Here is a 136,081-nt window from a genome sequence, read left to right as displayed (position 1 = left end):
CGCAGATTAATCAATAAGAAATAGCGTTGGTTGGATAAGCAATTGTCGTAACTTTTTTGCCACCTATATCAACAATTCTTGTAGCAATATGGAAATACAGAGACCATGCAAGTATTGCTGATTTAAGTGACCAATAAGTTATGACATTTTCTGATTCACGCGACGACCGAGTCTCAAGCTTTTCTCCCTTTTCTCCCTTATTGAAACTACTATCTTTTGTCTGTATATAGTAATCATTTATATTCACCATTTTTTTCAGCAGTAAAATCATTAACTATTAAATTAATTAAATTTTGTAAAATTAGAGAATAAAATTATGGATTAGTTTTGAAGTTTTCTTTTTTTTTCATTGTAACATCCTTCTCTCTTACACACTAAACAGTAATATTGTTTTTTTTCAATAAATCTTTTTCGTTATGTCTACATGAAAAAAAAAATATTTAAAAAAAAGAAAATATTCATCAATAATATAAAAAAAGAAATAATTATTAAATATTTGAAGAACAAAAAAAATAAAAGGTAATAGAAAATCAATCTCGATTTTTTTTATCAGTGAATCTTCGATAAAAGTTACTTTTTTAAAGTTTTTTTTCTTGAAAAATTTGAATTTGACTGTGTGAATAATTTTACAAAGTATCTCATTTTTTTTGTCCATCATCTCTCTCGCTTTCGTTCTTTTCTCCCAAAAAACAAAAAAAAATTATCAAAGTCAATAATTTTTTTTTCTTACGCTCATTCAAATGTATAAAAATCTACTATTTTAGTTATTTTTTGTCTCTTTCTCTCAACTCACACTGTTTTTTTTTATCTCTCTTTAAAATCATTTCTACAATCATTCTTTATTTTAGTTTTTTTTTCAGGCAATAATTGTTTTTTTTTCTTCATTTATATATATAATTTTTAGGATGTAAATAGCAAAACATTCTTTTTATTCTTAATAGTTGTTTTTTTTCATTTTTCTTCTCAAACATTTATCGAAAAAAGAAATAAATGTTTGTCATTTAAATAATTTAAAAAAAAAACCTTTTTCATAGCATCGATTTAGCTGGGATCAAATATTTAGAAATCGCACAATGTTCAGCGTGTGAATTGCAAAGTTTATCAGCTTTGAATTAAAAAATATGTTGTTTGTTTTTATACTTTCAATGATGGGTTTTAAACGCGTGTAAAATTCTAAAATTGCTGCAAAAACCACTTAATAATTTTCTGTGTGAGTTCCTTTTTTGTAGGATTTACAATATTTATCTCATTCATTGTTTTTTAAAACTCTGTTTTCTTTTATAAAGGATCTTTTTTTTTCACTTACGACAAGAAGGGATTTGAAGATGTTGTCGTCTCATTGCTCCTCCATGGCATATTGTTGTTCTAAAAGAAAAGAAAGAAACAAGAAAAAAGACACATTGATATTTAAAAAACAAAAATTAATATTAAAAAAATAATAAATCTACTTCTAAAACTAATTTTTCAAAAGTTTTGTGTGATTTTAAGACTAAAAAAAAGTATTTATTGTGTGAGTTTCATGCAATATCTTCAAAAATATTAATTTACCAAAGTTTTTCTTTCACTTTATTTTAGTGTCCAAGCTCCCATTGTTTGCTAGATTTGTTTTGTTTTTTTTATTAGACGGGAATAGAAAAAGCACAAACAGAGAAAACATTATCAGAATTGTTACATCATTTAACAAAAGTCTTATTTTCTTTTACTTTTCGCTAATTTCAGGTGAGATTTTCTTATTAGGAATATTCAAAATTAAACTCAGAAATCTTTAATTTCAATTAGGAATATTCATATTTGCAAAAAAAGATGATTTTTTAATTTTATATTACTCCAATAGAGAGCCTTGATTTTAATGATGGATTCCGGATTTTGTTTATTGTCTTTTAAATAGGGTAAAGGCTCATCATTTTGGACAGTCTGCTTATAAGCATCGATGTTCCAAGTTTGAAGTGCGATAATTTCAATGCTAATTGACTTTTTATGTTACTCTCTTTTCAGAAGGGTTGTTTAGAAACTTAGCAAGCTATTTATCGTCTTATTTTTACTAAAATTAGTTTTAATACGTTTAAAAATGAGTTGATATGTAGAGGTGAATTTGACTCTTATTTTGGACAACATGGTTATTAATTTGGACAACTTGGCTGTAAATATGGACAGCTAATCCGCCTCAACAGGATGCCCATTGTTCTTCATTTCATGGACCAATCTTAGCAAGTCCAGTTTATGTTCATGTAAGGGAAACGTAGAATGTCACAAGAAGCCCGAAAACTTTCCATATCATTCATTAAAGTGAGTTGACTTCGGCACTCCAAGTACGCTACGATTTGTGTATTCCCTGGCCTTTCCGGGAGCCTTTCAAGGCTTTTCTCGCTACATCTCTTTCATAGAGATGATGCTCCTTTGTTTCTCTAGGCATGTATACAACCTAATCATCACAAAAAATAAAATTTCACGAAATTTCGTGAGAAAAACACCTGTCCAAAATAAGGAGTATCACCTCATTGATGAATCTCTTAGAAAATTTCACATTTTTCACACGAAAAATCTAATTCACAAGGCAAATCTCACTTTAAGTCAAATGTACTAATCACCAGTAACGTGAATCAACACAAAATTCAATGAATATTCAATATCACTCAAAAAAAGCGAAGAAACATTGTTAGTACTTCATCACAGCTAAATAAGACTGAAGTAAACACGAAGTTCTTTCATATTTCTCGTAAGCAATTGCTCACACTGAATTTCCAACAATGCAATTTTAACTCAAATCATATTCTAAATTTAACCTTTTTAGTGTCAAAATATTCCAAAAAGAACAAATATTTAGATAGAATTCATTATTCATCAAATATTGGAATAAAAATCCATAATTTTAATCAATTTATTTTTAGTGTCCAGTGTTATCCTCAAAGTGTCCAAAATAAGAAACTGGACAAAATTATGAGCCTTTCCCCTAATTATTTGTACTTTAACTTTCAAATATTTAATTTTTTTTGTTAGGAGCGCTAGAAAGTGTGAATCAGTTCTTATCGCTAACAGTCAAATGGTAATATTTTAAACTATTTGAATCGGGCAATATTAATTTTATCGCTAAAAAATTTCTTTATTGAAACACCCTTTATAAAGCGTGTGCACGTTAAGATTGTTCCCAAGAATAATGCTTTAAAAATGAAGTCTACATAATATTAAAAAAAAAGGGAAAATATTTTTTGAAACTTTGATTCATTGTAGATTTATTATATAAAACGAGAACAATTCAGGACGAACGAGTCTTCCGAAAAAATTGATAATATTAATAAAAATTTATTAATATTAAAACGAAATATAGGGGAAGTGTGCCAAATTTCGGCCAGCTTCTAATTTCGGCCACTTTAAGTGTAATTTCGGCCATGCAAATAAATTAATTAAAATTATGTATGTAATCTTCGAATAGTCAATGAAATCATTTTGGTTTCAAATATTTATTCATTTTAGGATAAATTAACATAAAGAGCGTTAAATTTTAGGTATAATTTGAATTTAAATTGCGTAAAAACTCAATGTGGAAAGAGTCTTACAAAAAATGTGACAGATCGATTGTGTTTCTAGCAGTCTTACGATTTGTGGTGAAGTGCAAGAGGTTTTCCTTCGGTGTTTTTCATGAAAATTTATTGGTTTTCATTAAAGATTGTTTCTGTTTATGTTAATAGTGAAACAATCTTTAAATTTCGGGTAAAATTTCCCAGCTGAATCCTGTATTTCGCGTAAAAAAAGTATATACTTTGTGAGCGTCTCTCCGGTGAGGCAGTGTTGCCTATTCCGGCAACATCTTTTGCTTTACTAAATTTCTTATTCATTTTGTGTTTTTTTTTCAATTTCTGAATTTTACAATGTCCAGAGAATAAAACCATAGCTTCTATGAAAAAGATGATGTGGAAAATGCCTTGGAAGAGTTCAGGAAGGGCAAATTGCTACGGGAATCTGCGCATAAATTTGAGATGCTCCTCTTCAGGACAAATTTCACGGAAGATCTCAGTTCCGTTTGGCGTTTTGAAATTTTCTATCCGTTGCGTTATAAAAGGTGGCCAGAAAAAAGGTGGCCGGAATTTCACTCAAAGTGGCCGGAATACTACCCAAAGCAATGTCCATATTATTATTAATTTTTCAATATTTTAGGAAGTGATTTAAGGAAAACAAAGATGATAAACTAGTTTTCAAGGTTCTACACAATCCTCCCGAATAGGAAGTAACAAAAAATATCAATATGAATTAAAATTATTGTATTTCAAACTTAGGACTTCGGTGCTTATTTGCAACTATGCCGAAATTTGGCACACTTACCCTAAAAGAATTAGAATTTTCAAGCAAAAATCGAAACATTCTTGTGAAAAATCATCTAATTTCTTGGTTTTAATCCCTTATAATCTTCATTTTATTATTTTAAAAACACATTCCTGATTTCTTTTTAAGATTTTCATGTTTAATTTGACATTCCTAATAATCAAAAAATCTCCCTCTAGCAAGACTTAATCATTAGCTATATTTCTCTCTCATCTCTAAAATTGGCCTTAAAAAAAAACGATCTACAGACAACAACAAACAACTATTGAAAATAAAACTCAACATTGAAAATAAAATAAACGGAAAAAAAATTAAAAAAAACCAAAAAAAAACGCACAAGAAATTCTCTCCTACAAACAAAAAGTCGTACTCACAGAAAAATAATTCTCAATGTTATTATTGAATTTCTTGCATCTAGTGCTACTAAAGTAGAAATTATCCTGATCGCTGTCCTCATTCTCAATTGGACCATCATTTGTGAACTTTTCATAGAAATTATAGCAATTGTTGTTGCTAATCGCTGATTTTTCTGGCTGATTTCTCAGTTGAAGAAATTCATCATCATTGAATGGATTGCCAAACTTGCATTTTTTACCGTGATTTCATTTTCATTCCCGAGCATGCATTTATTTATTTTATTTTATTTTTTTGTTTTGGTATTTTCAAGTTGAGTACGAAAGAATTTGAGAACATAGAACGAAGAGAAAACAAAAATGAAAAGAATAGAGAAGAAAGTAGAGAGTCAAAAATAATACAATTATACAAAAGATTTATGATCTCAAAAAGGAACACTCTTGTCGACAATCAAACAAATTGCAAGGGATTTTCATGAAGAAATTACGCTCAAGGTTTTTTTTTTTGGGCAATATTTCAAAGTCAACAGAAATAATTTATCTTACATGTCATTTTATTTACCAAAATTCAAGGATTAACGAATGAAGAATATAGTGAAAGTGAATTTCATTAAATAATAATAAGCACGATGCAAATTCTAATAAATTTAACGTCTATTGCGTTTGCGCCTGTAAGCTAGGCAAAACTGTTTTTCTACTTTTTGATATTTCGTCGCCTACAGTTCCAATTCTACTTGACCGATTAAATTCTTCATGAGGAAAACTAAAAAGGTCCTCGAATGGCCTACAATTCTCTAGAACATGTGAAGTTTGTAAAACCAACACCAGAGGCGCTCTAGTCTCAAATGGTATAATATTAGAAATTATAGAAAAATGAAATTTTTAGAAACTGTAAATAACTTAAGAATCAAAGTAGGCCTTTTCATCATGTTTTCTAACTTTAGTAAGGAATTTGTTGGCTTTTCGATCATTTTATTATTTTTACTGCTCGAACTCAAAGAAAGAGCAGTTATATAATCCACTTTTCAACTTGTAACACGGCTAGAGGCCAAACGGTAAGAGATATGGGGCGGAGGGGGTCTTCGACGACCCCCCCATAAGTCAACACCCGTCAAATAATTTCGTCAGATATCTTGCAGATTTTATTTGAGCTTGGGACAAAATTCGTCAGAAATTTTTGCAGATTTTCTAACGAATCCTGGTGCACACTCTGACGACTTTCTGTAGATATTTTGCCGATTTTCTGTAGATTTTTTCCTAAATTCCAGACTTTCCAGACAGCTGTGTCAGAAAAAATGGAATATTTTTCATTTTTGTTTGCAAAATTCAATAGAGTTATTCTTGGTGATATTACAGTGTTTCTATAAAATAAAGAATTCTGCGACGCCGTGTTCTAAGTAGAGAATAGTGAAGTGAAAACTTTAATCAGAATGTCAACCTAAATTTCGTGTTTTTGTATCATTCGATTGGCGGTTTTTAAGAAATTAGTATTTTTGCTCGCATTTTTTTTACTTATCTAAAATGTGTACTCGATAATGCTTGTTAAGCAGAGCATACCATTTTCTTTATAACTTCTACAGTTTCTTACTAAATCAACAATATTTTTGTGAAGTAATGGAAGTTATGCAGATTTTCTAAGGAGAAATTCTGCCGAGAATCTGCAGATTTTCGTCAGAATTTCTGCCGAAAATCTACAGATATTCTACGCAGAAATTCTGCCGAAAATCTACAGATTTTCTACGCAGAAATTCTGCCGAAAATCTACAGATTTTCTCTGAATGTATTAGAATATACCGTTAAAATTCAAAAAAACCTCCGAGTAAAATCGGCAGGTAGAGCAATGATTTGACGGGCTATGTTTGAAAAACATTTCGATATTGAATTTTCGAAGGTCAAACTTTAACTATTTTGAAGAGCCTATTTTCAAATGATTTGCTTAAATTTGATTCGGGATTTTGGCGTTCGGGATTTTGGCTGCTACCGTCTAGGAGAGTCTTTTTGTCTTTTCCCTCCACCCCTCCCCTTCTTCGTCTTCAAAACCATGTTGTTTTTTTTTATTTATTTCGAAAACGGCTCCTGCGATTACTTTGATTTTCGAATATGTTTCTGGAAAAATATCAGTTGAAAATTCTGTTTAAATGATAAGTTTAATTTTCTGTTAAAATCAAAGCCATATTTTGAGGTTAGAATTTAATTCTATCGGAATAGTATTAAAAAAAAAGTTTAGATTCCGAAAAATTGTTAACTAATCGTTAATATTGATAACCAAAATTCCATTTTTTCTTTAAGAGAATTTTCTTCCGTTTTGAGGTTAAGTTCTACCTAACCTCACATTTCAAAATAACCTCAAATAAATGTAACCTTTCTAAATATTTTTTTATGATACCATTGCAATTTGTTTGATTTCCAATCACCTAAATACTTTACTTTCCAAAAGACACACCGAATAATTAATGAGAAAATATAAATAAAGAAAAATGTCTGGGGAGTGCTCTTATAAGAACTCACTTGCTGTGAATTGTTAGTGGAGTTGCTAACAGGTGTCCAAGGGTCTTGACTTATTGAAATTGGAAACGGAGACTGTTTTAACTGATTTATGGACGGAACCTGTTCAGTAATTAAATACAATTCCAAGCATTAGACAATTTCAAGGTATAAAAAAATAGAAAAAGAGAAAAATATTAAAAAAAAAAAATATTACAGAGTATTGAAAAGTAATAAAGAGGAAATTCATGCATTTTACATTAATTCTGGTAAAATCCAATTCCCAACTTTTTTTTTGTCCTTTTATTCCGCATTTTCCCCTCATTTGTTTTACATGGAAATAGTGTGAAATCCTTGTAAAATCAAATAAACCTAAATTTCTATTTATAAACTTCTCCCCACATCAACGATAAACCACAATTTCCACCCACTTTTTCCTCTCTCTCTTCACAAAATTATGGCTCATTTGGGGGGGCAAAGAAAAATCAATAAAATGCAGCACAGAGAAAGAACTTACCGGTTGATTTTGCTGAAAAGCATTCTTCTGAGGCGCCCCTCCGACGACATCGCTGAAGGGATTGTAGGGATTATTGTGACTCATTGCTGTGTTGGGCACTGGTAGTTTGATTAAATTATCCAAATTCACTAACGACGAATTTTCACCTAAGAACGATTGCGGCGTCTTCAGTGGGGGTTTGCTGTTTGACGATGAAAGTGGATCCATTTCCTCCAGAAGAGACGCTAGAAGAAAGCACAAACACAATGTTCAAAATAAAAATAAAATGATTGATTGAAGTAGCAAGGAAAAGAGGTAGCAAGGCATCCCAGTAGCTTTTGCAAAGTACTCGCAGAGAAAACTCTTTCAAATCGATTTATAATTCATTTCCGGATAAAAAGTCGATTTACCGGTTCACTACCGGTTCATAACCGATTGGAACCGGTTCACGTTTATCGGAAATTCAAAGACCTTTCAAATTAATCCAAATTTTGTCCAATCGGTCAAGAAATACATTTTCTATAACCATTTTATTATTTGACCTTGAAAAAACGTTTTAAGGAATGTTTCAAGTGTATTTCAATAATTAGAAGAAACTGTCGCTCAACTATTCACTAAAGCATATCCAAAATATGAGAAAAAAACATGCAACGTGAATTCGAGCTATTCAATTTAGTATTCTGGTTCAGAACTCATTTGAAACGCTTTATAAAATACTTAAAATTACTAACAGGTGATTCATAACCGATTTATAAACATTTTGAATTCTTTAAGTTTCAAGACCTTTCCATTGGCGGCAAATTTGCTAAAATCGGTTGATAAATTTGACACTTGAGCGCTTCGAAATTCGAACAGGATGTACGTTAGCCACCTTGCGGAATTATGAAGAAGTAAGAAAGTCTCTTTTTCTTTCCGTACAGAAGTAGATCTTGAAAAATTCGAAAATCTATTTGAAGATCCAAAAAAGAGACTTTCTTGCTTCTTAATACGTTCGCAAGGTGGCAGAAGTTACATCCTGTTCGAATTTCGAAGTGCTCAAGTGTCAAAATGTGACGGACTTCACATTGTTGTGAGGAAAAAAAACAGAACAACGACGTTTACTGTTCTTGCCCCATTACTTAACTCCATAATCACTGAGTAACTCTTTTGCCAGCTTTTTAGTGTGATATTTGATAATATTTTCCCCACCTTGTTCGAAAATTTAGTATGAAAATTCGAAATTGAATTCGAATTCTTCGAACTTCAACGACTTTTTGTGAAAATAGAGTTCCATTTACCTTTTATCCAAGACACTATTGGAGAATCAAAATCTACTTCTGTTTGAGCTCTTTTTGGATCTTCAAATAGATTTTCGAATTTTTCAAGATCTACTTGTGTATGGTAAGATTGAGGCCCTCCCGATCCTAGGTTGACTTTTGTTATGGTTCCACTAAAAATCCAAGTCGCTATCTCTAGCCGTTTGGCCTCTAAACCTCATAAAGACCGGGCAAACATTTCGAAGTACCATTTTAGCAAAACATCACACTCAAAACTTTTGATACATAATCAAAATTTCAAAGTCTCATTGACCTGTCCTTAAAGCTCGAGCAATAATAAAAAAAACACCCTTTTATTTTTTCTCAACATTTTTCTCAAGGAAAACCTCTTTCATGCCAAGAACATTCATACAAACGCTTTTGGTTGTAATTGAATCTTCTCTGCAGGGAGAAAAATAGACAGAAAATCCATTAGCTGAGATTCCTTGAAATTTTCACAAATATTGTGAAGAAATTCAAAAGTGGGACAAACACATGAGTTTCGAAAGATAGGAGAAAAAAATCATGGGAAATAGCAGACAATTCCATTAAGAGGACAATGGATAACACTAGGAAGCAATTTGCAATGGGAATTCATACTTATTTTATTCTTGAAGAACCCCATATCCTTATAGTGGATATCCTCACAGAAGCTAAATAACTTCGTAAGCACCGGATGGAAAACAAAACAAAGAAGATTTATTGAGGATTTTTCTTGGAGATGGATCGTCTGTCGCTCGAGACGAGTCGGTTTATTAAAGAAAAAAAACTTTAAATACTGAAGGGATTTTTTGAAGTAATTTGCTTTAAATTAAAGAATTCTTTGAATCATTACAAAAATCAGTTTTTCAAGGTCAAAGATTAAAACGCGTTTAAAGAATGTATTTCTAAAGCAATTTAGGCAAATTTGGGTTCATTTGAAAATAAATTTTCGTAATTAAAGCGCCTCTGTCGGTAACTACAAGAAGTCATGACGTTTAATTAATCGATTTTAAATTCGAAATCTTTCATGATGTAAAAGACTGTGGTTTAGATGGGAAAAGGAAAAAAAAACAACGAAGAAGTATAGTCTCGAATTTAAAGTCTTGTACTTCTTCGTGGTTTTCTTTTTCTCTTTGATCATATGAAACAGTTAGAAAATCTCATTAACTTTAAAATAGCCCCGAAAATTTATTTTCGAAATTTCGATGTCGAATATCCCTAAATCCCTATTTTCGATTTCGATGAAATTTTCCAACGGGTCGTGGCTGAAAATGAAATATTTCCAAAGATAAATCCCACTGGCCGTTTGCCCTTTTTGCTATAAAGTGTAAAATCGAACCAATTTTTAAATACCAAAATACCTTGAAAATCTTGTTCTACTCAAATGATTATGCACGAAATATTAATGTTGCGCATTCTCCAGCAAAATACTGCTAATATTTCTGTAATCTTCGCATTGAAAAAAATGAATCTGTTGTAAATAAGTTACAATTAACCAAACGGATTGTGCATTTCTATTAATTCTCACGAAGATAAAACAATGTGCAATTAATTATTTAGTACTTCAACACAAGAGTTTAACTCTTCTCTCGCAAAAAAAATTTATTCACCTTTAAACATTGGAATTCTCAAGGAACATTATGACTCAATTTCAAAGCTCATGATTTATCGCAATCTTCTGCAAAATCGAATGATTTGACTCATTTTAAAGTGCCCTGAGATTAAATCTTTAGCACTCATACCAACTTTTGAAGAAGAAAAACAAGCTGAAGACCCAAAGGGCAATTTATAGCTATTTGAATTTATGGTTCCCCAAAAATATACGGGTTCCCTTGGAAAATATATGGGTTCCCCGAGTTCCCTGAAAAAACGTAGGTTTCTTGAAAAATGAATGGATTCCCAGGGATCCCCATGAGTTCCCTGAAAATTGTATGGAATCTCTGGAGTTTCTTAAAAACCATATGGGTTCCCTAGGGTGATTCCCTGATAATTGTGTTAAGTTCCATGGATCCCCGAGAGTTCCCTAAAAATATATGGGTTCTCGGGTTCCCCGAGAGCTCCCTGAAAAATGTTATCAATGATGAAGGACTGGCGCAATGTACTTTGAGAGGGACTTTCCGGTGTTCGCCAGTGAAAAAAAGGTCACCCTAAGATGAAAACACTTTTTTTGTCTTACCCAGAGCTTTCGGTCCCGATGTGGACCTTCTTCAGTGGTCGACTAAACAATGTTCTCGTAATTACTCTTAGGGATCATGACGTTCAAGTGATACATATCACTCATCACTATCAGGATGTCAATGTGGGTTTGGTTTTTTGCTTTTAGGAGAACTTTTTCCCTAATTTTTTCAACTAATTTTCACGAATTTTAGGAAGGAAAATTGATGTGAAACTTTGGCGTCTATTACAATAACCCTGAAAAATATATGTGACCCCAGGAGGGGAATTCTGTAACGCTCTGGCAATGCCATATGACAAATTGGGTTTGAGTCTCAGGAGAGCTTTTTCGAAAATGCGATTCTATAGCCGTGATATTGCCATTTCAGTTCACGTGACATTGTCAGAAGTCACATATTTGAGATTTATGGCAATTAAAATGACAATGAATGTTGTTAAACAAATCAACCAAGACAGACTGTATTTGCATAATATCACTAAGTAAAGGCATTTCATTAAAAAATCAGTGACTTGAATTTTCGAACTCATATGATATGACAAAAAAAGCTTGATTGGCATTGGGCTCAAACAGAAGTAGATTTTGATTCTCCAATAGTGTCTTGGATAAAAGATAAATGAAACTCTATTTGCACAAAAATTCGTTGATGTTAGAAGAATTCAAACTCAATTTCGAATTTTCATACTAAATTTTCGAACAAGGTGGGGAAAATTTATCAAATATCACACTAAAAAACTGGCAAAAGAGTTACGCAGTGATTATGGAGTGATTAAATACTGGGGCAAGAACAGTAAAAGTCGTTGTTTTGGTTTTTTCCTCAAAATAAAGGAAAGATCAACACATTTTGACACTTGAGCACTTCGAAATTCGAACAGGATGTATATCTTCCGCCACCTTTCGAAAGTATTAAGAAGTAAGAAAGTCTCTTTTTGGATCTTCAAATAGATTTTCGAAATTTTTAAGATCTACTTCTGTACGGAAGGATTGTCAGGTTTCGAACTCATGCGTGACAATGCCACGAAAATTACAGAATTCCCCTCCAGGAGGGGAATTCTGTAAAGGCTCTGGCAATGCCATATATGACAAATTGGGTTCGAATCTGAGGAAAGCTTATCCGAAAATACGATTCTGTAGCCGTGAATTTCCATTTCAGATTTCTGGCAATTCAAATGACAATGAATTTTGTTAAACAAATTAACCAAGACGTACTGTATTTTCATAAAATCATCAAGTATAAAGGTATTTCATTAAAAATTCAATAAATTGCATTTTCGAACTCATATGATATGACAAAAAAAAGCTTGATTAGCATTGTTAGGTTTCGAACTCACGCGTGACAATGCTACGAAAATTACAGAATTCCCCTCCAGGAGGGAAATTCTGTAAGCTCTGGCAATGCCATATGACAAATTGGGTTTGAGTCTCAGGAGAGCTTTTTCGAAAATGCGATTCTGTAGCCGTGACATTGCCATTTCAGCTCACGTGACATTGTCAGAAGTCACATATTTGAGATTTCTGGCAATTAAAATGACAATGAATTTTGTTCAAATCAACCAAGATGTCCTGTATTTTCATAAAATCATCAAGTAAAGGGATTTCATTAAAAATTCAATGAGTTCGAAAATTGCATTTTCGAACTCATATGATATGACAAAAAAGTTCGAATGGCATTGTCAGGTTTCGAACTCACGCGTGACAATGCCACGAAAATTACAGAATTCCCCTACAGGATCCCTGAAAAATGTATAGATCCCCTGAGTTCGCGGCCCAGATTGGTTCGAATTTCCCGAAATGAGCTTATCCCTAAGAAAGAGCAAAAAAAAACAAAATAGAGAGAAAAGAAAATTGACTTACAGTTGTTGTTGTTGGTGCCATTTGTGGCGCTCTTGGTGCGATTTGTGATGACATCGAATTCATCCAGATCGGATGATGGTGATGTGATGGCGCCCACAGGACTCGGTCTAGCACCCATTGGGGGTACTTTATTGTGAGCCGGTGACCATGGATCGACGCTGGTGGCTAGATCGCTGTTGGAATTGGAAGTGTCTCTGTGCGTCTGCCATGGATCAGCTGGAGGTGGCATTTTCTCCTGTCCACCACCATTTGCACCCCAGGGATCACTTACAGGTGCCTTCTTGGCACTCCATGGATCACTGCTGGACAGATTGCCATTGGATGTTGCTGTTGGCTGTGGATTATTGAGCCAGCCTTCGTTGGAGGATCCAGAGGCCACGGATGGTGATTCATTGCGCGACAGCCAGCCGTCGGGCTTCGGGGGAGGAGCTGCAGCTCCAGCCACAGGAGACCATGGGTCAACGGGAGGGGAGGAGGTTCTGGACCACGGATCACCAGGGAGAGCGGCTGGGGGACGTGTGGAGGGGGGTTGGGGCATAGCCCAAGGATCAGCAGGTCCAGGAGGACTTGAGATACTAGTAGCGCCCAGTGAAATATCCAGCAAGTCCATCAGATGGCTCTGTTGCTGTTTAGGTGCAGAAGCCGAAGCTCCTCCAACGGCTCCACCATCCTTCTGTGACCTACAAATCATCAGAAGGACAATTTTCAGAAATTTCCCATCTCGGATGCATGATAAATTTGTTTCAATTTGAATACTGGAGAAAAACAACTTTCTGAAACATGAAAAGTTCACCAGGCCACCGCTAGTGGCTCTGCGATTGCATTTTTAAAATCCTTCAATTGTTTTTTCTAAATACATTCCTAGAATTCACTCTCAAAATTAGGGCCTATTCAGACCGATGTGTCTCGGAAAACCTCCCTTACGGAGTTATCACATTAGAAAATTTCACATTAAACTTAAAGTAAAAAATTGCTCATTAACACTTCTAGAACCACTCGAAATCGCTAATTTAGTCAGGACACATTGCTAGAATTGCTCAATGTCACGGTGGCACACGGTTGTCAGATGAGTGTTTTTGTCTAAAAGCTCTTGACGAAAATTGCATATTAGGATACATATCAGCAACAATTAATGTAAATCACATTAAAATTTTAATGTAAAATTCTCTAGTGTGATACCACGGTTAGTTGGTTTATTCCTGAGATAAAATATCCCAAGGTGTCTCTCGGATAAAATAGAAAATCACGCAAAAATTTCTATTTTTTCCAATTTATCTGAAAACTTTAGAAAATGTATATATATTTACTTACTTGAAATCCTGTTCGCTCTGACTAAGCGCCAATTGGAGCCTGACATCGTCGCTGCGTCGCTTAGCCTCCTCCTGTTCGGCCTCCTCTCGCGACATGGCCATCGCCAGCTGCAGCTGCAGTTCCTCCTCACCCACCGTCTGCGGCCTCACAAACTCAATGTCATTCGCATTTGCTGGACGCGGATCGGATGGATCATGCCATCCGGCACCCTCTCCTCGATGTGTCGGACCATCAATAGACCCATCACTCCCAAACCCACTTGCATGCTGGGCAAATCTCTCTTTTGCCTTGAGCGCCTTCGTGCGTTCATTCTTCAGGCGTTCGTCATCCTTGAGCAGGGACACCAGGAGCTTGGCCTTTTCACGCACATGAAGTCCCTGATCCTTGCCCTCCTCCAAATACTGAAACTCTCGCAGAGTCTGAATGGCAAAGACATTCTCTTTGCACTGCTGAGCCACCTTCTCAGTGCCCGTTTTGATTAAATACTCCAGTAGGATTAAAGCTTTGTACACATGACGCCAGTTTTTTCCATGATCATTGAGGCGCTTCCAGATCATCGCCATGATCTCAGAATAGGCCACAACATTGTATGTCAAATCGGCAATTTCTGCCATGAGAGTCGCCGAGGGACCCCATGGGTCATTTGAGGTTGCCTCTCGCACTTTTACCTGCAACGTTTTTATTTTTAGGCTTTTCCACTCTTAGAATATTTTTTTTGTTTGATAAAAGCCCTTAAATTTTCAAAACCGAAAATATTTTACTTTTTTATAAAAATATGTTTAAATAAGAAAAAAATACAAAATCAGAAAGAAATCTGTCTTTAAACTGTAATAAAATTTTCCATAATTTTTGCTTTTAGTGCTTCGAATGAACGGTAGAGGAAACTTACTGTGTTATCACACTTGCACAATAAAATTTTAATATTATTCGCGTTAATTGTCGCTGGTGAGATTCCAAATGTGTAATTTGTGTGTTTGAATCATTTTATATTCAAAATTTGATCCATTTGTTGATAAAAAGGTAGACTTGGCCCGCAAAATTTGATATAAATTGATTTATAGCATTAATGCGAAAAAATTAATGCAATTTTCTCTTTAATTTTTTAATGTGAAAAATATTTATGCTTTAGATAAATTGAAACTTATTTTTGCAAGCCAAGTCTACTTCTTTATCAATAAATAGAAAAACCATAAATATTAAGCGACTCAAAGACACAAATAACATATTTGGACGCTCACAAGCGACAATTAATGTAAATCACATTAAAATTTTAATGTGCAAGTGTGATAACGCCGTTAGAATTTTTTTTTGTTTGATAAAAGTCCTTAAATTTTCAAAACCGAAAATATTTTACTTTTTTTGTTTTAAATCATGTTAAATAAGAAAAAATACAAAATCAGAAAGAAATCTGTGTTTAAACTGTAATAAAATTTTCCATAATTTTTGCTTTCAGTGCTTCGAATGAACGGTAGAGGAAACTTAAGGGGGTTACCCTAATTACAAATTTAAAAAAAAATACCGAAAACCAGATCAAAATATTTTAGAAGATACAGTGACAAAGCGTTGCCGATTTCCCAAAGCACTGCTGTGACGAGGGGCTTCAGTAAACTAGGGTAAATGTCCTAATTCAAAACCATTTCCAGATGCTTTAACTTTGACAGAAGATTGAACACATTAAATTCATATTTTTTCTGAAGAGAATTACATAAATTTGCTCCTTGACTCTTCTAGAATGCTACTGTTTAGTGAAAATTCTTTAGATATAATTTGAAAACTTCTTAAATACAAGAAAAATACGCGAGTGTAAAATGCTGCTATTGGAAACAAATTAATCCAAATGGAGATAAGCGAAAGCTTCTAATTGGAGAAAAACAGTGTAAGTGAAACCGCGACGGAAGGCTTCCAAAATATTGTTGAGTTGCTCTTGAGTGCAGGATTTGTTCTTATTCCTGGTCTTTTTTCCTTTCTCGTCTAAAACAATAAGAAAATCTCTCCAAAAAATCATATTTCCGGGGTTTCCTATTGAAGCATTTGCAGACACTTCAGAAAAATCCTTTTTGTTCACGAAATAGGTAATTATTTCATTTTAAAAACTTCACGTACCGTTAACAATAAAGATTACCACTTAATTTAACTAAAATTATCCAGAAATATGACATAAATGTTAAACAAAACGAATAAACAACAGTCACCTTATTGTGTTTTTCATTGGAAAACATGGTCGATCGATGAAAAATTTGACGGTGAAATGGTACACTTTTAATTTTCTGAGAAATTAACAAATTAAAATTTGTGAATATGAATCGATTTTCGCTTTATTTGGAGCAAAATTAACTAAATAATGAAACTGTGGTATAGAAAATATATAATTATAGTAATTTAGTACTGTATTTATCATGAAAACAGTGACGTTTCCATTTGGAGTAGCGAAAAGTTTCCAATTGGAGCAGGTTTTGAATTAGCTTAACTTACCCTACTCATTATTTCGTCATTTTGTAATATATTTTTCCAAAAAAAATAATAATTTCAGCTCTTTAATTGTCTAAAAATATACCAAAAATTTCAAGAAGATTGGCCGTTTCTTTGTCTTAAAAAAAACTACGAAAACAGCTAATTTTTGGCCTCATAATTAAGTAAACCCTCTTAATGAACAGAAAGTCAAATCGCTCAGATAGATTCTTTTGATTACATTTAACTTCTTTGCAGATTTTTTTTAAAGTTCGAAAAATTCAAAGAGAATTTCGAATTTTCAAACTGAATTTTCGTGCGAGGGGTTAAAAATTTATGAAATACCACTTTAAAAGGTTGTCAAAAGAATTACTTAGCATTTATGAAGGGATTTCATAATGGAACAGAAATATCATGAGCGTTTTGCTTTGTCTATCCTCACAGAAAAGTGAAGACTGACATATGTTGACACTTGAGACGTTTTCGAAATTCGAACAGTATTTACTAAGCCATCACGTGGATGATATCACAAGAAATCTTTGTCCTGAACATTTTTTTAGTACATGACTATTTTCAAGTGTTTCTACATTATCGATTTTTTTATGTTTTCTTCAGTTCTTGTCGGTTTCGAAAACCACCAAACAGTCGTGATATGAACCAGCATAAAGAAAAGTCAATAACAAAGAAACACTTTAGAACAGTCATGTACTAAATAAGATGTCAAGGACAAAGATTTCCGTCGAAAAATGAGAAACAAAAATCTTTTACCTCTGGACATTTATTTTGCAAAAGGGGGAATCTTTTTCCTGGACATTTCCTTTGCACTACTGTAGTTCTAAAGTGCTTCTAGGTTATTGATTATTCTTTGTGTTTGTTTCCGTTATGACCGTTTGGTGGTTTTGAAACACGAAAAGGACTGGGAAAAAACAGGCGAGACAGGAATCATCACTAAGGAAAGTCGATAGTGCAAAAGCACTTTAGAACAGTCATGTACTAAAAAGAAATGTCCAGGAAAAAGATTTTCGTCTTTCATCTTTTGATGGAAATCTTTCTCCTGGATATTTGTTTTAGTACATGACTGTCCTCATGTTCTGCCTTATCAGCTCTTCTTTTTGTTGCTTCCTATCACAATTGTTTTCCTCACTCCCCGTCGTGTTCCAAACCACCAAACAGTCGTGACAGGAACTAACACCATGATAAGTCGACAATGCAGAAGTACATGAGAACAGTCATGTGTACTAAAAAAAATGCCCAGGAGAAAGATTTCCGTTGAAAGGTGAAAATATTTTTCCTGGACATTTTTTCCAAAGGAGGAAATCTTCCTCCTGGACATTTCTTTTTAGTACATGATTGTTCTAAAGTGCTTTTTCGTTATTGACATTGTTTGTGATGGTTTCCGTCACAACTGTTTGGTGGTTTTGAAACAAAACGAGAACTGGGGAAAACAGTCGAGACAGGAACCATCACAAACAAAAGCCGATAATGCAGAAGCACCTTAGAACAGCCATGTACTAAAAAAGTGTTCAAAAGGGAATATTCTTCTTTTCATTTTTCATTGGAATAGAACTACTATTCATTTTATAAATTTTACTTAAAGAACATGTTCTCTACTGAGCAAATAGCATTTTCTTTTCTTCACAGTGAGTGCTAAAATTTTTAATTAACATCAATTAATTCTTATTCCAGAATATTGTACGCGAAAATTTGCAAATATTTCTTTGCAATTGACCCATATGTCTCATGGAATTTAATTTTAACAAAGTTTTGTGTCAAGAATCAACAGAATAAATCATTAAGAACACACCAAGTTCAATTTTCCAAAGAAAATACCATGACTTATGCAAATATTTCTCTTTCATTCGAATCATGAGTAAATCAACAGATAATTGACTTATAGAAGTTTATCCATTGAAAACTTTAGCAAAATATTGACATCATGAAGAATTTTAGAATAAAATTTTACCTGAGCATCTGAATAATTGTGCGCTAAATTTTTGATATTCCTCCTGATACCCGCCACGTTCACTTGCATATCGTCCTTTTGCCTTTTCACTGACGAAGAAAAACATTCCAAGAAAATCCATTAGATCATCAATTCTTGTGAACATTCCAAAAAAAAAGAATAAATAAATCCATAACAAAAGGTGTAAGTTTAATAGTTTTTTTTTTTTCAGATGAAATGGGATAGACAGTACACATAGAATGGTGAAGAAAGATAACAGATACAAATGATAAGAAAATATTTTGTAACACAGAAGACACTTTGAAATAAAACAGTGATAATATATGGTGTGTGATTCATAATTTCGATAATTAAATTTGTGTGAGCGACTTTTCATTTTTTTTGCTCTCTTATACATCTTATCTTTCTCTCATATTCCTCGTGTTGCTTGTGAATAAAAATGTGGTGTAAGAAGGAAAAAAAAATAACAAATGAACAACACACATCACAAGTAACACACACTCCGTAAAATAAAGAAAAATAAATAAATAAAACAACAAATATTGTAATTTAAAGTGATCATTGAGTGTTGTGTGTTTTGAATAAAATAAATTAATATTAAAATGAAATAAAACAAACAAATCTCTTCATCAAGTTCTTCTACTTCTTCTTTTTCATCATCATTAATAATCACGCTGCACAAGAGAAAAAAAAACAACACATCAAAATTGAGAGTAATATAAATTATGTAATAGGTCACAAAGTATATAATATTAACAGTTTTTTTCGTTTCTATATATAATATTTTATATAGTAAAATCTTTATTAATAAAATCGTTCAATCTGATAAAATTATGTAAAGAAATTAATTAAATTATCCAATTAAAAACACACCGGAATTTTTGCTGATGATTACATTATCACGCTCATGAATATCTTTTCCCCCAGACCAAAAAAAAAACAATCAATAAAATTAAGTGAGATTTTAATCACTTCTCTTTCCCAAAACACAAGAATAAATTAATTACTAACTATACAAATAAAAAATTTGTTATCTTACTGATGTCATAATGTGAAAATTAAGAGTGAAAATGAGACAAAAAAACCTTTTGGAATATAAAATTAAAAAAAAAACAAACACTCATTCTCCTTTTTATTTAGTCAAGAGGTTATCTTAAAATGTGAGGTTACGTAGAACCTAACCTCAAAAAGTAAACACGTAAGTCAGAGGCGTGCAAGAACTGTTGAAACCGAATAAACGTCAAATGAAACATGTACGTCAATGGTCAAAACGCTACCAGAACGAACTTATTTTGACGTTTATTCGGTTTTTAACGTTTCTTGCACACCTCTGACGTAAGTATTCCTGCTGAGGAGGAATTCTGTAACTCTGTGATCACCTGTCAAAATTTGTGAACAATTTACTGAAATGGTAGTACAGTAGTCGGGAATTTGGGATCGAAAGCTCACTCGAATTAGACAGAAATTCGGGCGCCAAACTCAATTGCATACTCATATTAATTTTACATAGGGGAAAGGCTCATAATTTTGTCCAGTTTCTTATTTTGGACACTTTGAGGATAAAATTGGACACTAAAAATAAATTGATTAAAATGATGGTTTTTTATTCCAATATTTGATAAATAATGAATTCTATCTAAATATTTGTTCTTTTTAGAAGATTTTAACACTAAATACGTTAAATTTTGAATATAATTTGAGTTGAAATTGCTTTGTTAAAAATTCAGTGTGAACAATTGCTTACGAGAAATATGACAGAACTTTATGTTTACTTCAGTATTATTAAGCTGTGGTGAAGTACTAACAATGTTTCTTCGCTTTTTTGAGTGACATTATTGAATATTCGTTGAATATTGTATTGACTTACGTTAATGGTGATTTGTACATTTGACCTGAACTGACTAATTTTAGTAAAAATAAGATGATAAATAGCTTGACAGGTTTCTAAAAAAACCCCGCTGAAAAGTGAGTAACAAAAAAAGTCAAATTATGAGCCTTTACCCTACTCATTTATGGTAAATTTCATGAAAACCCCTCAATAAAGTAAAAACACATTATAACTAAGATAAACCATGGCAACTATAGGCACATTTGCTTTATTCGATAAGCATAATCACACTTGAAAAATATCAACAAAGTTTTTATCAAATTTAACTTCTCCTCGAATTAAAAAGGACCCCGATTTCAAAAGAGTCGTACTAGCGAGAGTGTACTGTAAAAGACATTCTGTAATGGCATCTACACACTAGAGAAATTTATGTCCATATTGAAGCAAATTTCCTACGTCTACGTGGGAAAAACTTTTCAATATGGACATAAATTTCCCTGGTGTGTAGAGGCCATAACGTGTGACAGCTTTCAATTGAAACGATCACTTTGAGGTTAGGTGTGTGATTTTTGTTAGGCTTGTTAGGTGTGAAATTTGAGTAAAATTTATTTGTGAATAACATAACCTAAAAAATAATTTTTCAAACACCTAAAATTCCTAAGTTTCATTTTTTGTCAAAAAGTAGGAGAGACTGGGGCAAAAAGTCACAAATTGAAAATTTGAAAATTCAATATCTTGTACACCGAGAAAAATTTGGATGGTATTTTCTACAAATCGTGTCTTTAAATTCTACTATCTCAAAAGATAGTAGAAAATACCATCCTCCATAGACACTTTCCTTTAGAATTTACCATCTTGACATTTTAAAATTTACTATCCTATGGATAGTAAATTCTAACAGCCGGATGATAAAATCTACTATCCTCATTTAGATTTTACCTTGACCTCTCTTAGATTCTAATATCCGGGAAGTAAATTTTACTGGCCGCATATTAGATGTTAAAATTTAACTGAAAGAGAGTAAATTTTAACGGAGGATAGTAATTTGGATTGAAATTACTATCCAAGGCAGTAAAATTTGCCATCCTGCTGTTAGAATGTCATTTTGGAATATCGTGGATGCCGATGCAACGGTTCCCGATATGCTTTGAATACATTATAGGAGTTCGTGGCGCAGCTGGAAGATGCTGGACTGTCATCACAAAGGTCGCGTGTTCAAATCTCGGCGCAGTCGTCAATTTTCACGCACCAAAATGGCTTGAAATACAGAGAATATCATCCAAGAAGGGCCCCAAGCCCTCAAACAATGGCCAAAAATCAATGAAAATAAGGAAAAATAAATTTTTCCGACATTTTTCATTCTAATATCCGGCTAGTAAAATTTACTATCCTGCCAGTAAAATTTACCATCGGGCTAGTAAAATCTAATATCCGGGATATTAGAATTTACCATCCGGCATATTAGAATTTACTATCCATGCAATAGATTCTACAATTTTTGACAGTCCAATTTAATATCGCGTTTGCTGGGTGACTTTTTTACTATCCGGCCATTAGAATTTTGTATGGAGGATGGTAAATTTTACCATCCACATTTTTCTCGGTGTAAGATAAAAGAGATAGCGACTTAAAATTTTTTTCCATAGATAGCCTCCATAGACCTTCTTCAAAGTCGTAAGTTTCTTAGAATTTGAACAAGGAATTCAGAAAATAAGAAATATTGAAATTTTTAGCCCTATTTTTGAAATGTTTTCCTTACAGCAGATATCAATTTTGACCTACTTATTTTCCAAAATTTATGCACTGGTAAATATTTCCTAAATTGTTTGGATTCTTTGAATACGAAACCACTATCTATTTTAGAATTTTACAAAGATTTTTTCTCAAGAAATCCTTTTGATTAAAAATGACCACTTGGGGTAAAAAGTAACAAAAGGTAAGGAGCAAAGACCGAAGCAATTTCTGATGTCTCACGGCGAGAAGAAACGTCATTTTCATGTCTCGCCGCTTTTTGTTTGCATTGGTCAATCGATTAGCAGTCTTTTGTGTGTTTTTTTTCTAAAATAGCTTGAAAAGCGCTTTTCGTGTTTAGATAGAGAAAACTGTGTTTTAAAAAGGTGTAGAGGAACAAATTTCCTATGAAAATATGTAATCTAGGTATTTTTTTAAATTTACGAAAGCCCGTAATAAAAAGAATCAAAATGTGATAATATCCTATACCTGGTACTATTTGCCCCAGCATTTTTGAGAATGGTCACAAAATTATCTTTTAGAAATCAGCTCGATAAAGCTCCTTACAAAAAGGAGGAAAATGACTTTCACAAAGTTGTAGAGCATTAAATTTCCTATAAAACTGTACTAATTAGAAATTTCTAGGGCGCTAGGGTAGCTTGTAAAAAAATAAAATATCCGTTTTGTGACTTTTTGCCCCAGTCTCCCCTATTACTTCGATAAATCCTTGTTTTGGAAAAAGGATTAGAAAGATAGACCATAAGCAAAATATTTCAGTGCAAAAATTTACAAGGATATATTCTTAAGAAGGGATGCATGAGATATTGGGATTGTAAGAATTCACTTCGAGGTTATGTCCTGTATTAACATAACCTCACTCTTTATAAGCTTTTTTATGTATTTCCACTCCAGTTCTTTTTTAAAGTTATCTTACTGTACACTCTCTGCTATTTATATATGCAATCACTAGAATCACATCATTTTATATCCCTCCAAACCATAATGTTTGCACAAATATCAAAGTTAATATTGATTCAAACAGTTTCAATTTCTATAAACCAAAAGCAAACTTTGAGCTCAATTGAGACGTAAGCACACAAAAAAGTTTAATAGTTTTATTTATTTTTAAAATGGACAAAATCTAGTGTGTAAATTTGCATGAATACGGCAAATTTATCAATAAAAAAAATATATCCAAGTGAATTGAGGTTATGTTCACCATAACCTCTCATTCGAAAATAACCTTTTGATCTATTTTACAGAGAATGAGTGTCCTTAAATAATATTCTAAATACCAGAAAACAAAACCTATTACTAATTTTCTTTTGAGTTTTTTTTTATTGCAACAAAAATGTATTAGGAAGGAGAATGAATTGTAAATATACATAAATATATAAATTTTATTTTGAATAAACTTACTTTTTTATGTTTTCTTGAGAGATTTTTATTTGTTTTATAGAGACAGAGTTTTAGAATTGTCCAAAAGCAAGCTACGGGTACATGAAATGAATAAATCACACATTTTCATTCGTCAATTAGTTGTTTTGTTGTAATAAATTATTGATAATTTTTTCCTAGTCCCTATAGTCTTTTTTTTAACTTATTTATTCTAATATTTAATATAGAGTTTTAAGGAATAGTCCAAGAAATGGAAGGCAAAAGAAGAGATTTTGAAAATAAAATTTAAAATCCATACAATTCAAACTTCACTAAACTGCTATGTATTAATTAAATAAAAACTTAAAAGAAAAATAAATTTGAAAATGAAATAAAATTATAATCTTCCAAGCAAGAAGCAAACACAAAATCCTTCAGAAAAATTATTTTAAATAAAAATTAATGTAAAACAGAAGCTAATGCCAAAGAAAATCTATTTACAAAGAGAACACACTTTGAAAATGTACGTTTCACTTGCACACCTTCAACTGCTTATCTCTCAATGATTAAAAAAATGTCTCTCTCTATTTCTGCACTTTACAAAAAAAAATATCATATACACTTGAAAAAGGTCAAATATGACGCCCAGAGTCACAGTGAATCCGTAGAAAAATTCCTCATTAAAGGCCACCCCCTATTTTCCTTCATGAGGATTCCCCACAACGTGATGCATTTTACTCTTTAACTTACTTAAGTTTTCCTTTATTTTATGTATTGCAGACACCCTCCAAAATCCCATAAAACCTCTAATTCTTTTTAACTAAATTGCTTCCAAACTAAATTATTTTATGCATCTACTTTGCAAATTGTTCAAGAAACCGACACAACAAAAAATTCTCAGTCAATTGAATTGAAGAAAGAAAAAAAAAGAAAATGCCATACGAAAGTCTGCTGAATATTTAAAGTGTTGTGGGAAACACGTGTTGTATTAAACAGAATTCACGGTATAAATATTTGATTTTTTTTACATTTGCATGAAACGGAACTTAATGCACGTGAAAGAAAATAGCCAAAGATCCAAAGACTGTCCGTTGGATCACCAAAATCTCTTAAAATTTTGATTGAGTAATCAAAATGTTATGTTCAAACAAATAAACACATTGAGTCTGTTCATAAGTTCTTGTGCTTATTTAATGGCAAAATCTTAGTCATTTGGTTTATTTCTTCTTCATAATTTTTACAAGGATTTGCAATTTCGAATAAGTTCACAAATTAAAAATCTATGTAAGATTTTTATAACTTTGACAAGTTTGAAATCAAGAATAAATTGGTATTGTTATACGAAAACCTTTTAGCTTGAAAGTTTTCATAGATATTTGAGAATTATCAGAATTTTTATAAAATATTTTCCTAAAAAACAAAAATTTTCGGTGCTGCTCAAACTCCTGAAAAGTCAAATTTGCGAACTCCAAAATTCCGAAAAACCAAAATCTTGAACATTAAAATTGCGGGAAACCAAAATCTCAAACATCAAAATTCCGAAAAGCCAAAATCTTGAACGCCAAAATTCCGTAAAAACAAAATTTCGAGCGTCAAAATCCAGAAAATGACAATATCCCGAATAGCCAAAATTCCGAGGTCAAAATCCCAAATGGATTAAAATCTCAGAAAGTCAAAGTCCCGATAAACCAAAATCTAGAACACCAAAATTCTGAAAAGCCAAAATATCGAACGTCAAAATCTCGAGAAGGCCAAAATTCCGAATGGTTCAAAATCCGGCAAAGCCAAAATCCCCAAAACGTAAATCTCGAACGTCAAAATCCCAAATAAATCAAAATCCCAAAACTCCAAACTCCTGAAAAGCCGAAATTCCGATCGGGTCGAAATCTCGAAAAACCAAAATCCCGAAAGCAAAAATCTCGAACGCCAAAATCCCAAATGAGTCAAAATCCCGAAAAACCAAAATCTCGAACCCTAAATTCCATAATGGATCAAAATACCAAAACGTCTAAATTCCGAAAGCTAAAATCACGAAAAGCCAAAATCTAAAACGTCAAATTCCCGAAAATGCGAAAATCCCAAATGAATCAAAATCCCATAAAGCCCAAATCCCGGCAGTGGACGCCAAGATCTCGAAAAGGAACAAAATCACGAAAAAGTCAAAATCACTTAAAGCCAAAATCCTAAAAGTCCGAATTTCGAAAATCTAAAACGCCAAAATCTCGAATGTCAAAATCTTGAAAAGGCCAAAATTCTGAATTGGACGAAATCCCAAATAGCCAAAATCTGGAATGGGCTAAAATCCCGAAAGGACCAAAGTCCTGAACGCCAAAATCCTGAAACGCCAATATATCGAAAACCCAAAATTCCAAAAAGGCCAAAAGGTCGAAAAGATCAAAATCACGAAAGTCAAAATCACAAAATCCTGAAAAGGACGAAACTATATAGAGGATATTGTTTATGGTCGAAGAATTCGAACAGAATTTCGAATTTTCATACTAAAAGTTTGCGCTACATTACAAAAATTTATAAAATGCCACATTAAGAAGCTATCAGAGTTTTGCAGTGATTATGAATGGATAAGATAATGGAAAATGAATACTTTTTAACCTCGCTACTGTAATTTTCCTCAGAACAATGTAAAGGCATATACATGTTACCATTCAAGACATTTCGAATTTCGGACATAAAATATTTCAGGTAGAACGCGGACAAAGACAGAAGTAAAAATCTCTTTTCTTTGGATTTAGTAATTGACTTTCGAATGTTTTTTCGAGTGCTCAAAATAAAGAACTAAGGAAAATTCTAACAAAAGACTTGCACGAATTACAAGACCTTTTCTTATCTTTTTATAATTGTACAAGATATATCTAAACCCGTTACGATTCACTACAACTTAAATATTTCGATTAATCAAATACCGATAGAATATTGCCGGGCTAGACGAAGTCAGCTGATTTTCGAAATGACTTTCTACTAGATCTATTAGATCCATTAAACAATCTGTGAGCGCGAAACCCTTAAGGCAATCGTGTGAATGTGTACCTTGGGCGCCAGAGGTTCCTCTAAAACCCTCACCGTTTCTGCTAACGATCTATTGCCTACCGACGATCTAGCATGAACTAACTCTCAATGCTAATCCTCCATTGAGAAAAAAAGAGGGTGCTATTCACTTTTTTTTCTCATAACTAACACTTTTTAGGTGTAAAAATATATCAACATTTTTTAATGTTAATTTTACACCTTTTTAAGGGTAAAATTAACATGAAAAAGGGTAACTTTAACCCCTAATACACCTAAGAAGCTTAATATTTACACCGATTTCGGATCAATAATGCAGGGTAAAATTAACATTTCCGGAATGTTATTTTAGCTTTTTCGGATTTCTTTTAGTGTCTGTACGATACCCCTTCTGAAGGAGTAACTCACAGGTTAACACTATAAGAACGTTCTTAGGAGAAATAGGCGCCGCTTCGAGAGACATCTATGATGTCAATTCAAATGCCAACGAAGGGTTCAATCGTTGGGTAAAACTTAGTGCTAATAATGTTAAGTTTTTTCTCTTTTTGAAACATAAAGAATAAATTATGCTCCAAGAAAATTGTGTTTTTCTCAGCAAATACCGAAAATTTTGATTTTGTTAGCAGTCGAGTGAAAATATTTAAAAATCCAATTTAAAAATTCTCAGAACAACCAAACCAAATCCTTCACTTTTTGCGACTGGAAGGTAACATGTAAATTAATGTGCAAAATATAATTTTCTCGAGCAATGGTAGAGAATAAACACAAACAAGTGTGTTTGCAGAATCATCTGCCGAGTATATAATTTCTCGCAAGATATTCTAACACGGTTTATCATCCTCCATAAGTCTTTCAATCTCGCCACAAAATACTTCACTCTGAAACCCAGTGATAGTGACTATGGAGAGTGTCTGTATAGCTCTGTCCCTTCCTTTTTTCCATTTCTAACACCGCAAACTTTTCAATTTTTCATCCATTCGTGCGAGAGACAGAGTGAGATGGTTAGTGAACAAAATTACGCGCTTTTTTTTATTCATTGCTATATAACCCAAGAGTTCGATGACCGAATTGACGATCATATTCGTCATTTAAGTGTTCTGCTCAAAAACATTTTTCTTTGACCGTCTCCTGTGGCCATTTCATCAAAATTATTCCACCTTCTCATGTTTGTGCATAAACTACCTTATTTTTCCAAATAACCGAAATCCCACCTCCCAGGGAGACACCTGTATAAGTTGAGAGGAGCAGAAAAAAACATGATCCCAACTTTTTTGTGATGATTCTCCTCCACTTCTCATCTCTCTTGTCTCATCTGTTTACACGAATAATAAAAGACGACGCGACATTCATGAAAACAACGCATTTATCACGGGGTTTGGGTAAATGTTATAAGTAGGAGCTACTAGAGCTGTAGGCGATAATGAAAATTTCTATCTAGATAAAATAAAGATACACAGTAAAAAAAATTTACAAGAATAATCATTGGTTTGCTTTTTTACCACGATTATTCTTGTAAAGTTACACAAATTATGTATTTCAACAAAACGTGTAATCTGAAAATGTGAAATTTAAATTTTGTGTAATTGTAAACCGTGCAATCAACTAGGAATGATTACACAGTTTTGTATATTTTCTTACATATTTCGTGTAAAATTACACAGTTTTCAAACAAAAAGGTGTACAAATTACACAGTTTTCAAACAAAAAGGTGTACAAATTACACAGTTTTCACACAAAATGTGTACAAATTACACAAATGTGTATTAGTACACACTATTACATGTTTAATGTAAAATTTACCATGAGAATCATGGTAAAGCAGCCAAAAATTTTTAACTGTGTAGATAGTGTCAGCTGAGGTTTGAGGTTATAATAGATTTTGAGGTTATGTATACAATAAAACATGCAATTTTCTTAACGCTCTTACAGACAATCAGTTGATTTTAAACTGTCAATACGTAAATGCACCCTTAACCCTTTAACGACGAGACACTTTTTACGGACTGAAAATCAACAATAAGAATTAAACTGAGAAACATAATCAATGATAAGTTTTACATCTAACCTTGGAAAGTTCAACAGAGTCTGATTCGGTGTAATATTTTGTGCTTCTATGAACGATAGGGACAAAAATAGCCCAAAAATTTAAGTAGTTTTTCTGACAATACAAATGAATAATATTTTTCGCTTTAATGAAAAATATTACGTATGAGTATTGTAGTTTTTATTGCCAGAAGGGTTTGGCTTAAAAAAATTTGAAGTATAAAAAATAAATAAAATCAATTATGAATTTGAGAATTTAAAAATTCGCCATTTTTGAGCTTAAATATTTACTATATAGCAACTAGCTAGAGACTTGCAAAAAATATTCTAGATTCCTTCAACCTTCTACTTTACAATTATGTACAGACATAAACAAAATAACTTTACGTAATCAGGAAAAAGTATTTTCTTTATGGGACACCGGTGTTCCAATCGTCCTGAAAGGGTTACCAAGAGTATCTTTGTTGGTCCAATAGCACCAGTCGTACTATACTATATCCGAATTTTCAAGACCGCGGATAATTCTTCTGACAACAAAACCTCAAAAATTTTTAAAATTAATCTATTGACAAGATAAGAAAATGAAACTCATCTAAATGAGATAATGTTATAGATCAATATCTAAAGTAATATTTTCAAAAATTGAGTTTTTGAAGATCATCTGTACTACTCTAAAGGCGTCTACACATTGGGAGCAATTTTTGTCAAAAATTGCTTTTTTGAAGGAAATTCCCTGCTGTGTTGTAGGTGGAAACGTCAAATTTCTGTCAAAAACGCAATTTTTGACGAAAATTGCTTCCAATGTGTAGACGCCTTAAGGGGAAAATGTCAAAATTCTGTCAAAGTGACAATTTTTGATTTTCAACTGTATTTAGTTATTTCTTTTGATTTTAAGAGATACTGAGGAATTAGAATCTTGAAATGGATATTCGAAATAATTATTAACAAAAATATCCATAAAGGATATCTTGAATAATTACAATCTAGTAAAAAAAATATCTAGATAACTTACAGCTCTGGGAGCTTCAGACTAAGAGCCCCAAAATAACATACACTGTAAAGCAGGTACTTTTCTCGCAATCTCTCATATCCACTGAAACTGATAACGTTAAATTTGCGTAGTTTTGCAGATAAAAGAAATATTGAAAGAAACAAAAAATTGTGAGAGTGCGGGATAAGATAAGAAAGCAATGTTTAGCACTCACACACAAAATAGTTTAAAACAAAAACTCTTGTAATTCACATTTTACCTCTTTCACCCGTGTCCAACACAATCCACCAATTACATTTCAATCGATATTGTAGCACCCCTTTTTCACACTCACTCAAACCTCAGAGGTACAAATTCAATTAGAGACTCACCAGGTTTATGAGGAAAAATCCCCAGAGCGAACGAAAAATTGAGAAAGCAATTTTTCCATTTAATAAAATGGATATATCGCTGTTCTCTGTCAATTGACAAAGCCCATCAGAAAGTGAAAGGGAAAATTATGAAAAAAAAGAAATATTTGTCTCTTTTCTAAATTCATCAAAGTTGTACGTGCAAATATTTATTAATACTTTTATATTACATAGAGAATAAACCATCAAAAGATAGAGGAAACCCTCAGGTTTTGGTCATATTCAGTGACAAAGCGAATTTTCTTCTTGCACACATCACTGAATCTCTTTGTGTTTTGTCGCAAAATTTCAATTAAATTTTGTGCTAACAAATTCATCAAATCCACACAAAAAACATTAAATATACCACAGTATTCTGATCAACTGCAAGAAGGATTGTTGAATAATATAAAAAAAATTGCAAGTTGTACTTTACACATTGCATTTTGCGTAAAAATTTTTAAAGATTGAATTGCAAAATTCAAATTTAAATTAGGGCTCAACTGTCTATTTTGCAATTCAAAATTTGTAAACTTTTCAAATTTTTCTTACAAAATGATGAATATAGAGGAGATTGAGGCAGGGTTTAGTCCGGAATGGTACATACATTATGTGAGATTCTTAACAATCTTACCTACTATAATCCTAATAAAATCTAATGTCCTCCGATCGGCCCTAAACTTTGTCCAAATGTGTTTGGCCACTTCCTGATCACAAATATATATGGGTGGCTAAAAACCGTTCCCGTCCAACCGTCCGTCCGTCCGGCCGTTCTTTGGAGCTTAATAGCTCCCAAACTAATAAAGATATCGACTCGCGGTTTTCGGCAGAGGTTATATATCGCTTGAAAATTGCAACTTGGTATATTGATCCCCCACCCCCCAAACTTAAAATCCCCTGATCCCCCCTGACCCAAGGGTCCAAAAATATTTCTTAAAATTGCCATAACTATGGTTTTAATTGTCATAATTTAAAAAGTGAGGGCGTTTTGGAAATCTCTCATGAAATGCCACTTCCCATTCTAATATCGAAAGTTTATAAAACTACCACTAGAGGCTCTATTATTAAATAGAAAAATTTTCAATTTTCTAAGTTAAATAACTGAAAAACTCACTCAAAATTTAAACTCATTTTTCTCAAAAACGCCATTGCGCATTTTGACCAAATTTTAGAGCAGAGGTGTGCAAGAACCGTTGAAACCAAATAAACGTCAAATGAAACATGTGCGTCAATGGTCAAAACGCTACAAGAACAAACTTATTTTGACGTTTATTCGGTTTCAACGGTTCTTGCACACCTCTGTTTTAGAGTGTTGTAGCCTAGGCTATGAAGTTTCCAAAAATGGCATAGGTTCGCTGTGATTACAATAGAACCGGAGATATATAATTCTTTATTAGCCGTCCATTATGGACCTTTTAGAAAATACATTAGTTCTTACATTATCAACATCGGTATTTTTGTTTGACTCCAAACTTCACAAATTAATATTCTTAGTTTCTTCTATAATACCCTTTTATTTCTTTTACAAAATCCTTGTATTTAGAACCGGAGATATGAGGAGTCAAAATTCACGAAATTCAAACCGCCATATCTCCGGTTCTATTTAACCTAATTTGACGAATGAAGGCGCTAATTAAAGGTCTCGCAAAAAGCGCTACAACTTTCTAGAACATTTTATCTTCATGTGATCACCGCTCTAGGGGACAGTCGAAAAACGAACGCATAACCTCAATTAACTCAACACCTGCTTAACTGATCTTGATGATTACTGTGGCATAATTGTAGAGAACATTTATATCTATATTTCGTCCAAACATCATTTTTCGCTCAGACAGACAATGCCACCTGTACGATTTTGTCGTTTACGTGTGAAAAAATTGACTTTTCCCATAATAACGCTTTGAAACCATTCAGATGCCAATTTGACTGCCTCTACTCGACCGAGACACTTAAAATAGGCTTTTAACTCTTTCGCGTCCCACTTTTATTCAGCAGATGAATTCATGCAAAATTGAGTTTTTCCTAATGCTTTATGATCAAATATTTATAATAGTTCAGAGAGGAAAAAAATTTTCCATTGCGTGAAAACTCGGAAAAACCCCGGGTCATATATGACCCTGTTGTCCTCAAGGGAAGTGTATTTACCATTTTCAAAATCTATATCACGGGCTTTTTAAGAGTTTTTTTTGCTTGAAGTTACTAATTTGACCAAAACCATGGCAAACTGGATTGTCTTGATGAACACTGTACTCCTGGTGTTCAAGGAATCTTCCTGGTAATCCCTTGAACAGTCACTGTCACAATATTTTGAGTGGTATTTGGCAAAAATAAACTTATCCACATATTTATTCACACGCAATACAATTGCACAATATGAGACGCTTGCAGAATACTCAAAAATATTGCAAAATATGTTATAATTCATCAGATATAAGATGAAATGTCCAGGGTCAAGATGTCCCACCTGCATTTCACAAAGAAAAACAATGTCTCAACTACATTTCGCTATAGCTTTGGGACGAAAACACTGTTACCCTTGGGGACAATAGGGTCATATATGACCCGGTAAATTCTACACGCTTTTCTGGAAAATTGAGAGTAATTTATTATATCAAAATATGCAATATACAATCTTTGGATATTCTATTTTGTGTTTCTAGAGAACTTTTTGCTGAAAAAATAAATTAATATAAAAAATTTTGAAAAAGAAAAGTCATTTCACAAAGTTTGAAATTCGTGATTTTTGATCTCAAATATTTTCTTTTCTTGAATATCTGGAGTCTTGAAAAAATTAGCCAAGACTCTTACATCCTTCTATTTTGATGTCGTGCACAAACCGATAGATTTCAATTAATGTAAATAGTCAAAAGAAATTGTTTTTTCCCCGGGTCATATATGACCCTAATGACGCGAAAGAGTTAACCCTCTAACGGTGTTTTCTTTAATATGCGAAAATAAGTTTTAAACAATGTTTTCTACGATAATTATGATCCAATAAAGTCGAAAAAACCATCCATTCTTTATTATCTTTTTTTGGTTTATGATCAGCGCACAATAACTTTTGTTTTGTAAACATGTTTTTGACATTTCAATGAGAGTGAATGAAACGGAGATCTAGTCATCTTGCTCTCTTTCATATGAAATTTTGAAAACATTTTTACAAACAAAATTAATTGTGGGTTGGGCATTAGCCGCTAGGTGAGAAAATATAAAAAAATTTTTGAAATTCTTTTTGCTTCTAAAATTCACATTTTTAGTTTTTTCAAATCATTTCGCTTGATCAAATTTAATTAATCAAATTAATTGGTTGCCCTTTAGGATTTCAAGACCTTCGAGAACTAGGCTAAACCTGTAAACGGTCTTACGTGCTCTACCAACTTTTTACCGGTCAGGATTCTTCGTAAAACCCTGCTAAACTTATAAATACCTTTGAAAAAATCCTCTTGAAACTTCCTTTCCAATTTCAACTTTTGCAAACTTTCAAGTAGAATTTATGAATAAAAGCTGGAGAGAAACTTTTCTATTATTCTTAGACATACACTGATAGAAATCCGAAAAAGTTAAAATAACATTCCGGAAATGTTAATTTTACCCTGCAGTATTGATCCGAAATCAGTGTAAATATTATGCTTTTTAGGTGTATTGGGGGTTAAAGTTACCATTTTTCATGTTAATTTTACCCTTAAAAAGGTGTAAAATTAACAGTAAAAAATATTTTTACACCTAAAGTGTTAAACTTCTGAGGAAAAAATGTTAATCGCACCCTCTTTTTTTCTCAGTGTAGAGAACCATTTGAAATTTGAAAAGAATTATTTAAAAACTTTAGTTAGAAGCTTTCTGACCTTACTTTTCTTCCGATCTCCAAAAGCTGTAAATTTCGCGCTTTTAGAGCTATTTCTTGGCCTCTAATTGCTCCACAGGTAAAATGTGTAAAAGTCCCCCAAATTGTTCAGTCTTTTTGCTGGTTCATTTAGCTGGAATTCTTTATGATTTCACTTTCTGTGAGACAGAATGATATCACAATTATTGCCTTCGCTTGCTCTTGGGGACTTTTTTTCACGTTACAAATTCTGAAGCTTTTGAGCTTCGTGTGACGAGATTTATGAAATATTTGATGGAAAATTAAGGTGTGAAAGGTGAAAAATATTTTTCAGAGGCCTTAGAGAAGGTCTTTGGAAGCTTCCTGAGCAGTGTGTTCCTTGGAGAAAATTAATTATACTTTGGAAAAAATGTTTTGTTAAGCGAACAAATGGATTTTGTTGAAATTTTGTCAAAAGGATGTTATTTACCAATTTGACAAAACTTTTTCTTGCATTTTATGTCTAAAAACACCCTTTTGACAAACTTTTAACAAGATCCAGTTGGCCGCCGATTTGACAAAACTTTTCCATATTCTGTATCAGGGGCGTGATATTAGCTCTGAAAAATGCGACCGTTTTTAGTGTATTTTTTCCCTGTTTTCGTACACATTTCACGACATATCTACAAAACTACGTAGGTTGTCAATTTTGGGTTTTCGGTTGCGTCTTCGTTATTAAATTGGCTTTTATTTTGTATTAGTATTTTTTACTAAATCATTCTACAATGACGGAAAACAGCTAATAAACTCAAAAGTTTTTTCGGCTCGCTAGAAACATAGAAAATGTTATGCCCCTGTCCTGAGCAGTGTGTTCCTTGGAGAAAATTAATTATAGGATATTTGTTTAATTGCAGCTGGAATTATTGAAGCAATAATAAACATTATAGAGGTGACTCTCTCTAAGGTCTAATTGAGTCAACACATCTTTCTTCCCTTCCCGCCTTTCCCTGACCCCGTCTCGGGGCTCTTTATGGGTTCCCATCACCGTTAAATATGCAACATCACATGACTTCCTCATCTTTGTCTCTGTGAGACACTCTTTCTTCCAGACTCAGCCTTTCTTTGAGGCTTGAAGTGGCGCCTGATAAGTCTGGCTCAGAGGAATGACCCAAAGAGTGACAGATTGAGGTGGGGGCGCGCCTTTGAGGTGTCTCTATAACAAACGCCCCTGTCCTTGTGGACTTCACTGTGACTTTGAAGGCACAAATAAACGCGTCAATGTAAAAATTGATAGACACTTGTAGAAAAAGCAGAAATCATAAGATTCAGTGTCCGGAAAAGTCCTCAAAAAATATATTTTGCCTACAGAAAATCTTCATTCTCTTCGCGATGAGGCAGCATAGAGGGAATCTTGAGAAACTCACCTCAATTTTAGCGTTACGTGTTTGCACTTAAATGTATTATCCAAGAAAAGCTGCCAATTGGGATCAGCTTAGGTCCAAATCAGCAGGAAAATGCAGCAAATTCGTTGATTTCCGGACACCACAAACTTGAGGGACTTTTTCTTGCATTAACAAAAAAATCCTCGCACTTCTTCCACTTTTTTTTCAACACAGATTTTCACAAGTTTCCCCTGCTTCGCACTACCAATGGACAATTGAACGGATAAATTGACGATGTGGAGCACAAAATATTGATGAAAATTCAGGGTAGAAACACTAATTATCACGCAATTTTCACGGAGGATTTTTCGTGATTTTACAAAATCCAAAATGACGTATCACGAAAAAGATGACAACAATGCACGATGATTGCCGAAGTTCATCGAGAGAGTGTTGCCAGATGGCGTGGCGATTCGCGGCGAAATGCAACATAACCTCAATTAAAGAAATTTTTTTGCATGGTGTTTTCTTGGGAAATTTTCTCACAGCTCTCCCTTCTCTCCCGAGCCAGAAGTATTTCCGGGTGTTGCGAAAGGTGGTGGAGGGTGTGGTAAATTGTACAGTGAGTCATAAAATTGGAAGTGTCAGACAAATGTTGGACTGCATACTGAGATTTTTCTACAACAATGCTTTCCTGGAGCTGATTGATTCACCTCAGTCAACGACATCCCTCTCCATTTTTGTCAGTTTAATCTCCTTCAAGACACTCTACTTCTTGATCCTGCTCCTCCTTGCCTCCTATCCGTACCACGTAAGGATATTTTGAGGGATATTGGCGGGAATGGCTGCTTGGGAGACAAAAGAGCAGCTCCAGGAAGACTTCCATCTCAGTGAAACGTGCTTCGTTGGCAGGAATCTGGTAAGATATTTGGCAAGGCTTCAGCTAGACTGTATCAGATCCCTCTGGCAGCATTACACCAAAGCCCAGGGGTGCATCTTAACAGGAGAATCGGGATTAGGGAAGATCTCAGCAATTCTGGCCTTTGTGTCAGCAATTCATTCAGGGGAGAAAATCCTCATTTTCTGCAAAAACCCAATTGGAATCAATCACTGGAGGTACCAATTGGAAGTATTCCTCCGAAATTCTTCAGTTTCCCAAGATATTCTCTTCATAAGCCCGGACATTTTGGCAGATGTCTCAGAACAGCTTTCCGGGAAGATTGTTCAGTATCTTGTGATTGATACTAGACACTCAGGAGCTCTCTCCTTGGTTGAGATGTCAAGAATTGAGAGAATTCCCTGCAAAAGACGAGTATTTCTATCAAATCTCGAAGTAGGCAAAGACCTCGATTCCCTCCGGAAGATCCTCAAATGTGTGGACAAAAAGTGGCTGGGATTGCTGAGAGACGAAATTGACATTCCCCTGATGCTGAGTCTTACAGAAAAATTCACTGTAAGGCTGTTGAAAAAGGATTATGCCTCAGAAATCCCTTTCCGGAATGACAAATTGTACAGGAAGGGCTTTGAGGAGTGGGAAGGAAATCCGGGGGAAAAGACAGCAGATATCCTGAGTCAGGAATCTGATTGGAAGATTCGGCTAAAAGATAAGTTTTTCGCAGAATCTCCTCTGAAATCCGATTGTGGAACGCCAGATCTCATCTTTTCGGAAGATGAAATCATCAAGACTTCCTCGAAGATCATTGATCCTCAGCCTGAATCCCAGGACTCTGATGATCTCATTATTCCCGCATCTCCAATTGAGAGTCAGCCTCTGTTCCGACGAAGGCCACTGAGGAAGAGAATTTTGAGTACACAAACTTCCCTGGAGTCCAGAACGTCCCAGGAACAGCCTCCGCAGGCAAAGAAGCCATCCGGAAAGGTGACTCCGAATCTCTTTGACAGTTCTGACGAGGAGGAAGCTGTCAATGAGGATTCCAAGGAGAAAAATGCCCTGAATACGAGCACTCCTCTTTCAAATGGATCCCAGAAGGAATTCCTGATTTCTCAATCCCCAATCCCACCTCCCAGTCGCATTCCCCGTCCCGAGGCTCCTGATTCCACTTACGATGGAACAGAAGTCTTCGAGATCACCACAAACCCTACCTTCTCCCACCAAATCCGAGTTTCTTCCAAGCGGGAAGTCTCCCCGCTCTCCCCAACTCCAAGAACCCCGGAAACAGCCAAAGACATCCCCAGCACGAGCGGAAAATGGAAGAAGAGCTCAACCAAACGCGAAGCAGATAAAACAGAAACTCCGCGGAGCAGCAAAAAGTCTTCCGGATGGCTCTGCAAAGTCAGTCCGAAGAGATCTCAGCATCAGCGTCTAACCGCCAGAAATCTCTCAATTACCTTTGAGGTGCGCAAAAGGGAAGAGCAGGAACTGATAGCAGCCTTCGAACGCCCAATTCTTACCCAGGAAGATGAAGAAGGATTCCCCAGGAAGCGACGACGCTTGAGAGAACTCCTTCCGTCTTCTTCAGAGGAAGATCTCTAGATAACATTATTCACCATATTTATTGGCATTTTGGTGCAGGAAGACAATTATAATTGTTTATCTTTTTATTTTAATTTTATTCTCAAACAATTTTTTAGGTAGAAAACATTTTTTAGTTTATTATTTAATTTTATTTTATGTTAGAAAATTGATAGATTTGCGATGTTAGTCACGGTTTTTATTTGTGGAGTATTTTTGAAAATTGTTCTTCCGTTTAAATGGATGTATTGTAACTATACAGAATGAAGGAAGAGAATAAAAATTATTTTTCACACGAAACACAAATTTTTTTGAAGGTGGAGAATTCCTTTTGAGTCCCATTCCACAAAATCCTAAGATATTTTAATAAACGAGCAAAGAATGAAATACAGCGCCCCTAGCGTTAATCTGATAAACTTGTTATGTTCTGCATTCTGTAAAGTAAATTTTCCATAAGTTTTCAATTTCAATATTTCGCACAAAAAAATTAATAAATCAAAATTTTTAATTTTTCAGCCAATGAAAAACATTCCTTTTCAATATGGCTAACACTTTGCATTCTATTACAGTAGAGTCTCTCAAATCTGAATCTCTCAAATTCGAACGCCGTTTGGATTCAAAATGTCAATTGTGAGGTTATGTTAGAAAGTTCGTATTCTTGGTGAATGAAAATCATATTTATGTGCTTCTTCCTGAATGTTTACATACATTATGGTAGTGTAAAATGAAAAGAAAGTATGTTACCACTAAGACTTGTGAGAAATTACGGGAATTTGATTCAAAGTGCAATTTATTCTCACATAAATTCAGTTAGTTTTAAAAATATCGTTCGAATTTGGGAGGTGAGAAATGTCAAAAATACCCCCCAATCGTTCGAATTTGAGAGACTCTACTGTAGTTGGATTTTTTACTAGCGCCACCTACGCAAGAATACTTTAAACTTCATTAATAAAATGAAATTACAAAAAATCTACGCACTTTAAGGCTTTCAAAAACGAAAGTTCATGTTAGAAGGACATTAAACTCAAGAAAAAAAAGTGAAAATCGATATGAATTTCCATGTCAACGTTTGCAACTTTCGTTCCCATAGATATATTTTGGTCAGCTCCTCAATTTGCGTTTAATATTTCTTTACTTTTTGGGATTCCATAGAAAGTCATTCACTTCTAGAGTTTTCAGGTAGCAGTCACAGCTATTGTAACTGTCATTAAAAATTAAGTCAACGATCGGGCTCAAAAGTAAGCAACTAATTTTAAAGTAAACGATTGACGTTTTTTTACTAAACGCGGCAATCGTTTAATTAATAAGATTTCTGACCGTTTTGACCAAACAACCGTTGTGCAATTGCTTGTGGAAGAAGAATAGTTATAATAGATAAGGACTTAAAAGTTTTGCAGAGGTCATATTCCTACAGAATGTCACAAAAGGATATTGTTAGATTTATCCTAGTCTTTAATTTCAGTTTATCATTATCTCAGTTTCTCTAAAATTCATGGGTGCAGAATTCTATACAGTAGAATCTCGCTGAATCGGCTCTTTTTCAATCGGGCGAAAAATTTTGTTGACAATTTTCACGTTTAATTATGAAGTTTATTCGCTCAAATTCGCTGTAGTTCTTCCTATTTTATTGTGATCCTTTATAATTGAGCGCTTTTTGTGGAATTTACAAAGCCTTTGACGTCCAAATCTATAAACCGGATGACATTTTGCCCCAAATGCCCAATTGAGAGAGAGTGTACTGTAGTACGTTTTAACTGGATCTTAAACCTTTCCAATGATTTTGGACTTGAAATTTCTTAAATTGAGTGTTAGTTTAATAGGAATTTCGTTATCGGTTTAAGTGGAAATGGGATAAAAGAATTTGATATTGTTGCGGGAGTGACAAAAAAAAGAACCGTTTCTTTGAGTCAACTGATGAGAGACCGCTGGATATCGTACGGCAAAGAGTGCAAAATCGGTGAGTTAATTCAATTTATAAATCCGCGACTATTATTTTATTAACGAATTAACGATTTATTTATATGTAGAATTGGACTCCTTCTATAGCCGATAGAAAGATCTTCTGAGTTATTGATATTATTATTCGTATTGGGATTATTGTTACCTTTGTTCCAATGTAGTCATGTCATAATTTTTTAATTTAATTTCAATTTATTGACACACAAAACTTAGGGTAGTTCCCTCTTACAAATTTGTGGCATAAAAGAAAAAATAAAAAAAAAATAGTTTAAAAAAAAAAGGAAAATGAAGCAAAGTAAAATAAAATATAGCTTATAAAACAAATCAAGAATTTAAAAAATGAAAAGAGAAATTAGCAAGGTCCATTCTGGAAGTGCTCCCTAATAGTGTCAGGTGATCTACGCTTCTGAGGAGCGAGAGAATTATACATAAAAACCCCTTTGACAAATAGAGTTCGTCTGAAGGACTCATGGTGTGACTTAGGGACAATCAGTCCACCGACTCTAGCCGACCCGCCAGGAGTCAAGAGAGAGGCCAGGTACCCAGGGCATCCCGATGCAATCAACCGGTTAAGAAAGATGAGAGCGCGCATTTGAAGTAGCGATGGGAGATCACATCCTACAAAAACATTTCTATAAGAAGAAATGTGATCACGAGGGCGCAACCCGCAAATATATCTCACACAATTGTTGAAAGCAACTGAAAGTCGGCGAATCGTGTCAGCATCCGACAGAAAGAAGAGCTCTGCTCCATAATTAAAAAATGGAAGTAGCAGTGCTCGGGCTAGGAGCAAGCGAATATCATAGGGTGTGATGTCCCGGAAGCGTCTAAGTGTATAGAGAGAAAAGTTCACCTTGCGGCAAATGGTGGATGCATGGTCAGACCAAGATAACGTCTTGTTAAAGACAATACCCAGGTTTTTCACCTGATCCACAAAAGGAATAACTTCGCCGTGAAGGACTAGAGGATAGGGAGTAATGTTGGTTGCCCTTTTGCCTATGATAATAGCCTGCGACTTTTTGGGATTTAGGAGTAAGCCATTTGAAACGGACCAGTGCTCGACTTTCGCCAAATTGTCATTCATGAGCTGAAAGGTAGAGGATGGGTCAGAAGAATCACCTTCAATGTAAATTTGCAGATCATCAGCATACAAGTGGTATGAACAATTGCGCAAGACAGTTGGTAAGTCATTGATAAATAGAGAGAAAAGCAGGGGTCCAAGAATGGATCCCTGTCCAATGCCTTTTGTCAGAGAAGCTGGGGCAGACAATTTATCTCCAAATTTAACTCTCTGAGATCTTCCGCTGAAATAGGAGGCAATAAGAGAGACCGCGGATGAGGAGAAATTAAAAAGCTTGTAGAGTTTATAGCAAACCAAGTCATGCGGCAGACTATCAAACGCTTTAGTAAAGTCAAGCAATACCAAGACCACAAAATGGTTGCGATCGATAGCCGCCGATATGTCATGGCTCACTTTAAGAAGGGCTGTAGTGGTGCTGTGACCACAACGGAAGCCTGATTGATAGTCACTGAGCAAACCATTATTAGAAAGATATTGAGAAATTTGTTGATGGAGAAGAAATTCAAAAGCTTTAGATAGAACTGGGAGTAAGCTAATTGGCCTATAATCAGAAGGACAAGTTGGATTAGAAATTTTTGGAATTGGCACAACCAATGCTGTCTTCCAGGAATTAGGAAACAAGGAGGTAGTTAACACATTATTAAAAGTATTTGTGAGCACTGAGATAATTTCCGGGAGCAAGATTTTGATGAACTTAAGGGAGACGCCATCACACCCCACGGCATCCGACCTGACACGGGAGATGGCATGAATTACGCATTCTTGCGAAACGCAACCAAAGCCAAAACCCTCCCAAGGAATATTAGGAAGAGGGGGACAATTTACAGAGACAACACGAGAAGGTGATGAGAAAAATCGATTAAGCTCATCTGCAGAAACAGATCCACTCCCCAGAGAGCCTATCGAAGGACGTAAGCCAAGTTTCTTAACGTTCCTCCAAAGCTTTTTAGAGGGAAGCTCAGGGTTCAAATTTTTGTGAAAGTGGGATTGTTTTGCTTCTTTTATTAGACAGCAAACTTTGTTGCGCAATTTTCGGAAACGAACACCATCATGGATAGAGCCCGAGCGTTTCCACTTTTTGTACGCTGCGTTGCGTCTTTTGATATGGCAAAGTATTGATTCATTGATCCAAGGAGTTTGCAGACCCCGTTCAAGAATCCGCCTTTTAGGTACGACTCTGTCAAAGAGGTAGTTAAGATTCTCAGTCAGGACAATCACCTTATCGGAAGAGTTAGGGGCATAATATAAAGGCCTCCAATCTATTTGCGAAGCTGTTAGCAAGGCTACATTTCGATAACTATTACAATATGTATATTCTGTTTTAGAAGAATCTACCAAGTCCATCATAGACCGCACAAGAATGCTACTTCGTTCTTGTTTTCGAACGCTTCGGTGTTCTCGGATTTTTTTTAACAAAGGTGGTGCATTTTATTACGTTTATCGTGTAAAAATGTCCCCTTTCAGGCTCTGAGTTGTTTGTACTGAGCGGGACTCCTACTCACAACTGCGAGAGTCACGAATAATAGCTCTTCGCCAAAGATCTAACTAGTGCTCTTACCTACTACTGCACGAGTTTTCCTTTAGAATTATAATAATCGACTTTATACGCTTTATTATTTATACTTTCACAATTCACAATGTGTCATGTTCATAAATTCCAGGATGTTATTTCTTCTTCTGTTCTACTATTAATAAACTAATTTTGATTACTTAGGTCGCAAAAAGCTGAATGAAAATTAAACAGAAATCCAATCAATCTATTAATTCTTTCAGGGAATTTTGAGGTCTTACTTAGATGAGTCCACGGGGCCCATACTGGATATACAACATTGCAACAGCATTTAACTCTTTCGCGTCTCACTTTTATTCAGCAGATGAATTCATGTAAAATTGAGTTTTTCCTAATGCTTTATGATCAAATATAATAGTTCAGAGAGGAAAAAAATTTCCATTGCGTGAAAACTCGGAAAAACCCCGGGTCATATATGACCCTATTGTCCTCAAGGGAAGTGTACATACCATTTTCAAAATCTATATCACGGGCTTTTTAAGAGTTTTTTTTTGCTTTAAGTTATTAATTTGGCCAAAACCATGGCAAACTGGATTGTCTTGATGAACACTGTACTTCTGGTGTTCAAGGAATCTTCCTGGTAATCCTTTGAACTGTCACTGTCACAATATTTTGAGTGGTATTTGGCAAAAATAAACTTATCCACATATTTATTCACACGCAATACAATTGCACAATATGAGACGCTTGCAGAATACTCAAAAATATTGCAAAATATGTTATAATTCATCTAATATAAGATGAAATGTCCAGGAGCAAGATGTCCCACCTGCATTCCACAAAGAAAAACAATGTCCCAACTACATTTTGCTATTGGTTTGGGACGAAAACACTGTTACTCTTGCCGACAATAGGGTCATATATGACCCGAAAAAATCTACACGCTTTTCTGGAAAATTGAGAGTAGTTTATTATATCAAAATATGCAATATACAATCTTTGGATATTCTATTTTGTGTTTCTAAAGAACTTTTTGCTGAAAAAAATAAATTAATATAAAAAATTTTGAAAAAGAAAAGTCATTTCACAAAGTTCGAAATTAGTGATTTTTGATCTCAAATATTTTCTTTTCCTGAATATCTGGAGTCTTGAGAAAATTAGCCAAGAATCTTATATCCTTCTATTATGATGTCGTGCACAAACCGATAGATTTCAATTAATGTACATAGTCAAAAAAATGTTTTTTCTCCGGATCATATATGACCCTAATGACGCGAAAGAGTTAATTGAGATTAGGAATTTTATGAAAAGTTTCAGTAGAAGGGCCTCAACAGCCCTGAGGATTAGCCGAAAGACGGCTTACCGTAATTCTATTCGAAATAATGATTAAACTACATTTCCATAATTTTCCACTAAGTCGTCTCTCGGCTTAAGTCGTAAGTGTGTCTAGGGCATTACCCTTGATCATCAACTTGTGCCAATTATCATTGCAGTTTTGATATAAATTGGAATTGAGGAGCTGCAAGAAACACTTTGACAAAGTTTGAGTCGAATCTGAAGATATTGCATTTATTAGACTTATAGTAAATAGGATTATTAAAAATCTCACCTAATTTCAGTATAAAAAAACTATAAAAATTAGAGTTGGTTCTCCTTAAGAATCTCATCTATTACAAGCTAAAATGACCTATCATTTATCACTTTTCATCAGGATTAAAAACAAAGACTTTAGAATTGAAAATTTCGCAAATTATGCTTTTTTATTGAATTAATCGTGTTTTTTTTAAGATATGGCACAGATTAGCCTTTGTGAAGGGATTAAGTTATTTATTGGAAGTCTTCTCCATAGATGTCCAAGTCCATGCAATTTTTTTCTTGCCGTAGCGGGAAGAAACTCCTTGGTCCGGATCATTTCTGGGATGGGGACTGATCCTCTGGCTACTCATCTGATTAACAATTGAATCATACTCGTGGAAATGCTTCCTCGAAGGTGTTTCTGGGATGTCCTCAGAGGCTGCTTCATTGCAGAGATCTGATTGGGAGTTAGTTTTCTCACATTGCTCCCATTGTTCCCTCATAAGGTCACTCAGGACATCACCAGAGTGCTCCAAGGCTTTCATATGAGTGGCTTTGAGACCAATGAGTTCTTGATAGCGATCCTCGCATTTGTCAATTTCCTGGCTTGTCCGCTTGAGGAGTTCTACGACAGTGTCTCGAATTAGATGGTCCCTGGATTCGGCCATTGAGTTCCAGATGACTTCCCTGGTTATCAAATGTGATTTTGCTTCACAGTCATAGAGACTCTTCACTTCATCGCTTTCATTTTTTATCTCCTTGAGATCTTGCTCGAATTGCTTCAGAAGAGGCTTTAGGCTCTCCTCCTTTATGCTTTCCGAGAGATTTTCCATCAATTCCAGGTCCATTCGAAGTTTCTCCTGGACACGAGCAATTTTCCCTTCGAGAATCATTTTGATATACCGGAAATTGTTTTGTGGAAGAGAAGATTCTTGAATGCGATTGTCAACTTGATTGCGCCACTTTTCAAAGAGATTCTCAATTTCCTGGTGACGCTGACGGAGTTGGTCCACTTCCTGTCTCAGGACATTGGTATCTGAATCGTGCTTCTGCACTTCATCCATGTGAGAGTCCTGCATTGTCTGCAGTTCGTGCATTTGTGAGTTCAATTCTTCACGGTTCTCCTCAAGTATCCCTTCATGGCGCTCAGTTTCTCCCAGCATCCTCTCCTCTCTCTCACCAGCTTCCTTCTCGTGCTTCTCAGCCCTTATATTCTGCTCCATTGAAGCATCCCACCAGCTGAGTTTGGCAGAAGCATCACGGGAGCTCCTGCTTTCGTGAATAATCCTGTCCCTGGGAGTTTCATGGCCCCACTGGCCATACACTTGACTCTCCAGTTCACCTCTACGGTGATCTCCTCTGAGACTCCCGTTCAACTGATTATCCATTATTCCCAGTCCCTTTTTACTTGTCAATTGTCCAAGAAATACTTCTTTGCGTTCTGGATTTTTTCCGTGCGTCTTGTTCACTTTTTCGGGAGCAACTGTCTTGTCTCTGCGCATGGAGGGCTTCCACTAAGGATCACAATCCACACTATAGATTTTTTTCACTTAGGTGGGGAGAATTTATGGGGACAACCAAGAAGTTTTTTTTATGCTACACGTTTGTTTTGCGTTTTGCACAAAACTACTTTGCTAATACGCATTTTACTGGATTGGCCGATTGGCAGTGCTAAAGTTGATTCTGTGACTGGTTGATGAACCAAAAACCGCCAGTTGAATTTCAAAAATACCAAAAGATAAATCCAGGATAAGCCCAAATCAGCATATTGCAAGTGAGATTCAAATATGAAATAATTCGAAATTAAAAATATTCTATTTAATTAATTAATTATTTAACTCTTTCCGGACCGCAGCATATGCTGCAAGACAATTAGACCATTTTTTAATCAAAAATATCTAAGCTCAGGAATTAATTGAGGTCCTACAAAAAATATGTTATATTTTGACATACTTATAGTTTGTAATTATCCACAAGAATAGGATTTTTATCAGTTCTGAATAATTAAAAAAACATTGTTTTTCACAGAACATTCATATGCTGCTTTGGGTACTAAGAGTCCCAAAAGAGACGAAAGAGTTAATTAATGTTAAACATGAATAATTGAGCTATTTTTAAAATGATTATTTTCTTTATATCTTCCGACCAGCTAAAATTAATAGTGCTCGATTACACATAACTTTGCAAGTGTTGAGAATTCGAATTGACTAGAAAATTCGAAATTTAGAGTTTTTCGAAGTTGATGGTAGATGGCCTACTTTTCAATCGATTTGGTTGAACGGTAAGTGTGCCAAATTCCATCCGGCTTGCAATTCCAGCCACCTTTTTTGTTCCTCGATTTTTCATGAATATTTAGTTTTTACATACTATAGAGATTATAGAATGCAAAAGAATAACAAAAGATGTAGCTTCGACAAACGAGATGACGTGAAAAAGATATTGGAAGAATTCCCGAAAGGCAAGGAACTATAAGAATGAAGGTGGCCGGAATAGGCCACCAAAGCTATGTCTACATTTTTATTCATTCTAAAATGTATTAAGAATGATTTTAGAGCAAATAAAGACGGTAAACTGTCTACAAGGTTCCAAACAACACTCCTTAAGAAGAAGGAATAAAAAAATCAATTTGTATTAAAAATATTACATTAAAACTTGAGACTTTGGCGCTTGAATGCAACTATGCCGAAATTTGGCACACCTACCGCACTTACCCTGGATTTTTTGAAAATGCATTCAAACTGCATGCCAGTCCGGATGTATCGGTTCTATTCGGTAATGAATCGGTAAAGTACTCGTACGTAATTTTTCTTTCAAAAATTGTTCGAATTCGAAAGATTCAGAGGTCAAACGCTAAGAGATATCGGTTTTCGGCGAGGTTTTCGGTCTTCGGTTACTTCCCAATCAGTTGAAATTAACTAGAGACGTTATTCATTCATTATTCCCCTCCAAAACTATGTATTTTTGGTTTAGCACTACCAGCAACACTTCTTGTACTACCAGCACTACCTATTAAAGACTTCCAGCACTTCCTGCACTATCAGCACTACCATTGGAGCCGGGTTTCACTACAATGATTTTTTTTAATCTTCAGATGTGAATATACGTGTGACCGAAAAATTTGGAATTTTGTGTTTTTCGAAGTCAAAATTTAACCGCTCCGGAGGGCTTATTTTTCAACCGTGTTTCCCAAATCTAGATTTTTTTTAAAAGCTCAAAAAAATATCTGCTCAATTGCAATGCTCAAAAAATCAAACGTTTCACAAGCCCGAATTTTATAACCAATTTTTCTTTTCTGAAATGGTATTCCAATGATCTATGATCCAGTTTAAATCAGGAAACTAAAAAAAATGCACTCAGTCCCGGCATTATGCACTTCGGGGTTATGCACCTGACGGAATTATGCACATACAATTATGCAAGTTTGCCTATCATTGGGCGTCAATTTATGAAATCATTTTTGATATACGCCTGAATGTATACTAAGTTGCGACGAACGCGGGAAATTTGAAAACACTGTGCTTCTTTTTCAGAATAAAACTTTAATTTCTTTTATTAAAAGAAAATGAATTTATTAAAGTACTGTTTGTTAATGCATTTCTATTACACAATTGAATCTTTTTTTTTTTTTTAACTATTTTTACTCCGCGCGAAATTCGTTCTACAGCAGATTTATTAAAAGAAAGCTCCTGCAAGTATGCAAATTTTCTCGATGCGTAATGCCATTTCGCGCGTTTTTTTTCGATCCTGAAAATGTGCATAATCCCGGGACTGAGTGTAATACTGAAAGGGACAATTTATTGTAAACCAGTGCTGTTCATAATGTCCGTTATATTCAAACGGAATTTAGTCACATTACTTCGTAATTTTTCCTCAGTGTTCGGAGCAAATCGTGAAAATCGAACATTAGAAAACATAAATTACGCGTAATAAATAATCAATAATTTGTTACGTGGAGTAATTTATTAATACATTTTTATACTGTGTGACCCATACTTTGAGATTTAACATAAAATTGAAATTTCAAACTGGTTCTTATGTTATTAAAATAGCAACAATATTTTAAAGTATATTAGAAACAAAAAGGCTTATGGGTACACCTGCATAATCCTTTTAAAATATTAAAAAAAAAAATGTACTTCCAAAATAAAATTTTGTTTTACTTTAGTGTAAAAAAAGTTCCAATAGTGTGAATCTCTTTCCGCTATTAGACTAGTATTGAGTTTCGAAAAATAATAATTTATGACATGATGAATTTTAGTTTTAAATGTAACATTGATAATATCTCAAATAATTGAATAAGTATGAAACCCGGGAAAATAACAAGCAAAATCTTTTGTTTAGTTAAAAATAATATTCAGACAGAAATAAATTTCGGTTAGTTTAAAACTTAAAACTACACAAACAAAAATAATTTTTACACATTTCACAATCTTTTGTGAATTTTATATTTGTATTTATTTTTAATAATTATATTTTACAACATCTTAAAAACTACATCGATCACTTCTGTTATGGCAATTTATATCGAGAGTTTTCTGCCCGTCAGCTTTATTTGTGACATCTAGGTCGTTTGTTGTTTTATTACGAATAAGCACTGTGAGTTTTGAGGAAGACGATGCACGATCTTATTGAATATGACACTCGTAAAGGCCTAGAATACAGCAATTCCCTAGTCGTGAGCTTAGGACACAACTGCAGCTTTCTTTGTTTCATAATACTCAAAAAATTTCACCTCGTGGTATTCTTAGGTATAGTCCAGATGTTCGATAAAACTGTTTCGCGCACACTATAGGCTTAACTGGGCTTGCACTGTGCTAGTACCTGTGATCTGCATTGCTTGAATAAGGATTTTAAGTTCTGAAGTCCACTGTGAAGCTATTGACAAGTTTTTCTATTCGACTGCAACATCAACACTCCCAGAAAGATCGGAATTTTGATTTTGATGAATATTGATGAAGAACTAATATAGCTGAAAGCACAGGGCCGAGTTTAACCAATGTGGCATTAAATAATTTTACAACCAGTGCAGTGCAGGGAAATTGATGAGGAATCCCTTATTAATAGTTTCTGGCTAACTGATGATTCTTTTGGTTAATTAAAAAGTAAAATAATCCAGAACTTATATTTTAGAGTGAAGGATAATTCTTATCTTTTTATTTCTTATAGTTTTATACAGTGGTTGTGCTTGTTCAAGAATTTTGAACTTTATAGATCAAAGTTAAAGCAATCTGAAAAGTGTGAAATACTTCACCAATTAGACACACTCAAAATTGACGTCAGAGACCTCCTTCTCTTTACTGGGTTCAGCGATCACCATCTCCTCATCAATACTTTTCCCAATTTTGGATAGTTTCAGTCTCATATTCGCTGAGAGGTTTGATTGGCTTAGGCTACTTCTTTGCTTAGACTTTGTTAATTTAAGCTGAGAAAATCCCTGTTCACAGGAATATGTAGTTGGAAATACCGACAGAAATCTATCATATTCAGGGCTGTTTCGACTCACTCCTCTAATTTCTTCGTATGAGGACGAGGAGAATCTTGACGAGAACGATTCGATAAGGTCTTGAATAATTATGGAAAATCTGTCAAATCCTCCGCAGTTAAGTTTTTGACACACTGGAAAGTTTTCCAATCGTCCACTGCAAAGTTCTTTCTTCAGAGCAGACAACATGTTTATAAAATCGTCTATTTTTTGCAGATGATCCATAATCGACGAATTATGACCCTTTTAGAAAGAATATAATTTCAATAAGATTCTACACAGCTCTTTTCGAAATCCGACTGACGGAGGGACAATGTAACATTTAGATAGATGTTTTGTATCTGGTTAATATTTTTTTTTAAATATTTTATGCTGGTGTGAATTAATTTGAGTTGAAGATCGACAGAATTTCCTTTGTACTGTGTTTGTGTTTCATTTTGTAAAAATTAAAAATTAAAAATAATACTTGGGCAAACTGCGTGCTTAATAAAAAAAAAGAAATTAAATGCATCAACGCTTAGTGTTCAGTAGCTAGCAGCCGGATATCAAAGTGCCCGATATCGGAGATAGCTGTGTATAAGCACTTAGAGAACATTTAACGATCGCTGTATATATGTTCATAGGCAATAGGTATAAAATTTTACTCATCCACACAGAGTGCACATAGGTATGTGAACCCACGACTCTTGTCGATTGTCAATTGACCGGACAAAGAATTCAAACAATTGAAATTTTGCATAAACTTCGCACTGCTAAATAGAAAACAAACTTAATTTTGTGTAAATACACACTTATTCAACATAAAACAACTAAGTTGTGCATGAAAACCATACAAGGTCGCCAGAAATCAGTTATTTTGTATAAACCTTTAAGAACGAAACGCTTTTCACTGACCAAAAATCAACAAAAACAATAAAAATAAAATCGATACAGAAAATCAATGAAATGTCTGACATAATATAACCATAGAAAATTTAACAAAGCCTGATTCAGTGTTTTTTCACTTCTACTGACAATACGGTCAAAAATAGCCCAAAAAATTAAGTAATTTTTCTGAAAATGCCAATAAATAATAATTTTCACTCAATGAAAAATGTTATGTACGACTACAGTAGTCGCGTATAACAGGCTTTTGTTTAAAAAATAGAAATATAAAGAAATAATAACAATTATCAATGCGATAATTTGAAAATTCGTCACTTATATATACAGGAATCGCTAATACATTATTAATCAATTCCTCAGGCTAACGAAAGACCATTATTATTTCAAAAAATAAGGGAGGAATAAAAAATACCTGAAGTGACAGATTCAAGTCGTTTAGTCGACCAGTGATGTCTGTGAAGAAAGCAATTTCTTTCCAGAATTTGCGACTACTCGTCAATTTCTTTAATTCTTCACTAATCTATATAGGAAAAACGATGAGTATATTAGAAATGAATATAGAAACTTAAAAGATTAGTGAAAATACCTTAACGTCTTTTCTGTGAACAAAAGATGTTATTTCCTTCCTTAAGTCAAAAAGTCTCTTCAAAGCTTTTCCTCGAGACATCCATCTCACTTCAGTATACATCAAGAGATCTTTGTATGGAGCCTTGTTCTCTTCCAAGTATCTCTTCAAACTCCTGTGTGTCAGTGAGTTGTGTCCACCTCTAAGACCGTTAATTATTTTGAATGCTTTTTTGGGAGCTGGCAATTCTGACAAGAATTTTGCGCTTAAAGCTGTCTGGTGAAGAATGCAATGGTAGTGTCGAAGACCTGGAATGATCTCCAACATGCGTCCATTGAGACCATTGATGTGCCCACACAACGAACGAGCTCCGTCAGTAGTTATTCTGAAAAGCTTTTCTGTTAAATTAAACTCTTGCAGTGTGGCCATAACAACTTTGTAAATATCAGCTCCTGTTGTTCTTGTTGGAAGGCACTGCAATTGAAGCATTTCTTCAAATGCTTCTGCTTCTCCATTTAAAATAACACCGCGGACATACATTAATAATTGACTTTCGTCAGTGATATCGGTCGTTTCGTCAAGACAAATTGACACTGAGTCACACCTATTAAGCTTCTGTTTCAATTTCTCCCGTACATTTTCCGAAATTCTACTAATATGTCTCGTCATCGTTGCTCGTGAATGAGGAATTTCCTTAAGCAATTTTGCCGCTGTTGTTTGACCCATCTTGTCCAAAAGGCTCGAAATAATGTCTATGTACACCACAGCATCTGTATAAGGCTTATTTCTTTTTGCTAATTCCATAGACAGGAATTCGGATGCTTCCTTCGGCAGCATGTACCTTTCCTGGTCAGATTCGGATTTTCTTTTTTTAGAAATCAAACTTTCCGGCTCCAGGACACTCTGATATCCCTCAAAATTTTCTCCGGCTCGAAGACAGTTTTCCCAATGTTTGGCGACACGATTTGGCTTTACAGCTTTGTTTAAAAAATAATTATACAATGTCAATAATAGTCATATGAGATATAATCTTAATTTTTTTTATTAATTAACTTCAGAAGTTTTATTTATATAAATATACCTAAAAACGAAACCATTTTTAATGATTTTACAAAATATAGTAATTCGAAGAGAGATGAGACAGTGGGAGAAGTGGACCACTTCGCCTGCTGCCTACACCCTACTCATGTTTTCCACCTCATTTGGGCTATTTGTGCTCTTCAACAAATTCAACTCTTCAACAAACTCTTTTAAAAATTGTGCGAAAAAATAAAAACTAAATTTTTGGGTATTCAAAAAATGACCAAAAAGTTTTATTTCTCAATAAGAATATGTGTATTTCGAGATTGAGGAGAGATGGAACACAACAATTTTAGCAACACTTCCGGTGTGAATTTTGGTTAATGCTCTTCAAAATCTTTTCAAGTTAATCTGAAGATATTATTTTCTCTAAATTTCAGGTAAGATTAACTTGATACACTCACAGTGGAATTGTTATCGAAGTAGATGAGCCATATTTTCCACAAAATAAATCATTTTTATTGAAAAACTAAAACAAACTCCAATAAATACAAAGAAATAGCATCCGTGTCTAAAATCAATTTGCTCCTACTAAATTAATAAAATAAAATAAAAATATTTTGCTAAAATTAGGGGTGGTCCATCTCATTCACACTTTTTTTAGTGTCCCATAATGCAACTCATTTAAATCAAATTTTTTGAATTAACTATTTTCGTCTATGCTTTTCTAATATTGATATTTCAGTCTGATTTTTTTTTTTTAATTTTTATTAAGAAACTGTAACTGTAATTTGTAATTCTGGTTTTGTAAAAGTAACCCGACATGCGATACAAGGAGTTCAATTACATATTTTCTATAAAAAATTACAACGTCACAGGAAAATCACTTAAGAGTGAGGTATATGAACATTCGTATATTTTTAATTATTATCAGTAAATGGCATGCTACTATAATGAATGCTCTTTAATAATTGCAATTCTGTGGTAAATAACGCAAAATAATCAAAGAATGAAATATTAAAAAAAAACAGAATATTTTACATATTTATACTCATATCATACACTAATAAAATACCGCGTAAAATAAAACCATAACGTCAAAACGTACGTTTTTTTTCCACTAAAATCAAGATTCTGAAAACGCACTGAAAAATCATTAAATAAAGGAAAAACCACTGTTCACTCTATTACTTACAACGAATAATAGTGCCACAGAGGGTGCATCTGGAGAACCACTCATTTATGCGTTCACAATAGTAACTTTTGTCACTAACTCTTTTTATTTTCGGACTCATCTTGGTGTTTTAGGTTAAGAATGAAAGTGTGAAATTTTCTACCTGTCAATCGCACACGAAAGGGCACGATGGTGTATACGAGCTCAAAGAAACTGACCCTCCAATTTGGTATCAAGAAATGACGTCATTGTACAGCTCTGTTGTAAACCACTGCTTCAAGTTCAAGCATTTTGCAAAGTTGAGAGGCTTTGCTATATGTTTTTTCTTGAGTATAATGTCCTTCTGACATGAACATCCCTTCCTTTTCTTTTTGAAAACATTATTGCCTCAATTTTTTATTTTATTTTCTCAACGAAGCTTGAAGTATTTTTGTATAGATGGCGTAGGGGAAAGTGCCCATGCTTGATACCATTGGAAGCTTCGTAATGACTAAATTTTTCTCATGTTTCTCAATAAACGTGACTCCGCAATATATTTTAAAAACTGGCCACTTTCCCATAGTTTTTGAAATATGGTTGCGATGAGTCACATATATATTTTGAAACATAGAAAATTTAGTCATTACGAAGCTTCCAATGGTATCAAGCATGGGCACTTTCCCCTAGGTGAAAAAAATGCCAGCCAATAGGATGCAATGAAGTGACGGCCATATTGAAAAGGAATATTTTTTATTGACTGAAAAGTTTTCCAGAGAATTTTATTTTGTTTTTTTTTTTGTTTTGTATATCGAAGTCAATAATTACATTTTTCTTGTATTTCGAAAAAATCCAGCCAACACATTGACATTAAATACTTTTCAAGAAGTGAATAATTACTTAAAAATGACTTAATTTTAAGAAGTTGTACTGTACATCATCTTTAAAAAATATATGAAAATGAGACAAATGTCAGCCCTTTGTGGCGAATAGCAAAAATATGGCATGAAAGCCTTTACACTACATAATTAATTTCTTGTTAAAGCCCTTAATTAAGTAGCAGCTCAAAAATGCCTTCTTAAGTAATGACTTATTAAGTATTTATTAAGGACTTATTTCATGAACTTAGACAATGCTTTTTTAAAAGAATAAACGGTAACGGCTTACCTTGTGTTAGCCGGAAAATCTTCTTGGCTGTTAAAGAATATACTATGTTTGTCAGATTATCGCCAGAGACGTGTAAGTAATGCCTAACGCACAATAACTTTTGTTTGTAAACATGTTTTCAAAATTTCCTATGAGAGAGAACGAGATGACTAGATCTAGATCTCACTCACTCTCATTGAAATGTCAAAAACATGTTTACTAAACAAAAGTTAATGTGCGTTGGGCATAAATCATTAAATCTAAAAAACGAAGTGTAAATAAAAAAAAATTAAACTTTGCAAATATTTTGCAAAGTTCAAAAATGAAAATGAAAAGCTAACAAAGGGGAATAGGACCCTGAACACAAAGTAAAGAAAAATTTAAAAATCTTACTTGAAAATCGATTTTGTGAAATTATTCTTGAATTCTGAGGGAGAGCTCGTACTTCTTCCTCGAAAGCTGACTTCTGTGATACTGCAAATCCTGGCTATCTGGATTCCAAGCCAGATACATGTAGACAGTCAGGAGAACATTTAGCACAAAGCGATCCAGCGTGAGGATATTGACTGTCCAGAGGATGACAGTGATGCAGATGAAGGAGGGATGACGAACGTGTCCGTAGAGACGTCTCAGTTCAGTGGCTTTGTACAGCAGAGGAGGAGCCAGGTGATTAGCTTCGTGGTGGATTTGCTTAGCTCCGAGGATCTCTAGCAAGTCCATAATCAAAGACCCTCCATAGATCACTGTCCAGGCGAATGCATGAACAAGGACAAAGAGCCACCAGAGTTTGTCCTGCTTTGCAACATCCAGGCGCCAGATGATCAATCCAGGGGCTGATACCCAGTACTTCATGAGAAGCTGTAAATTGAAGCCATGCCAATAACTCCTGGCTGGGATTTCACTTAAAATCCAAAATTTACCAAGAGGGTTGATGAGCTAACCAGGCAGTAAGTACATCGTTCCCAGGAAGCAAATCCCTTCCTGTGGAAGAATCCCTTCACAGCCTCGGTCTTCAGGAGACTGTGAGGTAGGATAAATAGGCACAGGAGCAGTAAATCTGCCACAAGTGTCGAGAGTATCTCATGCATGAGACTTGCATTGTCCAGGAAATTGTAGAACCAGACCTTCTCCACTCTCACCACACCCGGAGTGGAGAGGAATAATGCTAGTTTGTAGACAGCAAAGGTTGTGACCACACAGGAAGCTGTGGCCAAAGAAAAAGAGAAAACCTTCCGGACGGCACTCATTTTTCCACACTGTTATTGTTTACTTTTATTGCGTCATCAATGGAGCACTGAAAGCGCCATCTGTGAGATTCCATGGAAAACACTCAAAAGTCACCGCCAATTATTTCTTACAATTATTTCATTTATTTACGTAACAAAAAGTGGCTTATGAGCAATAAATTAGGTGATTACGATATATATTGACACTTATTTCCTCTCATAACTGTATTCATCTTCATCCTCATCATCGTAACGAGCCGTCGTGGACGTCGCTTGGGCTTGATTAGCATAGACATGTTGTGGCCTCCTCTGCTGCAGGGAAATGTTAATCTCTTCGGGACTTCGGAAGACAGTATTGTGGGGAGTAGAGGTTGGTGGTCGGTAGGTCTGAGGTGTAGGCACAGGCACTTTGCGGACAACTTGGACCTGGGAATTCAACATAAATTAAAGGGGTTGAAGGTTCAAGGATAATTTAGGTGATTTACAGGTTGCCTGGTGTAGTGAATCTGCTGTTGCTGTGGCACTTCATGCTGTCGTTCAGGATAAACTCTCTCGTTGTAGTATTCCTGACGCTCATCCTGATAGATCTCATCGGGATAGTAGCGTTCTGAGTATCTGAGGGTGACATTTGGCCTCGTCTGGTGTTCCTCCATATTAATTGGCTTGTATAGGTATTCATTGACGAAGTGATACTTGGCTGATTGCTCGCAGATGTTATCAGCGGAAGCAGGCATGCAGATGAGATGAACTTGGTGGAAGGTGAAGCCTTCTGGGCAGATCCAGGAGTGTCTAGCATTGTCCTGACAGTAGTGGAACACTTCGCAACCCAGAGTCTCATCGGCATAGTATCCAGTCAATCGACCGTTGCACTTGAAAGAGGATTTCTCTAGCAGTAGCGATAGACGATCAGGTTCCTCATTCTCGAGTTCTTCCTGCAGAAGCTGCTGTTTGACTTTGTCTAGCTTCTTGTAGATTTTCTGTTGCTGCTGTGGTGGAGGATGGGGATGGGGATTTGGTTGAGATGTTCTCCTCTGCTGTTGAGCTGTGTAGATAAGCTGTGGAGCTTGTGTAACTGTCTGATGTATCGGCTGCTGCTGATCCTCAATCTCATCACTGTAATCATAAGGCCTCAATCGATACTGGATACTGGCTGGAGATGGTGAAAGATCAATTCCCTGTTTAACACAAAAATTACAAGAATTCCCCGTTCATTGGTCATTCAGAAACTGGAAATGAAAGTGAATCTGAACAACCTCTTCGTCCAATGCCTCCTCATCTTCAACATCGGTTTCCGGAACAGAAAATTGCTGTTGACACTGCACAGCTGTGGCCAAGATCAGGGTCGTTACGGCTCCATAAATCCAAATACTAACCAAATTCAGGTGTTTGAAAACAAAAAAATTATAATTTTATTACCATCACGCTTAAGATCAAACGCTTTAACGTCCCAGCTACCACAATTTCACCTCTTTTAAATGTTTCTCAACTTGAAAAAGAGTCTCTAATTACGCCTTCTCTCTCTCCATCATCTACTTTTTCTTATTACCTCCATTGTGTACATTACATTTTCAAGCACAATATAATTAGAATTTACTCATGTGTATCGCGACACATTGGGATTAATAAAAAAAAGGCAGATTTGAAAAAGAGCTCAGGATTGCTAACGATAAAAAAACCGACATCAAAAAGTACCATTCAATGTTTGGATGACTCTGAAGAAAATCACCATCAATGGTCAATGAAATACTTCAAAGTACCCATTGTAGAATTGTTTTCGCGTATACTACTGAAAGTGAATTTATATGGAAGGGAAATACAACAATTAAGAGAATGTGGCATTAAGCACTTTTCACCATTCTGCGGACTGCAAGAGTGAAAGGTAATTATAAAAAAGTATGAAAATTCCATTTTCATGACTATGTCTGACCTAGGCTTCAAAATTTTAGATCTATATCCAAAAAGATATAAATGCAAAAAAAAGAAGCGTTTCGTGTGAAAATTTACAATGATAAATATCTCAAAGATAGTCAACGTGTTGATGTGACAACGAACTTTTAGTTTCAATGCACTAAAGCGAATAAATTAGCATTTATTTACCAAAAATAAGCATAAAAAGTCTCAAAAGCGCAAGATGTTGAAAGTGAAAGAAGATTAATTGAGGAAAGAGATTGCAAAAAAACACCTTCAAAATTTTATCACTCAATTTTCTTTTTGAATTTCAAATGATCTTTCAATTGTATGATAAAGACTTAATTAGAGAGCTAATTTTTTTATCAACTTCACCAATAAAAAAATTAACTAAAACCCATTAAGTTTTCTTGTTATTGCGAAAGCTAAGCACCAATTCCGAGAATCAAATAATGATAATCATATGCGAATTAATTACCAGTTTTTTTTGCAAAGATTCACATTTAATATTTACTGTGCAAGTTTTTAGTTTAATAATGTATTTCATTTTATTTAAGTTACCTGAATTGTTGAAAGATGCAAAAGATTATTAAATTGAGCATGTGATCATGTAACGTTAAAATATTACGATCTTCTATTAAACACCATGAAGTTCATATGAAAAACTATGATTGTTACTAGATGGCGCTAGTTACAAGTTTTGTACATAACCTTAATATTCAGAACTCTAAGCTAGAATATTTGAGCCGATAATAAATTAACTTAAATAATTAAAAATTGTATTGATACTTCGTTAAAGTATTCGATTGTTATAGCTGAAATACTGTAACAAAAACCTCAAAAATAAAGCCATTTCCCGTTCAGATTACGTCCAAATTTAACAAGTTTACATCTAACGAAGTATACCTACAGCCTACAGGGTTACAGCATTTTTGAAGTGGCTTTAGACTAATGCCCTGCCTTAAACACATAACTTAAGCCGTAATTTTAATCAAAATAATGATTTGACTAAATTCCCATCAATTTCCTACAACTAATCCGTTTCTCGGCTGATGGAAATGTAATCTTGAATTTAAGGTTAAAAATTAAATATGCATATCTCGAACACGGTAACAACGAAATGAGCCACTTTGTGAGCCTATTATCTCTTAGCCCATCTGTCTCATCTGCTCTACTTATGACTACTTATGACCATCATATTTTCTATTGAATTTTGTAAATGAATTATATTATTATTTGTACTATATTTTTAAATATACGGTCTGTGAATCAAGGTTTCTGCCGTTTCTGCCGTTTACTTGGGGAGACCGGTTGTGCAGTCGGTCGGTAGCCGCAATTTTTGATATGATGACGGAATAAATATATTATTATTATTATTTTCTTTCGACGTTTGTTCGGTTTCAAATGGTTTTTCGTTATCTCTGGTCTAGGTTATAAACCGAAAAGTGAGGTTATCTATTGAGCGATTTTATAAATTGACTTATAGTCAATTTAAATCGGTTGTGAACCTGTAAAAAGTAAATTAACGAAAGTACTTTTGAAGTATAGCATCTAGGTCAGAAGTTCGAGTATTTTGCAAAGTATAGGACGCTGCGCCACCCGTTTTTTTGACAAGTGTCAAAAATATGTAGCCTTTATTTCAGCACCATGAAAATCTAGCCAATGGCAGAATCTAATGCCCTAGACACACTTACGACTTAAGCCGAGAGACGACTTAATGGAAAATTATGGAAATGTAGTTTGACCATTATTTCTAATAAAATTACGCTAAGCCGTCTTTTGGCTAATCCTCGGATTTATCGAGGCCCTAAGAGTAGAAAAATTAACAGAATATTTAGGAATACATTTTTAAATAGAATTGAGCTCTAATTCTAATACTTCAATATGGCAAGTAGTGTCTTCTTCTAAATTTTTAGGTTATGTTAGAAAAAAAAGTCATGCTTCGGATCGACAAAACTTCAAAATTTGCATATTTAATTGTAATAATTCTTTTGAGCATTAGTATTTGAAAATTTAATAAATTAATTAGTAAAGTTCATCGAAAGACGTAATAGTTCAAAGTCTTCCGTTGTTCATTATTATTTCATAATTTTAATTTATAACCTAAAAATTATTCTGAGCACACGTTCAAAATGTAGTCAAAAATTTATAACTAAATTATTACTAAACTATAGAAACTTTAAAAAATCAGGAAATACGATTTGATTTTATTGTAGAAAGATATTTTAAAACAAAACAATGTAGTTTTTTGTCTTTTGTGAAATTTCACTGCAAACCTTAACATCAATGCATCATTAAAAATTATTTGAAATAAACTGTTTGGCTCTAAATTTCTTTTTCGCAGCAAAATCACTTTCTTATACATTTGATGCTCAAAATCGCGGAAAGCAATTTGAGAGAATAAAAATAATTTATTAAGTTAATCTCTAACCTTTAGCCATCAATCTACAAAAAAATAATCAATCATTTCCAAGCATCTGAACACAAGCTCTGCAGATAAAATTTGATGATCGGATGGTGTCAATGCTCTAATAAATTTCTATAATCACTCTAAATCTTCTCTACCGCGATCTTCCGCAATCTCTGATCTCAATTGTTGCAGAGCGACATTTTCTGCCGCAGATTGCAGCAGTTGCATGAGATTTGATCAATAATAATTTATCAATTGCGAGTCTTGTGAATTCTTTGGCATGGAATTTTCACTTGTGTGAATTGTTTGTAGATTAAAATGAAACACATATCTTTTACTTTCACTTCTTTCGAACTTGAAGTGCACGCAAGAATATTTTTCAATGCGCAGATTTGTGCACAGAAAGCGCGAGTTTGATTTTCAAAACGCGCGGGATTCAAAAAAGCAGGTGCAGAACGGATGCTGTGTATATTGGTAAGGTTTATGCAACACTGAGCTCGCGCAATTGAAATTGAAAGGCCCCCAAAGGGCACAAGAACAGGATTCTTCAACATGCTATTGCGTGAGTGATGGAGATATACGAAAAATGTCTTGTGAACCAGATAAGAAATTTATTTCGTAAAACTGTCCCATCGAGAGACAGCAACGCCCAAAGAGACACCGAAAGAGAGCATACATAGGGGAGAGTGGAGCAAGTTTCATACCTTTGATTTGAATACAATTGCAAAGCAAATTTGTAATAAATGAACAATAGCTAATAAAAAATGTACTACAATTGTTGCCTTTATAGGCCTAACTTCAAAAATTTTTTGTAAAAACATAACCTCAAAAAATTGTATGTATAACCTGCAAAGGATACCCTTTAGGTTAGAGCAATCTTCCAAATTTCTATTCGAGAAACTAAAGAAAAATTGTAAAACTGTGGCTTTATTTTGCACAGCTTGGAATGTAATACGGACTTCAGACTTAATGCTTAACCTTAGTCATTTGGCTTAACTTCCCTAAATTCTACTCATTTTTTTTTGGAAAATTATGGCCAGTTGATCCATTAAAATTATATAAATCAATAAAAGTGGTTGCTATTTAGAATTTATCTTCAAGAACTGGACTAAACCTCAGGTTGGAAACTGGCAAAAGGTTATGATAAGTGTTGCACATAACTTAAAGAAGTCGAGTTGCAATTTTTACCAGTGATATCCTTCTTTAAAAAAATGGATGTTTATTTTTTGTAAATTCAATAACCTCAATTTAAAAATCTTGATAAATCCTAACCTCAAAATTTTTTACGAGGTTAGAATTTATTAAGCAACTAAAATAGTTACAGGATCAGAGAGAAAATGTAAAGGTTTCTAAATCAGCAAGTTATGAGTATTTCTACCACTTTTGGGGAATATATTAGCCTTTATAAATAAATACGATGAAAACGCTTCTTAAACGTATCTTCTATTGTAAAATAATCTTTACGAATTCTCAGAACGTTCACAATGGCTGGAAATTGCTTATGAAAATCTAATGAATATCTTAAAAATTTGTGTAGTATTCTTCCTTAGAAATAATGCACTTTTATAAATGTCATGAAATTCTAACCTCAAAATTTTAAAATATTACAAAAATCCATAACAAATCGTTATCGTAAAAAATTTATATTTTCCGATTTTTAGAAGCACAAAGTCAAACTAAATAAGACAATTTTACAAGAACTTGCTATCCAAAGAATGCTAAAATATGACTTAAGAACTTTGAGGTTATTACCCAATAAAATTTTATTTAACAACATAACCAACAATTTCCTTAATTTCATAACTAAATTTCTTATCTTCACTCGGAGACAAAGATTAAATTGCGATTTTTTGAAAGGTTAAGCTTACGTTACATGTTAAATCGAAGAGTAACATGTTTTTGAATACGACATAACCTATATGGCTTTTTTTAGTAACCCAAGTTTTTAAGTTTCAGTAGCACAGAAGTAGATTTCAATATTTCACTCTTTAAATCTTAACCTTGTTTTTAGTTTGTTTGAGTTATGTTCTCATTCCAAAAACTTTTTCTTTTTCATAACCAAAAAGTTATAGGGAGTTTCAAGAATTTACATGTTTAATAGAGTTACAATTAATTTAAAAAAGAATTTGAGTTCTGTCAAGAGGGAGTTTTAGACTTCTGTATACTAAGAAGTGCCTTTTTAGGTTATGTTATCTACGAAAATTCTTCACTGTTCATCTAAATCTATTATCCATTTAGTTTAGACAAATTTTCTGGAATACATATATTTTTTTTTAAATGTATTTTATTCTACAATGATCAAATTGTTATATTTTTTCATTTCTCTTTTAATATTAGATGTACCATCTTGGATATTTTACTTTGCTTGACTTGATTTCCGTTTCCTTCCTTGGCCTTAAATTCTCTTTCTGTTGCATTATTTTATTGTTCTCTATTGCTTTTTTATCTTGCTCTTTACACTATATAGCATTTTTTAAAAATAACTTTCAGTCCTTATTTCCTAAAATTTATTTGTGGTTATAATAATTGTTTTTAATTTTGTATGGAACGCTCTTAAGAATTGAAACTGTAAAGTTTATAATTTGTACAATCAGTTACTGAAACCCTTATCTGCACCAAACCATTAAAAAATCTTAAAATATTCCTTTAAAAACATGTTTCAGAAAATTCTAACCTAGCACTTAGTATTCTTATCGTTTCAGTAGTCAGAAATTTAAAATAAACTAATAATAGGGATTCAGAATTTTAATTTTACCATAAAAACCTACATCAAGCAATTATTTTTGTAAATATTAGTGCTTAATGTGGCCAGGAAAAAATTTACCTCCGCCGTCTTAGAATTGATTACCAATCTCCGGAACAAAACGACGAAAATTTGTTTAAAAAAAACAATATATTTGAGAAATTTCTAATAAACAGGAAACAAATTTGTATTTTGTAAAATTGTTCTTAATTTTGTTTGTGAAATCCTACCAGGGTCTTACCAAATGTTTGTAAATCGTATAACCCACAAAAAAGTTCGTAATAGTTTATACTTTTTACAAAAATTATTCGTAAAATGAGCAGTTTAGGAGCATTTTTTGTTCTTTTACTAACATTTGTTCGTGTAATTTTGTTTTTCTGGGAAAACTTTACCAACAAATGACAAAATTTTACGAACATGTTTTGTGTACTTACGAACATTTACGAAGAAATGTTTGTAAAAGAACAAGAAAATGCCCGTTAAGTGATCATATTACAATGTTTGTGAATAAGTACAAACTTTTACAAACTTATTTGTGGATTATACGATTTACGATCATTTCGTACATCCTCAGTAGGAAAATTCACAAACATTTACGAACAATTTTACAAAATATTGTTATCTGTGTAGGCAACGAGCCTTACTTTCCCCTAAAATGCTTATAACTTTTAACTGGTCAAATACTTGATGAATGGTACTTGCTCAAAATCACTCGCACTTGCAAACTTTTCTGTTAATATTGGAGCTCTGAGGGAAATTGCATCTATTGTGGACATCAAAACATTCGCTTACATAAAATCTTGTTTTTCAATTTAATAACACCACAACACAGCGACAACTTTTGATCATTTTAGCGGGAAAAATAACCTAAGAGAGTTTTTGAGATGCAGGCGGAGCAATTTTCTGCAATATTGAGTTGAAAATCCAAACGTTCAAGAATGCAAAATACCACACTCTGTGAAATCTCAACATTAAATTGCCAAGTAGTTAATTAGAGACTCTTGTTCGACATCCAACTCTCAATTTGGTTCTCATTAATAATGTCTCTCGTTATATGTTTCTTATTTTTTTTCAAGTTGAGAAATATAGATGATTGGACTAATTGAGGGTATACACAGAGGAAAAAGAAAGAACTGTTTAGGAAATTACCGCATTTTGTTGATTATTATCTTAAGATTTTTCCCAACACAATCACTTCTTTTATTTTTATTTGATATCTTTTTTCAGAGGAAACTGTCTCTTGTTCACTTTCTTACTCTCTGCACTTTCTTTCACAATTGAAATTATTCACTGCTAAATATCTCTTGTGCACTCAATTATGTCCTTTCTCGGCCAATATCTGAGATTGGAAAATCAGCACAATCAACACAAAACACTCAAAGCCCAAGTTGATGTTGATGGAGCTTTAGGCACAGCACTGTGCACTCTGTCGAATTAAAATTATGACTGAGCAACTTTCTACAGTGGCTCTGGGCTTTTATACATCAGGAGCCCCCACAACATCTCAAAGAGGTTCAGGTGAGAAAAAAATCAAGTCAGTTGGACGCCAATTTGAGAGTCTCCAGCCAATCATGACAAAATCTGGAAGAGGTCAAGAGACACCCCCTACAGCAGGGAGTAATGACAAGATATCAATGAATTAGATTTAGAAGATAAAGAGTACTTCGGGAAGTATTTTTCAAAAAAGATCCCAAGTCTCTAATTGGGAGATCAAACACACGTGGTGCGGGATTTTGTAAAAACGGGTGTGTTCTGTGGAAGAGCTTTCGCCTAGAAGTACCGCATGACTTCAATTTTAGGTTAGATTTGTAATCCTTATGCAAAATCTTCAATTCAATAGCATTTGGGATGGATAGCATTAATGGAAATCTGCAGTTACATAAATTTATTATTAACCTGAAATTACCACTTTCCTAACCTCACTTTTTGAGGTTATACCCTATTTCTTCATCTCTAAGGATCCTTGATATAATTATCAGTTTTTAAAGTCTTCAAGTTTCATTCAATATATAAATATTTTATCCTTTTATACTTTTTGATTTAGAGTTTGTAGATTGAGGTTATGAGATCTGAACACTTTGTTTTTGTGCACTCTTAGCCTCATTTTGAAGAATTCAACACGATCTGGTTGATCTTATTAGTCAAAAATAAGCTACAGTACCACGAATTTCCAAATAGATTTCTTATCTTTCCTATTACTTTTTTTTTATTTGGATATTACTTATGAATTATAGGTTATGTTGTTTTGTCTAAAAAGATTTTTCTTTAAAACACACGAGAATGTATGAATTACTTAATTTTAGAAGATTTAAGATTTTTTCAACACCTTTACTCATCAACTTCTACGGAATTTTGTTAAAAAATATGTGAGGTTAAGTTGATTTTAACCTGCAGTAGTCAAGAGCAAGTCGTGGGTGTCTAAAAACTGAAAATTAATCGGTAACATACAACTTTTTCCACTAATCAGCTTTATTTTGTTTTTTAAATGCACAAATTAATAAAAAAGTACCATGACAAGAATTTTCTAAATATCTTAACCTTAATCTACTGTTTTTCTTTTTTTCAGATTTAACTTTATAATATTATAGATTTATACTCGCGTCTTAATAAAATCTTCATGTTTAGAACAGAGTGCATCAGTAAATTGGTAAACACCAATGAGGTTAGTTTGAAAAATGAGGTTAAGTCGCAAAAAATTCAAAATATTCATGACATAATAGGACTGGAAAGTTTTTAAGGTTAGAATCAGTAATAATAATGAAATTCATTCTAATGAGACTTTAAAAAGTAGACCAAAATCCTAAAAACGCTAGAAAATGTAATACACTAGCCATCTCTAAACCAAAGTTACTACAAAATACGGAGTAAACTTAACAACATTCTCTGTAATATCACTTTTTAGCTACAATCAAGCAAGACTTCACTTGAAAGATCACTTAGATATCATATTTTTAAAACGGTAATTAACAATAATAATAAAACATTTATAATTTATTTTTCTCGATTTCTCATCTGGTACTATTTTCTGAACTAGATACAAGCTCATTTTATTTAACCTTACTTTGTATTTTTAGGAATCAATGAAGTTCAATTCAATTTAAATAATCAAATACTGTTTACCATTTAAAATTGAGCGTGTCATTTTAATTAAAAAATGATCCTTTGCAGAAATTTAAGGTTATGTATTCTACAATGTATTGTACTTAGAGCTCTTTTAGCAATATTATAATTAATCTAGAAAGTTTCTGAAGGTTATAGAAGCTAGAAAATTGCAAATGAGAAAGCGCAGAACAATATTATTTAGTCAATTGTTTACATTTTGAAATTTTTAAGGTTAGATTACGCTAACCTAAAATGAACCACATCACTCAAGAAGCAGCTTACATGAGTTGCTTCAGAAAACTATCAGGACATTTTCAGCTTATTCCGAACAGTGTACACTTTTTTTTTAGGAACACAAAACGCAAAATGACCAAAGAAGCCCCATCAAAATTATTAGCCATTAAGAGATTCTGAAGAATTCTTCAGAATTCTCTTTTCAAGGTTAAGAAAAGACGATCCAAGATTAATCAATGCCACTAAATAACACCAAAAATACATTAATCAGGTATACTTTTTAACGAAAAATTTTTCGAGAAATCTCTCAAAACACTGAAGTAATTTATTTTTGCTGAATAAATTGTTTGTACAGAAGTCTTTGAACCATTTAATGACCTCTTGAGAGGAAGTGTGAATAGCTACAATTAATTTATCTAATTTCCATGGCATGGCAATTAAAATATTAAATCATATTCAATAAAATTCTTACATGACATCACAATATAGTCATTATCGTGATGAAGAAGTGTGTTGCATATTATGCATCAAAATGAAATTGTTATTCCTCCATCTGATGAATATTTTTGCTCTTTTATGCAAATAAAACTGTGACTACCATAAAATCGCGATTTGTTTCCACTTTTAGCATCATCTTTTATGAAACCATTTTACATAATTTCCAATAAAAAAAATCACAATTTCCCGGTTTTTAAAACTGCATAAACATTGATTGGAAATATCAAAAGTGATATAACATTTGAAGAGCATCTTGATATAAAATTTGATACTTTGACATGTAATTTGCACCATGAATGATTCTTTTAAAATGCACAAAGAGGGACTTGCAGTGTTTCAGTTTAGCTAAAAGCTCGAACTCGTGTAAAAGGTGATGCGAAAGGGGTATGTTTTGTAGCTACGAGTTCGAGGATTCAACTTATGTTACCGGTTTATAACCATTTTAAACCGATTTATAGATCGTTCCAAAAACTGATCGAAATTTGTAAAGAATGAGTATATCTATATTTCCACTCATTAACATTTTATACCTTTTTGGTAATCAGTTCAATTTCGTACTAAATTCAAAGACCTTTCAAGTGAATTCTTATTTGCCACAATCGATTGAGGATCACGTTCTGTAGAGCCTTATTAGCATACAACCTTGAAAAAAAAAACATTGGGGATCCTTTCAAAAGATATGCCAAAGATGCGAGTAAGGGCCAGCACATGTCCAAGCTAGTTTGAACTAGGGTAACCCTACACTAACTAGGATTTTATTAAGCGGTAGTTTGATTGCAAGGTGTTGATTGCACGTATTTTACCATTTTGAGCCACCTTTTCAAATTTGTCAAGAAACTTTTGGTCTATGAAAAATGAAAAGAATTATTTTTGATATTAAAATAAAATTTATTTTTTTTTTTTGAAACACATTAATAACATCTATAGATTTATAGACAACTCATTTGCTAAAAGAAAAAAAGTAATTTTTTCTATTTTTTTTCCATCTGATTTATCGAACATAACTTTGTCAAGAAACTTTTGGCCGATACTGTATATTCCAAGTTAAATTTTAGACTGCAAAGACTTAAGACTTAAGATTTTAAGTGGTTCAGACAGCTGATAAATTCTTCATTAGTTAAATTAAATATTGTTTTTTTTAAGCAAAAGAGACTAAAAGTAGCTACAGTTCTTCTTTGAAAGTCCCTCCGGAAGTTATAGATTTGCCAATAATCTATTGTTTCATCGGTTTCTATCGTTTTTATGATCTCAAATTATTAAATAACGACGAGAACTTTTTCACGTAAATCCTCAAAAGTAGAAAACATTTCTGAATGAGCCTTGCTTGGTGACAATTGGGTTAAAAATACGATATCAATTGGGGCAGGGGCCTATCAAGCCTAATAAAAAGTGAAGATATTTTTCACTTTTCCTTGTAAAAATTTTGCAGCTATTGCACCGCGACTTAAACAAATTTGCTCGTAGTTCTTGTATTATTTCGGCGAACATTATGAAATATGTATTTTTAGATAGCTTTTAGTGTACGATTTCGAAATATATCAGTCTGATAAGTCAATTCTCTTTAGGAAAAAACTTGCCAATAGTCTTCAGTGCTTCTATGCAAAAACGTATGGAAAAATGAAATGTTGAGAGGCCCCTGATTGGGGAAAATATCAATTTTACACCTGATCTTGTTTAATCAGACGGGTTTCGTAATATTAAAGATTACTAAGGAAATCAAGAGGTCTTTTCTTGGAGATAATGCTGGAAAATTGGTCAAAATGGCTAAAAGCTATCCTAGAGTCTTTCCATTAATCCATCAGGACTTTGATAAGATTTTGTATAATGTTTATTAAAAAAAATCACCATTAAATTATTTTTAGTTTTATGCGTATTTATAAATCGTTTAGTATCGTATTGTGGAGGGTAACGGCCCCTTCTCTTTATTTATAACCATGTCTCATCTAGTGATACTTTGAAAATTTCATCAATTCAATCTTTTCAATGAGATCTACACTTAAGCGTATACTTCGGGAGAAAAAGTCATAAGGAATTCACTAAAATGAACAATCTGTGAAGAGCAGAATATAAGTGACGTTTGTACGATCAGTATGATCAATTAGATTAAATGCAAGATTAAGGATTCTAATTGATCTCTCCGTAAAGTTATAGAAATAATATAACTCTTAAATATAAAAAAAAATATCGTGTGGCGAAAAAGAAACGATATGCATTCTCTCTCTTCGCAGATGAAACATGAATCAACATTATTCACTCTCAATGTGCATAAAATGATCCACAATTAATTGATTGGTGATCCGCGAAAAAAAAAGTGAAACAAATCTCACGATCATGAATACAAAATTGCCAAGAGTTGGTATCCGTTCATTTTCACGTTGTTGGCGTTGCTGGGAAAATTACCATTGACACAGAAATTTTTGCTAAAGAGAAGAACTTTTCACAATTGTGATACATTTTGCAATAAAAACCGATTTCTTCAATTTTATATATCCCCAAAAACACAAAAGCCATTATCAATTAGTTTTATGAATGAGGGAAAGAGATAGAAAAAAGTTTGTATGCTTTCTTCAATAAAAAGAGAGTTTAAAATTCTCTTATAGTTCAATTGCCGCCGTGAGAAACGCATTTTTAAGTTTAAAAGATCTCTGACAAGAAATTTATACAATTTTAAAATTTATTGTAGAATACCAAAAAAAAAACAAAGCAGTGAAATTTAGAAAGAAATGTGGAAAAAAGTAAAAAAAAACATGCGAAATTCGAGAAATTAATATTATAAAAATAAAAAAAGAAAACTTGAGAACAAGAGACTGAAAGTCAGGGATTAAGAGTCTGCTATAAATAATACAGCAATCGGAAATGCATATGAAATCAAAAGCAACAAAAAAAAAAGATATGCACAGATTAAAACAGAAATTTGGCTAATCTCTTGTTTTATATCTTTCACAAATTTAAGATGACGTTTTTTTGGACATTTTATGACAAATTTTGCATAAAGAAATACATATGTACATTAGTGCTTAAATTAGTGAATAAATAAAACCTAATTAAAAATTTCTATTTCATTATCAAGAAGCTTATATTGATTTTTTGAGTAAGCTCCTCCCAGGCATATTTTAAGCCACGCCCTTTAAAAAACACCCTCGCCCTCTTAAATAATATTTTGCAAGTATCAGAAAAAAGAAATAAAACTTTTTTTTACAGGTAAAAATAAGAAAAAAAATATGCCACGCCCTTTTGTAGCCACGCCTACTTGTTTACATTATTCCTGGCCAATGCCTTGGGGTGTGGTCTACTTCTAGTGCGTGAGACTCTGAAATGTACCCTAAAGAGCACTATTCGCGATTCATTTAATGGTTTGCTTAAAATATATTGTTAAACAATAGTATAATTCAAAAAATTTTACTTTAATATGTCTGGCATGACCTAAATCTAATTGTACGCATATTACTTAGAAAGTCCAACACGATGCAAATGCAAAATGTCAAATGCAAAATATGTCATTAAAAAGTTTAATGGCTTTATGAAATCAAGCCAAAAGAAATTTATGCAAATTTTACTATACACAAGTATTAAATATATAGCTAATATTCATTCCTTTAGTAGTTCGGCACTCTCATGGTAGTGCGAATAAGAATTGAGAAAAGTGGGCGGACATTTTAAAAGGCGTGGCGTCATAAGATTTTTCTGCAACCTAATAATCCAAATAGATAAATTTTCCTTAGAAGTCAATGCAGGCAATGCATGAAAACGGTTTGGTCAATTAATTTATCTTATAATGGATTTTTTAGGGTGTAAATCAAGGTAAATAATGTTTTCGGCTGGAAATAGACGCGAAGTCCTTTGCTTATTACCGTTTTGCTCTTTTTAACCTAACTAACCTTCCAAAATTTATTTAAAATATGAAACATAATCATAATGGCTTCGGCACACCTTTTACATCAGGAAAATTTCATGAAATCAAAATTCGAATCTCTTCCTTTTCACACACTTTGCATATATCTATCTCATTCTTTCGCACTCTTCTTCTTCTTTTAAACATTACAACAAATTTAATTCAGCTCAATCGAATTAGGAATGCGATAGACGCGATAGACATAAGCAAAATATGTGAATATTGATTTCATGAAATTTTCCTTATCTAAAAGGTGTGCCGGAACCATAAGGCAGTAAATTAATCAGCAGTAAAAATGATTCTTTTAGTAATGCCCCCGGCACACTTTTAGATCGGCAAAATTTCATGAAGTCTAAATTCGTGTCCTTTCTATCTCGAAAGATTTTCATAACTCTATCCCACTCTTTGGGATTCAAAATTGGACTGAACTAAATTTAATTTAGTGTGATGTTCAAAAGAATAAGAAGAGTGCGAAAGAGTAGGATAGAATTAAGAATGAAAGGGATGTGAATTTTGACTTTATGAAATTTTCCTGATCTAAAATGTGTGGCAGATCCATAAAAAATTAAAATTGACCAGTAAATTAAACTTGGCTAGTAATTCTTCTCACATAGCTTTTAGATCAGGCAAATTTTATGAAATCAAAATTCACATCCTTTTCTTTCTCAAACGTTTTACATTATAATCTATTCTATTCTTTCGCATTAATTGGTTTGAACCAAATTGAATTTGTTGCGACGACATTCAAGGAAATGAAGAAGAGTTCAAAGGCGAGAAAGAAAGAAAAAAACATGAATTTTGATTTCATGATATTTTCCCGATCTAAAAGGTGTGCCACAGACATAAAAAATTAAATTTAGGTCTGTAAGAAAATGGGAAAAAAGCAAACGAGCAGTATAAAAATCAAAATGGTCAGTAAAAAATTAAAAATGAGCAGTAAAATATCTAATTATGGTCAGTGAAAAACTTAAATCTTTGCAAAAATGGGTCTAAGTTATATAGGGGAAAGTGCCCATGCTTGATACCATTGAAAGCTTCGTAATGACTAAATTTTTCTCATCTTTCTCAATAAACGTGACTCCGCAATATATTTTAAAAACTGGCCACTTTCCCATAGTTTTTAAAATATAGTTGCGAAGAGTCACATATATATTGTGAAACATAGAAAATTTAGTCATTACGAAGCTTCCAATGTTATCAAGCATGGGCACTTTCCCCTATTCAATATTTAAAAATTATTGCAGATTGAATGAAAAGCCTCTTATTTTCCGTTTGCCAAAATTTGGTCGATAATATCACTGTTTTAAATTTTTTTGTTACTGCTCAACTTTAACTTTTTACTGCTCATTTACACAATGCCCAAAAAAATAAATCTTTATGGTCACGACACATCTTTTAGATCAAGTAAATTTCATAAAGTCAAAATTCACATCTCTTCCTTTCTTAAAAGTTTAGCATATGTCTGTCCTATTCTTTTGCACTCTTCTTCTGATTTTGAACATCATGCCAAATTAAATTTAGTTCAGTCCAATTTGGAGTCCGAAAGGGTGGGACAGACTTATGCAAACCTTATGAGAAAGAAAGGTACGGCAACTTATTTTATACTTCAAGTTTATTTTATACTTTTATGGCTCTGGCACACACTTTGGATCAAGAAAATTTCGTGTAACCGAAATTCACATGCTTTTCTTTGTTTAAAGATTTGCATATGCCTATCCCAGTCTTTCAGACTCTTCTTCTTCTTTTGAATATCACATCAAATTAAATTTAGTTCAATCTAATTTTGAGACCCAAAGAGTGGAATAAACTTATGAAAATCTTTTGAGATAGAAATGGACGCGAATTTTTATTTCCTGAAATCATACCGAGCTAAAAGGTGTACCGGAGGCATTATACATATAATTATATAATATATATACGAGGAAGAGTGGTCTCCTTTGTATCCATTTCATAATTAAAATGATCTGAGGTCTTCAATTAGCATTTAAGATACTTTGAAGTAAAATTGTATAACCATTTGTTTGGACACGATTAGAGGCCAAACGGTTATAGAAAGGCTTGGGACCTTCTAACATAGGGACCACTAACATGCCCCTCACTTTCCAATTCCCTGCAAAATTATATTGTTTTTGGAGACTGCTCTAAAACATGTCGCGAGATATCTAGGCAGACATTTCATTCACATCCGAAAATACCGTTGTAAAATTTCTAATAGCGGTTTTTCAATGTTAAATGTTTAAAAGGCTTTAGCGAACGTATTCCTCATCCGAAAGACTAATGTTTAGGCTCGTTGGAAAGGTCTTGGAATTTCTGACAAGTCTGAACCGGTTTCAATCGGTTATGAACCGATTTATAACCGATAAATAATTTTTGTCCGGAAACTAATTTCATTTCTCCTAAGCAATTTTTAGCGATCCTTTGAGTAATTTATGAAATTGTTTAAATCGGTTGAGAGCCGGTAAACAATAAATCATGCGAAAATATTTACGAGGTATATAACAACTAAGTAACAAGTTCGAATATTCCGCAAAGCCTGGGGATGTTTTGCCACCCCTTTTTCTTCCAGAAAAGTATAATAAATTAAGTAGAAAAGGGAACAGTTTATTAAAGTCCTCAGATGTCATCTGGAGGAACTGGTTTATGAATTCTCCATGCCTATACACTCATTTATTTAATGGATAAAAATATAATTTTTGTTTTTTCTCAAACTTGAATAGTTATATTGTTACTCTAGTGTCTATATTACGGAAATAAAAATATTTTAAGTGGATTAGTCATAAACGATCCAGATAGCGAAGCGCCCGGATTAGCACACTTGACTGTAACTTCGTGTCAATCACCGCTTGAGGCGCTAAAATTTTTCATACGGAATTCCACAGAATGATCGGAATTCGCCTCTAAATTTCCAAAAGAATTCCGCACTTCTGGTTTATGGGGACGGTTAAGAAGCGTGTGCGTTCATGTCTCATTCATTCTTTTTTCAGTGAATATGTCAAAGAGTGTAAACATAAAACACTGAGAGATTTTCGGTGAAAATGTCATTTTTAAATAGTATCACTGACTTTAAATGTGAAATAAAAACAGAAATAGTGGATTACAATGAGGGAGATGAATTGTGTAGATTTTGCGTTGAGAGAGTTACGGAATATTCTTCAATTATCGAGAAGAACTTGCATGAATCTCTAACCTTACATCTGGGAATAATTGTGAGTAAACTATTTCTGGGACGCCTGGGATAGATTTTTGGGTGGAAAAATAAAATTTACATATGCAATTCCTAGGTTCAAGAGACAGACAATTGGCCTAAATTTATTTGCAATAGGTGTTTAGGGATTGTTGAAATATGCTTGAATTTTATGACAACTGTCCGGAACTCAGAGATCATTCTCCGGGATCTCTATGGGGAACCTGGAGAATGTGTAGCACCAATGGAACCCATTGGGATAAAGTCTGATTTTGAATTGATTGATGTGAAAGATATTCCTTTGGATTCTGAATCAACAGACTGGAATTTTGATCAGAATTTCAATGATTCGTCTTGCAATGCTTTGGAAGGATTGCCAGAGCCGGTGGTTAAGAAGCGTGGTCGACCGAAGAAAAATCCCTCAGGATCTGCCGTTGATGATGAGGAATGGCAGACAATTCCGAGCAATAGCAAGGGAAACAGTACGAAAACTCCATTGAATGTTGAGGAAAATCCAGAAGACGATTCTAAGAAACCTCGACGACGGAGTTTAAATGATTTAAAGGAAGAAGATGAAATAATAAGTCAATTCTTTGAACTGAAATGTAGTATTTGTTCAGAACCCTTTGAGACTTTCCTCAAGCTTAAGGCTCACACTTTAAGTGTTCACAATGAAGAAGCTATCGTGGTCTGTTGCGACAGGGAGCTAAAAAATCGCACAAGACTTGTTAATCATCTCAATAGTCACATAAATCCCAATAAATTTAAGTGCACACAATGCGATTCCAAGGGATTTCTCACTGAAACTGGATTGAATTTGCACATTTTGAGTACACACTCCCCACGCGAATTGCACAAATTCAAATGCGAAAAGTGTCCACGAACATTTATCACAGGATCTCGTCTCAATCGTCATCAACATACTCATTTGGAGGAAAAGGAGAAAAACATTAAATGTCCCCAGTGTGATAAGGCATTTTCACTGGATTGTGTTATGAAGGCACACTTACGAACTCATGATGAATCCGCCAAATTTATTTGTGAAATTTGTGCTAAAATTTTCAAAACAAAATGCGACTATAACGTCCACATGAAAGACAATCATTCAAATACAGCAGCTCCTAAATTTTGTTGTCCAAAGTGTGGAAAGATGCTGAAGAAAAAGAAATTGCTGCAGATTCACATAGAGCGGCACAATGAAGCCGGTGAAATCTTCAAGTGCAACATGTGCGGCAAGGAAGCACCCAATCGATTTGCACTGAAGAATCACATTCAGTTCAGTCATATTAAAGTTAGGAAATATGCTTGCCATCTATGCGGCAAGGCTTTCAAGAAACCCTTAGGATTAAAGGAACACATCGCGACTCATTCCGCAAGTCAGATGTTATACACCTGCCTCTTCTGTCCCAAACAATTCAACAGCAACGCCAATAAATACACTCATCAGAAACGAAGACATCCTATTGAATATATGCAGATGAAGCAGAACAAAAATGTATAAAGAAAAATATTATAATAAAAGAAAAATATGAATTGACGCTCGAAAGTAATCTGTTCAATTATTCAGAGAATATTCACTTTTAAGGGAGGGGGGTCGCCGGAGACCGGAAATCGATATCTCTTACCGTTTCGCCTCTAGGTTAGAAAGATGTACATCATTCGAAAAATCGATCGAAAATAGCTGAAGGACTTTTTGGTACATAATCGATTGGAATCGGTTCAGACTTGTCAGAAATTCCAAGACCATTCCAACGAACCCAAACATTAACCCTTTCCGTCGAGGATTTCGCTTTGTATAGCCTTTTAAACCTTTAACCTTGAAAAACCGCTATTAGAAATTATTCAACGGTATTTTCATAGAAGGAAATAGACGGAGACACTGAACCTTTCTTGATTTTCACAATTTTATTCTCTACGACGTTTCGAGGATGAATGTCCTCTTCATCAGGTATCGAATATGGCACGGAAAATCACGTACAGGTGAGAGTTGTTACACTGCACTTGGACTTTGCTCACAACTTGATCCGTGATGTTCACCATTCGACTGACTGACACAGAATCTGTCTGACTGACACAGAATTCCTATTAAACCTAAAAACACTCATTTTCGCTGTTTTCCTTTTATTAGTTGGCAGAAAAATATTCTTGAACATCGATCTTTCTGAAATGATCGATTCGAAGAACCTTTAAATGTATTATTGAATGTGATCCTTTACTTGGATCACTAAAGTGATTCATTAAAGAAGAATAAATTCAATTCAAGTGATTTGATGAAAATGAACCTTTTAGGCCTTGATTCTTTTGAAATGATCCCTGGTGAACCATTCATTTTTACCAGTGAAAGGTTCAGTGTCTTCGTCTATTTCCTGCTACATTCTGTCGAACCGAAATTTTTCTGAGGTATTTTCATATGGACGAAATGTACGCATGAATAACCTTTAAAATGTATCCAAAAATGGAAAAATCGTACGAGACGTTTTTAAGAAATACTAAGAAATATAGTTTTGGAGGATAAGGGGAGGAATGGGGAAAATGAAGGGCATGCTAATGATCCTTGGGTCGACTTATGGCAGGTCCATCGAAGGTCCCAGGTCTCTATCTCTAACCGTTTGAACTTTGAATCATAACATCTTTATAAAGATGTCGTTTAAGCGCTTTTAATACTGCGTTACAGCCATTACAGCAGTCTAACTAAAATCTTATTACTCTGATAACAACGATAACAATCAAAAATGATGTGAATCTACAGTCGAAGTGCTGACATTATAGTGACCATTAACCCTTTAAGGACGATTGGAACACCGGTGTCCCATAAAGAAAATAACTTTTCCTGACTACCTAAACTAAAGTTATTTTTTCTTATGTTTGTACATAATTGCAAAGTAGAAGGTTGAAGGAATCTAGAATATTTTTTGCAAGTCTCTAGCTATTTGCTATGTAGTAAATATTTAAGCTCAAAAATGGCGAATTTTTAAATTTTCATATTTAAAATTGATTTTAATTTATTATTTATACTTCCAATTTGTTATAATCAAAACCGTTTTGGAAAAAGAAACTACAATACTCAAACATAATATTTTTCATTAGAGTGAAAATTAACAGTCATTATCGTCAGAAAAATTACATAAATTTTTGGCTATTTTTGTCCCTATCGCTCATAGAGGCAAGAAAGGGACAGATAATCCTAACCGGCTTATGTAGGTGAGATTCTTAACGTGAGCTAACTCGGAGTGCATGCAAATTCGATTTGATGCTGAAGTAGGGAGACGCCATTCAGTTATCTTGAATCAAATTCGTGAAATTATACAAGTTTTGTATTTGAACCAAAATGTCAAGGATTTGGATGAACTGACAGAAAAGTGTTATATGGGTGAAATGTAGACCAGAATGTTCTCTATAATTTTGCCGTAGAACTTGAACTCATCGACTACTCAGAAGCCAAGATAAGCGAGGTTTTTTGTTTCTTAACTCGTTTTTTCATCCAGAGTGCCCCAAGTGTTCATTTGTTGAACTTCAACTAAATCAAAGAATTGTTGTATTTTGCGGGACTTTCCATTTAAACCCCTATTTTAAGTGTCTTGGTGGAGTAGAGGCAGTCAAATTGGCATCTGAGTGATTTCAAAGCGTTATTATTGGAAAAATCATTTTTTTCACACTTAAACGGCAAAATCGGAGTGATAGCGTAGTCTGAGCGGAAAATGATGTATGGACGATATGTAGAGACAAATGTCCTCTATAATTATGTCGAAGTAATCATCAAAATCGGTTCAGCGACAGTCGAGATAATTGAGGTTATGTGATATTGAAATTGCTTTTTCGACTGTGGCGCCCCTGGTGTTGGTCCCACGAAGTTCAAATATTCTAGAAAGTTGTAGCATTTGGTGAGATCTTTCGTTTAAGCCCTCATTCATCAAAATCGGTCACATAGAACCGGAGATATGAGGGGTCAAAGTTCACAAAATTCAAAAAATCATATCTCCGGTTCTATGTGACCGATTTTGATGAATGAGGGCTTAAACGAAAGATCTCACCAAATGCTACAACTTTCTAGAATGTTTGAACTTCGTGGGACCAACACCAGGGGCGCCACAGTCGAAAAACCAATTTCAATATCACATAACCTCAATTATCTCGACTGTCGCTGAACCGATTTTGATGATTACTTCAACATAATTGTAGAGCACATTTGTCTCTACATTTCGTCCATACATCATTTTCCGGTCAGACTACGCTATCACTCCGATTTTGCCGTTTAAGTGTGAAAAAATTGATTTTTCCCATAATAACGCTTTGAAATCACTCAGATGCCAATTTGACTGCCTCTACTCCACCAAGACACTTAAAATAGGGTTTTAAATGGAAAGTCCCACAAAATACAACAATTCTTTGAAATAGTTGAAGCTCAACAAATGACTACTTGGGGCACTCTGGATGAAAAAACGAGTTAAGAAACAAAAAAACCTCGCTTATCTTGGCTTCTGAGTAATCGATGAGTTCAAGTTCTATAGCAAAATTATAGAGAACATTCTGGTCTACATTTCACCCATATAACACTTTTCTGTCAGTTCATCCAAATCCTTGACATTTTGGTTCAAATACAAAACTTGTATAATTTCACGAATTTGATTCAAGATAACTGAATGGCGTCTCCCTACTTCAGCATCAAATCGAATTTGCATGCACTCCGAGTTAGCTCACGTTAAGAATCTCACCTACATAAGCCGGTTAGGATTATCTGTCCTTTTTCTTCTACGATAAAAATTTTTATGATCTTGTCTAATAAAATCAATCAGATATCATCATTCGTAGTAATATTTCTAACGATTATCGTAGCACAAAGTTCTTTTTGCAACGATTTTTGATTGAATTCTTCTTTTGCTGTTACAAGGTTGCGTCAAAAAGCAAATGGCGGGAACTGTTACAGTAAGTAGAGTCTCGCTACAGTCCATATTTGGTTTCAAATTTGACACTTGGGTCGCACTATAGTCCATGTAATTTTTTAAAATTATCAATGATTTCACGGTGCGACAAAATTTACCTTTTTGTGGGTGTCTTTGACGAGAGTGCCAAAACTTGTTAGAGGGTCATTTAAGGACCTCAAATCTGCAATCCGTTTGTCCGGGTCACCTCTAGATTTTTTTGGAAAAGCATTTTTTGTTTTTTGCTGTTTTATAAAATTCAAAAATTCATATCTCCGGTTCTAATTATCCGGTGGTAGTCACATAAAGCTAAACTGACGCGTAATTTCATCCTCTATAACTCTTGTAAACATATCAAGCACCTACGATGAAATTAAAGTATATTTTTTAAAAATTTTTTGAAAAAGGGCACCTAAAATGGTGCATTTTTCTGTGTTTTTTCCATCTTCTAGTAATTTTCCCACTTTAATAGAGCATTTTATATGTCAAATAACTATGCCTAAAAGTTAGAGAATTTAATATTCTTTAATTTTCTTTTGGTTTAAATTTTCTATCTTAATTTGGTTACTCACAATAATTTCTTGAAAATAAAGTGCATTAAAATCTCTTGTTATATATAATTATATTAGTATCTTTGTCTAACCTACTGAAGAGCATTCTCTTTTGCACTCTCACTTACACATTTCATATAAAAAGAGGTGAAATGAAAGAAAAGAGACGTATTTAGAAATAGAGAGAGAAGAATAGCTGTTATGAGTGCCAAAAAACTATTCTTCTCTCTTTATTTCTATATACGTCTCTTTTTTTCATTTCGCCTCTTTTTATATGAAATGTGTAAGTGAGAGTGCAAAAGAGAATGCTCTTCAGTAGGTTAGATAAAGATACCAAATAATTATATATAATAAGAGATTTTATTTTTATAATAATGCATTTTATTTTCAAAAAATTATTGTGAATAAACGAATTAGGATAGAAAATTCAAACCAAAAGAAAATTAAAGAATATTAAATTCTCTAACTTTTAGGCATAGTTATTTGACATATAAAATGCTCTATTAAAGTGGGAAAATTACTAGAAGATGGAAAAAACACAGAAAAATGCACCATTTTAGGTGCCCTTTTTCAAAAAATCTTTAAAAAATATACTTCATTTTCATCGTAGATACTTGATATGTTCACAAGAGTTATAGAGGATGAAATTACGCGTCAGTTTAGCTTTATGTTGACTACCACCGGATAATTAGAACCGGAGATATGAATTTTTGAATTTTATAAAACAGCAAAAAACAAAAAATTCTTTTCCAAAAAAATCTAGAGGTGACCCGGACAAACAGATTGCAGATATGAGGTCCTTAAATGACCCTCTAACAAGTTTTGGCACTCTCGTCAAAGACACCCACAACGTGTCGCACAGTGTTTTTAGTATTGAAATTGCTCGACGGCTTCCACTTTCTTTGCGATTGTGGTACTTGTCCTTGCTCTCTTCATTGTGGATCACAATTATCACAACTACTTAATAAAGTTTGCCAAAAATATTAAAATAATTATGTATGTCGCATACTAAAAAACATAACCTAACTTAAAATCAGTGTTTTGAAATCAACGGTCGATAAATTGTGGACTATAGAGCGATGGCCTATAGCGAGACTCTACTGTACATTTTACGTCTTTTGAGGACGGGGCGTACCCAAAAAGTTTGAACAAATTTTTTGAAAATTTAAGGAATTTATTTTTCAAATTTATTTATTTATTCGTAATTGTTAGTTATCATTATGGGCCCCGAGAGGTTTTCCCTTATTCTTGTCTGGAAATGTGAAAGAAAGTCGCAATATTTGCAAGGAAGCAAAAATTCGAAAATTCGTGATTTTTAAGATTTTTCCTTAAGAATCGGATTTTTATCGATTCTAAGTAGTATAAAAATAATCTTTTTTTCCATGGGGACTCAAACCCTAAAAAGTCGCAGGCTATTGTTATTTATAATCGACTTCAGTGCCCTGCTGTACATTTAACATTGGAAAATCGTTATATGAAATGTTTGAAGGTCATTGGCATATAATAAACAAAATATTCACATGTCAATCTTTTAATCATATTTAAAAATAAAGGAAATCATTTGAGTTGTTTTTTAAATTAAAAAAAGCGTATATAATTGCATTTAATTTTTTAAGAGATTTTTCTCATTTTTGCACTTGAAAATTTTAGAGAAAAATCTAAAATTCAAACAAGATCATTTAATACAAAACTCTCTGATTAAACGTGTCGCGTGAAACTCATAAAATTAAACACAATTAAATTTGACTCTATTCAAACACTTTTGCGCATCTTTCTTTTTGAAATTATACTCATCAAAAAATTTAATAATATATTTTTCTCATACACAAAATTTCACTCCAAATGATACAAAAGTTACTTCTCTTTGTGATATTCCGCGCTCTACAAACTAAAATCGCACAAGACTGATTTCTTTATAAAATCCCAATTTCTCATTATATTTTAATAAACTGTATTTAAACAGATAAATGAATTGTGTAGTCCAAAAAAAAAAGAGAAATCATCGAAAAATTTATGGTTGCCCACGTACTTAATAAATTGATTTTATCACAAGCTTCCTCGCAATGTTTTATTTGCGTAAAAATTATTGAAAAGTTACTTTTTATTTGTAGATAGTGCGCTAGATAAATCAAAATAAAAGACTCTAGAAACATTAAAAGTTACAGTCTATGATTTTTAAGTAGTTCTTTTTCTTTTCAAAACAAGGAATTAAAATAACTTCCTAAAATTTTCTTTTCCCTGATTTTATTTTCTGTTGTAACTTTTTGGACATAAAATTATCATCATAAATTTACCTAATTAATGATTCAATTCATGCCTAGTGCATATGACAAATGAACGCATTTTTTCCACTTCCCTGCATTTATTTATTAATCAATTTTTATGTTTAAAACCTTTAATAAATGTGAGAAAATGTTTTTAACGCATGTTTTTTGGCGCACGTTTAAAGACCTTTTTCACTCTCAATTTCACTTCCAAAAAAGGGTCATTTATGTTGTTTTATTTTGTTCACATTTTGACATTCATTTTGATCATTTTGCAGTGTTAATGGGTTGGAAAGTAGAGAAAAAAGCACAAAGAAACGACTAAGATGCAGGGTGATGTATATATCTCTTAATTATTTTAATAAAATACATATAAAAACACCATCAATTTCTTTGCCATTTCTTTCTTAATTTTTATATAAATGCACGCGGAATAATTCATGATTTAATTACCTTTTTGGATTGGAGTGTGCAAGAGGAAAAAAATAATACAATTCCCCACAGATGTTACCATCTCGTTGATGTTTTTCATCTTATATAATAACACTGTGCAACAATTTCAAACTTTTTTTTTGTCGCCGGGTTCTCATGCTACTTTTTCTATTGCTAGGGTCAAATGATTTACGAAAATACTTATCATTTTGATTTCATTTGGATTTTGCGACTGGTATTTACGAAAAACGGTTTTTTCCGTTTTTTGATACTTGGGTGCCTATATCTCCGAATCTACTGAACCGATTTATTTCTCACTAAGGAATAATTTGTTCTCCTTTAGATGCCCGATAAATCCTCTGAACAGATGAAGTTCGTACAACCGACACCAGGGGCGCTGTAGTCCCATAAATGTCAGAAAACATGTAAAAATCGAAATTTGTAGCAACTTTGATCAAGAATATCTCGAAAACTAAAACTGTTCTTAACAATCTTATTTATGGGTTTGATAGAGAATTTTATTAGCTACATTTTTGTTCATATACAACTTTTTGCTCAGATTATTTTTTAGCCTCGAAATAGAGGTTCAAACGAAAAATGAGCACCCAGCCAACTAGAGAAAACCCTCATTATTTCACACATTTTGACTTTTTCTTTTCAAGTTGAGGTAAATCCAGGATATTTTCATACTTTTTCTAAATTGCATAAGTTTAATAAATATATACATATTTTTTCTTTTACATCGGAAAATTTCTTAGCCCAAGATACACAGTCTCAAAGATGGCGTGACGCGCTTCATATTTCACTTGTGATTTTTGACAAAAATTTTAAAGTGCTCTATTTCGGGAAGAGGCCAAGATATTTTTTGCTATTTTTTTTTTAAATCTGACATGTAATTTTATTCTCTTTAAAGGCGTTTCCAAACTTTCCCCTATCATTGTAGGAAGCAACGTCAAAATAAAAAAAGGCAATTTGTTTATGAAAATTGATTCTAGTGTATAGACACCATAAATCGACATACTTTTGATTTTTTTTAAATTAAAAAGTATATTATTAACATAAAAAACTACATTCCCTCAAAGAAAGAGGGTTCACTTTTTTGTTGAACTACTTAATTTTTTTTTTTTGGAAATTCCCCAAAACAATTGAGTAGTTAAACTCAAAAATGGATAGACTTCTTTTCAGGGAGTATAGCACCACAATAGTATTTACCAAAAGGAAAAATATTGAAACTTTTGGATTTGGTATTTAAAAAAAAGAGTCCAAAAAATTTTTTTTTGTCAAAAACAAAACTTTAACATATATTTGGCACATATACTCTATTTTGAAAATGTTTTAGACTTTTATTGCGAAATATATAAATAAAAAGTCCAGTACGACTCTGATAGTATTAATTCCTAAAAATTTCAAACACAGTGAAAAATATGTAAAAATATGTAAAATTTCAAATTTAATGTCAAACTTTTAAACTACTTTTGTCGAGTAACAATCTGAGTCAATTTTGAATGAGTGAAATAGTAACTTCAACAAGAAAAATAACTTAGAATATTGCAGACATGACATGTGTTGACTCTATTGGAGTCGTACTGTATTTTTTTCGAAAAGTAAAGTGATCAAAGTCTAAAATATTTAAAAAAAAAATAGCGTATATGTACTAAAAATGTGAAAAACTTTTGTTTTTACCAAAAAAAAAATTTGAACTTTTTTTTCTTTTAAATACCAAATCCAAAAGTTTCAATATTTTTCCTTTTGGTAAATACTATTGTGGTGCTATACTCCCTGAAAAGAAGTCTATCCATTTTTGAGTTTAACTACTCAATTGTTTTGGGGAATTTCCAAAAAAAAAATTAAGTAGTTCAACAAAAAAGTGGACCCTCTTTCTTTGAGGGAATGTAGTTTTTTATGTTAATAATATACTTTTTAATTTAAAAAAAATCAAAAGTATGTCGATTTATGGTGTCTATACACTAGAATCAATTTTCATAAACAAATTGCCTTTTTTTTATTTTGACGTTGCTTCCTACAATGATAGGGGAAAGTTTGGAAACGCCTTTAAAGAGAATAAAATTACATGTCAGATTTAAAAAAAAAAATAGCAAAAAATATCTTGGCCTCTTCCCGAAATAGAGCACTTTAAAATTTTTGTCAAAAATCACAAGTGAAATATGAAGCGCGTCACGCCATCTTTGAGACTGTGTATCTTGGGCTAAGAAATTTTCCGATGTAAAAGAAAAAATATGTATATATTTATTAAACTTATGCAATTTAGAAAAAGTATGAAAATATCCTGGATTTACCTCAACTTGAAAAGAAAAAGTCAAAATGTGTGAAATAATGAGGGTTTTCTCTAGTTGGCTGGGTGCTCATTTATCGTTTGAACCTCTATTTCGAGGCTAAAAAATAATCTGAGCAAAAAGTTGTATATGAACAAAAATGTAGCTAATAAAATTCTCTATCAAACCCATAAATAAGATTGTTAAGAACAGTTTTAGTTTTCGAGATATTCTTGATCAAAGTTGCTACAAATTTCGATTTTTACATGTTTTCTGACATTTATGGGACTACAGCGCCCCTGGTGTCGGTTGTACGAACTTCATCTGTTCAGAGGATTTATCGGGCATCTAAAGGAGAACAAATTATTCCTTAGTGAGAAATAAATCGGTTCAGTAGATTCGGAGATATAGGCACCCAAGTATCAAAAAACGGAAAAAACCGTTTTTCGTAAATACCAGTCGCAAAATCCAAATGAAATCAAAATGATAAGTATTTTCGTAAATCATTTGACCCTAGCAATAGAAAAAGTAGCATGAGAACCCGGCGACAAAATCATCGTTGCACAGTGTAATTGAATCGGAAGGTTTATTTTTATTCCCAATTCCTCTTTTAATTCACTTTAATTTAAAGGAGGAAATAAGAAAAATTGTGAAGATATACAGTTTTCTTGTGGATCTGTAATAAAATGTAATATTGAGGGGTAGTTAATTAAGATGCTTGCTTATGCTTTATTAGAGTCGAGTACTGTTTTTTTTTTTTGTAAAAATCGTTCCAATCTGTCATGTTAGCACTGTTAGCAATGATCATGATGATCTGTCAATCTGTATAAAGAATAAAGACCGTATCGATCACTATGAAGTTTATAACCATTTTTGCTGATCGTAATGATCTGTCCACATCTAGGGTAAGTGTGCCAAATTTCGGCATAGTTGCATGCAAGCGTCAATGTCTTAAGTTTGAAATGTAATATTTTAAATACAAATTGATTTTTTTCTTTTGTAAGACTGTTGCTTGGAACCTTGTAAAGAGTTTAGCGTCTTTATTTACTCTAAAATCATTCTGAATATATTTTAAAATGAATAAAAATATAGACATAGCTTTGGTGCCCTATTTCGGCCACCTTCATTCTTATAGTTCCTTGCCCTTCGGCAATTCTTCCAATATCTTTTTCACGTCATCTCTTTTGTCGAAGCTACATTTTTTGTTATTCTTTTGCATTGTATAATCTCTAGAGTACGTAAAATCTCAAGGTTCATGGAAATTCGAGGAACAAAAAAGGTGGCCGAAATTGCAAGCTGGTCGGAATTTGGCACACTTACCCTACATAGCTTCTAATCTTCAATCGCTATTTACAAGTTCAGTAACGAAATCTACGAGTTCGTGACGATCCTCTTCAAAAATTGTGCCGTTCGGACGAAGCCTGCAAAAGCTTGCAAAGATAATAGCGATCTATCCATATTTACAAGCCTTGCAACAGACTATACAAGTTCGTGAAGACCTCTGCAAAGATCGAGAGGATCCGAAGAAATCTATACAAAGCTTATAACAATCTTTACAAAGACCTTAACGACTTTGATTAAGTTACCTGTATAGAATTAATTTGTGTTAAGTAGAGAGTCCTCTGATGCATCCCAGAGAATAACCAATCGAGATACCTGAATGTAAAGACTGAGAATTAATCTTTATCCGGTAAAAAGGATCCGTTTTCTTGATATAAATTATTTACGAGATAATTTATTTAGCTTTCCTTTACACATTTTTTTTTTAAATAAATGATAATTAAATTCAAAAGATAATCGTAGATTTCTTAACTTTCACTTCAATTGATGCTTTCACGAGGTCTTGACAAAGAATGAATATGGCGACTCTTGATGACAGACTTTTTAACTCGACTGACAGCGACAGTACTAAAATTTAGTACTACCAAATTCCACCAGATGCGTATGATGTTCGTCACCAGATTTATTGCTATCTAAAGGGCTTTTTTATCGACCTATACGAGTAAATAAATTATATGATTTTGTGACGATGTCAGGGAAGATCGGGATGATCAAGGCAACAAGGTTTACAAGGCCTTGTAACGAATTATACGAGTTCGCGGCGGTTTCTGCAAAAATCGAAATGATCTAGCGAACTCTCTATAAAACTTCTAACGATCTTTGAAAATATCGCAATTATCTATCGACACTTACAAAGATTGTTAAGAATTTTACGGGTTCGTGACGATCTCTGCAATGATCGACACGATCTAACGAACTCTATTAACCCATTCCTTACCATGGTATTATACATTATACGCAAATTGAGTGATTTTAGATTATTTATTCCTGGGCAATTTTTATTCGAATTGCTGTCGGGAATGGATTTTTAGTAACTTTAATTCTTCAATTACTTGGGAAAAATAGTCCGACAGAGATGAAAATACATTTTGTTATTGTTTTCTTGCTTCGTGGAAGGTCATGCAAAATTTTTGCTCAAAATGGCGGACGGAAAATCCGACATCCCGTCGAATTTGTTAGAATTGGCCTCTTTCCTCTTTCCTGATTTGAATTCTAGTGACCAATTTGTTTTCTTGGATAGTTACTCTATCTAAAGCAATAAAGTTTGTAATGAATTAATGCACAGAATTTAAATTCAGCGACCATTAAGACGTGTGTTTGACAGGGGCTCCTCGCGCCCCCCCCCCCGTATTAGATAAAAAAAATTTCTTTCCAAAAAATTCATCTATCAATCTGTAAGAAACTAATGCCAAAATATGAACATTCTATCTCAAGTATTTCTGGTACATTGACTGAATGGGTTAAAGTCGCAACGATCTTTGTAAAGATTTCGGCAATTTATTGATATTTGCAAGGATTTGTGATCATGATCAATTTTCTGTGGATCTTTGTAAAAATCTTAGAAATTTATCGAGGTTACCAATGCCCTGTAACGAATTCAACGAGTTCGTGATGATCTCTGCAAAGACCGAGATGATCTTTACAAAGATCCAGACGATCTGACGAACACTACTGAACTTGCAACGATTTCGCAACGATCTTAACGATTTATCGATATTTACAAGACGTCTAACAAACTATACGAGTTCGTGACGAGTCCTACAGAAATCGTAATGATCTATCGACATGTGCAAAGCTTGTAATGATCTTTGCAGAAGATCGCGTAGATCTGACGATCTAAAGTTGATGACGATTCTCGGACTGAAGGATCCTCAAATTATCGGATCAGGACTTTACGGCCAGTACACGACTGTGTTCCATTCTGAGGTCTTAAACTTGAAATCGAGTATAAAAAAGTTTAAATCTTCTCAGATAGCAGGGCTGTGATTTTGTCTACAACAGGATATGAGTAAAGTTTTGCTCTCGTGACAAAGGGATCTAGCAGGAAATGAAGAAGCGGACTGCTTCGCGGCAGTGGGGACAAGGACTGCTTTCATTGGTCGTGTGTCCAAACTGTTTATGACCATCTAGGTTAAGAAAAGGACAGCGTACCTAATGGGAGGCAGTTGCTGGAGAGATCGGCAGTTTATTAATCTTCTAATCAGTCCACTGTCTAAACAAACATCTGAATAGGATGAGTTTCCAATGAAACATAATGTGCAGAGGATGCAATCAAATTTAGGAAACGGTTATTCACTATGTATGCGACTGCCCGAGCATGTAACATAAAATGGATACTGCTAAAACGGTGCTGTCTGATGAAGAGCTATCAAGATTAAAGCCGCCATGTTTAATGGAGTGTAAATCTAAATGAAGCGGTTTCTATTCTAAATCTACTATACAAGTCGTGATGTTTTCTGGAGCTCTGAAAAACTTATCTGTATCTATTTCCAATGATCTTTTCGATATGTCGAACAAAATGATGACGATCTGTCAATGTCTGTAAAAAAAAATGCGCCAATTTATCGATTTTTATGCAACGATCGTGTCGATCAGCTGACTTTTGACGGACATTTTTGAAAGATTTTTGAGAGGAAATAAGTGTCAATATATTATTGATTTATTTGCTGCTCACGATGACGAAGAGTATTTATGCAGCCCCTGAAAATAACTTTTCAATTAATGAAACTTTTGAACATTTTGCATTTACAAGTTTTAGGCTAATGTCAGATACTTCCCCCTTGAAGACACCTGAAAACCTCTTCCAGTTTTTGGCATTTAAAAAAGAGTCAAATTACCAAAAATGCTTTCGATGATTCAGTTACGCGATCGAGTAATTTCTTCTGCAATTTATTGAGCAATTTTTAACGAGTTGGAGATAAACTGTTTTTCAAAAAATTAGCACTTTCTTCGTGACTTTGGCTGCAAAACGACCAAAACTGACTTGATTATGTTGTGAAAAAAAAAGTGATTACCCAAAAGGCCACCAATTCAATCTTTATGCAAACATCATTGAAAGAACTCTCAACATTATGAGAAACCTTTAGTCAACTTCAATGTATTATATTTCTTCTTTTAAATCTGATTTCAACAACATCTTACAATATTTTATAATCGTTACTTCGTTTTTCTTTCTTTCTTTTAATATCTTTACACAATTCACTTGAACATTGTGTGAAAATTCAGCTTTTCTTCAGAATAAAATGATGGAAGAATTGAGAGAAAAAAAAACATTGTGTGATTAGATGGGTAAAGTAGGAAAAATTATGGAAATTATTATTGCAACTAATAAAGCAATTCTCTCTTGCTCTACTTCTCTGAATACCTTTCTCAGTTCAGAGTCATCAATAATTCAATCTCTGACGGATTCAGAAGTTGCAGTTCATCGTAAACTTAAAGCTGTTTGGGGAGAGTAGATGAAAATGTAGATTAAATGACTTACCGATAGAATTCTGCGCTATTGGCTGACAGTTTGGACCTGAAAAGTAAAGATTTTGTAAGAAAAGGTCACTTCCGGACAAAAGAGAAACTCACAGCCTGGTGATCTGTGGATGTTTCTTGAGCCCAAATCCAGTTGGGTATGATTTTTCATTGGATGTCTGGCTATTTGAGCTTGGTAGAAATAGCGGAGATCGTGCCTGACCAGAATCACTTCCGGAAGACGTTCCGGAAAAAGCTCTAGAAGGAGCTTTGAATGAAGATCCGGAAGAACTTCCGGAAGCAACTGTGAGCAAAGGTTCCTTCCTCACGCTCATCTGGGAGGACATGAAACCCCCTTCCGGAGTTCTTGGTATTTCTCGATTTTTCTTCTTCAACTCACTCAGATACTTTCTCATCTGAGCATTTTTGGCCTGCAGTTTCTGATCCAACTGCCTCATCTTCCTCACCTTCTCCTCTATCCTCTTTAGCACTGTATTGTTATGCATATGCTTGTACTGTACCTGTGCTAACTTTAAATTCTTCCCAATATCCTCGATCTTCTTGTGCTGTTGCAGATCAAAGCACTCCTTGAGTTTAGGATCGAGCTGGGAAAATTGAAATTATTTCTAAATTTTCCTGAGACATTTTAACCTTCAGATAGAATCTCATCCAATCAACTTAGAAAATTGCCCATTGGATAAGGGCTATATTCAGGTTTGATTCCCAGAACGAAAATCCATTTATATTTCTGCTCTCAAAATCAGCAAAACTTCCTATCTAATGGACCACAACCAGTCATCAAAACCGGAAATGAAAGGTCTTGAGAAATGCTACAAGTCCTTTGAACATTTGCTATTGAGAATTATCAAAGTCAAAAGCAGTTTTTCTTAGAAAGGAAGCCTAATTTGAAATTATCAACTAAGAATTTTCTTGAAAATTTGTAAAAACCGATTTTAACCTGATTTTAATGAATTTGTGCTTACAGAAAAACCAATAAAATCGTTTTACTAGGACCTTAAAATTTCATATATCCATATCCACTTGGGAATTGTTCTTTGAGGAAATTCTGTTCTTTGCCCCATTTTTGAACTCATTTTAATAATTTTGAAACATTCAGTCTAGAGATCAAATTGATTCGTAAATCACAAAAGCATTTGAAAATCAAAAAATCGGTACTTAACCGATTCATTACCGATGAAGACCGATGCAGCTAGGTTCGAAATCTCATTACCTTTTCAAAAAATCCAGATTTAACCAAGGGGGGTATGCACAGTAAGCAGTTGATTTATTAATTCGTTAATAAATAAGAAAATCTATGCACAGTAACCAGCTTACTTATTTATAAATAAGTTTCTTATTAAAGTGGCCGTTGAAAGCTTAATTTCAAATTAATAAATGTTGCTATGTACAGTACTTAACATTTTTTTTAACTAATTAAATTTCTTATTTATAAACATGCTCCTCGAGAGGAGCTTGTTAGACTTATTATCGTCAAATTAAGTAGAAAAAACATTAGGAATTGATATAATTCACGAAATAAATTACGATTTATGTGGTCTTATACAGTTTTACAGGTGATCACCTTAAAATCAAGTAAAACAGTTTTGATGAGAAACTTTAAAAATTATCATTTTTTTTATAATCAAGTTAAAATAACCTGGGACTGTGAGGAAAAGAAGGCAATGGCAATTAATTTTACGTATACCAAAGAGGTTTTGATTTTAGCAGTTTTGTTTTTAAAGATTTAGTGAATACAGACTTCATTTGAGAACCAATGGTCAGATTTCTTCTTATAAATTATATTATAAACTTTCGCCTATACTTTTTCATTTTTTTTCTTGAAGCATTGAGCACTGATTTTTATCTACCAAAGATTTAACAATTCTTTCGATTAATATTTATCAATATTTTCAAATTCTGCGTTTATTCTGATCTTACTTTATAATCTTTTCTGACTATTAACTACTTTTTTTTAATCAAATATTCGTATAGAAAATTCCAGGGGGTCATGTGTTACAAAAAACGAATACACATTTTTTTCTACAAATTAGTAACACTTTCCTTGCGAAATCTACAATGAAAATAAATGTTCATACATCATTACTAAGATTTTCAACATCTCACAGTAAAAAGACGTAAAATAAGCCTAAAAAATAATCTCTTGAATGCTTTAAAATGTACAAAAATCTTTAAATTGAAAAACTTCTCAAGTTTTTCTCAGCGTTAGTCCTGCCATCGGGCGGTGGATAGGGGAAACCAACTGATTTATTAACAGAGCTTTCGGGACGTCATTTTCTGTGTTTGTGCATAGGTTTTCTGATTAATTAATAAATAAGCCTAATAAATCAGCTGTTACTGTGCATACCAGCCCAAATTGGTTAACAAAAAACCCTTCCAAAGTGGTTGATCTTTGACTTTCAATAATTAAAAAATGGCGAATTTTCCGGTCATAGGTACGTTTGGGCGAAATGTTCGCCTGGACTAGCTCTAAACTAAAACATATCCAAAAATCATAGAAAAAACTTGGGCCAATTTTGAGAAAAACGGAAAAACTATAGTTTTGAAGGGGATATATGGGGGTGGGTAGGGGGAAAAACGACGAGATATTGTTTTTTTTATTAGGGGTCATCGAAGACTGGAAGTCCATATCTTTTACCGTTTAAGCTCCAGAACAATGACAATTTGAAAAAAGACGATTAACTGCTCTCTCTTTGAGTTCGAGCAGTAAAATAACTTTAGGTAGTCAGGAAAACTTATTTTCTTTATGTGATATTTGGTGATACCAATCGTCTTAAAAGGGTTAACTCTTTCGCGTCATTAGGGTCATATATGACCCGGGGAAAAAACAATTTTTTTTTGACTATTTACATTAATTGAAATCTTTCGGTTTGTGCACAACATCATAATAGAAGGATGTAAAATTCTTGGCTAATTTTCTCAAGACTCCAGATATTCAGGAAAAGAAAATATTTGAGATCAAAAATCACTAATTTCGAACTTTGTGAAATGACTTTTCTTTTTCAAAATTTTTTTATATTAATTTATTTTTTTCAGCAAAAAGTTCTTTAGAAACACAAAATAGAATATCCAAAGATTGTATATTGCATATTTTGATATAATAAACTACTCTCAATTTTCCAGAAAAGCGTGTAGAATTTTCCGGGTCATATATGACCCTATTGTCCCCAAGGGTAACAGTGTTTTCGTCCCAAACCTATAGCGAAATGTAGTTGGGACATTGTTTTCTTTGTGAAATGCAGGTGGGACATCTTGCTCCTGGACATTTCATCTTATATCTGATAAATTATAACATATTTTGCAATATTTTAGAGTATTCTGCAAGCGTCTCATATTGTGCAATTGTATTGTGTGTGAATAAATATGTGGATAAGTATATTTTTGCCAAATACCACTTAAAATATTGTGACAGTGACTGTACAAGGGATTACCAGGAAGATTCCTTGAACACCAGGAGTACAGTGTTCATCAAGACAATCCAGTTTGCCATGGTTTTGGCCAAATTAATAACTTCAAGCAAAAAAAAAAACTCTTTAAAAGCCCATGATATAGATTTTGAAAATGGTATGTACACTTCCCTTGAGGACAATAGGGTCACATATGACCCGGGGTTTTTCCGAGTTTTCACGCAATGGAATTTTTTTCCTCTCTGAACTATTATATTTGATCATAAAGCATTAGGAAAAACTATTTTACATGAATTCATCTGCTGAATAAATGTGAGACGCGAAAGAGTTAAGGTTGTGGTTTTCGTAAGAATCTCAACTTACTGTAAATTAAAGCAAGCTTATCATTTTCTGTTCACGATACTTACATCTTTGGAAATCTTCCTGTAGCGCACGGGTCTTTTGCAGAATTTGCACTCATTTGCATTGGCCAGGACTAGAAGATACAAAACAAAGGATTTTCAGCTTCCGGAGAGCTGATTCCCGTCCAAAAACCGGACTTTTGCTTACAAAAAATGGCGTTACTCACCAATTTTCTTTAGGCAACTCGCGCAGAGGATATGCGAGCAATTTAGCATGTAAAATTGCGTATCATTGTCGAAGTACCTGTAGCAGGTATTGCAGTGAATCCAGGTGTACATTTTCCACGATTTTTCACTTGATAAATCACACTGAAAATCAGAGAAAAAACAAAACAGAAAAAATTGCACAACTTTTCATTTAAACCGGGACTACTGATTGCAGCGCCACGCACCAGAAAACAAGGTAAGCTGAAAAGTCTCCAAAAATTTCATTTTGAATATTTCGTCAAACGGTCTTTTTTCTTTTTTATTTTCTGTGCACTTTGTTTTTACAATTTTATTAACAATTTGTGAAAAAAATACTCAAATAGGCCTAATTCCACCAATCACGCACAATGATAAACTCACAGATGTGCCAATAAATCACATAAGTAGCTCGGAGATGGAAAAAAAATATCCAGAATGATTTGAGTTTCCTATAATCAATTTTTCTCTCACACAAAAATTGCACTCGCACGCTTATTTGATAGCTCTTATCAAGAGAATTTTTATAGTCAATATTTCCTAAAACAAAAAAAAAGTTCGCTTCCACATCAATGGACAGCATTTTGATTCCGCAGCAAACTCTCGGAATCCCTCGATGATGTCTCCTCAACGACCTTCCACGACCTCAGAGGAAGCCTCTGTAAGTAGGCAATCTTTGTCCTGCCCCATTTATACCAAAACAGCCCGTAGATCAGGCAAATGACGCATTCGATGTAGTACCCATCGATGTTTATCTCACACTTCCCTCCAGCGGATTTGCAGGCCTGAAAGAAATCCATCAGGAAATTGAGAGAAAATTTTAGGGGCAGGGAAAATCTTTGAAATTTTACATCTTTCTGCTCCTGACTGGCGCACATGTTGTCCGTTTGGGAGTCTGGAATGTTGCATCGGCCCCACGTGAGCACATCCACGAGCCACAGCACCACAGTTGACGGCCAATTGCCCCCGAGATTGCTGACAGTGTTCAGGAGGGTCATGTAAGTGCCTCCCACAGCGGGATCGCTGATTCGCGCAAAAAACGCCATCACAGCCACAAACATCGAGTACAGGGTTATCTGCAAATGGATGTCGGACGATTTTGCAAAAATAAACACGGAAATTCCAGCCCAGATTATTACTCAATTTTCCCACCAAAATTCTCTACAGAACGTTCATGCCTTCGAATAATATGAATTTTCTTTTGGTAAATAAAAGAAAATTCACATTATTCGAAGGCATGAACATTCGAAGGTAAAGTACTTTCCGCTACTCATTATAAAAGATTCAATTTCCTGGTAAAAAAAATCAATAGGAATTGTAGGGATTGACAAGACCTTTCATTTGAGCATAAAATATTTAAAATAAGAAAACTAGAACTAGAGCTATTTTATTTTAAATGCATGAAAAGCGAACGAAAAACAAAATGGCGTTTGTATTCAAAATAAATATTTTTGTTCTACATTTGGAGACTTTTTGACAGATTAAATTCATTTTGAAAATTTCCTAAAATGAAAGATGCAATAATTAAAAAAAATTAGCTTGTCTAAAACTGATCTTTATTTTCTCCATTTTGTAGAGTAAAGCTTAATCAATTATACCTTTGGGGTACTTTTTTGACAGATGAAAGAATTTTATAAATATCTTAGAGGACTCAAAAAATATAGCAATAAGCTAAATCTATTCTGAAAGATAAAAGTTTTAATGTGAATTATAGCAGCCAAAAAAGCGTTATTTTTTGGAGACATTTTTTGACAGATAATAAATTTTTGTTTATATTTTGTAAATTGAAAATAAAAATCTGTGAATTGAAACAGTAATAACTGTTATAAAAACTAGTTTTTCTGTGAATTCTAGTAGCAGAAAGTCTCATTACTCTTTTTGGAGACTTTTGTTTGACTAATTTGTTTTGAAAAGGAGAAGTTTTCATGCGAATTCTAGCAGCCGAAAGGCTCAGTTCTATTTTTGGAGACAATTTTTGATAGATAAATTTTTTGTGTTTAAATATTGTGCAAAAATGAAAAAGTTATATCATCTATTATAGCTTATTTTGCTTTGAAGTCTAGTAGTCGAAAATTTCAATTCAAATTTTTGGAAAATTTTTGACAGATCAAAAGTTATAGTGAATTTTAAGTTGGCTATGATGAACACGAAGAAGAAATTTGAAGTATAAAAGAGTTAAAAATATAAATAAACTTAACCTGTTCTGAAGATTATTTTTGCCGCGAATTCTATCAGATTGAATGTTATTTTTGGAGACTTTTTTTGAGAGACCAAAAAATAATTGCAGATTTTAAGCAATAAAGCACACAAATCATTTAGATATAATTTGATTTGTTCTGAAAGCTAAAATATTTGCGAATTGTAGTAGCTGAAAGCCTCAATTAGTTATCTGGAGACTTTTTGACAGATCCAACCAAATCAGAAAAGTTTTATTTTTTGTGAATTTTTAGTAATGAAATAGACAAAATATTTAGCAATAATCTAATCTGTTCTGAAAGCTGATCTTGCTGTGAATTCTAGCAGCCAAAAGCCTCAGTTTAATGTTTGGAGACATTTTGACAGATCCGACTGATCCGGATTTTTTTTTGCAAATTACGTGAAGTAAAAGAGATCATATGCATATTTAGAAATAATCTAATTTGTTCTGAAACCTATTCTTGCTGTGAATGTTAGTAGAGAAACTTCTCCATTTTATATTTGTAGACTTTTTTGACAGATAATTGTGGACACAATAATTTTGAAAATAATCTAAACTATTCTAAATTAAATATTCTCAAAATTCTGTCAGCGCAAGCTTCAATGATGCATTTGGAGAGTTTGAAAACCTTCTTAGAGATGAATGAATATGTTTCATGAACTATACTCAAAAAAGCAATAATTTTTCGAAATTATCCAATTTACTTCACAAGAATCTCGCTCTGAATTTACTGCAGACAAAAACTTAATTTTTATATTTGGAGACTTCATTGACAGATCAAGTGTTTGCGCGTATTTAAATCTTCTTATAGTTAAAATGCAATAATTTTAGAAATAATCTAACCTACTGCAAGCATTATATTGCTTCACTGAGAAAAAAAGAGGGTGCGATTAACTTTTTTTCCTCATAACTTTAACACTTTTTAGGTGTAAAAATATATCAACGTTTTTTAATGTTAATTTTACACCTTTTTAAGGGTAAAATTAACATGAGAAACGGTAACTTTAACCCCCAATACACCTAAAAAGGGTAATATTTACACCGATTTCGGATCAATAATGCAGGGTAAAATTAACATTTCAGGAATTTTATTTTAACTTTTTCGGATTTCTCTCAGTTAGTGTTCGAAAGATAAATGCTAACACTTCAATATTATAATTAGGGAAATGGAGATTTTTGACAGATCAAAACAGTTCGTAAATTGTTTGTATAATGGGATGTGAACTTTGATAATATTCTAATCAAATGTAGTTCTAGTTTATCCAAATTAACCTTTATCCAAATCATAGCTAAAAGCCCCATTGTCCTGAAATTTGGAGATTTTTTTGACAGATGTTAATTTTACGACGCCATGACGAATAAAATTAATTGAAAAATAATTTGATGAACAGTTAATCTGACTTCAAATACTATCAGTCAAAATTTTTAATATCCTTTTGAAGACCTTTCTGATAAACTGTCCAAACTGTATATAAATTTGGTAAAATATCCTTTTTTCATTCAGAAATACTCCAATTTTTGGAAAATTTGAAAAATGTATGAAATTGGATTTTTTCACCTCGAAGAAATTATTTCCTGTAAAATCGTGCAGTAAAAAAATAAAATGTCAAACTTCTGTTTGGAGACTTATTATCCTGAAAGTCTCCAAAGATCTTTTATGCCGAATAGGACTTTAAATAATTCAAATAAAATCGCGAAGCAGGAAAAGCATCAAATTAATTTTTCATCCCAATTTCCAATCATTGATAAGCGCCCTGATAAATGTCCCCATGCCTCTTTTTGAGGTCAAAATCAATCATTTTGCGCTTCAAAATAGAAACTGATAAAATACAAATAAGATCACTGATGAATTGCAAATAGCGTACGATGGAGTTAACCAATTGGAAGTGTCTCTCTACATACCTGATACAGTCCGTAGTTGATTATCAGCATGACGTAGTAGTAAACTGGGAACTGTCCATTGATAAAGAATGCTGGTGTGATCCACACAACAAATGCCGCAATGACTCCCAGAGCCAATCTGTACGGAATTGCTTTGATGTAGACGTCCATGGGGCGAGGTCCGGTGGTATATTTGCTGATCACGAGTGGCAGGATGATCTGGAGGGGTACCAGAGGCACCACCAGAAGAGCCAATTTGTCCTTTGGCACTCCAGCATCGATTAATTTGAGAGAGCTGACAGCATCCGACGCAGCAAAGGAGATCTTAATGGTGAGCAGAATTGCTCCGAGGATTTGAATGGGACGCATCCGAAGGATGTCCAGGAGAAGGGTGTAGGATTGTCGGATATTGAGTTCCGGCTCATCTTTGTACCTTCTGGAGGCTTGAGGGACATTTTCTCGCTTGAAAATGGCCACGAGTGTCGTTGTGGCCAGGAAAACGATTCCCCAGAACCACAGGAAGCCCGGCAGAGTGACAAATCCCTCCGGTTCGGGCTGACTTCGCAGGTACGTGTTGCAGAATTCTGTGGATTCAAGGGCCATGAACACCACGTAGCCCAAGAAGTATCCAGCTGTCTGCCCAACGCTGTTGCACGTCGATGCATGACCAACATTGCATCTCTTGAGCATTGTGAGAGCCCAGCCATCGACTGCGATGTCCTGGGTGGCTGCCAGGAAGTTCAGGGCAAAGAAGATGACTGTGAGGACCTGGACATTGGGCGGAGAGGCTCCGCCGCCAAGCCATTGATTGACATGCTGTGAGAGGATCAGCATGAACAGCCCTATTAAATACTGGGTAGGAATAAGCCAGGATTTCCGCCTGCCGAAGGCATTCCAGTACAGAGAGTCCACAATTGGTGCCCAGAGGAGCTTGAGGCTAAACGGCCAGTACGCAAAGCTGAACTCTGCCTAAGAAATTATTAGAAATCAGTCCAAGTAGCCCAAGTAGCACAAAAATCAAAACTGGGACGGTAAAGAAAGAGACGACTATATGTTTCCACAGATTGCTATCTCTATTACAAAATCCATTACAGTCGAGTTCCTCAAATTTGAACTCCTCAAATTTGAACTCCTCAAATTTGAACGACGATTGCATTCAAAATGTAAAATATGAGGTTATGTAAAAGAAATTTTGCATAGAGTTTTTGAAATAGAACTATTTTTCTCTGCTATTTCCTCAATATTGTCGTATTATATTAATTTTCTCAACAAATTCCACGTATTTAATAACAAATTCAATTGATAAAATTCTCTAGTTATTTTTCTTAATTAGGAAAAGTGAATTTTACATGAATTCCATTACATTTTTTAAAATGTTGTTCAAATTTGAGGAGTGAGAAATGTCATCTATACCCCCCAAATGTTCAAATTTGAGGAACTCTACTGTACTCTCTCTGAATCGGGCGCATATGGGGCAAAATATCATCCAAATTATCGAGAGATTTGGTCATCAAAATCATTGTAAATTCCACAAAGAGCGCTCAAATATAAAGAATTACGAATTTGAACAAACTTGCTTTAAAATTGAACGTGAAAATTGTCAACAAAATTTTACGCCCGATTGAAAAAGAACCGATAGAGCGAGAGTATAGTCTACTGTAATTGCCAACTGGCTTAGAAAACAGGAAAATTTAATTATATTTTTCCCATAAAACTTAAAAAAAAATGCTTGACTTGTCATGAAATCGCCTTATCAGCAACTATTTGTCGTTAAATCGGCAATAAAATTGAGTTTTGCACGTTTCCTTGTACTCTTATTCCACTTATTTTTGAAATATAAGGTCAATTTAAGGACTTATGGTACATGCATAACCTAGAAATATTGCGAGAATCTGCGAACCTTTTGTCTTCTCTGAACTGGAGATATGAAAAATTCCTGCTCCACCTAGGATTGAATTGGAGACCATTCTCGTTAACTAAACGATTAACCAACTGACCTAATTAGAGGTCAAAATAGCTCTGCTTGACTTTCTAACACGACCTTAAATCCGGAATCCAACTGTAAAACACTTCGGAAATTCAAAAAATCACTCTTCGCTTTTTCTCACTCTTCCTCATTTCACGATCATCATACGAAATTCAATTTGGATTTGTGAGCGAAAGAATAGGTCAGCCAAAATCCCAAATGTTAAAAGTCCAAATGGGTCAAAACTCAATCCTTTCGGAATTTTGACCCGTTTGGGATGTCAACCTATTCGAGATTTTGGGTTTTCGAGATTTCGACCAATTTAGGATTTTGGCTTTTCAGGATTTCGATCAATTAGGGGTTCTTGGGGTTCTGACCCTTTTGTGATTGCGGCTGTTTGGGATTTCGATCAATTCGGGGTTCTGACCCTTTCGTGATTTTGGCGTTTCAGGATTTCGATCAATTCGGGGTTTTGATCTTTACCGGATTTTGGCGTTTTTTGAGATTTCGATCAATTCGGAGTTCTGACTCTTTTGGAATTTTTGCTTTTCGGGATTTCGACCAATTTAGAATTTTGGATTTTCGAGATTTCGACCAATTTAGGATTTTGGTTTTTCGGGATTTCGATCAATTAGGGATTCTCGGGGTTCTAGCCCTTTTGTGATTGCGGCTGTTTGGGATTTCGATCAATTCGGGGTTCTGTCTGACCCTTTCGGAATTTTGGCTTTTCGGGATTTCGCCCATTCTGGATTTTGATCCTTTCAGGGTTTCGATCCATCCCGGATTTTGACCACTTTGAATTTACCCCCTTTGGGATTTTGTCTTTTCGATCTTTTGGCTTTAGTGAAATTGGCTCTCGGGATTTTGGATTTTGACTTTGACAGTCAACAGGTTAGATAACATACTGTAAATTTCCTTCGAATATAAACAATTGGGAATTTCGGAATTCGAAGTAATTTTTATTTGGATTTTCAATTCCTATAAGAAAATCGTTCGGTGGGAACTTCCTATTGGAATTATGTAGGCTATTTGTATTTCTTAAAAGGACTGAGTTTGTATATAAGGACAAAGTGCTAGTTTGAATACCGGGGGCCTTATATTCGTAAACTTTTAAAAAGCAAGTCAAAATTTCATGAGTGCAATGAAACTTGGAAATCAATGCAATCGGGGTAGCTCGACGGTTGCGCCAAGGAGTAATTCATTTATCGGAGCTTGATCCAATCTGCCCTGGGACTCTCGAGGAACATAAAGAACTTATACATTTATCAGGGAATTGATGGAACTACGGAAAGAGGTTCATTTTTTCAGGAAAGACACAGGCGATCTATACCTTATCTTCAGGGAATTGAGACGACCCCGGGAACCCATATATTTTTTTCAGGGAAGTCACAGAGAACCCGGGAAATTCATAAATTTTCTTTAGGGAACTGAAGAGACCCCGGGTGACCTATACATTTTTTTTTCAGGACAGACAGAGGGAACCGGTACATTTTCTTCAGGGATTTGAGAGGACCCCAGGAAACTCATACATTTTTTTTCAGGGAACTGAGGGGACCACGGGAACCCATACATTTTTTCATGAAAGATATAAGGTAACCAGGGGACCTATACATTTTCTTTAGGGAACTGAGACAACTCCGGAAACCGATATATTTTTTCAGGAAAGACACAGGAAACCTTGAAAACACTTAAATTTTTTGCAGAAAACCGATAAAAACCCAGTACTCTCCCTTCGAACGTTCATGACTTCGAATAATGTGAATTTTCTTTAAGTTTTCCTAAAAGACCTAAACATTTCTATTAAATATTAGTTGGTTTATCATCAATTGTTGATAATTCCGTGATAATTTAGTGTAAATTTCTTACGAAAAACAAAAGAAATTCACATTATTCGAAGGCATGAACGTTCGAAGGGAGAGCACTTTCCCCTATATTTGCTCAGGACCGACACGGGGAAACCATCCATTTTTTTGCAGGGGAGTTACGGAGAACCCAGAGAATCCATACATTTTTCAGGGTTCTTGGGGAATCCAAACGTATTTCCAGAAGGAATCCTGGGAATTCATTTATTTTTTCACAGAAATCGGACACCTAATATTTTTTCGGGGAACTAGGTTCCTTAATTGCTTATGAGCCTTATGGGAAGGGCTCCTGGGCAATCTGACGGATTTAATAATTCTTCCAAGAAGCTTGATACAATCTTGAAATAGAAAATTCTTCACCATCGTTGTAAGAATTGTTTAAAGAAGTCCCTGAGATATTTTATTAAGAGTGCCCTTGTACGCTTTGTAAGACTTAAGAACAATGGTTTTCTGTTCTTAACATTGTAACACATGAAGTAAAAAATGTTACTTGGGAGGGGATTTCCTTGGGTTTCCTTGCGGGGAATTTCTGGTAAAACTTCCACCTACCTGCTGCTTGTATGTGGCTCCTCGGTTCTGCAGGAGCATGGGAATAGCAGCTGTTAGTCCAATTGGAATGCCCTGGAGCAGGTAGAGAAAGAACAGGATGGCTATGTTTAGTTTATCCCCGCGCAAGTCACTCTTCTCAATCTTCTCCTCTGGCGACACATCCACATCCCTGTTGCTGCGTCTGTCTGGGGTCTTGTCCTGTCTCTTCCGGATCTCCATGATGTCGATCGACGTGTCTTTCATGCGCCCCAATCACACACTGATCCGCGCTGGGCAATTCGCATGGGACACGTCACTTGCAAAACGTGTAAAAACACCTGCTCGTGACTTTATTATATTGTCCACAGACACTATCAAATCCCTGATAACACTGAACACTATCATCTGGTGCAGTCATGAAAAGAGAGCGGCGATGTTACTGGCTAAAAACTGCCCGGAGAGGCTCAAAACACGAGCATATGGGAAATTTTGTTGACACGACTGTTTTTTTTTGTTAAGGCGCCCTTCTGACAGCTTGGAAGTCTCCACGTGGAATGGGGGTGTTTGGAGACATTTCAAAAGTCTCCATATTTGCAAAAATCAAAATGTCATTTTATTCACAAAATTCCTGAAAATTAATTCAATTTAACTTTTTTCGAGCTGGTTTCTTCACCGTCGAGTCCTTTCTTCTTCCTCTTTTGTTTTGACTTTTCAGGATCGACTTTTTTATCCTTTGAAAGCTCTGAAAGCATCTTTTTGAATGGTTTCTTTTCGGTGTTCTTATCTTTAACTGTCTTACGAGGTTTTCTCTTCTTGTCCTTTTTGAGATGCTTCTGCAACTCCATTAGTGCGGTTGAATACTTCTCTGTGGTTTCCTCTGCAGTTTCCGGTGATACTTTTATCTCTTCCAGTGCAGGCTTCCCAGCAGTAGTGAGAATTCTCTGGAACCCTACTCGATCATCTTCTGTTATCAGTGTGACCGCTGTTCCTAGATATCCAGCTCGAGCCGTTCTCCCAATTCGATGGATGTAGGTCCTTACGTGCCGGGGACAGTCATAGCACACCACAGCATCGATTTTGGGTACGTCAATTCCTCTGCCCAGAGTGTCAGAACTCACCAATCCGTGAATTTTTCCTGATGAAAACTTTTTAAGTATCGACTGTCGAGCCATTTTATGAAGGCTCGCTGACAACTCCTCAATCACCAGCTCGTCCCCCACCATCTTCTTCAGGACGAATGCCAATCGACTGGCTGCAACGTTGTTGTTAGTGAAGCAGATGAATCTCCTCCAGGAATTCTCCTTGATGAGCTTGAAGAGCGTCAGAGGTTTCTTTTGAAGCTCCGTCTGGCATATTTTTTCTCTAAGTTCTGAAGGCGTTGTATATTTTCCGACTAGCTGTTTGGCACTTTCCTGATCTTGGTCAGAATATTTAAATTCCGTAACAACGCTGGTAAATAATTTGGGTTGGAAGAGCTTCATGTTCTCGAGCTTTTCAGGATCTGAAGACAATGTGGCTGAGAAGAGAAGCTTATGGGGTTGCCTGGACAATTCTTCTGAGAGTGTCATGAGAGAAAATGGAATCTTTCCTCCATGGAAGTCTTTCTGAAGATGATTTTCCAAGTGATACAGCCAGTCATTCTGAATCTGTTCCATAATTCTATCAGCTTCGTCAATCACCAGGAATTTCAGATCTTTTAGGCAAAATCCTGGAGTTTCGCAGAGATGCTCAACAAGTCGACCGGCAGTTGCCACAATTATATCAACTCTGGGATGAATCTTTCCATTGATTTCCTTCACCAGGAGCTTCTGTTCCTCAGCAAGGGATCTATTTGGGGAGAAGAGTAGACAATCGAGATTTGTGCCCTTGGACAGATTTTTAAACACTGTGAAGACTTGAGCAGCTAGTTCTCGAACTGGAAGCACCACCAGGGCTCGAATCTTCTGGGTAACTCTCTTCCTTAGCAGCTGGACAATAGGAAGGGCAAATGCAATGGTCTTCCCACTTCCTGTCGGAGCAGAAACACAGAGATCTCTGGGTCTAAAGGGTGGAGGATTGCTGTGAGCATCGAGAATCCAAGGGATCACCTGTTTCTGCACCGGAAAGAGTGTCTCCATTCCCATTTTCTTAAGATTCTCCTTCATTTCTGAACTCAAAAACTTCATCTTTTCCACCAATTCACTTTTATCTGATAAATCATTGGAAATTACAATCGGATGGGCAAGCCACGAAGGCAAAGTTCTCTTAACTTTTTCCTTCTTGACAAACTGTTCATCCCCGAGAATTCTGAAAGTATCTGGATCGACTGGTTCTTGAGGAATTTCCTCCTCTACCTCTTGTTCTTCTTCCTCTTCAGGCTCCTCAATTTTTTCAACCACTTTATCTGATCTCTCATTCTTCTCTTTTGCCTTCTCCTCAAGGATTTTCTTCTTCTCTGCAATTATTCCTTGGAGTTTCTCCAAGAGTCTGGTCTCCTTTTGAGGATCTGCAGCTTTCTGCTCCGGAGCATACCTAAAATAAGATATAACACAATTATTTGATTCTTTAAGATTTTTTTCAAATATTCCTCACCTCTTTAGATTAAATAATTCCATAATTATTGCAATATTTCACTTAAAACATGAGGAAGTATTTTTATTTACTAAAAACATGTGAGATAACCTCAAAAAATCCAACGATTTTGACGCAGCAAAAAAGTCTCCAAATCTGAATTTTGAATTTTGGCGGTAAAGTTTTTGAAATAACGGTCCTCAAAGCATGTTCTAGGCTAAATTCTATAATAAACATGATAACAATGTCATATGATACATTTTCTTAAAAATTCTGGAGCAGAACGATATTAAAAGCCAGTGAGTAGCGAATGGCACTTGTTTTTGAGTTCGAGAAGTAATACTTTATTTCAGTTTTCTTTTTACAAGTTCGAAAGAAACATTACTCTGCTTTGAAAATTTCATGAGTTTAGTAGGGGAGACCGGGGTAGATTAGCCACCAAATTAAATTTTTCATTCTGTATAATTTGTACAAAAAATATTTGTATGAGGTTGATAAAAATTTCAATGAATAGGAAGAGAAGTACACAGAATAAAGAGTGGTTTCCTCAATTTTCCTTCGCAGACAAACTATAAAACAGAGGTGTGCAAGAAACCGTTGAAACCGAATTAACGTCAAATGAAACATGTACGTCAATGGTCAAAACGCCACTATAACAAACTTATTTTGACGTTAATTCGGTTTCAACGGTTTCTTGCACACCTCTGCTATAAAATACCACTATCTAATACTATATGCGGTTAATTTGCCCCGGTCTCTAATATAAAAGTATTTAGGGGAAGGTTTTGAAGCTTCGTATTAAAAAAGGAATCCAAGATTTAAGATTTTTTACTGAATGCCACACACACCGAATTAGTTATATCACTATATCAAAAAAATCTCTTACTTATTGGGTTCATTATTCTGCCTCACAAAATTCCTCGAAGTCCTTGGATTTTTCTCTACAGGAAAATGAAAATGTAGCGGCATTTTTTACGAATATGCCCTGGTTAACTCAGCTTCGTACCATTTTTTCCCACCTCTGTAGGCCTCATTTTCCCCGAAAACATTACACCGGACACAAAATTTTGGGCATCACTACTTAGATGGAACTTTCATCTACTTATTTTCACCATTTGTAGGAGGTATCACGCATTAAAAAAATCAATTTTGAGCTATTTTTCTAACACATGTTTTTTGACACTCGGAAAACCATTTTTTCTTTGCATTCTGACAGTCAATCAAGAGCTTGATTAGGTATTATTCTCTCATAACTACACCTATTGTAATCCTCGGATTTTCTCTAACACCTCCAATTGGTCTTACAGAACATATTTCGCACGTAACTGATTTCAAAAATGACCAGCCACCAATTTAAAGTGAAATGTGGGAAGTTCCACTTTAAAGCAAGGAAAATTGAATGAGAAATACTCAAAATACATCGAAGTGGCAATTAAAGAATCACATCTACCATAAGCAGTCTAGTTTCAACACTGCACAAATCAGAAAGTAGTAATCACACCTATTGTAATCCTTGTGTTTTCAATAATAAAGAGTGTTTTTTTACTTATGTGTTGACCCAAGAAACAATTTTTTCTTAAAATAGTCTTGTAGAATTCCCTAAGTAAGGCACTATAGAACCAAAAATCTATTTATTTACTTATAACGCTCTTGCTTCCATCACTGAGATTACTTTAAGTAAAGTGGCGCACTCTTAAGGATCTTATGAGTGTCTATAGGAATTTCAACAGAAAATTCTCACTTTAAGTTTTTTAAAAGTGCACTATAAGACTTGTTTAATACTTGGTTCTGTAAGGCAGCTATTTTGCTTCTTGGGGAAGCTTTTTCGAGTTTCAAGCAGCCACCGTGCTTATATGCCAAATTTTTCTTGGGTAATCAGTGCGAATCTCAGGTGAATATTTTCTAAAATTCATAAATTAAATAAAAATTATAAATAAAAATATTATAAATTATATAGATAGAGTGATATTCTGCATCATTTTACCAGCAAACTTCTGTTGGATGCTTATGGTCTTATGCATGAATTTCTATAAGAAAATGGAACAGGAATATAAGTAGCATAAAATAATTTTAAAAATTCTAAAAAAAAACCAACTATTACGAATTAATCTTCATAACAAATAAGATATAGGCATCACAATAAATGCTATATAGTGACCACAACTAATATGATATACTTATTACATCCGATAACCCCATTTATTTAGTTATTGGAACTAATATGTTATAGTACCCATTACTATTTTGATTTAGTTATGATAACTAAATGAAACGGATACTTCAACTAATTGTGGTCAACTATTTCATTTAGTTAGCCAACCTAAACATGTAGTTGGGTCTATACTTACTATATTTTATAGTTTTAATAACTGCATATGAGCTTGTACGAACTATTTTTTTCTAACAGTGATAACTTGGAATAGTTGCATTTTCGAAAAGACATTTGCCGTGTGCAAAAATGCATAAAATATTACACATCAGAACTACGATTTTAGGCCCATTTTTTATTTTTGCCTTTTGAACCCAGGAAAAAAGGCCTAGGCTTTCAAGTTTGTCAGGAAATGTGAGATGTAGGACTAGCTTTTAGATTATATGTCCGTGGATGAAAGTCATTTAGTAATTTGGAAAAAAAATTAACTTTTACGAAGCTGAAACATTACGAAGGTGCAAAACCTTCCCCTATTTAATATTGATTAACATTAAATAAACCACTTAATTCATTTATGACACCTATTGACCTCTAAAAGCTCCCTTATCACCTGCTCATCCTCTGATTATTCCTGTTACCAGAGTCTTTTTTTCAGACGCTTCAAAAGCGACACAATTGAGCAGTTTCGGTCGTATCTTTATCTCTCGGCTGCACTCTCAACTAGGAGCTGTATAAAAGAGAGTGCCTGGCCAGCTAAAGAGTTAGTTGGGGATTAATTGCTGTGCTGTGAATTGTGGAAAAGTGCCTTACCTTAGCACAGCACCGAGGCGTCAAAGAATTATTCTCGGGAGTAACTTTGAAGAAGATTTTTGTATGAAGTGCAAGTGATTTGAGATGCATCACAAAATGAGTGCAAGTGCTATTTTTCAGGCAACAATTATTGGAATTTTATTGTTGGAATGTTCAGCTCTTTCGTAAGTGCTTCTTGCGCAATTTATCCCACCAATCATGCCCAAAATGTCTTTGCTATTGAATATGATTATTTTAGGTTTTTTTTGTATCTCTTGAGGTGATATTTCGAAAATCTCAGCATTATTTATGGCTAGCAGAGCTTGATGATCGCTGTGACATTCTAAATTCAGTTCAATAGGTTTAACAAGTTTATGATATTATTTGTATTTGTACAATTGCACTTATCAAATTTAATAACTGATCGATAGCATTCTAAATAATAAGACATTTTGATTTTATTTCTAAGTATTAATTCAAGAATGCTTTAAATAATTAATTTTCTTTATTCAAAGTTATTATTTTTTGTCTCTCTTTTTCAGAGTTCGTGCCCAAAATGACCAAAGATCATTTCCATCGGATTTTCTTTGGGGAGTGGGCTGTTCGTCTTATCAATTAGAAGGGGGATGGAATGCGGATGGCAAAGGTGAATCAATTTGGGATCACCTGACTCACAATCATCCAGAAATGATCGCGGATCAGAGCAATGGAGACATTTCTGCAGACAGCTATCACCAGGTAAGTTCAGATGGATCAACTGATCTCAGACATTTTATAACCTGACGGCATTTTATAGCCATTCAGATTGGGAATCACCTCAAAATGATGTTTTTTTTTTGCATTATTGAAGAATTGTGAATGAGTTTTTCTAGGTGCCAAACAGATTAACTCTCCATTACGTTTCCAAATGATCGTTAGAACATTTCAAATTGAGAGTTTCAATTGTGCACGGGATAGGGGAAAACGCCCTACCTTCACACGACTTAAGCTTCAAACAATTCAATTTTTTGACGTTCTCAATGGATTTGACTTGTGAATCTTTACAGAAAAATTGAGGCTTTGGACTACTTATTAAAATATAATATTTTCATGGATGGGATCAAATTCAATAAAACATATTGAAAAGAAATAAGTAGTTCGAAGCTTCAATCGTCCCAAGGTAGCTCGCTTCTCTCTAATTACAATGCTCAACAAAAATTGTTAATATTTTCACAAATCTTCTGAAGACCGTAGAAATCCCAGTAAAATACGATCAGTAAGGTATTTCTTAAAATTTTTCCTTAAAAAAAAAGAGCATGTTCAAGTGTCTCTTCAATAGCAATTTGCACTTAAGGATTTATCAGTTAGGCTAATAAAATTACGATTACGGGGTGATTTCATAAATTGAAGATATAACGTAAAATTCATCATGATTATCTAATAAGATTGTTCTCGGATAGATTAATGGTTTCATCCAAAAAGTCGTTTTTAATTTTGGTGCAAAAGATATGATAAGAATTGATTAGGGTCATTGGGGATTCTTTGTTGTAAGAATTTGGTGATCCACACGATTAAATGATTTGCAGTTAATTTTATTTTACACTGTTAACATTTTTATCATAGCGAAACTAATCAAAGGTAATTATTGTGCAATGTAAGTAATAGTGATATTAAAACAACGTTGAAGTTGATTAACAGCAGTGATATAGAAGAGAGCCTGCGTGTTTGATACGCGGTGAATAATTCTTTGATTTTTTAAATAAATGTAAGGGCCTTGACAGACCTGAGGATTATCCGAGATGCGGCTTAGCGTAATTATACTCGACATAATGGTTAAACTGCATTTCCATCATTTTCCACTAAGTTGTCTCTCGGCTTAAGTCGTAAGTGTGTCTAGAGCCTAGAGCATAACAAAGCCACTAATCAAGTTATTTTAAAAAAGTAAGTGACAGTGTCCATGCTTTGTACGATCCCAAGCTTCATAATGACTAAATTTGTCCTATGTTCCCCAATAAATGTAGCTTCGCAAGATATATATTTTAAAAACTAGGCATTTTCCTTTAGTGCGATGAGTAACATTTATTGAGAAACATAGGAAAAATTTAGTCATTATGAAGCTTGGGATCGCACGAAGCATGGGCATTTTCTTTTGTAATGAGTGGTATACAAAATTTCAAGATAATTTTCTGTGTTTTGGAAATATAACGCCTTTAAAGTCAAAACATAAAAAAAGTGTCACATACATCCCGGCTCTCCCCTAATCTAAGAAGCTGTCCTATTGAGTTAAAAGTGGGTACTCGGCTATGAGAAAGGACGTGAAATAGTTACGGATTTTGAGCAGTGTCACAGGTGCAGTGCTTTTACTTTTAGATTTTTTCTCAATTTTTAGAAATAAAAAAAAAAATATTTTTATATCCGATCAGGTACTCTGTAAGAAGATCTCCAGAACCCAATCAGCGTTCCTCGTAATGATCTACTCTTTACCGCGATCCAATATAAACTAACTTGTATCACTAATCCTCTGTATGCTACCATCCCATCCGGCAAGGTATGAACTCACAGGCCACTAGCAATTCTTTTAGGAGAAATCGGTGCCGCTCCGAATAACTAACTATGATGTCAATTGAAATATCAACAGGGGATTAATCCTTGGGGAGAAGATAGCTAATAACTTTTCATTAAAAATGTACATTACAAGACGATTTAAGAGGTTTCTTTTATCAAATAAAAATTAAATAACAATAGGGTAAAGTGATATAATTTGGAATTAGTGTTATAAATTGGACAATTCGCCGGTACAAGTTGGACATGGCTTTTTTCTTGATAAATACAGTACAAAATTTGTTTTTAAGCACAAAGAACCAAATTATAAAACTAAAGCATTAAAAATATACAAATAAAAATAAAGTACTAAATTTATCAAGACAAAAAGCCCTCTCCAAATTGTACCATTGTCCAACTTGTACCACTTTACCCTACCAGTCTTTTTTTCAATGTAATAATATTTCCACGTGACATGACTTTCATCAATTCTCTTCTTATATTTTTCAATTTTTAATATGTTTTAGAGTCAATGAAAAATTTAGAATATTTTTATACAGTACCCAAGTAGCAAAATCAAGCTAGAGTAACGTTATATTATATATCGTCTCGGAGTAATTATCTAAGTATTTTTGTAAGGTTTTATATTTGCAAAAAAGTTGAGTAGAACCACTTCATTATAAAGCGGTAATGACTGTAATAAAATTTACCATATGGTAACTTCATTGACTTTAACCATAGGTAATTGAATTTTACGCCGAATGTACGACATTGTGCTATTAGTTTTGATAACAATAACATAATAACTAGGTCAAGGAATAGGAAGAAGCCAGACCCACCTAAAGTAACTACAGTGACGTTTAAATTACGTTTCCTTGACTTCAATTCTACATTCTAGTAAAATATTGTAACTCGGGTATACAGACTACACGAGTTAACTAAAGGTTTCTCGTATTTTTCTTTACTTTCCTGCAGTGGCGAAGAGATGTCGAGATGGTAAGAGAAATGGGTGCCCATATCTACAGATTTTCCCTATCCTGGAGTAGGATTATGACCACCGGAATAGTCAACACGGTCAATGAGCCTGGTATCCGTTACTATAGTGACTTAATTGATGAACTATTGCGCTATGATATCACACCAATGGTCACACTGTATCATTGGGATCTGCCACAGAGGCTCCAGGAGATGGGAGGCTGGACAAATCCTGAGATTATCAATTACTTTGCGGACTATGCCAGAGTGGTTTTTGAGCGATTCGGTGACCGTGTTAAAGTAAATTTGAAGATCTTTTGATGAAAAAATTAAATTTGTAATTAACGTTTTTTTACGTTTCAATTTTGCACAGTTCTGGACAACATTCAATGAACCACTGCAGGTGTGTGGATTTGGTTATGGACAGGCCAGTAAGGCACCAGCTTATGCTTTTCCAGGGATACCTGAGTATTTCTGCACACACAATTTGCTGAAAGCTCATGCGGAAGCTGTTCACTTGTACAGGGATAGCTTCCAGCCGACTCAAAATGGTAAGTTGAATCACATGGACAGAGTTTACATTGAAACAGTTTCAATGTCTTTTTTTTATTTTTTTTTTCAAATTCTAAATTTTTCGTAAGGTATAATTGGTATAACTCTGGACTCATCGTGGCAAGAGCCAAAGACTGATAGTGATGATGATAAGGAGGCTTCCGAATTGGCTTTGCAATTCTACCTCGGATGGTACGCTCATCCAATCTTCTCCGCAACAGGAAACTATCCTCAAGTAATGATTGATAGGATAGACGCTTTAAGTATGCAACAGGGTTTCCCAAGATCCCGTCTACCAAAGTTCACTCCTGAGGAAATTGAGAGGATCAAGGGAACGTCTGATTACTTTGGGCTTAATACCTACACAACATCTTTGGTGACGAAGAATGATCAGAGCAATTCAGCTGGCTTCGGAGTTCCATCCTTCCAGCACGATGCGAACGTTGTTGGAAGTGCGGATCCATCCTGGCCAAGAGCTGCCTCCGTGTGGCTTCGTGTGAGTATATCTCGAAGTTGTTTGAGACTCTCTGTTGTAAATTAGTAATCCAATTAATTCAGTGTCAGTGTGTCATACACCACCGGATGAATTTGTGACAAAACATTAATTCCTATGCAAACATTCCAACTTTTTTATTTGTCGAGATAATCAAAGATTATTTTATTTACCAACAGATTTAATTAAAATAGTTACTCTAGAAGTTTAAGGACTGTTTTATGTTAAATGCTTTTGACAGTATTACTGAAAATAACCAATTGATTTACTCTAAAAGACAAATATCAATGAGAAAAGTTTTATTTCTAGTTAGATCCAGAAATTTCTATTATATAGCAAAAAGTAGTAAATTTAAGTACGGGAAAGTGGCATGTAAATGGTCCCAAAGTCGACTTATGGTGGGGTCCTCTGGGGGTCCCAAGGCTCTATATCTAAACATTTAGCCTCTAGAGTTGGCGACCGCCGACGGATAGACGGACAAACAGCGGGACGACATAAAAAAGACTCTAAACTTCAAATATACAAAATTCTTCTGAAATATGACCCCTGAAATATTGTCTTCTTCAGTTTATATTTAAAGGTCCTTGAGAGTCACACAATGTAGTCATAAAATAGTCAATATACATTTCTTTTCTATATTTCCTAGCACATCATAATCAATCGTCACTACGACGTCAGCACTTCGATATTGAACTTACATTCATTTTAATTCTGTCAAACAAGTTAAACTTTAGTCATTTTGCTGACGTATTGTAGAGAACGTTTAAATAACGTTCATGACCTAATGTTGTGTTTCTAGTCAAGTCTTGCTACTTGGGTCATTACTATTTACTTACCTAACCCATTCCTTACCATGGTATTATACATCATACGCAAATTGAGTGAATTTAGATGATTTATTCCAAGGCAATTGATACTCGAATTTCTATCGAGAAAGGATTTTTAGTTACTTTAGTCCTTCAATTACTTGGAAAAAATAGCCCGACAGAGATGGGAATACATTTAGTTGTTCTTTTCTCGTCGTAAAAGGTGTAGTCCGCCATCAAAAACCCAATTTGAATAATTTTCTCCTTGGCGTCTACACACTAGTAGATTTTTTTTTTAAAAATGCCTTTTTTAAAAAAAATCTGACGTTTCTGCCTACAAGGATAGGGGAAATTTTCTTTAAAAAGAAATTTTTTGAAAAAAATTCTACTAATGTGTAGACAGACGCCATAAGGCTAGTTGTCGTTCTGATCAAGAGTTGTTACTTGGGTAACTATCCTGTAAATTTATCAAAATTTACGAATTTTATAATGATGGCAAAAGGGAATGGTATGAAACACCGGAAACATCTAATGCCATATTATTCCTCAAACTTTATTTGAAATAACTTGATTTTTTCATATTTCAAAATCCAAATTCGGTTTTTAATTAAATTATTAAAATTTCACAAAAGCCTTTTGAACTTCTTCAGATTGAGATCTTGAAAAAAGATTCCACTTTACAGTAAAGTCTCGAAATATATTGTAGGTGGTGCCATTTGGAATGCACAAATTGCTGAACTGGATCCGGAATGAGTACAACAACCCTCCAGTTTACGTGACTGAAAATGGGTATTCAGATTTTGGGGGCACGAAAGATCTTGAGCGTGTCAATTACTACAATTCCTACCTCGATGCAGTCCTCGATGCCATCGAGGATGGCTGCAATGTTAAGGGATACGTTGCTTGGAGCATCATGGACAACTTTGAGTGGATGGCTGGATACACGTAAGATTCAGTAATCCCGGATTTTTCTCATTCTGCTCCTGACAATATCATTTAATTTTCCAGTGAGAGATTTGGCCTCTACCATGTCGACTTTAACGATCCAAATCGAACGAGAGTGCAGAAGACGTCTGCAAAGGTATTCGCCAAGATAATTAGCACTAACAAAATCGATTGGGATTATGTGCCGGAACCAGAAGTATTTATACCATCGGAGCCCAGTAGTTCTACCCAAATTTCCTTTAGCTTTTCTCTGCTCAGTATTGCCCTCATTGGGATCATTTGGCGTATGTGAACCATAAATCAAAAATTAAAAAAGTACCTATAATAGTTTCGCTGTCGCTATTTTATAGATTAGCTCTTTAGAAATGTTACTACACTGAGAAAAAAGAGGGTGCGATTAACTTTTTTTCCTCAGAACTTTAACACTTTTTAGATGTAAAAATATATCAAGATTTTTTTATTTTAATTTTACACCTTTTTAAGGGTAAAATTAACATGAAAAAGGGTAATTTTAACCCCTAATATACCTGAAAAGGATAATATTTACACCGATTTTGGATCAATCTGCAGGGTAAAATTAACATTTCCGGAATGTTATTTTAACTTTTTCGGATTTCTTCAGTGACAAATATTTCTTTTCAATTACTTTAATTTTTGACTAAACTATTTTCCTTTCGTGATATTTTTTTAAACTTGGTATTCCCTTGAATACCTAAAAGAAAATGCAACTAGTCCAGGATTTTGAAAATACGATGGGACTGTTTTTAGATTTTTGTTTGTAAAAAATGAAATGTTTTTTCTTATTTTTCATTTTTAAATTGATTTTTTTAATCGAAAATTGCCTATAGAATGGCATTTTTCATGATCCTTCTTTGATTTTATGAATTTGATATTCAACAAAATATCAATTTAATGTTTGAATCAATTCCACTGGCAAAGAAAATCTAAAGTTTATTTTTTTTATTATGAAAGATCAATTAGGTTTAAAAAGAAGTGCCATATTTTTTTTTAAATTGTTAATATTTACATAATATTCAAAAAACATTATCTATAAAATATAATAATTACTAATAATAAAATATAATTATGTGGAAAGAATATTAATTGTATTCGAGGTGTGTATTATGTACTAATAGACAAAATTAGAGAAATAAAATGTTTGTGTTTTATTTTTTAATTTTACCAAGAATTCCTTTTAGGGTAAGATCGGGTAATTTGTTAAATGACAAAAGGAAAAACAACGAAGAAGTACTCTCGAATGTAAAGTATTGTATTCCTTCGTGTTTTTTTTTCTCTTTAACTATCTGAAACAGTGAGAAAATTTCAAAATACCAAAGTAAGACATGATTCCGAATTACCCCATTTTATCTTATACGGGTTTTAGACCTGAGGTTTAGCCATATGGCTTAGTTCCTCTAATTCCTTTTCCGACAAGATATTTGAAGAAATTGTTGTTTAGAATTGGATTATCAGGGCAAATGATTCAATAGATTTTGAAAAATCAATAAAATTGCTTGTTATTTAGGTTTTTGAGACTTTCGGAAACTGGGCTAAACCTTCAGTCTAAAACGTCCAAAAATTTGTATTTTCAGAAACGCATTTCCCAAATAAATAAAACGTTCTTTGAGAAAATTATATAGAATTATTTGTATAACAAAAATATTATAAAAATATTTTATACTTTTCTTAAATTTTTTTTTAGCTGAGTTCGTTTTTTTGAAAATCTGTTGTGTTATAGTTTTTTTTAATTCGAATTGACGCATCGTTTTTTGATTTTTCTTTTGTTGAATCTGTTTAGTTTCCTTTTGATAAATTTTTAAAATAATTTTTTTAATTTTTTTTAAAATAATTGTTTCCTTTTCTTAAGTAGATTTTTAAAACAAATTGTAAATAAAACAAACAATTCACTTTTTATACGCTTTAATTTAAACTTAATTTCTAACTGCTTGAACTCCAAGAGAAAGTAGCTTCCACAATTTTTGTATTAGACTTTGGACTTCGGAACTCATGTTCTCTGTTCTATAAGAATGACTCTTCCTGGAGCCTTTCTGCGCCCAATTTTCCGTACGTATATTTGGAGGATTCTTGTATGTTCATTAGAGGAGCTGAATTACATCAAATGGCGTAATAATTTGAATTGAATACATCTATATACGGAATCAGAAACTCAAATTCAATAATTCTGTAAGAAACATCCCGGTCTTCCCTTAATTGCTGCGATCCTTTGGATAAGGAAGTCAAGATCATGATGTATAAAATTGTCTCTTTGAGGAAGTTTATTGAATCTCTCGGTTAATTTGCGATACCTAGACCTCGGGAAGGTCCCCCCTTGATCACCTGCTTATCTTCTGGTGATCCCCACCACCAGATTCTTTTTTTCAGAAGCTTCAAAAGCGACACAATTTCGCAGTTTCGGTCGTATCTTTAGTCTCTCGGCTGCACTCTCAACTAGGAGCTGTATAAAAGAGAGTGCCTGGCCAGCTAAAGAGTTAGTTGGGGATTAATTGCTGTGCTGTGAATTGTGGAAAAGTGCCTTACCTTAGCACAGCACCGAGGCGTCAAAGAATTATTCTCGGGAGTGACTTTGAAGAAGATTTTTGTATGAAGTGCAAGTGACTTGAGATGCATCACAAAATGAGTGCAAGTGCTATTTTTCAGGCAACAATTATTGGAATTTTATTGTTGGAATGTAAAGCTCTTTCGTAAGTGTTTCTTGCCCAATTTATCCCACCAATCATGCCCAAAATGTCTTTGCCATTGAATTTGATTATTTTAGGGTTTTTTTTTTGTATCTCTTGAGGTGATATTTCTAGAATCTCAGCATTATTTATGGCTGGCAGAGCTTGATGATCGCTGTGACATTCTAAATTCAGTTCAATAGGTTTAACAAGTTTATGATATTATTTGCATTTGTACAATTGCACTTATCAAATTTAATAACTGATCGATAGTATTCTTAATAATAAGACATTTTGATTTTATTTCTAAGTATCAATCCAAGAATGTTTTAAATAATTAATATTCTTTATTCAAAGTTATTACTTTTTGTCTTTCTTTTTCAGAGTTCATGCCCAAAATGACCAAAGATCATTCCCATCGGATTTTCTTTGGGGAGTGGGCTGTTCATCTTATCAATTAGAAGGGGGCTGGAATGCGGATGGCAAAGGTGAATCAATTTGGGATCACCTGACTCACAATCATCCCGAAATGATCGCGGATCAGAGCACTGGAGACATTGCTGCAGACAGCTATCACCTGGTGAGTTCTTGATCATTTCCTTACGAATATCACACGTCGGCATTTTATTGCTATTCACTTCAAAACAGTGTTTTTTTTCATTATTGAAGAATTGTGAATGAGTTTTTCCTACGTGCCAAACAGATCAACTCTCCTTACCTTCCCAAATGATTGTTAGAACATTCCAAATTGAGGGTTTCAGCTGTGTACAATGGGGTAATTGCAATGCTCAATAAAAATTGTTAATATTTTCGTAAATATTCTGAAGATCATAAAAATCCCAGTAGAACACGATCAGTAATTATCCATCAAAAAATTCTTTAGAAAACATCATGATTCTAGGAGTCACGAAGATACAAAAGCTTCTCTACAACAATTTGCAACGCAATATTTGAGGAAATTTTAAAGAAAAAGTCCCCAAAAAGAACATAAATTCAAGTGTCTCTTCAATAGCAATTTGTACTTAAGGATTTATCAGTCAGACTGATAAAATTCTAATTACCACGGGTTTTTCGGCTGAGAATTAAGACATAAAATTAATCATGATTATCTAATGAGATTATTCTCGGATAGATTAATGGTTTCATCCAAAAAGTCGTTTTTATTTTGGGTCAAAAGGCACGATAAAAATTGATTAGGGATTCTTTTGGTGTAAAAATTGAGATGTTCCGTAAAAACGCTAAAGAATCAATTTTTGATCGTGAAGACAAAATTGAGAAATCTGTCGGGTAATTATGTACAAGAAATTTATGAATGTATAAAATCAATTGGTTTCAATCATAGATACTCTCTTGACTTCTTGTGTTCATTGTCTCGCAAATGCTGAGAATTTATGGAATATTTCATGTGAAAGAGTCTTTGACGTGCTTTAAGACCTTGAAGTCGTGCAAATAAATTTAACCCTCGAAGACAATCTACGAGGAAGGCTTAATAAAATTTAGAAAAATACGAAAGACCGATTTCAACAGAAAATTTTTCAATTTTGAGGAAAAACATTGAGATTTTAAATATTTAAATTTGTTTTTAAAAGTGTTTGTTCTTTTCCGATTGAAAATCCTAATTTTAATTTATTTTATAGTTTTCACGACTTTTTCAACCTTTTAATAACTTCTAAAAAATGACGACTTTAGTATGTAATAAAGGAAGGCTTCGAAGCTTCGGACATACTCTAATTTCGGATAGGTACTCCATAGTTTCTCATAAATGAATCTGTGAGTGTTAACTAAGACTAGTAAATAAAATAAATTACGATAGATTTATTAAAGGAATATTGGGCAAATATGAAGCTTTCGAAGCCAGAGTGAGTGCGAAGCCTAAATACCTTCCTCTATATGAATTATAATTAACATTTTATTTAAATTAAAAACAAAAAGTTTTACACAAAATATTTGTCTAACTTAATGCTTTTTTTTAATTTCAGTGGAACGATTTTAAAACAAATTGAGTCCATTGAGCCTTTTTCAATCCCTTCTCCGTGTGAATAAAATGAGTGTAATGCTTTTCAAAGGTCTTGTCATATGGAAATGAACGAAACTGCACTTAACGAAGAAAAATAGCGACAACACTTAGGTCCGAAACCTTAAAAATTATCTGAAAAAAGATCGAGCTACCTCTCCAAAGATGCTACTTCAAGAAAAAAATATCTTGAAAGCTGGGAATTGATAATTTTTGTTTGGAAAATATTTAAGAGTAAGAGAAAATTCAGTTTATTTTTAGTTTGAAAGATATTTTGTAGAACTTTTAAACTAACGTCTTAACTAACTAACTAACTTGCATGATAGTAGTAATATTCGAATTCAAAATGGCATGCTGGTACTTTGGACTAGGTTTTTAATTGTTTTATCATAATAAAACTAATTAAAGGTAATTAGTGTGTAATGTATATGGGAAGATAAAAGTGATCTTAAGATAATTTTCTCGCTTACCGTAACGTGTCTTATGCAATCGCGCGTTCAACTTCAACTAACTCGTCGTCCTTCGTCGTTCTCCTTCGTCCTTCCCCTCTTCATCACTCCCTCCCTATACACCTACTATGTTTTTATTTCATTTATCCCACACGGCCATTCCCTGACAGGCCACTTCTCCGGGTGGCCACCCACGGCTTCATATAGTCCACTGCACTAGTCGTCACTTCGGGTCCTTCGGTATTTTCGAGACGTTTAACTTTATACCGATCGTTATTACACACTTCTTCAACGCGATAGGGTCCCAAAAACTTTGGTTTTAACTTGAGTCCAGTACCGAACTGAGTGCGTTTAATAACTACGACATCACCTACTTTGTACTTCGTTGCTTGGCGTCGTCGTAAGTTATATTCTCGTCGATTTTCTTCTTGAACTTTTTCTATTTGACGTCTTGCAGCATGTCGCATTTCATCTCTATCTTCTTGCACTATCCGCTCATGTTCTTCTTGTAGAATCTCTAATAATCGTGAGTCCTCTGGACATCTCATCTTGACTCCTGTCATCAACTCGAATGGTGTCGTCATTGTGCTTCGTTGGAGTGATGAATTCACAAATCTTTGCACACATCCAGCAAATTTAAACCACTCGTCTGGTTTATCAATAGCTAGCTTCGTCAGCATTGGAATTATTATTCCATGAATTCTTTCCACTTGGCCATTTCCTCGTGGAACTCCCGTCGTGATGTGATGTAATTCTATTCCTCGTGATGTGCAATAATCATTGAACTGATTAGAGGTAAAAGCAGCACCTCTATCTGCAACAATTCTTCTTGGATCTCCCCATTCATCTGCTAATATCTTCAGCTTTTTCAGAGTCTCATCCGCCGAAGTACTCTTCACGGGAAAAAGCCACACAAACTTGGAGAATCCATCCACAATAGTTAGGATATAATTGTAGCACTTTCTGGTAGAAGGGAGCGGTCCTAAATGATCTATATGCCAAGTATCCATTGGCACATCTCCTTTTGGAATAGTCTTCAATTCCCCTTCCGCCTTTCCTCTTTTTCTCTCAACTAAAATGCATTCTACACAATTCCGAATGCAACTCTGCACTTCTTTTTCCAAATCAGGGATAAAGTATTCTTTGGATAGTTTGTCTTTCATCTTTCTTAAACCAAAATGTCCCGTCTCATGACATCGTCTCAAAATCTCAGCTTTCATCCCCTCTGGAATCACTAACAGCTTACCATCTTTGTGTTTCTTATAGAGGACATCATCCACACAAATAAAATCATCATGTTCACCACTCTGGAGAGCATCTTTAACTGCTCTCACATAGGCATCTTGAGCTTGAGCTGCTCGAATCCTCGTTGTCACGTCATTGGCCATCATCACCTTACATCTTGAAAGAGCATCTACATGTTGCATTTGATTTGCAGCTCTATGTTCCGTTGTGAACGTGTATTCATTCAAAATCAACATCCACTTAGCTACTCGTGGACTAATCTCCTTTTTCGTCATTGTTTGTTTCATCGCCGAACAGTCCGTTACCAATTTAAACTCGATCCCAAGGAGGTACACTCTGAATTTCTTAACTGATTCCACTACTGCAAGAAATTCTAACTCATATGAGTGATATCTCGTCTCAGCTCCTTGAGTTGTGCGACTGTAGAAATGGCAAGGGTGCATCTTTCCGTCCTTTGCGTCTCTTTGGAGAAGAATTCCCGCTAAACCGTCTTTGCTAGCGTCGGTATGAAGTTCAGTTTCTACATCAGGATTAAAAATCTTCAGAACTGGTGCTTGGGTCAACATAAACTTCAAGTTGTTAAATGCCTCAGTCTGGGAATCTTCAAATATAAACGTCGTTTCTTTCTTCAACAGCATCGTCAATGGTCGTGCAATTCTTGCAAAATCTTGAATAAATCTTCTGAAATAACTCGCGAGCCCATAAAATCTTTGGAGCTGTTTTGCAGTTTTGGGTTGCGGGAAATTCAGGACAGCTTCAATTTTCGTCTTCGATGGTGCAACCGTCCCGTCGCATATTTCATAGCCCAAATATTCTACTCGTCTTTGTAGAAAATGGCATTTCTTCCAATTGAATTGTAGTCCAGCCTTCTCTGCTGTTTCAAGTACCAGCTGAAGAGATTTCAGCCCATCGTCTTCATCATTACTGGGGATAATTATGTCATCCACAAATACTAATAAAACTCCCTTCTGAATAAGCTCCTGAAACACTTTATTAATAAATCTTCCAAAAGTTGAAGGGCTTAGGCACAGTCCAAATGGCGTTCTCTTAAATTCGTATTGGCCATCATGAGTTACGAATGCGGTAAATTTCCGACTGTCTTCATGCACTGGTACATGGAAGTAGGAATTTTTTAAATCCAGCGTTGAAAAAACCTTAGCTTTGGCCAATCTATCGAGCTGATCATCAATCAAGGGCATTGGAAACCTATCTCTCTCAATCTTAGAGTTTAGCTCCCGATAATCAACACACAATCGGTAGGATCCATCTTTCTTTTTCGCCAATGTTACAGGACTAGAATATTCACTCACCGATGGTTGAATAATATCTTCCTTCAGCCATTGCTGTATTTGCTCATCTATGACTCGTCTTTCCAATGGAGCAAATCGTCGTGGGCGTCGTGTGACTGGTTCCTTATCAATCAAATTAATGATGGTCTGAACACCAACATTCTCTGGCTTCTTTGGGGAATATTCAGAGATAAATTTCTTCACCTCATCTTTATACTCTGGTATTACATCAACTTCTTCATCGACACAGGGCTCTATAGCGAGTATCCAATCATCACTCTCGTTGACTTCATCATCAACAATTCCTTCATCTTTCAGACTCTTAGGTTCTTCTAAAGTGGGACTAGTATCAAGTCTTATTATAGGCATTATACTCACTTTGCCGGATATTATGCGATAGTCCACATTCCTCAGAAAATTCTTCCCAATCAGCATGGAAGCCTTCATTGCTTCGGGTGGGGTGAGGTGAAATGGACATTCGTACTCATGATCTTCTATATAGAATTTCAACATCACCTTCCCAAAGAAATTTTGCATCTGTCCGCCAAAGGAAGTGATACTCAATGATGTCGGCTGAATTAAGACACTCTTATCACACAATCTCTTACGCACATCATCGCGTATGAAGCAAACGTCGCTTCCAGTGTCTATCATTGCCAGAACTTCATGCCCATTCAAAGTCACAATCACGTGATAGTCATCTTCTTTCATGGAGTTCACAACACTCACTGTTGCTTTATTCTTGGCAGGCTTCTTGGCATCATCTGCCTTCTTCGTACACTCCTTAGACGAATGCCCAAAGGCATTACACGTAAAGCATTTCATTCCTTGACTTTTATGAGGGCACTCATTACTCTTGTGGCCCGGCTCGCCACAGTTGAAACATTTAACGGTCGTCTTAGGGTTGCTCTTGCCTGCCAACTTCTCAGTTGCAGGTTTCTTCTCACTAACAGGCTTTTTCTGAGAAACCATTTGCTTTTCCTTCAATTTCTCGTAGCGCTCCAGTCTCTTCTTCAGATCATGAATCGTTTGAGCTTCGTACAAACTTGCCTTGTTTGTCACCTCATCCTGAACACCATCACAAATGTATTCACAAATCACTTCTTCTTCCAAGTCGGCCATTTTAGCAATTCTCTGCATTTCATACACATAATCTAGAAATTTTTCGTCAGGTTTCTTGATACGTGCCATCAATCGTCTATGAATCTCAGCTGTGTTGAGTTTTTCGCCAAATTCTCTTAACAAAAGCTTCTTCATTTGGGACCATGAGGAAATTCCACTTTGAGCGTGTATAAAATTTCTTGCAGTCCCAACCAGCGTCTTTCTGCAGATGATTATCTTCATCACAGATGACCATCCTGCCATCGTTGCCAATTCCTCGAACTCATGAAGCCACACTCTAATATCTTGTCCCTTTTCGGCACCAAATTTCTCCAGACTGTCTTCTACATCCCGAAAAGAACATACTCTAGAATTATGAGGCACATCATAGCTCACCTTCTTTGGAGTTGAAGTCTTTTTCTTCTGCCGGGGAACCTTCGTGAAATTCCCAGCTTCAGTGTCATCGTCATCATCTGAAGATTCCTCAGTCATCGTACATGGAAATTTCTCCATCGTCTTAGATTTTATAGTCGTTGGTGGAGTGTGTTTGACACCCCTCGGCATCTTTAATTTCACATCATCATCACAATTGGCATTCTCATCACAATTTTCATCCTGGCTGTGATCCGTCTGATCAATTTCGACCCTGGATGAAGCGTCGTGCATTGTGGTGTTGCCATCGTCGTCATCATCTTGATTCTTGGTAGAATCACCGTCATATTCGTCTTGTTGACATCTGAGATCGTCATTCTCTTTGTCATCGTCGTAAACATCATCATTTTTCGTCGTAATTTTGGGCTTGAGACACTTAGCATCAGCAATCCTCCTTGCCAGAGCCTCTTTCTTCCCAGTTGTTGCCAAATTAAGCCGTACACACTCACGTTGAAGGCCCAATTTGGTGAAATTTGCCACCAATTCGTCATATGTTGACATTTTGTCCATCAAAACAAAAGCACTCGCGCCACTACCGTCTTTTCGTGGAACTTTTGTAACTCTTTCGCGACACTCTAGTGTCGTTTTTTGCTTCGCCCAAAACCCACCACACTACACTAGCGCCAAATGAAATACTCGCGGTGAACACGCGAAACACTCCAAGTGGGGCCCTGGGGCTACGCAAAATTTCTTTCGTTTTTTAGCGTCTTTTTCCGTCGTTTTTTCACAAATTCACACGTTATTTCTTCGATAAATTAATCGCGAACACTTCAATATCCCGGTTGAGCCCCCATATGGGAAGATAAAAGTGATCTTAAGATAATTTTCTCGCTTACCGTAACGTGTCTTATGCAATCGCGCGTTCAACTTCAACTAACTCGTCGTCCTTCGTCGTTCTCCTTCGTCCTTCCCCTCTTCATCACTCCCTCCCTATACACCTACTATGTTTTTATTTCATTTATCCCACATGTATGTAAGCTATACTGATATTAACAGACAGAAGTTCATTAGCAGAAGCAATAAATTCAGTTATTGTAAAAGGAAATCTAGGTAAATTATATTAAGGTGCTTTTCAGGTATTGCATCTAATACTGTCTTCATGCAGAAGGTTTAGCCCACACTCAGAAAAGGGCAGTTCTAACTTTGTATGGGATTTGCAAAAATACAGCTCTTGTCTGTAAGAATATTTTAAGAGCCGAATCAACCTAAACATGTCGTGCTTTGAATTAAGAGCTGTGCTCTAAAACAGATCAACTAAGAGCTGGCGTATCTTGAGCGAAATATCATCTCACTAGAAAATTTCCAGTGGCTTTCAGCGCTGTCAAATGGCAGACAAAATAATTTACAGTGCAATTAATTCGCAAAGTGGTGATTGTTTTCGCGAGTTTTATTAATAAAATTATAGTGAAAATTGTGGGGGAAGCCTTTACGAGTAGTGAAGTGTCTTGTGGTTCAAAAAAATACAGTGCCGACAAGAATTATGTGAAAATTAGGTGAATTATTGATCGAAAAATACAAAAATATTTTTTTCTGAAAAACAAAACATTGTGACTCACGAGCTCGCTCGAGCCTCTGGAGTGTCGTGCAACAGTGATTTTTTATTTAAAAATGTTATATAGTGAAAAATTTAAAAGATTTTTGCGAGATGGTTCCGGTGAAAAAAAAAATTGTAAACATGTCGGGCATCTCGCTCATCGATAGTCGGATGGTAAAAAATCTTCCTAAATGTGAGTTTTGATTTAGACAAAAAGGGATGAATTTCGTTTAGATTTTAATAAAAAAAAAAATAGGGAATGTGAAATACAATAGATTAAAAATGTATACAGTGATACTTCAATAAAAAAAACGTGAAATTCAATTGCGTTTATTATTTGTGAGTGTACGTCAATATTGTTGCGATACAGCAGAGAAAATCTGATACTGGAATCAAAGCTCGTTATGCTTTGCTCCAAGATCTGCTCGGTGCTTAAAATTCTTTCAGAGACATTTTTTTTAATCTTTGAAAATTCAAACACTGTATACGTTCTTGAGCCAAAGCATGTTTTAAAAAAAATGCTTTCGTTCAAGTAAAATAGTCTTTAACCCAAGACACAAATGCCCGTTCTTATTTCAAGAGCTAAATTAAGAGCTGTTTCTACAGAGCTCTTTTCTGAGTGCAGTTCCCGAAGCCCACAAAAATCTGAATAACAAACAATTTTGTTGATTTTTCAAAGTTCAAAGGATAATTTGCCCTTAATATCCAATTCAAAGCAACAATAACCTCGCCTGGTAACGAATTAGAGGATTTAAGCCATATAGCTAATTCTCAATTCTGGAGCCCGTATAGAACGGTCTTCACACTAGAGGTTTAGCCCATTTCCTGAAGGTGCCATAATCCTAAACGGCCGCTATTTTATGGATTTTCAAAATCTAATAGATTATTTCGCTCCTGGGAAATTAAAAGGGGCCAACTAATTTTCGGCCATTTTTCACGAGACAGCATTAAAGATTCAACTTTGTGTAAATAAATATCTCAATTTAATGACTGAACAAAAACAATCTATTTCTTTTCTATTTGTATGAGCATTAATATAAACATCGAAACCTTTATATTTTTACCTTTCAAAATATGTTTTTAATGCGTTAGCTCCTTGTCCTTCTAAATGATGCGCAAATTTTGCTGAAATTAGTATGACAAGGGATCAATTTGCTTGACTGAGTCCCCTGTTTCACAAAAATTTGAACGATGAATGTATTTTGTGTCCCTTTACTCCAAACAAAATCATGCAAGCAATCAAAAAGACTAAAATTTTGAAAAACTTTTCTAATAACGAAATTTATTGACTTATATCATCTAAAAATTTAATAAATTGCCTTTCTAAGTGCATTAGAATCTCAAAATCGGAAAAAAACGAGTTGACTCCTTGTAATTTCCAAGGAGCGATTTGTTCTTAATAATCCAACCTTGAGTCAAAATTTTTCAATTAATCTTAACTAATTGGAAATTAGAGAAGTTAAGCCAAATGGCTAAGCCTTAGGTTTGAAGCCTAAGTCACGAGTTCAAGAATTCTGTAAAACATGAGACGTTAAATACATGGAAAATCTTAGTTGAAACCAAAACTTTGATAATTTTTTATATTGTATCGACCGTACCCAAGTGGTAAAATAAGGTCAGAAGAAAGTTATATTTATCGTCTTGCCATCGAAATTATTTAGGCACTTTGTACGACTACAAGTCTTATTTTCGAATTGGGAAATATAACCATTTCATTATGAAAAGATGCCTATAATAAAAATTACTATATGGTAAGTTCTTCGACGACAATCATACGTAAGTTTAACGTCGGAAGTACGATAGCGCATAATTAATTTTAGTAAAACGTGAAAACGTAACATCGATGTAAAAAGTAGAGAGAAAGCAGATTCACCTGAAGTACAGGGACTTCCGGCGTAAGTGAAAACGGATTGAAAGAATTTGATATGCATTGCCTACAATTGGAAACTTATTTATAAAATAATTTTTCAATCACCCTTGAATGTAGGGTAAAGTGATATAATTTGGAATTAGTGTTACAAGTTGGACAATTCGCCGGTACAAGTTGGATATGGCTTTTTTCTTGATAAATACAGTACAAAATTTGTTTTTAAGCACAAGGAACAAATTATAAAACTAAAGCATTAAAAATATACAAATAAAAATGAAGTACTAAATTTATCCAGACAAAAAAGCCCTGTCCAAATTGTACCATTGTCCAATTTGTACCACTTTACCCTACCAGTCTTTTTTTCAATGTAATAATATTTCCACGTGACATGACTTTCATCAATTCTCTTCTTATATTTTTCAATTTTTAATATGTTTTAGAGTCAATGAAAAATTTATAATACTTTTATACAGTACCCAAGTAGCAAAATCAAGCTAGAGTAACATTATATTATATATCGTCTCGGAGTAATAATCTAAGTATTTTTGTAAGGTTTTATATTTGCAAAAAAGTTGAGTAGGAACTACTTCATTATAAAACGGTAATGACTGCAATAAAATTTACCATATGGTAACTTCATTGACCTTAACCATAGGTAATTGAATTTTACGCCGAATGTACGACATTGTGCTAATAGTTTTGATAACAATAACATAATAACTAGGTCAAGGAATAGGAAGAATCCAGACCCACCTAAAATAACTACAGTGACGTTTAAATTACGTTTCCTTGACTTCAATTCTACATTCTAGTAAAATATTGTAACTCGGGTATACAGACTACACGAGTTAACTGAAGGTTTCTCGTATTTTTCTTTACTTTTCTGCAGTGGCGAAGAGATGTCGAGATGGTAAGAGAAATGGGTGCCCATATCTACAGATTTTCCCTATCCTGGAATAGGATTATGACCACCGGAATAGTCAACACGGTCAATGAGCCTGGTATCCGTTACTATAGTGACCTAATTGATGAACTATTGCGCTATGATATCACACCAATGGTCACACTGTATCATTGGGATCTGCCACAGAGGCTCCAGGAGATGGGTGGTTTTGCAAATCCTGAGATTATCAATTACTTTGCGGACTATGCCAGAGTGGTTTTTGAGCGATTCGGCGACCGTGTTAAAGTAAAATTAAAGATCTTTTGATGAAAAAAATAAATTTGTAATTAACGTTTTTTACGTTTAAATTTTGCACAGTTCTGGACAACGTTCAATGAACCAATGCATGTTTGTGAATACGGTTATGGACAGGCCAGTAGGGCACCAGCTTATGCTTTCCCAGGGATCCCAGGTTATATCTGCACACACAATTTGCTGAAAGCTCATGCGGAAGCTGTTCACTTGTACAGGGATAGCTTCCAGTCGACACAAAATGGTTAGTTAGTGCTTGATTTTAAAGGGTTCGACTCTTTTCTTACGTTGCTTGTTTTAGGTAAGATTGGCATAACTATGGATTCACGGTGGAACGAGCCAAAGACTGATAGTGAGGATGATAAGGAGGCTTCTGAAATGGCTATGCAATTCTACTTGGGATGGTTCGCTCATCCAATTTTCTCGGCCACAGGAAACTATCCTCAAGTAATGATTGATAGGGTAGACGCTTTAAGTATGCAACAGGGTTTCCCAAGATCCCGTCTACCAAAGTTCACTCCTGAGGAAATTGAGAGGATCAAGGGAACGTCTGACTTCTTTGGGCTTAATACCTACACAACATCTTTGGTGACGAAGAATGATCAGAGCAACACAGCTGGCTACAGTGTTCCATCCTTCCAGCACGATGTGAACATTGTTAGGAGCACTGATCCATCCTGGCCAACAGGTGCCTCCGCGTGGCTTAGTGTGAGTATATCTCGAATGTGGTTTGAGAAGATTGATATGCTTCGAGAGTCAAGTTTTACCATTAGTAAACCAATAAAGGCAAAATTATCTGTTCTATTAAATAAAAAGATACCTTTAACTCTTTCCGGACCGCAGCATGCTGCAAGCCAATTTCACAATTTTTTAATCAAAAATATCTAAGCTCAGGAATTAATTGAGGTCCTACAAAAAGTATCTTACAATTGGACACCCTTGTGGTTTGTAATCATCCATAAGAATAGGATTTTTATCACTTCTGAATAATTAAAAAAACATTATTTTTCACAGAACATTCATATGCTGCTTTGGGTACTCAGAGTCCCAAAAGAGACGAAAGAGTTAACAATTCTTGTTCCTTACCAATTCATAAGTATCTCTTAGAGTGTAAATACTTAAATTTAAAACAATTTAATTTAATGCTCTTGAAAAAGAATTAAATATGCTTCCGTAAATCCGTAAGGAAGTCAAGTAGTCTCTCAGTCAGAACATTTTGGGAAAATTGGGGAAATCAGTGGCAAAACAAACAAATCCAGTGCTAGATTTTCTGTTAATTGATTGTGAAGTGAAAATTGCCCACGAAGATGTCCAGTGGAAATTACGATCCCCATTTGCATCGTGAGGGGTCGAATAGATTGTCTAGTTCTGCTGCATTGGTGCATATCCTGAAGGCAATAATGGGTTCAGGAATTCTCGCCATGCCAGATGCTATGAAAAATTGCGGCTACATTGGTGGATCTGTGGGAACGGTGTTAATCACTGTTCTTATTCTATGTTGCATCCATATGCTCGTGAGGTGTTCATATGTTATTTGCAAGAAACATAGAGTTCCAATTATGTCTTACGCAGAAACAGTTAAAGCTGCGGTAGTCGATGGACCGCCTTGGCTCAGGCCATACGCCAACTGCTTCCACCATCTCGTCAATATATTCCTCATTTTTGCACAAATAGGAATATGTTGCATCTATGTGGCTTTTACGGCGGAGAATCTACGAAAAATTATCATGTCTGAGTTAGATTTTCATATGGACCTGAGACTCTACATGTTAGCTCTTCTTGTGCCTTTCATCCTCCTTTGCTTCATCCGCAATCTGAAGTACCTAGCACCCATTTCCATGGTAGCCAACGTCCTCACCATCGTTGGACTCAGCATAGTCCTCTACTATATCTACAGAGATGGCCTTTCCTTCGAAGATCGCCAGGCTTTTAGTCCAATCTCCCAATGGCCATTGTTTGTTGGTACAGTCTTCTTCACCCTTGGAGCAATTGGAGTGGTAGTCTCAGTTGAATACGACATGGAGACACCTCAAGATTTCGGAGGATTATTCGGTATTATGAATATTGCTATGTCAATCGTATCACTCCTCGGTATCTTTATTGGAGTTAGTGGGTACCTCAAGTACGGTGAAGATATCAAGGGTAGTGTCACCCTCAACTTCCCCACAGAGGAAATGTAAGAAAGATACCCAGAATCCAAATTACCTTCAACTAATTCACCTGTTCTCCTTTACATTTTAGCTTATCAAAATCAGTTACACTTGTCTATGCTCTAGCAATTTTTACCACATACCCTCTGCAGGCCTACGCTGCCATCCACATAATGTGTGATTACTTGAAGAAACACTACAAGGAAGATACAAATATGTACAAAATTTGGGATTATTCCATCCGAGCAGCTTTCGTGACAGTCACAACCTTATTGGCAATTGCAGTGCCCAATCTTGCATTAATCATCTCAATAATGGGGGCTCTTTGTATGACCATGACTGGATTCTTTTTTCCAGCCATTGTGGAAATCTGCGTCATGTACTCTGAACATGGTGTCAAATGTGGCTATATCAGTCGCGATTTATTAATAATCCTTCTAGGTGTAATTGGATTTGCTTCTGGAATCTATGTTGCCATCCGAAGCATTTAAGCGTAAACGAACGACTATAGGAAATCTTACTTTGTGGAAATAAACTTAATATCACCTAAATAATTTTTTAATCAAATTTCTTGGTGAAATTATTATTTAGGGGAAAGCTGTGAGGTTTGGTACTCGATGAGTCAAGTAGTAAAGCACTCGCTCAAGGATGTAAGTGTCCCGAGTTCGAATTCCCTTTAGGTCACCAGGCAGGGTATGAATTCTGAGATTGTTAGTTTATCACATGATAAACTCCAGTGGCGTATCTAGCTAGACACTTATGCGGGGGGTGCGGGTGTATGCGAAGGCGCCTTTAACACGGTAAAAATTGTTCGAGCGGGGTGGAAGTTCATACCCCGAAAGCACAAACGTCACCAAAAAACACATATTTAACCTATATTATTTGTTCCCGTCTTCAACTTTTTCCTATAGTATATAACCTTTCCGGATTGTCTAAAGTTATTCATCGTTGTATTCACGACGACTCAGAATATAAGTCGAACAACTCGATTTTTTTTACAAAAAAATCGTTTTATTCGCTTTTTGGATACTTCTTTATACCTTCTACCTTCCCTGTGAATATTATACTTGAAAGATAAGGTAACTATTTTCAAAGTTCTAGAAATTTTACATCTAAAATCCTATACTCTGCATGGAAAATGTCAGCTTCGAATCGGTCGGTCTCCTGTAAAATTTGCCTACTGCGAGTTGTTCGTTTCTTATTCTGAGCGATCGATATAGTATAAAAAAGTGAAAATAGTTTTTCTGAAAAACCCCTTTCTTAAAAATTTGATTTTTTCCTGATTATCAGTATCATTGAGTACTCTATTCTTTGAAAAATTTAACTTTTAATTTTGAGTTTAACAGATTTCATTTAATTTTAAAAATGTAGTGAAATTTTAGTTGTTAAACGCAAAAGTGGAAGCTTTCTTTTTCAAGGAATGTAGTACTCAATGTTGATCAACAGTAAAAAATCAAAATTTTGAAGAATGGTATTTTGATTGAGATTGTTTTGAAAACATGCACAGCGGTTGGACTTCATAAAACAGATGGTAATCGTCAAAACCGGTACAGCCGCGCACAGCTCAAGAATAAATTGGTTAAAATTGAGCATAAGTCCTGCATAGGTCAAACGAAATTGAATCTAAATTTTTAACAGTTTTCTCAATCTTAATCGTTTTATGTTTAACAGCTGTGCGAGTTTTCAGCACAGTATAAACCGTTTTATGCTTCAGCTATGCAGATTTTATGCACAATATCTGAGAAGTACGAGTTTCATGCCATCATTGATATTGTTTGAAGCTTCGCACACACTTTAGCTTCATACATGGAAGCCCTGTAAGCCTTCATGAAGCTCACCTAAACAAAATTACAAACTTATAGAGGGAAATTGAAGAACTGTAAGGTGCCACGCATTTTTCACTTCATGAAAGTGAACCGTCCACAGTGACTGATGCTCACTCACTGAAGACTGAGGACAATTACCTAACAATAAGAGCCCGAAACCAACTCTTCAGCAGCCATAAGGATGGTTGGGGTTGGGCGTGTCAAATGAATAAAGGATTGGGATTGGTCGGTTACAGCCGTCCACTTGGGTTAACATGTGTCGAATTGGCCGCACGCTCTACATACACTTCATATTTTTTCTTATTTTCCTTTAATAAATTTAATTTATTTTTATTTTGCAATAAAATCTTGAAATATATTGTAGGTGGTGCCATTTGGAATGCACAAATTGCTGAATTGGATCCGGAATGAGTATGACAATCCTCTAGTTTACGTGACTGAGAATGGGTATTCAGATTTTGGAGGCACCAAAGATATCGGTCGAGTCAACTACTACAATTCCTACCTCGAAGCAATCCTCGATGCCATCGAGGATGGCTGCAATGTTAAGGGATACGTTGCTTGGAGCATTATGGACAACTTTGAGTGGATGGCTGGATACACGTAAGATTCAGTAATCCCGGATTTTTCTCATTCTGCTCCTGACAATATCATTTTATTTTCCAGTGAGAGATTTGGCCTCTACCATGTCGACTTTAACGATCCAAATCGAACGAGAGTGCAGAAGACGTCTGCAAAGGTATTCGCCAAGATAATCAGCACTAACAAAATCGATTGGGATTATCTGCCGGAACCAGAAGTTTTTATAGAGGAACCCAGCAGTTCTTATCAAATTTCCTTGAGCTTTACTCTGCTTGGTATTGCTCTTTTTGCGACCATTTGGCGAATGTGAAGCATACAAATATCAAAAATTAAAAGAGTAACAGTTTTACAATTTTTAAGATACAGGGGTCTCGGGATTTGCATATTTTCGGGTCCGAGAAAAGCGCGCGAAACAGAAATTTTGCATAGTGGTGGTGTCTACACTTATGGATAACGCAAAAATAGATAGATAGATAGATAGATATTTTATTTCCAATCTGTAACTTGGTTGCGTCTGCCGCCGTCTTACAATTTCCGGGCTCACCAGGTAAACGACAGAAACCCTGGACCATAGACCGTATATGCCATTCATACAATCGAGTAGTTTGCTGATTATAAAATTAATTAAAATAAATTAATAAATCTTAAGTTATTACATTTAACAGAATTCGAAAAATCAAAAAAATTGTTAATTACATTAATTGTTAAGTATAGACTCCACCCTACTCTCAGGAGATTTCTTTTGAATAAATTACGGAAACGCCGTAAAATATACAAATTTATTGGCGCCAATATTTGGACTATTTTCAGCGTGAACTGTTTACGCATTTGAAATTTATCGCCTCGACAAAAATGCATACATTTAGGGGAATATCAAAAATAATTTCACAAAAGAGCTCCTGATAATAGACAATAATGCATTAAGTGTATTTACATATTCCCATCATATGCATAATTCCGACATACATAATCCCGGAACCCTCTGTATTTCTTTAAAACTGTTGCTGTGGGTAGTTCCTTTAATTTCTTGTTAATTTTTGTGATACATTTCTCCAAAACTGGTGTTCTCTTGAATATCTCATACAAAGTATGACTAGTCAGGATTTCGAAGATAAGGAAGTGATGTTATTTGTTTTGTTCTTAAAAAATGTAATGCCTTTTTCCCCTTTTTCAATTTTTTTCTACATTTAAATTAAATTTTCTAAGGTTTCTAAGTATTTTTCAATTGAAAATTGTCTACAAAATGACAGATTTCTTGACAGTTTTTGTTGATTATGAATTTGTTTTAATTAAATTAATACCATAAAAAAGAACATTTTAATGTATGAATAAATTTCACTTTGTGTTAATGGACTGATAAATCTGATTAATTTTTTTACTATAAAAGTTTAATAAGATTTAAAAAGAAGTGCCATATTTTCTAAAATTTTTAATAATTATGTAATATTTAAAAAGATATTGTCTCCAAAATAAAATAATGCTATTAATTAAACATAATTGTTTGTAAACAGTACTACTGTAATCAAAATGTGTACTAGACAAAATTAATGTTGTTTCTACAGAAATGTTTGTATGGTTTGTATTATTTCTTTTTTTAACTCACCTGGAATTCCTTTTTACGTTCCACAATTCCTATCCTCTAAAATTCATTCCTCAATTAAATAAAAGTTTCTTGAGAAAATTGTTGATTTATTTAATCAATTAAATAATTAAAAAATTAGTTTACTTTGCTTTGCTTTATTGGTTGCTTTGGTGGGCAACTATCCCGGATTACCAGTTTAACCTGGACTAGTCACAGGTCAGAAAATACTTCGAACCAGACCATCATCGGAGTCATCGCCCTCCTCATATCCAAGCTGTAATGTCTTGCAAACTCTTCCAGACATGTAGGCATGTTGTAGAAGTAGGGTAGACTGGGGCAAAAGTCACAAAATTGAAAAATTCAAAATTCAATATCTTCCAAGGTGAAAAAGATAGCAGCCCAAATTTTTTTCTATAGATAGCCTCCATAGACCTTCTTCAATGTCGTAAGTTTCTTAGAATTCGAACAAGGAATTTAGAAAATAAAAAATATCGAAATTTTCAGCCCTATTTTTGAAATATTTTCCTTGCAGTAGATAACAATTATTACCTACTTATCTTCCAAAACTGATGCACTGGTGAATATTTTCTAAATAATTTGGATTTTTTGAATACGAATCTGCTATCTAGAATTTCACAAAGGTTCTTTTCTCCAGAAATCTTTTTTATTAAAAATGGCCACTTGGGATAAAAAGTAACAAAAAAGCGAAGCAATTTCTGATGTCTCACGGCGAAAACAAACGTCATTTCCATGTCTCGTCGCTTTTTGTTTGCATTGGTTACACGATTTGCAGTCTTTTGTGTGTTTTTTCTAAAATAGCTCGAAAAGCACTTTTCTCGCAGAGAAAATGCTGTTTTACAAAGGTTGTAGATGAATAAATTTTCTATAAAAATATGTCCTCTAGGTATTTTTTCAAATTTACGGAAGCCTGTAATGAAGCGAATCAAAATATAATAATACCCCATGTCTGGTACTATTTGCCCCAGCATTTTTGAGAATAGTCATAAAATTACCTTTTATAAATTGGCTCGATAAACGTATTTCCTTACAAAATAGAGGAAAATTACTTTCACAAAGTTGTAGAGCGGTAAATTTCCTATAAAACTGCGTTAATTAGATATTTTTGAAGCGCTCGAGTACCTTGTTAAAAAAATATCCGTTTTGTGACTTTTTGCCCCAGTCTTCCCTATAATGTAATTATTTTCTTTTTTTAAACTAATTAAAAAGATTTCCTACCTCCCCGTCAAATCATTGCTCTACCTGCCGATTTTACTCGGAGGTTTTTTTTTAATTTTAACGGTATATTCTAGTACATTCAGAGAAAATCTGCAGATTCTCGGCAGAATTTCTCCCTAGAAAATCTGCATAACCTCCATTACTTCACAAAAATATTGTTGATTTATGAAGAAACTGTAGAAGTTATAAAGAAAATTGTATGCTCTGCTTAACAAGCATTACCGAGTACACGTTTTAGATAAGTAAAAAAACTGCGAGCAAAAATACTAATTTCTTAAAAATCGCCAATCGAATGATACAAAAACACGAAATTTTGGTCGACACTCTGTTTAAAGTTTTCACTTCACTTTTCTCTACTTGTAACACGGCGTCGCAGAATTCTTTATTTTATATAAACACCGTGATATCACAAAAAATAACTCTATTGAATTTTGCAAACTTCAGTGAAAAATTTTTCCATCTCTTCTGACACATCTTGTCTGGAAAGTCTGGAATGTAGAAAAAATCTACAGAAAATCGGCAGAATATCTACAGAAGTTCGTCAGAAAATCTGCCGAAATATTCTGACGAATTTTGTCCCAAGTCCAAATAAAATTCGTAAGAATATCTACAGATATTATCTGCAGATATTCTGTAGAGGTGTAGATTTTCTCTACAGAAATCTTAGAGATATCTGCAGATATTATTTGACGGGTCCTTATATTTAAAGAATTCCATATTTTTTCAATATTCTGTAAAAAACCTTTCTCTGACACAAAATCTGTAATATAAGTTCAAAAAGCATCAATTTTGATGTTCCTAAAAGTCTCCAAAGTATGTTTTGAATTTTGGCGGTAAACCCTCTTCATCAACGAACCGGAATGGTTCATGCCGGTATCACAAGTTCCTACAATGCTCTGTCGTCATTGGTGTTTTTCTTAATGTTTTACCGCCTTCGTGGTATCAATGTCATGGTTAAATACCCAGACTTTGCGTAATTGATTTATCTGTGTTGACAAAAAAACGTAATATACCGCGCAAGAAGCAGTTTTCGCCCTGACTAATCCAATTAAAATAATTCAAGTTATCAAAAAAACAATAAGTTCAACACATTAATTATGACAAATCGAGGCGGAAAAATGGATGAAATCCGTATTAAACCGGGTATTATTCATGTTTTCCCGGGTTTATTGGTGTTTTTGGGATGACTTCTGGAGATGCCATGCAAATGCCTTTGAAGAGAAATGAAGGGAAAAACCCCAAGAAATTACTCATGAAGAGACTCAGTGTCTCCAGAAACTCCAGTGAAATGGATTTTTGGTCACAGAAGTGGATATGCAATTATTAAAAATTTAATATTGTAGGGTTTTTCCTTGAAGTTGAGATTATCTTATGAATTTAACGCAATTTTTACTGGATATTTCTGAAACTGTCCCTCGGAAAAGATTGATGTTTGTCTTTCTTGCACAAGTCTTTCTCAATAGGGGAGAGTGGGGTAAAGTTTTGCATGCTTATAAGGCTGTTTCTTCTGCATAATAGAGCATTGTAAGAATTTCCAATTTTTTGAAATTATGAGATATTTAAGAGATGAAATTAAATAAAAAAATTAAAATAGTTTTAGAGGAATAGCTGGGTTTATTCGACTATCCTAAATTAACCATATCAGGTAAATTCAGGTTAGTTAATTTAAGGAATATAACCCGTTTCATTTTGCAACTGCAAAGTTTGCAAGTTTGTAAGAAAATCAAACTGACTGCCACAACATAAATTGGAAGAAGAAAAAGAAACAGAAAGTTTAAAAGCTTTTCTTATTACTACACTCAGCTCTGAGAACTGTGCTCTCCGGGATACGGATGACAGCTGTCAAAATACTTGAGAAATTCAAGTAATCTCCCTTTTCATATGTTTTTATGTGTCATTTTGTATCCAAATCATTCAAATATCGGAGATCTGAGTATAAATGAATTGCAGTAAAAAGGTTTTAAATTCGTATAATCTTTGATGAGAAAAAAATATTTGTAGTTATCTAAATTTCGTAAGTAAAACTACACGAACACATTTACAGTCTCGAAATATTGGGTTTCTTGCTCTGTAACACAAAATCTAATTTCTTGCCTATTTTTATCAAATTCAAATTGAATTTTAATTTCAAATTAATTTTTAATTTTATTTAGTGTG

At 34.2% G+C, this 136,081-nt stretch overlaps 12 protein-coding genes across 20 annotated transcripts; 5 read left to right on the top strand and 7 right to left on the bottom strand.

Moving 5' to 3' along the window:
- Positions 1-214: 214 nt before the first annotated feature.
- On the bottom strand, positions 215-35,345 carry LOC129800725 (epsin-1). 9 transcript variants are annotated; one of them, XM_055845324.1, is made up of 9 exons: positions 35,280-35,345; positions 23,655-23,725; positions 18,677-18,765; positions 14,266-14,933; positions 12,955-13,634; positions 7,672-7,895; positions 7,179-7,277; positions 4,692-4,898; positions 215-1,365 (listed from the first exon to the last, which is right to left on the bottom strand). In XM_055845324.1, coding segments are annotated over exons 2-9 (2,031 nt in total). In that variant the 5' UTR covers positions 23,656-23,725; positions 35,280-35,345; the 3' UTR covers positions 215-1,302. The 9 variants fall into 9 exon arrangements, with proteins under 9 accessions (XP_055701299.1, XP_055701300.1, XP_055701304.1 ...); XM_055845325.1 differs by lacking the exon at positions 35,280-35,345 and adding an exon at positions 25,142-26,792 and having other exon boundaries at positions 23,655-25,078; XM_055845327.1 differs by lacking the exon at positions 215-1,365 and adding an exon at positions 1,382-1,596.
- Positions 35,346-36,078: 733 nt separating this feature from the next.
- LOC129801120 (protein suppressor of underreplication) lies at positions 36,079-37,731 on the top strand. The gene has a single exon (XM_055845884.1). The coding sequence runs from the start codon at positions 36,079-36,081 to the stop codon at positions 37,729-37,731; it is 1,653 nt and encodes a 550-aa protein (XP_055701859.1).
- A 52-nt stretch (positions 37,732-37,783) lies between these two features.
- LOC129800731 (nurim homolog) lies at positions 37,784-55,374 on the bottom strand. The gene is made up of 3 exons (XM_055845339.1): positions 55,004-55,374; positions 54,477-54,941; positions 37,784-37,964 (listed from the first exon to the last, which is right to left on the bottom strand). Exons 1-2 carry the CDS (start codon positions 55,328-55,330, stop codon positions 54,498-54,500), a joined length of 771 nt encoding a protein of 256 aa, XP_055701314.1. The 5' UTR covers positions 55,331-55,374; the 3' UTR covers positions 37,784-37,964; positions 54,477-54,497.
- On the bottom strand, positions 43,988-45,781 carry LOC129800729 (interaptin-like). Its single transcript, XM_055845336.1, has one exon. It carries the CDS (start codon positions 45,335-45,337, stop codon positions 44,084-44,086), a length of 1,254 nt encoding a protein of 417 aa, XP_055701311.1. The 5' UTR covers positions 45,338-45,781; the 3' UTR covers positions 43,988-44,083.
- On the bottom strand, positions 49,704-51,736 carry LOC129800730 (SCAN domain-containing protein 3-like). The gene is made up of 2 exons (XM_055845337.1): positions 50,789-51,736; positions 49,704-50,722 (listed from the first exon to the last, which is right to left on the bottom strand). The coding sequence occupies exons 1-2, from the start codon at positions 51,602-51,604 to the stop codon at positions 50,564-50,566; spliced, it is 975 nt and encodes a 324-aa protein (XP_055701312.1). The 5' UTR covers positions 51,605-51,736; the 3' UTR covers positions 49,704-50,563.
- A 59-nt stretch (positions 55,375-55,433) lies between the features above and the next one.
- Positions 55,434-92,732, bottom strand: LOC129800727 (uncharacterized). The gene is made up of 7 exons (XM_055845334.1): positions 92,513-92,732; positions 92,352-92,419; positions 88,634-89,124; positions 88,542-88,577; positions 56,563-56,677; positions 55,795-56,484; positions 55,434-55,735 (listed from the first exon to the last, which is right to left on the bottom strand). Exons 1-7 carry the CDS (start codon positions 92,622-92,624, stop codon positions 55,517-55,519), a joined length of 1,731 nt encoding a protein of 576 aa, XP_055701309.1. The 5' UTR covers positions 92,625-92,732; the 3' UTR covers positions 55,434-55,516.
- Positions 73,029-74,826, top strand: LOC129800728 (transcription factor grauzone-like). The gene is made up of 2 exons (XM_055845335.1): positions 73,029-73,302; positions 73,378-74,826. The coding sequence occupies exons 1-2, from the start codon at positions 73,132-73,134 to the stop codon at positions 74,779-74,781; spliced, it is 1,575 nt and encodes a 524-aa protein (XP_055701310.1). The 5' UTR covers positions 73,029-73,131; the 3' UTR covers positions 74,782-74,826.
- Positions 92,733-92,785: 53 nt separating the features above from the next.
- On the bottom strand, positions 92,786-101,518 carry LOC129800722 (acetyl-coenzyme A transporter 1). The gene is made up of 4 exons (XM_055845321.1): positions 100,984-101,518; positions 96,628-97,575; positions 93,380-93,604; positions 92,786-93,313 (listed from the first exon to the last, which is right to left on the bottom strand). The coding sequence occupies exons 1-4, from the start codon at positions 101,224-101,226 to the stop codon at positions 93,098-93,100; spliced, it is 1,632 nt and encodes a 543-aa protein (XP_055701296.1). The 5' UTR covers positions 101,227-101,518; the 3' UTR covers positions 92,786-93,097.
- Positions 101,519-101,552: 34 nt separating this feature from the next.
- On the bottom strand, positions 101,553-103,647 carry LOC129800717 (probable ATP-dependent RNA helicase Dbp73D). The gene is made up of 2 exons (XM_055845315.1): positions 103,534-103,647; positions 101,553-103,473 (listed from the first exon to the last, which is right to left on the bottom strand). Exons 1-2 carry the CDS (start codon positions 103,554-103,556, stop codon positions 101,598-101,600), a joined length of 1,899 nt encoding a protein of 632 aa, XP_055701290.1. The 5' UTR covers positions 103,557-103,647; the 3' UTR covers positions 101,553-101,597.
- Positions 103,648-106,379: 2,732 nt separating this feature from the next.
- On the top strand, positions 106,380-113,918 carry LOC129800719 (myrosinase 1-like). The gene is made up of 7 exons (XM_055845318.1): positions 106,380-106,635; positions 106,993-107,188; positions 109,946-110,245; positions 110,319-110,496; positions 110,587-110,993; positions 112,503-112,741; positions 112,805-113,918. Exons 1-7 carry the CDS (start codon positions 106,556-106,558, stop codon positions 113,031-113,033), a joined length of 1,629 nt encoding a protein of 542 aa, XP_055701293.1. The 5' UTR covers positions 106,380-106,555; the 3' UTR covers positions 113,034-113,918.
- Positions 113,919-115,132: 1,214 nt separating this feature from the next.
- On the top strand, positions 115,133-132,672 carry LOC129800721 (myrosinase 1-like). The gene is made up of 7 exons (XM_055845320.1): positions 115,133-115,443; positions 115,804-115,999; positions 126,243-126,542; positions 126,615-126,792; positions 126,850-127,256; positions 130,889-131,127; positions 131,191-132,672. Exons 1-7 carry the CDS (start codon positions 115,364-115,366, stop codon positions 131,414-131,416), a joined length of 1,626 nt encoding a protein of 541 aa, XP_055701295.1. The 5' UTR covers positions 115,133-115,363; the 3' UTR covers positions 131,417-132,672.
- Positions 127,723-129,301, top strand: LOC129800723 (proton-coupled amino acid transporter-like protein CG1139). Its single transcript, XM_055845322.1, has one exon. The coding sequence runs from the start codon at positions 127,856-127,858 to the stop codon at positions 128,726-128,728; it is 873 nt and encodes a 290-aa protein (XP_055701297.1). The 5' UTR covers positions 127,723-127,855; the 3' UTR covers positions 128,729-129,301.
- Positions 132,673-136,081: the final 3,409 nt, after the last annotated feature.

The sequence above is a fragment of the Phlebotomus papatasi genome, chromosome 2, assembly GCF_024763615.1.
Source record: "Phlebotomus papatasi isolate M1 chromosome 2, Ppap_2.1, whole genome shotgun sequence".
Taxonomy (NCBI): Eukaryota; Metazoa; Arthropoda; class Insecta; order Diptera; family Psychodidae; genus Phlebotomus; species Phlebotomus papatasi.
Note: the sequence above shows the minus strand (reverse complement) of the source record. Positions and strands in the feature narration are given on the sequence as shown.

What these genes read in the sequence shown, in the direction of transcription:
- LOC129800725 (XM_055845324.1), bottom strand. An exon ending in TGGCACCAACAACAACAACT is followed by an intron (nt 7,896 to 12,954) that starts GTAAGTCAATTT and finishes GCTTTCTTCTAG; the next exon opens with CGTCTCTTCTGGAGGAAATG. An exon ending in CTTTTCAGCAAAATCAACCG is followed by an intron (nt 7,278 to 7,671) that starts GTAAGTTCTTTC and finishes ATTACTGAACAG; the next exon opens with GTTCCGTCCATAAATCAGTT.
- LOC129801120 (XM_055845884.1), top strand. Translation starts at nt 36,079, where the DNA reads ATGGCTGCTTGGGAGACAAAAGAGCAGCTCCAGGAAGACTTCCATCTC.
- LOC129800729 (XM_055845336.1), bottom strand. Translation starts at nt 45,337, where the DNA reads ATGCGCAGAGACAAGACAGTTGCTCCCGAAAAAGTGAACAAGACGCAC.
- LOC129800730 (XM_055845337.1), bottom strand. Translation starts at nt 51,604, where the DNA reads ATGCTGCCGAAGGAAGCATCCGAATTCCTGTCTATGGAATTAGCAAAA. An exon ending in TTCACAGAAAAGACGTTAAG is followed by an intron (nt 50,723 to 50,788) that starts GTATTTTCACTA and finishes TTTCCTATATAG; the next exon opens with ATTAGTGAAGAATTAAAGAA.
- LOC129800731 (XM_055845339.1), bottom strand. Translation starts at nt 55,330, where the DNA reads ATGAGTGCCGTCCGGAAGGTTTTCTCTTTTTCTTTGGCCACAGCTTCC. An exon ending in TTAGCTCATCAACCCTCTTG is followed by an intron (nt 54,942 to 55,003) that starts GTAAATTTTGGA and finishes TTCAATTTACAG; the next exon opens with CTTCTCATGAAGTACTGGGT.
- LOC129800728 (XM_055845335.1), top strand. Translation starts at nt 73,132, where the DNA reads ATGTCATTTTTAAATAGTATCACTGACTTTAAATGTGAAATAAAAACA. An exon ending in CCTTACATCTGGGAATAATT is followed by an intron (nt 73,303 to 73,377) that starts GTGAGTAAACTA and finishes TGCAATTCCTAG; the next exon opens with GTTCAAGAGACAGACAATTG.
- LOC129800727 (XM_055845334.1), bottom strand. Translation starts at nt 92,624, where the DNA reads ATGTACACCTGGATTCACTGCAATACCTGCTACAGGTACTTCGACAAT. An exon ending in CATCCACAGATCACCAGGCT is followed by an intron (nt 88,578 to 88,633) that starts GTGAGTTTCTCT and finishes TTTACTTTTCAG; the next exon opens with GTCCAAACTGTCAGCCAATA. An exon ending in AGGAGGCATTGGACGAAGAG is followed by an intron (nt 56,485 to 56,562) that starts GTTGTTCAGATT and finishes TGTGTTAAACAG; the next exon opens with GGAATTGATCTTTCACCATC.
- LOC129800722 (XM_055845321.1), bottom strand. Translation starts at nt 101,226, where the DNA reads ATGAAAGACACGTCGATCGACATCATGGAGATCCGGAAGAGACAGGAC. An exon ending in GAGCCACATACAAGCAGCAG is followed by an intron (nt 97,576 to 100,983) that starts GTAGGTGGAAGT and finishes ATAATTTCTTAG; the next exon opens with GCAGAGTTCAGCTTTGCGTA. An exon ending in CCAGTCAGGAGCAGAAAGAT is followed by an intron (nt 93,314 to 93,379) that starts GTAAAATTTCAA and finishes GATTTCTTTCAG; the next exon opens with GCCTGCAAATCCGCTGGAGG.
- LOC129800717 (XM_055845315.1), bottom strand. Translation starts at nt 103,556, where the DNA reads ATGGAATTATTTAATCTAAAGAG. An exon ending in GAATTATTTAATCTAAAGAG is followed by an intron (nt 103,474 to 103,533) that starts GTGAGGAATATT and finishes ATCTTATTTTAG; the next exon opens with GTATGCTCCGGAGCAGAAAG.
- LOC129800719 (XM_055845318.1), top strand. Translation starts at nt 106,556, where the DNA reads ATGCATCACAAAATGAGTGCAAGTGCTATTTTTCAGGCAACAATTATT. An exon ending in CTGCCTCCGTGTGGCTTCGT is followed by an intron (nt 110,994 to 112,502) that starts GTGAGTATATCT and finishes AATATATTGTAG; the next exon opens with GTGGTGCCATTTGGAATGCA. An exon ending in GAGTGGATGGCTGGATACAC is followed by an intron (nt 112,742 to 112,804) that starts GTAAGATTCAGT and finishes TTAATTTTCCAG; the next exon opens with TGAGAGATTTGGCCTCTACC.
- LOC129800721 (XM_055845320.1), top strand. Translation starts at nt 115,364, where the DNA reads ATGCATCACAAAATGAGTGCAAGTGCTATTTTTCAGGCAACAATTATT. An exon ending in TTGGAATGTAAAGCTCTTTC is followed by an intron (nt 115,444 to 115,803) that starts GTAAGTGTTTCT and finishes TTTCTTTTTCAG; the next exon opens with AGTTCATGCCCAAAATGACC. An exon ending in CTTCCAGTCGACACAAAATG is followed by an intron (nt 126,793 to 126,849) that starts GTTAGTTAGTGC and finishes TGCTTGTTTTAG; the next exon opens with GTAAGATTGGCATAACTATG.
- LOC129800723 (XM_055845322.1), top strand. Translation starts at nt 127,856, where the DNA reads ATGTCCAGTGGAAATTACGATCCCCATTTGCATCGTGAGGGGTCGAAT.